General features: G+C 42.2%; 8 protein-coding genes and 1 pseudogene across 21 annotated transcripts in view; 5 read left to right on the top strand and 4 right to left on the bottom strand.

Moving 5' to 3' along the window:
* Positions 1-26,636, top strand: part of LOC109890644 (double-stranded RNA-specific editase 1) — a 64,518-nt gene extending 37,882 nt beyond the window's left edge. The window contains exons 1-11 of one of the 4 annotated variants that reach the window (XM_020482613.2): positions 2,015-2,305; positions 8,639-8,665; positions 14,559-14,633; positions 16,649-17,622; positions 18,732-18,846; positions 19,192-19,360; positions 19,548-19,702; positions 20,257-20,425; positions 21,298-21,479; positions 22,854-23,032; positions 24,451-26,636. In XM_020482613.2, the coding sequence (XP_020338202.2) occupies positions 2,197-2,305; positions 8,639-8,665; positions 14,559-14,633; positions 16,649-17,622; positions 18,732-18,846; positions 19,192-19,360; positions 19,548-19,702; positions 20,257-20,425; positions 21,298-21,479; positions 22,854-23,032; positions 24,451-24,627 (2,331 nt within the window). In that variant the 5' untranslated portion in view covers positions 2,015-2,196 and the 3' untranslated portion in view covers positions 24,628-26,636. Of the gene's footprint in view, positions 1-2,014; positions 2,306-8,638; positions 8,666-14,558; positions 14,634-16,648; positions 17,623-18,731; positions 18,847-19,191; positions 19,361-19,547; positions 19,703-20,256; positions 20,426-21,297; positions 21,480-22,853; positions 23,033-24,450 lie in introns of those variants that run through there. The other 3 variants (XM_031824472.1, XM_031824471.1, XM_031824473.1) reach the window with 3 other exon arrangements.
* A 9,326-nt stretch (positions 26,637-35,962) lies between these two features.
* Positions 35,963-44,017, top strand: cep70 (centrosomal protein 70). Of its 3 annotated transcripts, XM_020482065.2 has the most exons (16): positions 35,964-36,078; positions 36,289-36,308; positions 36,801-36,900; positions 37,389-37,512; positions 40,269-40,449; positions 40,716-40,891; positions 41,026-41,085; positions 41,210-41,312; positions 41,458-41,624; positions 41,763-41,853; positions 41,960-42,130; positions 42,371-42,520; positions 42,681-42,849; positions 43,479-43,593; positions 43,701-43,780; positions 43,871-44,017. In XM_020482065.2, the coding sequence occupies exons 2-16, from the start codon at positions 36,300-36,302 to the stop codon at positions 43,930-43,932; spliced, it is 1,758 nt and encodes a 585-aa protein (XP_020337654.1). In that variant the 5' UTR covers positions 35,964-36,078; positions 36,289-36,299; the 3' UTR covers positions 43,933-44,017. The 3 variants fall into 3 exon arrangements, with proteins under 3 accessions (XP_020337655.1, XP_020337654.1, XP_031680328.1); XM_020482066.2 differs by lacking the exon at positions 36,289-36,308 and having other exon boundaries at positions 35,963-36,078; XM_031824468.1 differs by lacking the exon at positions 35,964-36,078 and having other exon boundaries at positions 36,289-36,655.
* A 322-nt stretch (positions 44,018-44,339) lies between these two features.
* On the bottom strand, positions 44,340-54,167 carry LOC109890643 (septin-10-like). Of its 3 annotated transcripts, XM_031824469.1 has the most exons (11): positions 53,829-54,167; positions 53,285-53,335; positions 51,406-51,520; positions 51,000-51,195; positions 50,531-50,717; positions 49,617-49,778; positions 47,038-47,134; positions 46,754-46,922; positions 46,463-46,595; positions 46,041-46,225; positions 44,340-45,514 (listed from the first exon to the last, which is right to left on the bottom strand). In XM_031824469.1, the coding sequence occupies exons 1-11, from the start codon at positions 53,853-53,855 to the stop codon at positions 45,499-45,501; spliced, it is 1,338 nt and encodes a 445-aa protein (XP_031680329.1). In that variant the 5' UTR covers positions 53,856-54,167; the 3' UTR covers positions 44,340-45,498. The 3 variants fall into 3 exon arrangements, with proteins under 3 accessions (XP_031680329.1, XP_020338201.1, XP_031680330.1); XM_020482612.2 differs by lacking the exon at positions 53,285-53,335 and having other exon boundaries at positions 53,829-54,161; XM_031824470.1 differs by lacking the exons at positions 53,285-53,335; positions 53,829-54,167 and adding an exon at positions 53,595-53,696.
* Positions 54,168-55,323: 1,156 nt separating this feature from the next.
* Positions 55,324-59,491, top strand: LOC109890642 (ankyrin repeat domain-containing protein SOWAHC-like). The gene has a single exon (XM_020482610.2). It carries the CDS (start codon positions 55,738-55,740, stop codon positions 57,457-57,459), a length of 1,722 nt encoding a protein of 573 aa, XP_020338199.1. The 5' UTR covers positions 55,324-55,737; the 3' UTR covers positions 57,460-59,491.
* A 17,843-nt stretch (positions 59,492-77,334) lies between these two features.
* On the bottom strand, positions 77,335-106,750 carry LOC109890636 (dehydrogenase/reductase SDR family member on chromosome X-like). Of its 2 annotated transcripts, none has more exons than XM_020482602.2 (7): positions 106,491-106,750; positions 96,155-96,262; positions 95,623-95,691; positions 85,547-85,648; positions 83,924-84,131; positions 82,638-82,845; positions 77,335-79,872 (listed from the first exon to the last, which is right to left on the bottom strand). In XM_020482602.2, the coding sequence occupies exons 2-7, from the start codon at positions 96,207-96,209 to the stop codon at positions 79,690-79,692; spliced, it is 825 nt and encodes a 274-aa protein (XP_020338191.1). In that variant the 5' UTR covers positions 96,210-96,262; positions 106,491-106,750; the 3' UTR covers positions 77,335-79,689. The 2 variants fall into 2 exon arrangements, with proteins under 2 accessions (XP_020338191.1, XP_020338190.1); XM_020482601.2 differs by lacking the exon at positions 106,491-106,750 and adding an exon at positions 99,778-99,948.
* LOC109890316 (zinc finger BED domain-containing protein 1-like) lies at positions 97,079-99,763 on the bottom strand (annotated as a pseudogene).
* An 881-nt stretch (positions 106,751-107,631) lies between the features above and the next one.
* LOC109890637 (CD99 antigen-like) lies at positions 107,632-123,192 on the top strand. Of its 5 annotated transcripts, XM_020482604.2 has the most exons (15): positions 107,632-107,935; positions 113,042-113,071; positions 113,513-113,572; positions 113,792-113,830; positions 114,346-114,390; positions 114,608-114,658; positions 115,555-115,593; positions 116,392-116,442; positions 116,601-116,684; positions 117,407-117,442; positions 117,599-117,631; positions 120,722-120,844; positions 121,054-121,107; positions 121,595-121,632; positions 121,723-123,192. In XM_020482604.2, exons 1-14 carry the CDS (start codon positions 107,875-107,877, stop codon positions 121,597-121,599), a joined length of 711 nt encoding a protein of 236 aa, XP_020338193.1. In that variant the 5' UTR covers positions 107,632-107,874; the 3' UTR covers positions 121,600-121,632; positions 121,723-123,192. The 5 variants fall into 5 exon arrangements, with proteins under 5 accessions (XP_020338193.1, XP_020338192.1, XP_020338195.1 ...); XM_020482603.2 differs by lacking the exon at positions 121,595-121,632 and having other exon boundaries at positions 107,640-107,935; XM_020482606.2 differs by lacking the exons at positions 113,792-113,830; positions 121,595-121,632 and having other exon boundaries at positions 107,642-107,935.
* Positions 123,193-123,417: 225 nt separating this feature from the next.
* Positions 123,418-130,989, top strand: LOC109890641 (glycogenin-2-like). 2 transcript variants are annotated; one of them, XM_020482609.2, is made up of 9 exons: positions 123,418-123,868; positions 124,131-124,269; positions 124,557-124,731; positions 125,342-125,504; positions 125,892-126,018; positions 126,167-126,380; positions 126,657-127,166; positions 127,713-127,853; positions 128,821-130,989. In XM_020482609.2, the coding sequence occupies exons 1-9, from the start codon at positions 123,862-123,864 to the stop codon at positions 128,947-128,949; spliced, it is 1,605 nt and encodes a 534-aa protein (XP_020338198.2). In that variant the 5' UTR covers positions 123,418-123,861; the 3' UTR covers positions 128,950-130,989. The 2 variants fall into 2 exon arrangements, with proteins under 2 accessions (XP_020338198.2, XP_031680326.1); XM_031824466.1 differs by lacking the exons at positions 126,657-127,166; positions 127,713-127,853 and having other exon boundaries at positions 123,419-123,868.
* On the bottom strand, positions 130,624-134,684 carry lg5h10orf53 (linkage group 5 C10orf53 homolog). The gene is made up of 3 exons (XM_020482607.2): positions 134,474-134,684; positions 134,207-134,326; positions 130,624-131,140 (listed from the first exon to the last, which is right to left on the bottom strand). Exons 1-3 carry the CDS (start codon positions 134,565-134,567, stop codon positions 131,076-131,078), a joined length of 279 nt encoding a protein of 92 aa, XP_020338196.1. The 5' UTR covers positions 134,568-134,684; the 3' UTR covers positions 130,624-131,075.
* Between the last annotated feature and the right edge of the window lie 8,254 nt (positions 134,685-142,938).

The following is a 142,938-nucleotide window of genomic DNA, read 5'->3' as shown; positions in this document are numbered from 1 at the left end:
TCACTCCCCTTCTTGGCTTCCATGGCAACCCCCACCTTTCCCTCATAGAATCTTTCCCCCAGGGGAACCACACCTGCTGGCATTCTCACAAACAATCGCAACATGTTTCAATAATATATAGAACTTTTCTCGTAGCTCTGGTGTATAAAAGCTTTTTTGAGGCCTTGTTCACAATTCATTCTGTGGCAGCACAATGACCAGATGATATACTGTATGTGAGTCTCTTGATCATATCTTTGATCATGACCCTGATGAGGAGAGAGTCCATGTTAAACTTTGACAGAAAGTATTCTGTGATAAATAGCACAATGTGTTTCATCTGAGTATTTGTTAAAGTCAAAATAATCCATACATTATGCTTTTTTTAAACTCAAAAACGAGTTGTATGAGCTCAGGTCAATGAGGCCTACAGGCCATAAATAGCAAATAGAAGTTCAAAACTTGTAATGTTCACAAGAACCTAAGTTGATAAAAAGATCTAACACAACATTAGGTGATAATATATGTATTATTATGGATTTATAATCAGCTATAACAGAACGCCTGTGGGTCAAAACCCATACAGCGCTGTGATGCGTAGAGCCTGAGCTCTGACGTCATTTATAGCATGTTACTTTACAGCCACTGTGTTCCAATTTAGGCGCTTATTAGTGCCCAAATCTGTCATTTTCAAGCCGTATACAGGTAACTTACTTGAGTTGCATCTGAAGTTGGATGTGTTCATGGTCACTTCAATGTAAAACAAGGCCCTTTCTGATTCGAAACTGCGTGCAACTTTTAATGGCGCGGCCAAGAAATGGGTCTATTGTGATGTTGTTCAGATGGGCTTGGTTCATTTGAGGTGATACACCACTCCAAGACATGCCACAGGGGGGCAGTGTAGGCCAGAGAACCTGTATCTCATCTGGCGTTGTTATTGCATACTATTAGTATGAAGATGCGAAGAATTTATTTATTTATTTGCAGGCCGTCAAATAAAAGGCACTCCTTCGATATGAAGTTATTTTTGTCGAAAATTAAAACGTGTCAGTTTGCCACTTTCATGAGGTTAGAGTAATAACATGTTCAACAACTTAAGACATTGGCTATAATCTAGGTTGTGCCTTCAGATTTCGAGAAAAGGAACAGCTAAGGAATAATCTTTTGACTTCTGAATGAGAACTTCCTGGTCTATTTGGTCTGTTTCGCAAGCGTTCCCGGAAGTCTTGCGATGTTGTGTGTTTAGAAACTCTGTGATACTATCTGTTACGTTTTGGTTCCAAAATATCTGGATTGCGTTCACTGTTCACTGGGGGGAGACAGAGGTCCAGTAGTAAGTTATACCGTCTGGTATGTGTTTTCACGAGACCCACGATGCACTACTTGTATGTGTTTTCTTACTGTATGTATAATTAATATACAATTACAGCTAATCTCCTCCTCTTTATGAGGGTGAGGCGTTTCATAATAACCCTGGCCAGATTTAGCTGATGCCTGAATGATGGTAGACATGGACACTAAGTGGTGTGGTGCTTCTACAATACGGAGTGCTTAAGTCCCCCAGCCAGGAAGCCACTGGTGCATGTCAGGACAATAATTACCCCCAGGATTAGAGAGGTCTGGATGGGGGACTGGTGGAATGGAGTCTTGGGCTGCTGACACAGGGAAACGTACGCTGAGAGCCAGCTATGTGTCCATAGAGTGTGCCTGTGGAAATTAAGTTTCCACCTGCCCTGAATACCTGAATGTGACACGGGGGTAACTGTGTCACCGTGACAGCAATGGGACAATATAGGTCCTTTGAATCAGTATGAATCGAAGTTTCTATTTCTTAGATGGCATTTGTTGGCCATCTGAAGGTGAGCGTCATTGGATGGGGCCAGGTGTGTGTGTATGTGACTGTGACATGTGTCTCCTCAGATCACGAGGGTCCGTAAGGAGAGGGCCAGATTGGCTACCACTGGAGTGACGTTTGTTCGTTTTATGTCATTCATATAAAAGTACCGGCTGGCAAAGCTCATGACATCTGAGGGTGTGAACGACAGACAGGCGGAGGGAGGGTCTGCGCCTGGTGCCTGTACAGTACTTAGCAGAGTGAGAGAGGGAGGGGAAGTGCAGTGCCTCTTAGACTCTCCAGGCTAAAGAGAGCCTCGGGGCAACAGGGCAGCCTAGGGGGCAAAAGGACTGCCTCGGGGCAACAGGGCAGCCCTGTTAGGCATGGCTCTGTTTCTGGATGGCTCCCAGGCCATGGGGGCCGCGGGGGCCTATTACTGCTTGATCCGGAGGAGGTTCAAGAGGAGACGCAAGAAACGCTCCGAGCGCAAAGGTACTCCGCTCCAGGATGGCTCGGAGGGATAGGCTTTGTGTGTGTGTGTGGAGGGGAGTGCTCTTGTGGGCTTGTGTGTGTGTGTGTGTGTGTGTATCTGTAGGTCTGTGTTTTTTTTTGTCACTGTACTTAACATTGATGGATTGGTTGATTGACTAATGCAAGGATTGCTTTGGTGTGCTTGTGTATTTGGTTACAGAGTTGTGACCAAAATACTGCGTATGTTGTCTCTGAGAATGATGCAGGCAGTTTTCAGATATTGGATATATGTCATTGAGTTTGGGATAACAATATGAGAATTCATGCATAGAAATGCACACTGCTGTGTGCTTCAAAAGCATGTTCAAAGTTTTTTTGAGGCAAACCAGTATTTGTAGTAGAATCGCGTTACTTTATTTTCCACCGAAACATGTGTTTGTGATGTCGTATGTGTTCGAAGGATCAAGAACTGTGTTAATATCACATGTAATCTTCCAGGAGTTTTCACCCTTTAAACAGAGCTATAGTTATCATACATTTAACTCTGAAGCATACTGTCAGTGCCACTCAGACTTCACACACACTATATACCGTACGCATGATGTGTTCTGTCATTTTCTATGACAGGATACAGGCTCAGTTCCGCGCCCGTTGCTTTGGGTGATGGCAATAGGCAGATATATTAACTTTCAAATTAACTTTCTGCAACGATGGGGGAACCGGTAGTCTATTGCAAGGCGAGCAGATAGGAGTTTCAATTCTGAGAGGTGTCCATGCGAAAAGCATAAACCCTCCTTCCACTCCTGGGCTTTAATCTCTGGAGCGTGGATACAGCATGGTGATAGGCTGTTTGGTCTCTTTGCATACTGTAACGTGTCCCCGTCATACACAGTCTTTGAGATCCAAAGTTCTACTAGAGAAAGGGGAATCTGAAAGGAGATTAGGAATGTGATGGTTAAGTTTTAAAAAATGATGTTGATTTATTTAAAAAATAACAAAAAAATCTAATAATATTCCTGAAGTGGATGGAATATGTACACTTGTTTCTTCAGTTTTTCCCCCCTTATATAGAGTCTGGAAGGTATAGAGAGAAATATCAATAGCGCTCCGCCATGCGTTGTTGGTCAAAGCCTATGGGCAAATGAATGTTTTTTTTTTTCAGGATTTAAGGTCTATGGTAAACACAGGCTGAGATCGCATATGTTTTGTTCTATGAGATAATCTTCATCAGCGAAAGTCACTTTTTGTGAATTTTTAAGCATTTGTTTTTTTTAAAGCAGGCGAAGAACATAAAGGCTTCATAATTCATAAAGGCCACGTTAACTGACTGATATTATCTCATAGAACAAAACATATAAGATCTCCTAAGCCTGTGTTAACCCTCAGACCTTGTTTTTGGCGTTTATCCCGAAACCCCACTCTTTCTCCATTCATTTTCCCCATAGGAATGGCTGAACGAACCTGAGGTAACTCATTTCTGGGGGGTTTTTAGGAAAGGGAAAGGGGGATACCTAGTCAGTTGTACAACTGAATGCCTTCAACTGAAATGTGTCTTCCGCATCTCTGAATCAGAGAGGTGGGGGGGGGGGGCTTCCTTAATCGACATCCACGTCTTCAGCGCCCGGGGAACAGTGGGTCAACTGCCTTGCTCAGGGCTACATGCTGGCGAGCGCTGTAGACAATGTCTAACTTTATAAGAAACAAGATGAATTTAGTTTTCCCCAGTCTTCCAATGATTTCTTGAAGTGCTTGGTCGGAATCCTCAGAGCGACGTAATCTGTTGATGCATTATGAGGAAGGACGCCAGTAGGGATTATTACATTGTTGCAATTACAGTCTGTCAAGAGGTAAACAATGAGCTGCCACCTTGGCATGTTAATCATATGGATTAATTAAAGGGAAGTTCAGCAGAACCTTTTAATTATTAGACACGTTTAATATTCTGGCATAAAACAGCCTCCCGTGACTGAATGAGTAAATCAAATCTATTGTAGTGGAACATTTAGTAAGTATATTTGGGACTGGAGATATTGTAGTCTCTCCGAGCATTATCTGTAATGTGCTGTGCTGCCTGCTGAAGTCATTTTTGTAATATTCTCGCTCCGTTGGGTTTAGACATGATTGTCAATGGCTGCTAATATTTCAATGGCTAAATAACTCTGAAGTTTACTCAGTCCCAACCCTCACATAATATTTGAATGCGGATTCCCTGCCTTCGGGAAACACTCAGAAGTCAACACAGCAATTACTTGTCTCAATCTGTCCCGAGTATAAAATACATGAATTTAGCTGTAATCCAAGGTAAATAGTTCAAAAGTATTGCGAAGATTTTTTCCCACTGTTTACACCCTGCCCACGGGGAAGTTATACGTACCATAATTTCCGCTGTACCTTCATGCTAACTGGTGTGCTGCGAGGTGAGGTGAAGTGTGAGTTTAATCTACTGGGGGAAGAAGGTGAACTCCAGACAAGGTAAACGGATGGATTTGCACTGTGAGGCGTACACGGCTGCTCTGCGAGACGTACCCGGCGGCCCGATGACGCTGAGGGATGTGTCTGTCTAGCCTGCCTGAGCCGTACGCCATGACTCTCTGTCAGACCTAACAGTATCCTCTTCTCTGATAGGAGGGGGGTTGATAGTGATACTTGATAAGTGGCTCTGCTGTATCCAGATATTTCTGGTCTCCAGTGAGCCCTAAGATAGCTGCGTTCCGTTCTAGGTTGTTCTAGGTATATGATTTAATGAACATATGTTGTATTTTGGCTTTGGTACCACCGCCACTATAATCAGTGGTGTAGCGGTGCCTGGAGGAAGTGGGTATAGCCCAAAGTTGAACACAATTTTTTTTATATCGGCCCACCCAGCAAAGGAAAGTGTAATTGAAGTGTTCAGGCACCTAGCACTGTTTGGTTAGCGAAAACACTGTTGCTCATGAGATAGAGTTTGCAAATAATCATGATATCATTCTGCCAGGTAGGCATAGTCTACTTTGGGGCGGCAGGGTAGCCTAGTGGTTAGAGCGTTGGAATAGTAACCGGAAGGTTGTGAGTTCAAATCCCCGAGCTGACAAGGTACAAATCTGTCGTTCTGCCCCTGAACCGGCAGTTAACCCACTGTTCCTAGGCCGTAATTGAAAATAAGAATGTGTTCTTAACTGACTTGCCTGCAGTTTACATTTAATTGAGCAGGATTTTAGGAAACCATTTCCATCTACCAGAAGACGGTTAGCGTCGCTGGTTTTCCTGTTCCTTAACCTGGACGTGTTACTTCATGTTATTTTATAAAGACGTCTTACCTTACGTGAAAGTAGCCTATAGCCAAAATCCCACTGTCGAAATGTGGAAGCAATTATTTTTTATAAAGACTTCCTCATTTGCATTCTCCTGTTCTATTCGTTTTCTTTACACTTCCTTTCATTGTCTAGCAGGCATTAACCTAGACATATTAGCGACCCATGATCGTTGTTGCATCTTTAGATCTACCTTCTATCTACATTTCTAATTGATATTTCCATCTCTGTCCATGAAACCACTTGCGTGTGCATTTTAGAATGTGTTTTCGGCAAATTGCGTTTACGAACATGTCTGCGTAAGCCTACTGCCGTGTGCACATTGCTGCGCTGAAAATGTTAAGAAATAATAGTTTATCAACATTTTAAGATAAACCTTCTGATCTGCTCCATCAGCCTTGTTAATTGATACGGCGTATACCTCCGCTACACTACTATGACACGCATCATGGGGATTAAGAAGTGAGCATACACAATGCCCACTGAAAAATAAGTGTGTATACCTGCGTTTACCCTCCACTACACCGCTAACTATAATGTTACATCAAGCTGACCCTCTCAAACAGGGGCCACCTCTGCCTCCCCATCCCCCTCCTCACCCCTCTCCTGGCTAGTCGGCCTGTCTGTCAACGTTACCTCCAGACCTGGTTAAATCAGGAGCCGTGAGGTATGAAATTCAACATCTTCCCCTTCCCCTCTCTCTCCATTCCCTCCCTTCTCTCCCAGAGATAGAGGAGCACCTGGCCCGGCCTTGACGGCAGCGGCAGCGGGGGAAGACAGCGATAGTCATCTGTTGTGAGCTACGGGGGTAGTGGTGCGGAGAGAATGGCTGGGGATGGGAAGAGAGCGGCAGAGCTAGGAACCTGGAATCTCTCATCTGTCGTATACCTACCTGCTGAGCACCTAAAAAAATGGTGTGCCTCCTCAATGTACGGTGTGGGAGAGAGTACAAAATCACCTGCCTGAGTCTATGAAGGTAGCTGACTACATGTGACACAGTTGGACCGTTACATGAAGGGCATTTGCAAAGTAGCAATTTTCAGCACTGGAGGCCAGGGACCAAAGGGCAACCTGTGATGGCGTTAAATGGATTTGATCCGACTAGCTGTCAGCCAGCTGGATAGGAAGGAAGAGGGGCTGCTTGGGTGGGTGGGTTCAGGACTCGGGGCGGCTAGAAGAATTTAACAGGAATATTGGCTTCCAGTCTAACGTGGTACTCCCAGAAAGATCAAATAATATACACTTGTGATAATGATTGTGTGTTCTGCCTTTATCCTCATCATACCTGCAGACCAGAGGCTGGGAGAGATAAGCCTTATACCTGGTTTACCCTTGAGCATGACAGTGACAGGCCTCTCTGCACTTGGTGTGTCCTAACTTTTGTCTGGTACTGTATATCAGTCATTGATATATACTGTAATGCTTTTTGATTTATTGCAATTCAGTATCAGCCCATTTCAAGGTTTTGATAGGTATACTTTCTTCATTTGAGATTTTCATGTGATTTCGCCCTAAATGTCACATTTCCATCGACTACTGCAACAGTTCAGTGATTTTTTTCCATTGGGACTTTCAGGCTAATAGCCACACCATTTGTAACTGACAAACTGAAAAAGGTCAACCAATAAGGTTTGGTTGAATTTGCTTGGTAAAATTTCTTCAAATGGCCTTGGTGTTCAAGGCAGTATTATGTTCCAATATGATTTACCCGGTTGCATTTTAAGGTCAATAATTGTGGGATTTTAATGTCATTGTTAAATCTTCATTTAGCTCCCTCAGTTTGTACACTATTGCTGATGAAGAAAATAAAAGGAAAAGCTATGAACTAGCCTACTGCTCAGTTCCCTCTCGATCTGGTAGTTTATTGTGATTCGTTTTATAACCAATGAGGTACTATGTACAGTAGGTACTCTGATGATTTGGGTGGAGGTTTGGTCTTCTAGTTTGATATATCTTATGTTTGGATTGTCTCTAACAACCAGTTATAGGAAGGCAAATAAAAAGTAGTGAGGTACAGACAGCTCCCGAGTGGTGCAGCATTCTAAGGCACTGCATCTCAGTGCTAGAGGCGTCACTACAGACCCTGGTTCAATTCCAGGCTGTAATACAACCGGCTGTGATTGGGAGACCTTAGGGCGGCGCACGATTGGCCTAGCGTCGTTAGGGTTTGGCCGGGGTAGGCCGTCATTGTAAATAAGAATTTGTTCATAACTGACTTGCCTAGTTAAGGTTAAATAAAAAAAAATAAAAAACAGTGTGCTCCCTCTGTCCGTTCCTTTCAGCTCTCACTTGCCTCTGTCTCCCTTCCACCATCTCATCTCATCACCTCTCCACGGCACATTGACAAGTCATGCCTGGGGCCTGGTCGAGGGTCCTTTCCAGCGTGCCTAAAAAATGATATTTCACGGCGAGAAAATGGAGGGTCTGAGAGAGAAATATACGCCGCCGCCGCTGCCGCCAATGTTCAAAGAAGCTTTTTGTGCTGGAAGGCACCAACACCTTATTTCTCCCAAGTCCGCCCAATCCCAGTGGATCGATCCATCTGCGTTAGACCGCTGAGGGGTGGCTCTGATAGTTGGTTTCAGAATACCCCTCCAGCTATAGTGCTATTCCACTTCATGAACCAGAACTTTCCCCAACTTCCGTTGATCAATGTCTCCTCATGGGTTGTCTGGTTAGCGCTGACACCTCTGGCTGGTGTCTCCCGTCATCATCATCATGAGTTCAGCATTGTTTTCCTCTCTGATGGGATTTGAGTCTGTGGTTTATTGAGGGTATTACCAGCTCTTGACAAGGGTTGGTGATGGTCGACTGCTGATTGAGAGCACGGTACCAGGTGGTGAAATAAATATTGTGGTGAACTTCACCTTAAATGCACATCATAACATTACATTTCATATTTCCACATTTTCTCTCCCCAAAAATTCAAATGGTTCTTTTTCATCACCAGAAAGTGTGGAATGGGTTTATCCTATCATATCAGGGGACAACACCTCAGATTTGATGGGAAATCATTTTTATATTTCCATAATAATAATATTCTGATTTTCTCTTATTTTCATAGGTGTCATCAGCAAAGCAATGACAGAAGGTATGTAGGGTGCTCATGTTGTCTAGTTTTATGCTACTTTAATCAACTTTTAATACGGTCCTGCCATTTCACAGCATGTGCGTGTGCTCACGTGCAAGCCTGCTTGTGTGTACTGTACAGTATACTATGAGTACATGACAAGATTTGCAAGATATGTTCCGCCTGTGTAACTGTGTGCGGTGGTGCGTGAATGTCTATGTATGTCTGAGACAGGAGTGCGCGTTCTTTGAAGGCAAACGACATCGGGAGACATTGTTAACTAGTTGTTGGTCTCTGGGGTCCAGGCTGTGTGAGATACTGTCTGTTTCTCCATAGGATGTGAATGACAGGCTTCAGACAGATCTATGTATCAGACATACAGCTCCAGACTCTCCTGGATTCCCTATTAAACACATGTCTACACCACACAGACAGCATACGCTGCTATAGATACGGTACTGCAGAACCACATATTTTTGATGGTGGACCAGCAATGTAAATATGGCTGTGGCAATCCTTTATGGCTTTCACACGTTGGTCCTTAGGATGAAATAGGGTGCTCGCATTGATTTGCTAAGATCGCGGGTTGATATTCATAGTCCTAAGATTCCCAACATTGATAACTTGGGGAGAGTGACTGTGATTAACAACAAGCTCAAATGTGTTGATGCTGCATATCCTTGTAAACTCATGCTAGCTAAAGTTCTCACGAGAAAACCTCAATCATGTTTTTAAAGGTGAAACCTTTTAACATAAATGGCTAACAGAGGCTACACAGGCTGTGGATACAATCCAGTGTTGATATCTGTGAGCTTTGACAGTGAACAGAATGCCACTCCAAATCCTTGACGTCTATCTCCCTACTTCCCTTTTCTTCAAACGTGTGTACACAAACTCACTCACAGATAACTACTTTTGTTGACATTTTCTCATTCCGCCCCAGCTAATTTCTGTCGCCCATTATCTTGGTGAGCGAATAGCAACCTAAAGCCTCGGTCTCCGTCAATCCAGCACACAAAGCAAGCAGCCGGCATTTCCAGCAAAGGCGCCAGGGCTCGGCGGCCTGATAACATTGTCAGCGCTAATGTTCGGGAGGAAGGAGTTGAGTGGCGGCGGGGGTACAAGGGCACTTCTTGTCACGCAGAGAGACGAGATTACACTGTTCAGGCTGAGAGAGAGGCTGGTTTGGTTAACACAAAAGCCGGCTCTGATCTTCGTACAACCAAAGCAGCTTAACAACAAGGCTTTCTTGGTTCTACTTGGTTCACTTATGTGATTTACTTACTATGATGTGCACCATTCACTGTTGTGTGTGTATAAATCTTGTGTGTCCTCCTCCAAAGACTGTCTAAAACCAGGCTTGTAGAAAAAAAACCTGGGAAAGCTGACTGCCATAAAGAATATTAGTAGGCATATGGTTAACAAAAGCACTCTGTATGTAGCACTGTGCAATACCATATGTGTCAAAGAAAGGAAGGTGAAGACCCTCTTCTCAGCCCTGTCCACCAGCTCCTAGCACTAAGAGCAGCATTCATATCCTGCTGATTTCCTTTCCTGGAATGTGCATTGACCACCCTGCTCATTCTGGTTGTTGTTGTTCCTCTACATGGAATATTAGCTCAGCTATGGCGCCTAGTAGACTACAGCTATGTATGTGGCCTAGGGGAAATATAGCAACAGGCACATTACCACACCATGTGCTTACTGCTATGGTTCTGGCCAATTCAGTGGCCTGCTGTGCTGAGAGCTGTGCAGCACTAGCGCTGTCCATGGTGCTGACAAAGAGCTACTCAACAAAAAAAATAAGCTCCCTTTTTTAGGACCCTATCTTTCAAAGATAATTCGTAAAAATCCAAATAACTTCACAGATCTTCATTGATTTTGACCCCCCTCCCTGTTCAGGGACAGATTATTCAATTTCAGTTAATCACATGTCTGTGGAACTTGTTCAGTTGTTGAATCTTGTTATGTTCATATAAATATTTACACATATTTGTATGACAGTGAGAGGACGTTTCTTTTTTTGCTGAGTTTATATTCCTAATGAAACCTGTACTGGAGGCTATGGCAGCTACGGCCGCTACCCTTTCTTTAATACCCATCTGGCTCCCTGCGCCTGGCCATTATGACTCTGACACATGTTGAGCCAACAGCCACGCAGTTGCCTCCAGAACCATGTTAGTGGAATAGGACGTGGTGCAGCTGGGTGGCTGTAAGGGGTCTGGATAGATGATGCCATTATAGCAAGGTTGGATATCACTAGCTACAGACAACTTGGTTCAGTGAGAGCTCATTTTGGCGCTGACACATGCTTCATCACTCAGCTAAACTGATCTGTTCATGCAGGGCCAAGGCAATATGAACCATCATAGACCAGGTACTTCATTTAGTATTTATCCACTTGAAAGTGAGAGCAAACCAAACAAAGATGACATTTAGACAAAGTAATGAGTAAGACTGTAACTTAACCCAGACCTCCATTAATCTTCAGTGATGCAAATATGACACTTCCTGTCCCTTGACCTCTGACCCCTGTCATGGAAATGCCAGCGATTTATCCACAAGGCCACTCTCCAGGAAGTGACCGTTCAGTCACCGCCCCCCCCACAGCCAGGAAAGCAAGGTCCCTAATCCGTAGCCAAGAGTGTTGCAGTAAAAACCAGCCCGTCGACGTTCGTTTCAGCCCAGAAAGCAGCATTGATAATTATCTGGTAATTCATTAATTATTTAATTTTCTGCACGGTGGATGACATGTAGAGTGACAGTTTGAGGATTAACCTAACGTGAATAACAGCAGCGTTGCGTCCCTTATCGTCCTGGAATGCGAGCGCTGCTGTCTCACTGTGAGAGCTACAGTTTACGACTGGGGGGGGGGGGGGGATGCAAGGGAGGTGATGGCTCTCTGACAGGCAGTCAGGAAGGGGGAGGCAAAAGGGGTATAGGAAGAAATGTGAACGATGTCATTTAATAGCTTTGACTCAATAAGGTGGCAGTTGCAGAAGCGCTGTCTAAATGAATGGTTTCTATTATCTACTATTATCTCCTCTGCTTTCATGTTGACTACAACAACAAACTTGCCGTTTGCTCCCAAATAGTATTGTCTTTTCTCATTGTCATTGGATGAGAAAAGTTGTTAAAAAGCAAACACTTTTCCGTTTGACATTTGATGTTTTCTATATCTAGTGGTGTCAGCACCCTCTCCTTCTTGAAAGTGTCATTACGGAAGTGATATGGATTTTTGTATTCCTCAATCACTCTGCCTGTAGTGGCTGGCCTGATTGGATAGATTCAGCAGGCTGCTTTTCTGTGGGAATGCTTATCAAATGCATCCGCTTCAAAGCAAACGGCACCAAAGGAATGCTTCTGCGGCAATCACAGATCATCTCCATTCAACTCCCTCCATTTTCTCTCGTCTGCGGGAGGACTTTGCAATTGGTTGCTTTTGAGAGAGAGAACACCAATTATACTGTCCCGGTCTATGTGTATTATTTATATCAAAATATTATTGTTTCTATTTGAAACCCTCAGTCATTTACCCCCCCCCCCCCCTATTTACCATAGTCCTTCAAGGGTCTCTCCCCTCTCTTCTGAAAAATAACTGTGCGGAAAACACTGAGAGTTTCTGTAACACGCCAATGCAATTGGTTTATCCCCTCAGTGTTCCTATGAAGTTACTGCATCTCATTCTGTCGACTACTCTTCCCTCTACAGAGGTGCTATGTTGTTATCGCCACACCACAGACCATTGGGTGGGGGAGGGGGGGGGGCAGAATACAAATCTAACACCCTATTTAATCCCACAGGGAGGAATAGAGAGCACAGACTACTATCTTTCCACATTTCTTGGCTTTGGTCAAGATAGATTGTGGAGATGAGTATTGGGAAAACGACAGTATGCCCGATACAAATACAGCTCGTATTGACTGATGTATAAACTGTAGATTCAATCACTAGTTAATTATATGGTTTCCTCGGGCAAATGAATATATGCAACAGCTTCCTTAGTGCTCTGTGACTGTAGGGTTGATTGGCTGGAGAAATGTCCTGTGCAAAATGGAACAGTGGAGAAAGATTAGCTTGAGGCTGTTTTTCTGTTTTACAATTATTATATTGATTTACTCTCGGTCCTTTCTGCTCCCTCTCTCCCTGACTTTTCGCTCTGCCTGTTTGTGGGTTGATATAGTATCGGAGCTTAACACCATGAACAGTAGTTTCCTCCCGGTGGCAAGGGTATATCGCTCAGCCCGTTGCTTCCTACAGTTGCTGTCACCGTCATGCTCATTTGTTCTGGTTACACTTAACTTTACGCTCGGTAGGTTATTTTCAGACATCCGACACTCCATTTCCATCAGTGTGTTGCAATCTTATAGGCTGCAGCATTGATACTGTATGTTTAACATGGACAGTTTTTTTTTTCATGGCTGTCTGGGGAAATATAATTGATGTATTATATTTCTGTAGACTTCCTGTGTATTCTCAAATGAACCACATAGGCTACTGTACTGTAGAGCGTGTGAACTGCAGCATTTTCCAGAAGTGCTAGTAGTTCAGGGGTTCCCAAACTTTTTTGACCCACGACCCCATTTTCATATCAAAATGTTGTTGCGACCCCACCAAGTTATGTAGTCAACGACTAATGTTGACTTCAGAAGGTCGTCATGACATACTTTTGTATGATCTTCTGTGTAGGAAAGAATGCACCATTCTCTCCCCCCCCCCCCCCCCCCCCCTGTCTGATTTGGTGTCTGGTCTTGTCCATTCTGAGTCCTTGTACGGCTTGTAGAGGGAAACAGAAGACACATACTTGTTCTGAGAGTCTTATCTTTCAGTGACGGGGGTCATACTATTTCCAAGCTTAAACGGTTTCAAAGATAGAACCACATTTGTAGGAAGAAAACAGAAAATGCTCTGTTTATTACAACCACGTCTACAACCACACCAAGCGTGATTTAATTGATTTGATTTCAGTATGGGAAACGCTGAGCTAGTTGAAACCGAGGGATAATGGGACAGATATTAAAGTCACACAAGACTGCCCAGACCTATATGGTCTGTCGGCATGGACAGGATTAGTCCAGATGCTGAATATGTACAGTACCAGTCGAAAGTTTGGACACACCAACTCATTCCAGGATTTTTCTTTATTTTTACATAGTATAATTGTATAGATATCAAAACTATGAAATAACACGTATGGAATTATGTAGTAACCAAAAAAGGGTTAAACTCTTTGCTTTGCTTCATCTTGGCCAGGTCGCAGTTGTAAATGAGAACTTGTTCTCAACTGGCCTACCTGGTTAAATAAAGGTGAAATAAATAAAAAATATATTTTTTTAAACATCAAAATATATTTGAGATTTGAGATTCTTCAATGTAGCCACCACCCTTTGCCTTGATGACAGCTTTACACACTCTTGGCATTCTCTCAACCAGCTTCATGAGGAATGCTTTTACAACAGTCTTGAAGGAGTATGCTGAGCACTTGTTGGCTGCTTTTCCTTCGCTCTGCGGTCCAACTCATCCCAAACCATCTCAATTGGGTTGAGCTGACATAGCTTGAGTGGATCTGAAGTGAAGAATGGAAGAAACTCCAATATACAGGTGTGCCAAGCTTGTAGCGTCATACCCAAGAAGACTCAAGGCTGTAATCGCTGCCAAAGCTGCTTCAACAAAGTACTGAGTAAAGGGTCTGAATACTTATGTTAATGTGATATTTCAGTTTTTATTTTTAATAAATTGGCAAAAAAAAAATCGAAAAACCTGTTTTTGCTATGTCATTATGGGATATTGTGTGTAGATTGATGAGGGGAAAAAACAATTCAATCCATTTTAGAATAAGTCCGGAACGTAACAAAATGTGGAACAAAAAGTCAATTGGTCTGAATACTTTCCGAATGCTCTGTCTGTCCTACAGGTCGAGCTGGTGTGAAGCAGCCCCGTAACCAGCCAAGGTTCTTCACCATGGAGGGAGATGAAGAAGAGCGCATGAGTGAGTCGTCGTCGTCGTCGTCGTCCCCCCACCCCCACACTAGCTGTTATGCTAGTGAAGTGCTTTTAGACACTTATAATGTAATATCCCTAGTAGTGCAAAACTACTTGGTTATATGCTTTCAAATTGAATACTGTTAGCAATAATACAACATTATTGGGAACGGAATACAGAATTGTAGGCCTATAATGTATTAAATCTCCTCTCCCTGATTTGTTTGTGTCGGATTGACCTTGAGAAAGTGTCATCAGACTGTGTTTCCTGGCTCAGGAGGGTAGGATCAGAGTTTAATCTCCCATTCAGGGGGAGATGAGGGGATATCTCCTGTGTTATTTCAGACCATTTTAAGAGACGGATTCTAAGCTTGACCCCCTGCTCCTCTTCTCAAAGCTTCTAAAACCCCACAGAGTACCCTCCTCTAGGTTCTGAGAGCAGTTATAGTTCAGCCTTAAACTGGCTGCAACAAACCTGGGAGGGTTATTGAGGAAAGGATTCTCTTTCTAGAGTCAAAATACAGGGTTTGGCAACAACAACAACAAAAAAAGTCAAGCTCAAGGTACAGAGAGAGAGAGAGGGGCTGTATGTATCTATGCCCACAGTATGGAGCAGATGTTGAATTCATTCAGCGCATTGCTTTGGCTGGCAGTGCTTTGCCCCAGGACCGTCACATAGATCCCATTACACACTTGACAGTTATGATGTTAGGACATGTTATGTGTTAGGACAGCCCTAATCCTCCCTCTTCCCTGTTACACCAAACCCAACCCAGACGGGAGCTCACTTGGATTACTGTGTCGGTCAGGGACTTCCTCGCTGCACAGCACACAGGGAGGGTTGTTGGCAGGCCGACGGGCATACATTGCCAAGGTTACTCAAGGGCTTTCTGGTGTGTGTGTGTGTGTGTGTGTGTGTGTGTGTGTGTGTGTGTGGGTCAGAACTGAGCATGGTTGGCGACGGACAGTGTTGTCATGGCATGGTCAATCACAACGCTCTGTTGTTCAATAATCTCTCTTTCCCAACAGGGTTGTAATCACAACTCCACTCCTGTTACGCTGGGCGCTAGCAGCATTGTGTTTTTTACACTGTTTATATTTTCTCCTGCATGCTTGTTATTTTCTTTACCGCTATATACTCTGTACACTTTTGTTTTAGAAAATGATGATATACAGCTTGGTCCAGAGCTAAATTATAATGAAAATAAAATGGTTATTTGAATACGCTTTTGACTGCGGTGGAGCATGAAAATCCCAGAAAACACTTGTTTGTTTGTCTCCATTTTGGGGAGGTGGCGATATCCTTATGTTGTCCCTCTTCTTTCCAAGCCTCTTGTCGCTACCTTCTTCTCTGCTCCTGCATTTTGTACAAGGATGTATTTTATCCCTGAGCGCCGAAAGGAGTAACCTATCGAGCTTTTGCTGGAGGATGTTATAAATGAAAATTTACACCAAGTTCCATCAGCTTTATAATCAGGACGTGGCGATATGTGTTCCCTCAACCCCAGCTACATCTAATTTATTGATACCATGATAAATACAAGCCTTACAGTTAAATTGGTCATGCAGTCCTTCACAGGACGTTTCTAGAAGTTTTGAGAGCCAGTTCTTTAATAACACAGATGAGTAGATAATCAGGAGCCAGATGACAACACTGAAATGTTTAGACATTTTGGTGGGGTTACTTTTGTATTTACACTGCCTAGGTCTTTGGTAGTGCTTATTCTGAAAAATACACGAATAAATCAAATCTACAGATTTTCCTCAGAAGTCAGTCCTTTCATCAAGTGTTATTCAGCCCCCCCTTTGATTGTATTGAAGGTTTTGTGGCGAAACTAATATTACTGTGTATTTAACATAGTGTTTTCTATAAGGACTACGTATAACTCTTTGCAAATCTAACATACAAAGGAACACACATCACTTGTCCAGTTACAAAGAGAGATAAAGGAATCTATAAATTTTACATTTACAAGATCCTGCAACGAAGGCGTTGTAAGTTACTCTTTCTGGGCACCGCAGGTTCCAGCAGCACCGACGTTAAGGAAAACCGCAACCTGGACAACGTGGGCTCCTCCACCAAGGAGGGGTTGGGGGGTGAGGGGGCAGCTCACCTCCCTAATGGGGGCAGTGCAGGGTGTGGAGGGGGCAGAAAGCGTCCCTTAGAAGAGGGTAATAACGGGCATCACAATAACAAGTACAGGCCCAAGAAGCGTAAGAAAATGCCCGGGCCCATTCTGCCCAAAAATGCCCTGATGCAGCTGAATGAAATCAAGCCTGGACTGCAGTACAAGCTGCTGTCTCAGACCGGTCCGGTCCACGCGCCCGTGTTCGTCATGACTGTCGAGGTCAATGGGCAGCTGTTCGAGGGCTCCGGCCCCACCAAGAAGAAGGCTAAGCTCAACTCAGCTGAGAAGGCTCTGCGGTCGTTCGTTCAGTTCCCCAACGCCTCCGAGGCACACATGGCAATGGGTCGGACACTAACGGTCAACACAGACTTTACCTCCGACCAGGCTGACTTCCCGGACATGTTGTTTAATGGGTTTGAGACCCCGGCCCCTCCGGAGGAGTCCTTCTACCTTAGTTCTAACGGTACCAATGGCTCCTTCAGCTCCCTGGGACTAGTAGCATACCCCCTGCTAGGGAACTCAGGTGCTACCGCCCTGAGTCAGTCCTCGTTAGGCCTACCACCCACCTCCTCCGTCCCGGCCTTCGTCTCCCCCGCTATTGCCAAGAACCCTGTCATGATCCTCAACGAACTACGACCCGGGCTGAAGTACGACTTTGTGTCAGAGAGTGGAGAGAGCCACGCCAAGAACTTTGCCATGTCCGTGGTGGTGGACACGCAGACGTTCCAAGGCTCAGGCCGCAATAAGAAGCTGGCCAAGGCCCGGGCGGCACAGGCTGCTCTCTCTGCCCTCTTTAACATGCAACTGGACCAGACACCGTCCAGACAGCCCATACCCAGAGAGGGTCTGCAACTGCACCTGCCACAGGTAAGAACTACTACTGCCCACAACTCGTTCACTCAGTGACTGTTGGATGACATGCTTGTTTCATATGGTTATTTGAAAAGCTTTACTTTGAATATAAGGCACAGAATAGCACATAGTAAACTCATAACGCAGGACAAACCCCCTCTCCCCATCGAAAATCTTGTGGATCAGTAGAACAATTGTAGTAGTATGCAGAGACTCGTCTTTACTCTATCTGGGTGGTTTAGCCCCATGAAATAAGAGAGCAATGGTCAGATATGTCAGTTTGGTTCATCCTTCATTGCAGGCAGTATTCAGTGTTCACTTCCCATGAACTATTCTCAGTTTAATTGACTTAATGGTTTAACCAGCTCATTATAAGCCTCTGACAGGGCTTAATTGAAAAGGAGACGAGGCTTTGAGACAGTGGTGCATTACAGCCTTGAACGTTCCACGTTGCATTGTGTACACTCAAATCTATTTACACGTCACTTAATCCCGTGCCCCTAATCCCTCCTGCCTGAGATAACGACTGACGAGGCAAGGTCAATTAAACTGTAATCTTAATTAACATCAGCTCCCGAATGCTATTCAAACATACCTATTGATCAGACAAGCTGCCTGCTCCGTTGGCCTGTTTTTAGAACAGATCAGTCAATGAAGCGGACGGATGATTTGCGATGCAGCGTTTAAGCTCCCCGGTGTCTTGTCTGTCACTCATCCCTATCTAAACCCTTTTACCTGCAGTAGGTATGTCTGATCCCTGAAGAAGTAGGCACCTCGCATCTATTATACTGCACGAGCCTGTATTCCAGTTCTGTTACCCGAGCTTCAGTTTGAGAAAGCAGTGTCTCTTAGGGGTACCCTGGATTGTCATTGCCTCTGTGATTTCTAATGTACACCTTCACGTGGAGGTTTCGGTTAGATTTTCAATTGATCATCGATCAGAGCTAATATGATGAAGCCGGAAAAAGTGATCATCATAACGTTTATACTTCCCCAGGAACTTTCCCCTCTACTCCCTCCCCTTCTCTGTGTATTGCCTTCTATTCTGTCTGGGTTTAGTCTCTGGTTTAAGGCCTGGGTTTTTCTTCTGATGTATCTCATGCTCTGCTTGGTGGTTATTTCAGGTTCTAGCTGATGCTGTGTCTGGTCTGGTAGTTGACAAGTTCAGTGAGCTGACGGATAACTTCACATCCCCTCACGCACGACGGAAAGTCCTAGCAGGCGTTGTCATGACAACAGGTACTGTTAGAATAACTTTATTTTACCCCCCCCCCCCCCCCCCCAAAAAGGAACTTTTAATTTAACTTGATTGTTAATCTCTGATTCTCTGTCAAATCGAGAGAGCCCCACTGATGCTGCATGGATCACAACTGGGGGTTTCATTGGAGACTAATCACAAAAGATGTTTGTGTATTTTACATTGTGGAATAGGTATCACTTCACGTTTCCTAGTTGATTTTATCACTTCATCATGAAACATTTATATATCATGTAAAAAATATGATATACTGTATTCAGTAGACTATGTCGTTTATGTACCATTGTAAACCATTTTTTGTCTCACAATCCACACATCCCACCCAGGCACCGATGTCAAGGAGGCACAAGTGATCTGTGTTACCACGGGGACCAAGTGTATAAACGGCGAGTACATGAGTGACCGCGGCCTGGCTTTGAACGACTGCCATGCTGAGATTATTGCTCGTCGTTCCCTCCTTAGGTACCTGTACGCACAGCTGGAACACTTCCTCAGGTAAGTCACTGTAACCACGGAGACTGGGTTAGTAGAAACTGACTGGTCAACAAGACTCAAAAAGTGACATTTTACCAGAAGAAACAAATGCCAATGTAGAGAGACGGGTTAACCTTTTCTTACCACACACCTGTCTGTCTGTCCATCTGTCTGTCTGTCTGCCCATCTGTCTGTCTGTCTGCCATAGTAACAACAGAGAGGAGCAGCAGAAGTCGATGTTCACGAGGTGCGAGAACAAGCGGGGCTTCCGTCTGAAGGACAACGTGCAGTTCCACCTGTACATCAGCACGTCGCCCTGCGGAGATGCGCGCATCTTCTCACCCCACGAGGCTGCCTTCGAGGGTGAGACATCTCCCTAGGCGGCTCTTCTTCCTCTTCATTTTAAAAATGCTTCTTCTTCTCCCCAATTTCGTGGTATCCAATTGTTGCAGTAGCTACTATCATGTCTCATCGCTACAACTCCCGTACGGGCTCGGGAGAGACGAAGGTTGAAAGTCATGCGTCCTCCGATACACAACCCAACCAGCCGTACTGCTTCTTAACACAGCGCGCATCCAACCCGGAAGCCAGCCGCACCAATGTGTCGGAGGGTACAACGTGCACCTGGCAACCTTGGTTAGCGCGCACTGCGCCCGGCCCGCCACAGGAGTCGCTGGTGCGCGATGAGACAAGGACATCCCTACCGACCAAGCCCTCCCTAACCCGGACAACGCTAGGCCAATTGTGCGTCGCCCCACGGACCTCCCGGTCGCGGCCGGTTACGACAGAGCCTGGGCGCGAACCCAGGGACTCTGATGGCACAGCTGGCACTGCAGTACAGCGCCCTTAACCACTGCGCCACCCGGGAGGCCTCTTCGCCATTTTTAAGGCTTATTTCCTTTCCATGTCATCCACAGATCAGGGAGACAGGCACCCTAACAGGAAAGCTCGTGGTCAGCTGAGGACCAAGATAGAGTCTGGGGAGGGGACTATCCCTGTGAAAGTCAGTAACACTATCCAGACCTGGGACGGGGTACTGCAGGGAGAGCGGCTGCTCACCATGTCCTGCAGTGACAAGATCGCCAGGTCTGTATCTGTCTTGGACACCACTCCTTGTTACTATGTTTACAGTTTAGCAACCAGTCAAACTATCACCATACAGAAGGTGTCTAGTCATTTTCATGGAATGACGATTTAAATGTGATATTCATAAAAACACCAACAATGTAAATCTACCATTTATGCCATTATTGTGAACTTCGTCCGACTTTTCACTAGTCAGCGATAGCCGCAGCTTGAGCATGTCTTGAGCATGTCACACGGACAGAATAAGCCCAGAGAACAAGCCTCGAAGAAACAATCTAAATCAACAATATTGTTCATGATTACACACCTGCAGTTTGAGCAGCTGTTACAGTTCCTAGGGCACTCCCAGCAGGGATGCCATTTCCGTGGAGATTAATCAAAGGGCTAATCACGGCTCTAACATAATCACACCTGTAGCACTGCTCTGTTGGCAAAGTGATTGGGACTTGAGAGAGGGTAGCTAGCCTGAGGAATGCACCAATCAGAATCATTTGAATAGCATCTGACTCCAGGCAATAACACACCCTTCATCACTAAAAGTGGAGCTTAGTGTTCGAAAAATAGGAAATGTCCAACTGAGAGGCTATTACATGTTATTTTCTTCGACCCAAGTTGCATTATTAGGGAGAGAAAAACAGGGCACAAGAAGACATTTTCAAATTCAACCTCTGCGTTCAGATTGATTTGAAATGTTCAGGGTAAAATCCAAAATGTTGAGATTTTTAAATTTTTTAAAACGTGGATTTGGGTCTTATCCGTATCGTGCACTCAGAAATGTCTGTGCTTTGAGGTGGTGAGACTCAAAAAGGTCATGTGACTCAAAAGCAGCACCTCCCTTTGAACAGCACCTCTCACTGCCGCCCTTCTCTCAGGTGGAACGTAGTAGGGATCCAGGGCTCTCTGATGTGTTACTTCACAGAGCCCATCTACTTCTCCAGCATTATCTTGGGCAGCCTGTACCACGCAGACCACCTCTCCAGAGCCATGTACCAGAGGATCGCTGACATTGAGGACCTGCCTCAGACGTTCAACCTCAACCGGCCACTTCTGAGCGGTAAGGGGTCTGTCTGGCTGTGATCCTACCCGTCCTACATCCTGCCCCTACTTAGTTTACCGTCAGACAACAGCCCCTGGATTGTCCTGACCACATACAGTACCAGTCAAATGTTTTGGACACACCCACTCAGTCAAGGGATTTTCTTCATGTTTACTATTTTCTACATTGTAGAATAATAGTGAAGACATCAAAACTATGAAATAACACATATGGGATCATATAGCCCTCACACTGCCTGGAGGTGTGTTGGGTCATTGTCCTGTTGAAAAACAAATGATAGTCCCACTAAGCACAAACCAGATGGGATGGCGTATCGCTGCAGAATGCTGTGGTAGCCCTGCTGGTTAAGTCTGCCTTGAATTCTAAATACATAATTGACAGTGTCACCAGAAAAGCACACTCACAACATCACATCTCCTCCATGGTTCATGGTGGGAACTATATATGCAGAGATCATCCGCTCAACTACTCTGTGTCTCACAAAGACATGGCAGTTGGAAACAAAAATCTCAAATTTGGACTCATCAGAAGGACAGATTTCCACCTTTCTACTGTCCATTGCTTGTGTTTCTTGGCCCAAGCAAGTCTCTTCTCCTTTAGTAGTGGTTTCTTTGTAGCAATTTGACCATGAAGGCCTTGATTCACAGTTGATGTTGAGATGTGTCTGTTACTTGAACTCTGTGAAGCATTTATGTGGGCTGCAATTTCTGAGGCTGGTAACTCTAATGAACGTATCCTCTGCAGCAGAGGTAACTCTGGGTCTTCCTTTCCTGTGGCGGTCCTCATGAGAGCCAGTTTCATCATAGCGCTTGATGGTTTTTGCAACTGCACTTGAAGAAACTTTCAAAGTTCTTGAAGTTTTCCGTAGTGACTGACCTTCATGTCTTAAAGTATTGATGGACTGTCGTTTCTCTTTGCTTATTTAAGCTGTTCTTTCCATAATATGGACTTGGTCTTTTACCAAATAAGGTTATCTTCTGTATACAACCCCTACCTTGTCACAACACAACTGATTGACTCAAACACATTAAGAAGGAAAGAAATTCTACAAAATAACTGTGAACAAGTCACACCTGTTAATTGAAATGCATTCCAGGTGACTACCTCATGAAGCTGGTTGAGAGACTGTCAAGAGTGTACAAAGCTGTCATCAAGGCAAAGGGTGGCTACATTGAAGAAGCGCAAATATAAAATGACTACATAATTCCATGTGTGTTATTTCATAGTTTTGATGTCTTCACTATTATTCTACAATGTAGAAAATAGTCAAATTTAAGAAAAACCCTTGAATGGGTTGGTGTTTCAAAACGTGTGACTGGTACTGTATATCTCACAAAGGAATCTTTTTATGTCACTTTCTCTTCCCTGCAGGAATAAGCAACGCAGAAGCACGGCAACCGGGTAAAGCTCCTAACTTCAGTGTGAACTGGGCTGTGGGAGACCAGGGGTTAGAGGTTATCAACGCCATGACAGGCAAGGACGACTTGGGACGGCCCTCGAGGCTCTGCAAGCACGCCCTCTACAGCCGCTGGGTGCGCCTATACTGCAAGGTAGGATACTTATTAATCCGCACAACACCTTTATATACAGTCGTGGCCAGAAGTTTTGAGAATGACACAAATATTAATTTTCACAAAGTTTGCTGCTTCAGTGTCTTTAGATATTTTTGTCAGATGTTACTATGGAATACTGAAGTATAATTACAAGCATTTCATAAGTGTCAAAGGCTTTTATTAACAATTACATGAAGTTGATGCAAAGAATCAATATTTGCAGTGTTGACTCTTCTTTTTCAAGACCTCTGCAATCTGCCCTGGCATGCTGTCAATTAACTTCTGGGCCACATCTGATGACAGCCCATTCTTGCATAATCAATGCTTGGCGTTTGTCAGAATTTGACACAGGACTGATGGTAATGCTCACCTTGTCTTCTCCGGACAAGCTTTTTTCCAGATGCCCCAAACAATCAGAAAGGGGATTCATCCGAGAAAATGACTTTACCCCAGTCCCCAGCAGTCCAATCCCTGTACCTTTGCAGAATATCAGTCTGTCCCTGATGTTTTTCCTGGAGAGAAGTAGCTTCTTTGCTGCCCTTCTTGACACGAGGCCATCCTCCAAAAGTCTTCGCCTCACTATGCGTGCAGATGCACTCACACCTGCCTGCTGCCATTCCTGAGCAAGCTCTGTACAGGTGGTGCCCCAATCCCGCAGCTGAATCAACTTTAGGAGACAGTCCTGGCGCTTGCTGGACTTTCTTGGGCGCCCTGAAGCCTTCTTCACAACAATTAAACCGCTCTCCTTTAATTTCTTAATGATCCGATAAATGGTTGATTTAGGTGCAATCTTACTGGCAGCAATATCCTTGCCTGTGAAGCCCTTTTTGTGCAAAGCAATGATGACGGCACGTGTTTCCTTTTAGGTAACCATGGTTGACAGAGGAAGAACAATGATTCCAAGCACCACCCTCCTTTTGAAGCTTCCAGTCTGTTATTCAAACTCAATCAGCATGACCGAGTGATCTCCAGCCTTGTTCTCGTCAACCCTCACACCTGTGTTAACGAGAGAAACACTGACATGATGTCAGCTGGTCCTTTTGTGGCAGGGCTAGAGTGCAGTGGAAATGTTTTTTGGGGATTCAGTTAATTTGCATGGCAAAGAGGGACTTAGCAATTAATTGCAATTTATCTGATCCCTCTTCATAACATTCTGGAGTATATGCAAATTGCCATCCTACAAACTGAGGCAGCAGACTTTGTGAAAATTAATATATGTGTCATTCTCAAAACTTTTGGCCACGACTATACTCTCAGGTGGCTGTTGCTATGCGTGGCTGGGTAGTTGAGACTTATTATGTTCCAAGAACTCAATTTAAAAGGTTTGACATCGTGTTTGTTCACTTGATTGTTGAATCACTTCTTACCGTGTTTTATTCTTGTCCAATTAAAACTTCTCTCTTCCTGCCTTTTAGCTTTCACAGACTCTGAGAATCAAAGGTGCCAAACCCAGCTTGTACCATGACGCCAAACAGGCAGCGATGGAGTACCATGCTGCCAAGCAGACTCTGACCAAGGAATTCCACAAGGCAGGACTGGGAGCCTGGGTCAAGAAGCCTATCGAACAGGACCAGTTCTCACTCCAGTCCTGAGTGGATTTTTAAAAATAGAAATAGAATGACTATGTTGTTCTAAAATGTGTATGGTTGTTGTCACAGGAGGAAGAGGGAGGCTCAGATGAAGATACTTCTCCTACCAGCTGTTTAGACTTGATTTGTTCTGTGTGTTTTGGATGATGCTCACCCAACCCTCGCTCCCTCTCCTGATCACTCCACTTTTGACCGTGAGACATTGAATTTGCTTGAATTTTGTCTGATTTGTTTTTCTCAATGACTCACTGTAAAGGCTTGTTTTCCGCGTCAACCAAATGACTGTTGTTGATGTTTTGTTAGTTTAGTGATGTTTATTCCATAACACTAGTAACCTAACACGTGACATATGACAGCTGTACAACTGGAAACCTGGGATTTTTTAAACAGATTTTGTTGATACATTTTTATAAATCAGTACATGCAAAAATCAACTGAAATCAGTTGGCTATCTACAGACAAACCTTGTCTACACTCACTGTATGTTTATGCCAAATATATAGAAGGCTTTCAAGCTCACCTCCCAGTAGGGGTCATAACAATGACTATTTTGCTGTCTTCTTCCTAAGTATTAGTATTGTGCCCGTTCCCTCTTGTCTTGAAGGCGGATGTCCTCTCTTACACTTTTCATGTGCAGTCTTTTCTTTGTTTCTGCTGTGAAATATAAAGGATTGCACTGTCTGAGGACAATATGTTTGTTTGTTCTTGAATAGTGATAGATACGTGTGTTTTTTTTGTTTGTTTTGAAAATTTGTTCGAGAATGCTTTCTATACTGATAATGACATGTTTTTATCTAAGTCTATCTGAGGTAGGCCTAATTAACTTCTGAAAAAATATTTGATTCATGTTTCCCTTTACAGTGATTGCCATAAATTATATTAAGGTAAAATTTGGCCTTTTGATTCTTGCAGGATGGCTCACACTCTTGTGGTTGCCAGACAGATACAGTGGACTTTATGTACTGCCTTTTATTTGAACACACAGACAACATTTTTGCTATCATCATGTGCCATTTGTTGAGAGCTTGATAAAAAAAACGAGCAAAATGATTTGAGCTTATATTTAGCCATGAGTGTTGATTGAGGTGACTTGAGCTAATGTTCCTTGTCTGTCATCATAAGCCTTCTTACCTCACCAAAGATGATTTCTATTAGCTTTTTGTTTCTTTAATGTGTAATGTTTGTTTGTACAAAGTTTCTGGTCACTTCATTTTGATTCCTGTGTTTTATACTGCTCAATATCATCTCTTTGGACTATTTATTTTTTAATGAATTGAAATGGATCCCTGTGTTTAATGTAGCAATTTAAAAGTATGAAACTGTAGATCATTTTTGACCTGTTCTGTGTCATTTTTAACAATTAACAGGTTACCAAAAAAAATATATATATATACCCAAAATGTATTTCTAACAGGCTCGGAAATGTTAATGTACAGTACTTTATCCTAGTGTACTCATTGGAATCGGGCTACTCTCGTGAATAAGCCCATTTTGTCATTTTCCCCCTTCTGTATTGTCACACTTCTCATCCGCATTTGGCATGTTTTCTTATTTGTTTATTTTGAATAGAGTTGTAAGAATCCACAAGAATCAAGGCAATTGCAGTTTTTTGAAAGGGGACCAAGCACAGCTTGTGATGTAGAAAAAAAAAAAAAAAAAAAATAGTAGTGAATGGCTGGTTTAACCATTGTGAAGAACTTTTGATCACACCGTCCCAACCTTTGGGTGTTATGAGGGGGTCTGCTCTACCTATGTTTGCTTTCTCTGACCAAGTTGTGAGCGTTGACTGTGAACTTTGACCGGGTCTTTTGCCGTCCTGTAATGGTTCATGCACTGTTTGATTGATGTGCCCAGTCCACTGTAGTCTCTAGAATAAGGGCCCTAATGCATGAGCTCTCGCTATAAAGCATGAGGAAATATCAAATAAAACAAACCAGATAAACAAAAATCATCCATGTAGAAAATGAGAAAAGACCTATAAATGAGAAATATAATAAATGGTAACATAGGTAGATGTTGTATATAGTTGTCTTTATTTCAAACACTGCATTAAGTTCACTGCATTAAGTAATTTCTTATTTTATACACAAAGCAATTATATTGACAATACAATGCTTTTCAAAAAATGTGACAGAAATGTATGAAAAGATAAAAGTGGCATTATGATGATTTTATAGAAAATAGCGTAATAGCAATGATGCTAACACAATGCTAGGGAGCTGCTCTGTTTGCAGTAAAGTAACTGTCCAGAGAAAATCTAAATTTTAAAAGCTTATATTCTGTTTGCTCATAGCCAAATAATGTTGTTGATTCGTCCTTTTCTTGTAGTTGGGGACAAATAATACACTTAGTTAAACCACATCTCAAAAAATGCTTTGGTTGGTCTAGCAGCTTCCCCCCCCCCAATTCTCTGGTGGGGAGAAGGAGTCTAAGTGAGACAGGCTCAGGAGGGTGCACAAGCAGCTGGTGTTAACAAACAGGACAAAGCCTATATAACAACTATCTAGCCAGTCACTTCTATTTCAAATTTTGTAGTTTGAGAGAGAGTTGGCCTGCTGGCTGTTTAGAAGCCGTAAACTAGCATGCTAACTTTAGCTATCGAGATTAACTTAGCTAGCTGGCTAGCCAACAAGAAAGCAAACAAAAGTAGATCCTCATCTCGCCGTTCCCTTCTATTTTAAATCCTGTGGTTTGTAACTAAAAGTTGGATGTCAAGAGGAAACCTAGTTTGCCGTGATTGACTGATACAGTGGGGCAAAAAAAGTATTTAGTCAGCCACCAATTGTGCAAGTTCTCCCACTTAAAAAGTTGAGAGAGGCCTGTAATTTACATCATAGGTACACTTCAACAGACAAAATGAGAAACCAAATCCAGAAAATCACATTGTAGGATTTGTAATGAATTTATTTACAAGTTATGGTGGAAAATAAGTATTTGGTCAATAACAAAAGTTTATCTCAATACTTTGTTATATACCCTTTGTTGGCAATGACAGAGGTCAAACGTTTTCTGTAAGTCTTCACAAGGTTTTCACACACTGTTGCTGGTATTTTGGCCCATTCCTCCAAGCAGATCTCTAGAGCAGTGATGTTTTGGGGCTGTTGCTGGGCAACACGGACTTTCAACTCCCTCCAAAGATTTTCTATGGGGTTGAGATCTGGAGACTGGCTAGGCCTCTCCAGGACCTTGAAATGCTTCTTACGAAGCCACTCCTTCGTTGCCCGGGCGGTGTGTTTGGGATCATTGTCATGCTGAAAGACCCAGCCACATTTAATCTTCAATGCCCTTGCTGATGGATGGAGGTTTTCACTCAAAATCTCACGATACAGGGCCCCATTCATTCTTTCCTTTACACGGATCAGTCGTCCTGGTCCCTTTGCAGAAAAACCCCCATGCTTCACAGTAGGTATGGTGTTCTTTGGATGCAACTCAGCAATCTTTGTCCTACAAACACGACGAGTTGAGTTTTTACCAAAAAGTTATATTTTGGTTTCATCTGACCATATGACATTCTCCCAATCTTCTTCTGGATCATCCAAATGCTCTCTAGCAAACATCAGACGGGCCTGGACATGTACTGGCTGAAGCAGGGGGACACGTCTGGCACTGCAGGATTTGAGTCCACGGCGGCGTAGTGTGTTACTGATGGTAGGCTTTGTTACTTTGGTCCCAGCTCTCTGCAGGTCATTCACTAGGTCCCCCCGTGTAGTTCTGGAATTTTTGCTCACTGTTCTTGTGATCATTTTGACCCCACGGGGTGAGATCTTGCATGCCCAGATCGAGGGAGATTATCAGTGGTCTTGTATGTCTTCCATTTCCTAATAATTGCTCCCACAGTTGATTTCTTCAAACCAAGCTGCTTACCTATTGCAGATTCAGTCTTCCCAGCCTGGTGCAGGTCTACAATTTTGTTTCTGATGTCCTTTGACAGCTCTTTGGTCTTGGCCATAGTGGGGTTTGGAGTGTGACTGTTTGAGGTTGTGGACAGGTGTCTTTTATACTGATAACAATTCAAACAGGTGCCATTAATACAGGTAACGAGTGGAGGACAGAGGAGCCTCTTAAAGAAGAAGTTACAGGTCTGTGAGAGCCAGAAATCTTGCTTGTTTGTAGGTGACCAAATACTTATTTTCCACCATAATTTGCAAATAAATTCATTAAAAATCCTACAATGTGATTTTCTGGATTTTCTTATCTCATTTTGTCTGTCATAGTTGAAGTGTACCTATGATGAAAATTACAGGCCTCTCTCATCTTTTTAAGTGGGAGAACTTGCACAATTGGTGGCTGACTAAATACTTTTTTGCCCCACTGTATATGTAGCAGCAACTTACAGTAGTGCCTAGAAACCACAAACATTAATACAGGAATAGTGACAAAGCAAAGGACAGAAACAACACACGGTTGTAAAATTATCAGTCTGCATTTATTGCTGTTATAGTAAAATTCCCTAGTAGCTCCATCATGTTTCCAAATCTTGAACATCCATACTAGCTATTTACTAGGCTGCCCCATGTGGAGTTGGTAGCTAATTTTTATATCCAAGTGTATGCCCCCCCCCCCCCCCCCCCCTGCAACAACTAAGAGCATTGAAGTGTGAGGCTCAATTTCTCCACTGTTTTGGTCCCGTAGCTACCACGCAGTACAGTGTACAAGCACAGATGCTGTGTGAGAGCAAAGTGTTGCATCTCGCTCATCTCAATATCTCCAGTGCTGCTCGTGGCAACGTCATTTCACTGAGTCTACTTTTAATTTTGGGTAAATATTTCATAGAAATCTGGAACGCAGGACAGAGACTAAATGTTATCTGGACAATCCCTAACACTTTCTCCACGTGAGGTGGTGCAGGGATATTACTTTGTGTCATATCAGCCTCTTGCACCTGTGCTACATGAGAGTCAGATCATCTCTGCATGGATTACTTGTCCTTTCTGCCTCAACAGGGAGCAAAACAAACAGAAAATAGAGCGAGAGAGACCTTCTCAACAATCAGGCTCTTTCCATGCCAATTCCAAAAATTGTTTAATGGCAAATATGTTTTTTTTTTGCCCATTACAGGTAATGAATGAATGAAAATTGACAAATGAAAGAATGATGCTGGGAAGTGGCTGTGTGTCAAGGGGAAGTGGGATTAGTGGAGAGTGCTCCTCAGGCTTTCCCCACTTTCATGATTTATCTGCAAATTATGTTTCAGGAAGTTAAGTCTCTAAAAGGGGAAAATAAAACAGTTCTCCCTCCATGACCTTGACAGATGTGGCTGCTGGGAGATTTGTTGTAGCTCTCTCCTGCCTATTTCAGTTCATAGTATTGTAGAGACCGTTCTCCAAAGCCCAAAACGATACATCAAGTTATATTATTCTAAAAGACAATGCTCTTAAATTAACACATGTAAATATACAGTATTATTTGGTAGTAGAATACAGTCCAAATAGAAACTACTTTCTTGGCTTTCCAATAATATTGTGTCTATTAAATTGCATGACATTTATAATACAACATTGACATAAACTTACGTTCATATAGCTTCAATTTATTTTTGTAATACCTTGTGCACAATTTTATAACCACCCCCCCCCCCCCCCCCCCTTTTTTTTAAAAACTTCCCACCCCCTGACTTGGATACAGTAGTGGTCCATCCTTTTGGACATATTTTCATTTGTCACAGCTCATTTGCCCTGACAATGACAATCAACCTCCATTACCCACCTAATGGAGCGGTGGACCCAACGTACATCCAGCGCTAGTCCTTAACAGATGGTAAGGATACCGACAGAACTCTACATCAGCAGTGTTTATCCTCCCTTCCTAGCCCCAGCCCCATGCACTGCAAAATAAGACTATAGGAACTGAACAACATTCAGTTCCTATAGTAACATTCCTAAAAGCAGAAGGACATCCTCACCAGCTGTATACCACCCAGCCCATAACCATGCTGCTGTGTTGGCCTAAATGTTCATTTTGAGAGCATCTCATTCTCAACCCCAAATAGGGGTGATATAATGCTGACTTCCATACAGTACATTGGTCCAATTGGTCAGCAAAAGAGAAAGCTACAACAGAATGAACCAGTGTGCCATGCAAATAGCCTTAGAATCGATATCCGACGGCACATTACACGTTGCTTAGTTGTTTATTTCATAGAATAAGTCTCCTGAGACTCAAAGAACCGCAGAACAGAAGCTAATGCCAGGCTTTCTGCTGAGGCTGCAGAAGGAAACACATTTCTGCCATCAGGCCACATGAAACAGATGCTACTAAACTGTTTCATTTAAAATACAAGGACAGCATTAAAAGCTCTTTACATTAATTCATTTACACAAACTGAAGATAGGCGACTTGCATTAGAAAACAATAAACTACAATAAAAAACCTGCAACATTTAAAAAAAAGATTATACAATCCCCAAGAATGTTTTTTTTTTTTTTACAAAGAAGGATGCCAAATTCTACGTTGCAGAGCTGACCTTGGCATGAGGTGATGTGAATGTCAGCTCTTGGCATTTGCAATCAGGAGGCAATTGTTTGGCGACATTACGTGGCATTTAACTAAATTTCAGATAACAACATGAGGTTAATTAACTAGTTCTTTGCAGAATATCTTACACTTTTAGAAGTGTAAAAATAAATATTTAATGAAACATTGTTTTCCTCGAAATTGAAAGACATTTATTTATATGGGCCAATGTCTTCTTATATGGCTGTTGGTAATGGTGGCTATCCAATATCCAGTATCCACTTCGCTCACAGGGATAATTCTATAGGGACCACCCATCTACCATGAATCATTCATCTAAGGCTGCGTTTACACAGGCAGCCCAATTCGGATCTAATTCAGATTTGTTTTGACTAATTTGTCTTTTGATCAATCAGATCAGCTTGGTTCTATTCCAGCAATATCAGAATTGGGCTGCCTGTGTAAACACAGCCTTACGTCAACAGGATTCGTCAACAAGTTCAAGGCTTAAATTTCCATTCAAATGTTCTGCTTGGTGGACTTGATGTACAGTATGTGGGGACAATGAGTAGCCATGGAGGCTCTTCAGACAGTTCTATTCCAACATGGTATAGGGAAGGGATGACCTTACCTTATTATTTTTTTTGTACCTTTATTTAACTAGGCAAGTCAGTTAAGAACAAATTCTTATTTACAATGACAGCCTAGGAACAGTGGGTTAACTGCCTTGTTCAGGGGCAGAATGACAGTTTTTTTATTTGAAATTTTACCTTGTCAGCTTGGGGATTCGATCTTGCAACCTTTCGGTTACAAGTCCAACGCTCTAACCACTAAGCTGAATAGGTATGAACTCCAGTCTACCTTCCGCAGGGAGGCAGGTGATGTCTAGAATGAATAAGGCCTACAGATATTTTCTAGCTGAATTTGAAAGCCTGACAGCTTTCACACATACTCTAGGGATAACATATGGGATTTCTTAGACGGTTCAGCTATTTTCAATAGTCTCAAGTGGTTGTTTACTGTATCTGACCACTGTTTTTTTCAACACCACATTGGCCAATAAGGGAGACATCAGGTAATGTACAATATTCAACATTTTCTGCCTGGTCAAAAGCCTGAAAAGAAGCAGACAGAGTCATTAAAAAAACAGACCCTCTATTTAGTCACGAGCATACTGTATGGGTGATAGTGTGTGGCGGCTAAGATTTGCATTTTGACCTTCTTGAGACAATTACAGGTTTGCCCTTTCTCCAGTGTGGCTGTTCAGTGACGGGAGAAAGACATCAAATGCCACCAGCTTGCACCAGCTCGTGTGTAAGAGGTTGACAGATATCCTTTTAGTCTCTTTCTTACTGACAATAATATCTTAGGGCAGAGTGATTTTCAAATGTCCATACTGTGTTTTAGTCTATGAAATGAAGGGTAAAATTCATACCTAGAAGTCTGTGGAGGCTGCTGAGGGGAGGACGGCTCATAATAATGGCTGGAAAAGAGCGAATGGAATGGCATCAAACCATGTGTTTGAGCAAAAATATAAATGCAACATGTAAGTGTTGGTCCCATGTTTCATGAGCTGAAATAAAAGATCCCAGAAATGTTCCATATGCTCAAAAAGCTTATTTCTCTCAAATTGTGTGCACAAATTCGTTAGCTCTAGGAAGAGTCTTGGTGGTTCCAAACTTCTTCCATTTAAGAATGATTGAGGCCACTGTGTTCTTGGGAACCTTCAATGCTGCAGAATTTTTTTGGTACCATTCCCCAGATCTGTGCCTCGACACAATCCTATTTCGGAGCTCTACGGACAATTCCTTCGACCTCATTGCTTGGTTTTTGCTCTGACATACACTGCCAAGTGTGGGACCATATATAGGCAGTTGTGTGCGTTTCCAAATCATGTCCAATCAATTGGACTCCAATGAAGTTGTAGAAACATCTCAAGGAGGATCAATGGAAACAGGATGCACCTGAGCTCAATTTCGAGTTTCATAGCCAAGGTTCTGAATACTTATGTAAATAAGGTATTTCAGTTTTTTTAAAGTATAAATATGCTAACATTTCTAAAAACCCGTTTTCGCTTTGTCGTTATGGGGTATTGTGTGTAGATTGATGAGGGAAGAAATGTTTTTAATCCATTTTAGAATAAGGCTGTAATGTAACAAAATGTGGAAAGGGGTAAGGGGTCTGGATACTTTCCTAATGCACTGTAATTTAATGTTAAATTCTCTACCATAAGCCTCCTCCAAAGTCGTTTTAGAGAATCTGGCAGTATGTCCAACCGGCCTCACAACCGCAGACCACGTGTATGTGTTACACCCCTGAAAAATGGAAGAAATTATCACAAGGGTGATACGGTATTGTTTCCTCAATGAGAACTTTTAGTGCAATGAGGAAAGCCCGCGATTTCCGCCGGGAACTTGGGTGGAGACCAGAACAATCGATCTTAGGCTCATTGATTAAGAGCATTTAGTAGATCACAGATTAACATTTTTACCCTTCCATTTGGCACCACAAAATAAAGTAATCAATATGACGTTTACACATTCCTCTCACAATTCGTACCCTTTGTACACTTGACGGATTTGAACTTTTTAACACAATTATATGAATGTTATCAATCTCTATCAACTAATACTGAATGCATGATCTTTTTAACTTTAGATGTTTTAAGATCCTCACATACTATGAATGTATAACAGGCTATGAGTATTTCCTTTAACCTGTCACATATGGCGTTGTGTGAGTGAGTGGTTTGCTGATGTCAATGTTGTGAACAGAGTGCCCCATGGCGGTGGTGGGGTTATGGTATGGGCAACGAACACAATTGCATTTTATCGATGGTAATTTGAAGGCAGAGATACCATGACAAGATTCTGAGGCCCATTGTCTTGCCATTCACCCGCCGCCATCACCTCATGTTTCAGCATGATAATACACTGCCTCATTTCTCAAGGATCTGTACAGAATTCCTGAAAGCTGAAAATGTCACAGTTCTTTCACGGCCTGCATACTCACCAGACATGTCACCGATTGAGCAGGTTTGGGATGCTCTCGATCGAAGTGTATGACAGCGTGTTCCAGTTCCCGCCAATATCCACCAATTCGCACAGCCATTGAAGAGGAGTGGGACAACATTCCATAGGCCACAATCAACAGCTTGATCAACTCAATTCCAAAGGAGATGTGTCATGCTGCATGAGGAAAATAGTGGTCACACCAGATACTGACTGGTTTTCTTATCCACGCCCCTACCTTTTTTTAAGGTATCTGTGACCAACAGATGCATATCTGTATTACCAGTCATGTGAAATACATAGATTAGGGCCTAATGAATTTATTTCAATTGACTGATTTCCTTATATGAACTGCAACTCAGTAAAATCTTTGAAATTGTTGCATGTTGTGTTTATATTGTTGTTCCATATATTTGATACCATTCCAATAATACCACTCCAGCCATTACCACAAACCCTTCCTGTCCAATTAAGGTGCCACCAACCTCCTGTACAGACATTTATGATACACTGGTGTCATTTTGAGATTAAGTTATTTTTGAGATTTATAGCAGATAGCTATATTCAACTGAAGCAAGTTTGACATATTATGACACATGATTCCCAAACTAAACTCAACAAAAAAAGAAACGTCCCTTTTTCAGGACCCAGTCTTTCAAAGATCATTTGTAAAAATCCAAATAACTTCACAGATCTTCATCGCTAAGGGTTTTTAACACTGTTTCCCAATGAACATGCACCTGTGGAAAGGTCGTCAAGACACTAACAGCTTACAGACGGTAGGCAATTAAGGTCACAGTTATGAAAACTTAGGACAGTAAAGAGGCCTTTCTACTGACTGAATAACACCAAAAGAAAGATGCCCAGGGTCCCTGCTCATCTGTGTGAACGTGCATTAGGCATGCTGCAAGGAGGCATGAGGACTGCAGATGTGGCCAGGGCAAAAAACTGTAATGTCCGTACTGGGTGACGCCTAAGACAGGACTACAGGGAGACAAGACGGACAGCTGATCGTGGTGGTGGGTCCGTCATGGTCTGGGGCGGTGTCACAGCATCATCGGACTGAGCTTGTTGTCATTGCAGGCAATCTTAACACTGTGCGTTACAGGGAAGACATCCTCCTCCCTCATGTGGTACCCATCTTGCAGGCTCATCCTGACATGACCCTCCAGCATGACAATCTCACCAGCCATACTGCTCGTTCTGTGCGTTATTTCCTGCAAGACAGGAATGTCAGTGTTCTGCCATGGCCAGCGAAGAGCCCAGATCTCAATTCCATTGAGCACGTCTGGGACCTGTTGGATCGGAGGGTGAGGGCTAGGGCCATTCCCCCCAGAAATGTCCAGGAACTTGCAGGTACCTTGGTGGAAGAGTGGGGTAACATCTCACAGCAAGAACTAGCAAATCTGGTGCAGTCCATGAGGAGGAGATGCACTGCAGTACTTAATGCAGCTGGTGGCCACACCAGATACTGACTGCTACTTTTGATTTTGACCTGTTGATTTTGACCTACTTTTGATTTGGACCTGTTGGATCCTTATTCCATTTCTGTTAGTCACATGTCTGTGGAACTTGTTCCGTTTTTTTCTCAGTTGTTGAATCTTGTTATGTTCATATAAATATTTACACATGTTAAGTTTGCTGAAAATAAACGCAGTTTTAAGTGAGAGGACGTTTCTTTTTTTGCTGAGTTTATTATGTTATATTCGACATCAGTAATTACCTGCGCAGCGTGACTGCAATCAAACGATATGGAACATATGTTTAAGGTTGCTATGTTACGTTAGTGGAACGCAGAAACCAAAAATGCCCATGTCTGACAAACCTGGATTCACCAATCAAAATCCTACATTTACTATCCCTTACATTTTGCTTTATCTTATTGGTTGAAACGGACCACAATAAATCCCACTTTACTTCCGCGCTGTTTGTTTGAAATTTGAAACTGACATTTTTGGAGAAACCAATCATCACAACAAGCACATACATGGTGAATATGTTAAGTCCAAACGTTATTGTCGGAAAGAAGTATTCAGAATGTTTTATGAATGATGTGTTTTGTTTTGCGAAACATGCAATACTTGGCTAACTAGCTAGCAACGTAGATTGCTAGCTAGCTAACAGTAGATAGCTAGTCTATGTGTTCAACGTCACTGCTATGTCAGCTAGCTAGTAAACTAACCCATTTTCACCCCTGCAGGTGGAGAAGAGATGGAACAGGTATTACAACTATGTTTGTGTGTTGTCATGGTGGGCTCAAAGGGGGACCAAGTAATTTGATAACCCCATATAACGTTAGGTGTTGACTGGGGGAGGGTACAGTAGGAGGCTGACACACTGTCACACACCGAGAGCCTCCTGTCAAATAGAAGATGGAGCAAGAGGAACGCTTAGAATGTAATTATCTCATCGGGAACAGACATAGTGGTGTGTATAGCCTAAAGTGTATAACATACTGAGGAGAGTCAGCGTTAGCCAGAGAGGAGATGGATAGGAAGAACACAAAAGATGTGTTTCATTCAAGAGACAAGACGTATGTGTTTCTGTGGACCTACAGCCAGTTTCAGGTAGAGCGGAGCTCATATTATGCGTTGTATGCATTTCACAAAAAAATAAAAAAAAATGGGTACAAACTGCATCATACTCCTTTGTGTGTTGTATTGTAATGGACCGTGTGATGTTGTGGTTTTGCTGTGTGTTTGGACCTATCAGCAGGAGCAGACAGAATGGGATGCTGTGAACAGACTCCTCCAGCACCATGGGTTCAAGCCGGTACACTTTGCCGATCCCGTCGAGAATAAGAACCTTGCAGGTAATGGTTTAGTATGTTTTTGTATCATCTTCTTGCTGTAACATTCTGAACTGTCATATCTTAGCTAAATGTCTTAACTCACTTCTTGGATCATGTTGAACAAGTCGATAAGGAGGAGTGTTAATGCTTTAGACCGCTCAACATGCTACTGTCTTGTGTTTCTGTGTGTGCAAAGGATTTCATAATTATTGGCTCTAGGTGTGCATTGTCTCGTCTAAGTTAGTACTCAAACTCACCCCTCTGTGTGATGAGCCTTTCCCCAACTGGAAATCATTTGGTGCACACATTGCTCCTGTTCTGCTTATTGGCTCTTCTATTTCCAGTAGGCTGCCAGCCAGGGTCTGAATGTTTCTGGCTAGTTTTCTCAATGTTATTTAGTGAGGCACTGGTCATGGTACCCAAGCAATATAGGTCTATAAGTAAAAAGAACTAGAAGGAAAATGGACAATAAGATATTCTACTTTAATGTTTTGTCATCTTGCTCATAGACTTGGTTCTTCTGGAGAAGAAGTCGGCCTGTGACATCAGGACAATGCTGTGGACGATGCTTACAGACTCGGACAGGAGACAGACCTTGATTCAGGAGCTCATCCAGTCCAACAACCAACTTAAGTAAATAGTTATATACAGTTGAAGTTGGAAGTTTACATACACCTTAGCCAAATACATTTAAACTCAGTTTTTTTTCACAATTCCTGACATTTAGTCCTAGTAAAAATTCCCTGTCAGTTAGGATCACCACTTTTATTTTAAGAATGTGACATGTCAGAATAATAGTAGAGTGATTTATTTCACCACATTCCCAGTGGGTCAGAAGTTTACAGACACTCAATTAGTATTTGGTAGCATTGCCTTTGAATTGTTTAACTTGGGTCAAATGTTTTGGGTAGCCTTCCACAAGCTTCCCACAATAAGTTGGGTGAATTTTTGCCCATTCCTCCTAACAGAGCTGGTGTAACTGAGTCGGGTTTGTAGGCCTCCTTGCTCGCACACGCTTTTTCAGTTCTGCCCACAACTTTTCTATAGGGTTGAGGTCAGGGCTTTGTGATGGCCACTCCAATACCTTGACTTTGTTGTCCTTAAGCCATTTTGCCACAACTTTGGAAATATGCTTGGGGTCGTTGTCCATTTGGAAGACCGATTTGCGACCAAGCTTTAACTTTTAACTGATGTCTTGAGATGTTGCTTCAATATATCAACATAATTTTCCTACCTCATGATGCCATCTATTTTGTGAAGTGCACCAGTCCCTCCTGCAGCAAAGCACCCCCACAACATGATGCTGCCACCCCGTGCTTCACGGTTGGGATGGTGATCTTCGGCTTGCAAGCCTCCCCCTTTTTCCTCCAAACATAACGATGGTCATTATGGCCAAACAGTTCTATTTTTGTTTCATCAGACCAGAGGACATTTCTTCAAAAAGTACAATCTTTGTCCCCATGTGCAGTTGCAAACTGTAGTCTGGTTTATTATGGCGGTTTTGGAGCAGTGGCTTCTTCCTTGCTCAGCAGCCTTTCAGGTTATGTTGATATGACTGTGGATATAGATACTTTTGTACCTGTTTCCTCCAGCATCTTTACAAGGTCCTTTGCTGGTGTTCTGGGATTGATTTGCACTTTTCACACCAAAGTACATTCATTTCTAGGAGACAGAACGCGTCTCCTTCCTGAGCGGTTTGATGGCTGCGTGGTCCCATGGTGTTTATACTTGAGTACTATTGTTTGTACAGATGAACGTGGTACCTTCAGGCATTTGGAAATCGCTCCCAAGGATGAATCTGGCTTGTGGAGGTCTACAATTTTTTTCTGAGGTCTTGGCTGATTTATTTTCATTTTCCCATGATGTCAAGCAAAGAGGCACTGAGTTTGAAGGTAGGCCTTGCAATACATCCACACCTCCAATTGACTCAAATGATGTCGATTAGCCTATCAGAAGCTTCTAAAGCCATGACATCATTTTCTGGAATTTTCCAAACTGTTTAAAGGCACAGTCAAATTAGTGTATGTAAACTTCTGACCCACTAGAACTGTGATACAGTGAATTAGTGAAATTATCTGTCTGTAAAGAATTGTTGGAAAAATTGTTTGTCATGCACAAAGTAGATGTCCTAACCAACTTGCCAAAACTATAGGTTGATTAACAAGACATTTGTGGAGTGGTTGAAAAACGCGTTTTAATGACACCATCCTAAGTGTATGTAAACTTCCAACTTCAACCGTAGTTATCGAATTCATATTAAATAGTTATATTTTTTAAATAATTTGAGACACTCATGGACATGCAGAACATTGCTTTGCCAGTATGTAGGAAATCTAATATTTTTGAACCCCCAATTATTTTATCCTGTTTCTCACCTCTTTAAACATTCCTCCATCACCTTGTATGATTATTAGAATAATCTCCACGTCAGAATGAAATGTTTTTGGCTGTGGTTTATCCATCTAGCTAATAATGTAGATCCATGATAATTTTTCAGCCAGCTGTTGTCACACAATAGTCTTGGTGGACATGAGTAGTAAGCCTAATACAGAGAGGGGTAAGAGGTAGACATGGGTCCGGCGTCCACCAGCTGCTCAGCCAGCAAGTGTTAACCATTGGGGCGTGACAGAGGGAGATCACCTAGCCTGAACATCAATCTATCACCATGTTAAGCCTGTCTGTCAGAGACCCTCTCTTTCGCCTGGAATTGAATCTGATATGGTATTTTTTCCCAAAACATCAGTTCGGATTCCAGGCTACCTCACTTTAGCTTCTCTCCTGGAAAGATAATTGATGTTTTTTGACTGTTTTTCTAGGACAGGTTATTGATATATCTGATGAATCAATATATGATCGAAGGTTGGATTTTATATTTCATATTGCCCAGTTGATCACTTGAATAATTATGTATATCCTCTTAACCATAATTTCCTGCGAAAGATCTTCTGTTTGATATGTACTTACCCCAATTAGTTCAATATGGCCCTCTTCAATTTATATTATCCAATTAAACAGGAGGGTGGCAGGTAGCTTAGCGGTTAAGCGCGTTGGGCCATTAACCGAAAAGTCGCTGGTTCAAATCCAGAGCTAACTAGGTGAAAAATCTGTCTGTGCCCTTGAGCAAGGCACTTCACCCTAATTGGTCCTGTAAGTCGCTCTGGATAACAGTGTCTGCTAAATGACTAATGTAAATGTAGGATGACATAGAATTGAATGATCTTATGGACTATTATCTAGCATTTAGTAAGGGTTAATTGTGTCCCAAAGGAATAGTAGCAATGCTTCAGTGTGACATTTCTGTCTTTGTGTTGCTTTACAATTATCTGTATTGTATCATAATCCATTAGACCTGCCAGCTTTAAGTAAAGTGCTATCGGTGTTTGTTCCAGAGAGGAGGCTCAGCAGCACGTTAGCCGCGCTGCCCGTCAGTCCCAGAGGGTGACCGAGTTGGAGGGAGTTCTGGACGGGGTGAAGAGCAAGCTGCAGGACCTGGAAGATGGTTACATTGGCAAGGCCGCGCAGCAGCACAGCAAAGTGCACCAACTTCAGCAGGACAAGAGAGATGCACAGGTAGGTGGTGCCCTGGAAATAGCAGGGGCTGGTTTACCGGCAGATTAAGTCTAGTCCCCGACTAAAAAAACGCTTTCAATGAAGATTCTCTATTCACCATGCTTTTTAGTCCAGGTCGAGGCTTAATCTGTGTCTGGGGAACTGGCCACAAGAGTTGGGCACTGTTTTTTTTTTTCCCCCAACAGCACATGGTACCCCCTGATTATACTGTAACTGTCTTGTTTGTCTTTTCTTGTTGTTTTGTTTGCCTGCTCTGCCGCTGGTAGAAACGCTGCCAGGGCCTGGAGCAGAAGCTGTCTGAGGAGAAAGATGTGGTTTCCCAGTTGCAGAGGAAGCTCTACTTCACTGTGACAGAGGAAGAAAAGCGGGTTGCTAGGCAGAACCAGGTGTTTCAGCAGATCCACAAGAGATCAGCTCGGCCCAACTCGCCAGTGGACCAGCAGTAAGATGAACCGCTGCTGTCGTTAAGACCATAGATTAGGATTCATAATACAGCATTTTACCCTTGGTTAACTAAATGATTATAGATTTATGGCTGGAAGTTATAGGATTTCAAATACCTTTCTTTTCTATCAGGGTGTTGGATGTAATTGACATCTATGAGGCCCAAATGGAACAGCTCCGCGATGATATCAAGTAAATATTGTATAGAATCTTATTTTCAATGTTTTGCTTCGTTTTTATGACAACACCCTTTCTCACTGTAAGACTAAAGAAAAGTAGACAGATGTCACTAACCAACCTTTACTTCTTCCCTCAGGTCCCTCAAAGGAGAGTCTGGGGGATCACAAACATCTGACCAATCGCAGAGCAGCATAAGAAGCAACACCGGGGTTTCCCCCAATCACAAAGCTCTCCTGCAGGTGACTTCCTGTACTTTTCTAACACGATGAACACCAGAACTCTTCATGGTTCTGGATGACTTGTCTTGAACAGTGTAACGACTGTTCCTCTTCCCCACAGTCCATGATCATGATCTTAGTTCCGAATCTTACTTCTCCCCAATAGTCCTATCAGGAACAGTTAAAGGACACCAAAGCGCAGAGGGTGGAGCTTAGGAAAGAAATTCAGCAGTTGAAGCAAGACTTGGAATCTAGGCCCACAGTGAAAGAGCTGAAGTCATACAAAGAACAACTGAGACGCATGGACAGACTTATTCAGCAGAATAACATGAGGTGGGAAAACATTACGCAACTGTCGTCATTCTTGGATGCTACCAGCACCACAGCTTAACCTCACAGTTAACCCCTTCCTTACCTTAACCGCTGCCTGTCCTATTGGTAGTCATATCATCTCCTTTACCTCCACCACAGGTCTGCTCGGGAGTTTAAAGAAGAGGAGAGTGCTGCTCTGAGTAACCAGGAGGTGGCGAAGGCAAGGGCCTTGGCTGCCAGACACGAGAAGGTACTCCGTTTATCTCCCCTCGTCTAAAGCGGGAGCGAGTATCAACTCGCTTTACTTTGTTTTTGATTCAGACTTTGCTGGACTATTTGCCTTGCCTGACTTTCAGGTTCTGAATGACATCAGAGCGGTTTTGACTACTTCCGGGGCTCCACTGAGGCTCCATAGAGCGAGGCCATCAACCAGTCATCAGTTGTCCAACAGGGCCTCAGAGATGGTTGAGTTTGACGAACTCCTCTCATCTCTGGAGATGTGGGCTGACCAACTGGCCTCACTGAAGGTGAGAGCTGACTGACTGTCTATAAAGCGCATCTACCATGTATGCAGCCAGGTCCAATGGTCCAGTGTCAACTTGCCCTTTCACTGAAAGCCAGAGTTTAGGAGCTCTTCATATCTTCAACATCTCAGTTTTCTATGATATGTATGGCTAGAATAGGCTACTTTAACTGCGTACTGTTTACCATTCTCTCGTCTAGAGACCCATGTCTTTACTTGTCTCTCTCTCTCTCTGTGTGCTTAGGACCTGCACTGTGCCTTGAGTAAGTTGATGCTGAGACTGTTACCATGGCAGCCAGCAGGCGCTAATAGTCTTATGGAAAGTGTTCGAGTGGAGGACCTTATGCTATTGGTGGACACTCTGCTAGAGGAGACCAACTCTGGGGAGGATAAGGTTGGTAGTCCTGGCTTACAGCAGTGGATGGAGTAACCATGGAAATTGCATCTCAACTTTAGATAAGGCAAAACATTGTACCTCTGATAATTTCTCATGTACAATGTTTGTAATACAGCAATGTTCTCAGAACTCTTTATGTGAAACTAACTCTAACCAGGTGTTGAGGAGCCCCACTAAGAACACTCTCCAGTCCATGGTGTCCCACTTCCAGAAGCTGTTTGATATAACCTCCCTCAGCGGGGTGTATCCACGCATGAACGAGGTCTACACCAGGCTTGGGGAGATGACCAACACTATGAGGAACCTGAGGGACATCCTGGCCCTGGGTAGGACTGTCTACAACTCATTTTAGCTATTCTACAGCACCCTTGGGGAAAGGGGGATACCTAGTCAGTTCTACAACTGAATGCCTTCTTTGTCCATTTATTTCCCAACCCCTCTGAATCAGAGGTGCTGCCTTAATTGACATCCACGTCTTCGTGCCCAATAGCACATACTGTACTGGTCAATTAATGTTCTCCAGAACATAGACTGAACAACAATATAAATGTAATATGCAACAAGGTTTTACTGAGTTACAGTTCATATAAGGACATCGTTCAATTGAAATAAATCCATTAGGCCTTAATCTATGAATTTCACATGACTGGGAATACAGATATGCATCTGTTGGTCACAGATACCTTAAATGCACATGGCCTTTTATTGTCCCCAGCACAAGGTGCACCTGTGTAATGATCCACTTTTTGATATGCCACACCTGTCAGGTGGATGGATAAATGCTCACAAACAGAGATGTAAACAAATGTGAGAGAAGCTTTTTGAGAGTATGGAACATTTCTGGGATCTTATTTCAGCTCATGAAACCAACACTTGACATGTTGCGTTTATATTTTTGTTCAGTGTACTTGGTTGAGGGATGTTATTCCTTTCCCACTTCTAAATTTAATTTCAGATGACAGAGCGCCCCCTAGTGAGGTGGTAAACCAGGTAGCCAGTCTAGTCAACTCCCCAGAGGCCACGGTTGGCCACGAGCTCCACGTCCTCCTGGGAACCAGTGATATTGACAGGTACCAGCAGCAAATCTCCAGAATTGATTTTGTTTTATTCTGTGTAACGTTGTCTTAATGTTATAAAATTAGCCTACTGCCTGGGGTTAAATATGTGCACTTGTCAGTATTATTTTGAAGGTAAAGGAACATGAGGAGTTCTTCCCTGCATTCTACTTTTTGGTTCAGGAGCTGCTCCAGACTCTCGGTAAGGAGACGTTGCCATCCAATAATGCATTTGGTTTGAAATCGTTTACTGATCATGTGTTTAGTACATCTATTTTGGTTGATCTTTCAGATGTTGACTGTCTGGATGACATCATGCCCGTTCTGAGGTCACTAAAGTCAAGAGCAGAGTAACACCGTTGCTTTGTAATTATTTTTGTGTATTTGCTGGAGTGATTTTATGGAGTTGTACTTAAAAATAAAAAGTTTTTAAATGGTCCTTTTCTCCCCAATTTCTTGGTATCCAATTGTTCGTTTTTACTATCTTGTCTCATCGCTACAACTCCCGTACGGGCTCGGGAGAGACGAAGGTCGAATGTGTCGGAGGAAACACCGTGCACCTGGCGACCTGGTTAGCGTGCACTGCGCCCAGCATGCCACAGGAGTCACTAGTGCGCGATGAGACAAGGATATCCCTACTGGCCAAACCTGCGGTAACCCAGATGGCCTGGAGTTGTACTTTTGATATGTAAATAAACAAGATTAATTAATACCTCTTCCAACATCTCTTCAATTAATTTGTACAGTTAAATAACGACATGTTACGACAAACATAATATGTTTTATTTTTGGTGATATAAACCCTTCACACCTAAGAACAAACGTCAGTTCATATTTGAGTTAAGAAAAAAGCTGTGTACAAAAAATGCTTAAATTACTCAAGTTATTTTCAAAGCTATCCTTTCTGAGAGGGAAAATATGTCTGGCAATTATAACGTCAATCATTCCACACACGACATACTATTTCTAAGCAATAAGGACCAAAGAAGTGTGGTATATGGCCAATATACCATGGCAAAGGAATGTTCATGTGTACGACGCATCGTGGAGTGCCTGGACACAGCCCTTAGACGTGGTATATTGGCAATATATCCCGAGGTGCCTTGTGTCAAAACCATTTGATGTAGTGTTCAATTCAGAAAGGTCATTGAGCAGCTGCTTCATTCTTTAGCATTTGAAATGAAATACAAGGTATGTGGCAGTAAGGCACAAGTATTTTTTTTTTTTAAGAAGTAATTTCAATAATACCTCAGTGATTGGAATGTAACACATGCGTGGATATAACGTAGCTCTGGTCGATGGTGCGTGTTCCGCTAATGTAACATGTGAGGAACGTCCTGGACCAGAGTTCGGTATTAGTACGCATGGAATCCATCTAGAAACCCATGAGTCTACAATAATAATGCATAGAATAAATATCAAGCTATATAATACACACTAGTGGTGAACAGCATATTTTAAAAGACATGCAAATATATATTTTCTACTATCTGCAGAATTAAAGTTGAACAAGTTCAAGTCAAGTTGACATTATCTGATATCCCATTTAAAAGTGAACACTCAAGACAACCCGGTAACACAACTAATTCCCGAGATTGGACAATTAAATACATATTGAATGTCAATGTACTGTTGACCAAACAAATTGTATTTCTGTTTGGTGTGAAGTACAGTATTTTCAATGATAACCCTAACCAGACCTTGATAATTTGGCGCCCTCTAGCTGTAGAAGTGAAAAGTAAAGTAATACAAAAGGGTTACCAGTATTAAAGAGAATTATCAATAGTCTGGCTGGAATATAACTAACATTTGTGATTTGACTAATAAGCCAAAACAATGACGACTATCGGTGAATGTACTCCATTTTGTATTTATTTCTCCTCTGTCTGATGGGAGGGGGTCTTTGTCCATTTTATTTCTTCACATGAACCCAGAGCTAAAGACCCAACGAAAAAGAGGAAATATAGTCAATAATTCTGTGTCACTACATCATAACACACATCTATACTCATTAACTAAGCTTTCCTATCAACTGTCAAATCAATAGTTTCCTCTTATCAAAAAAACTAACTGATGTTCTTTATACCCTGCTTCCCTCCCTATCGTCTCACTGACTTCACAGGTTTCTGAAGCAACTGTTGTGGTTTTGGTTAGTAGCCTCGTCCCAAGTTAACTTAACATCCTTAGCTTCCATCTCTAGGCTCCTGTCAATCAGAAATACAATCACACTGACAAACTAAAATGACTATAATGCCTGCAGTCCACACACAGTATACAATTCTGGTGAACATTCATTTTTGTTAGTCTCTGCACATGCATCATGAAATTGAGAGGGGAAATAGGTTAGGATTGATGAATGTGTAAGAGAGCTTTGAGCTGTCCAAAATATTTCAGCAATAAACATCTTGGAAGGGAATTAAGCGGCCGCCCTGAAACGTATTTTACAATAACATGAGTCTTACTTTTTACGGTCTTTGTCCTTCTTGAGGTTGGCGTTCGTGTTGAAGGGCTGGCCTTGGAGCAGCTCGGCAGCTGTTTTCTTCTTGCTGAAGGTGTTGATCTCGTCCTCCAGAGACCTTCTCTTCTCATCCAGCTTGCTCTTCTCCTCAGAGTGCAGTCTCTTCAGCTGCTCAAACTTACCTTGCAACTGAGGGAAAACATCAAAACGTCAAGTGTTTTTAATACCTTGAATTTCTAGTGCTTTTCTAAAAACCCAAAAAGACGCTTCTCACGTGGATCTCTTCAACCAAAAATACATTCATTTAATATGAAGGGTCATTGAAGATGGGTTTTCTGTGATGAACGTCTACACCTATATGTCTCTTGCTGACCTGTATAGCATGCTGTCACGGTAGGACATGGTGTGTGTGTGTGTGTCCAGTACCTCTCTCTCAGCTTCCTTCAGCTCAGTCTCCTTCTCCTTGACTCTCTGGACAAACATCTGCCTCATCTCCTCCTCTCTCCGCTGCAAATCTCCCAGGAACTCGTGACGCTTGGCTTCATAGGTCTCCTGCAGGCTGTAGACACACGCGGTTTAAAACTAAATGTACAGCCTCCTCTCGCTGTATAATGTTAACATGTTTTTCCACAGACCTTTTAATCCGTGCACCTCATCTGGTTATCACAGGCCCAGAATTATGATAACCGTGCGTGGCACACCCTGCTCTCTCCGTACCTGACTGGCTTGCTCTCCGGGTTTGTGTCCGTGAACCCCATCTCCTCCAGTTTGCAGCGGCGGTAGAGCTCGTAGTGGCGCGTGTGGGTCTGCTCCCTCAGGTCCTCCATGTTCACACAGATCAGCATCTCCCTCAGCTTCACAAAGTCACAGTGGTTCTCGTTCTCCACTGAAACAAGACAGGCAGGCCTTTACCTCCTGGCATTTGTACTGCAGAGCCATAGACACTTCAAAGAAAGCAAGCTGTAAGCCTGAAGCCTACACGGTAAAACAGGTTTACCTACCTTGCACCACACCCCAGGGATACTGCCGAGCTTTGACCATTTTATTTCCAATCTTCACCTCCTCGGAGCTCCCCACAACAGCAAAAGGCAGGATACCCTGACATTAGCAAATAGATCATAGAAGACACAGAGTACATTTACATGCACACTAAGTCAATATTAAAGTGATTTTGGTAGTAGGTTAAGTATGGCATTAGTCATGTAAACACCTTACTCTGCTTATCTTAAAATCGAGAGTACGGTCAAAAATCAAAGAAAGCAAACGCTAGGGTTGGACGGTATACCCGTATTGCTACATGGACTGTTTCTTCTTCTATAACTTTATTTCAATGTTGTATGCGACTCGTCTCCCTCCCTCACCAATATGTCAATGCTGTTTTCCACTTAGCTTCTTAATATGAATCTAAATCAAATAAATGTGTATTTGTCACATTCACCAGCGTTCTATAATGACACTATTAGTTTGTGTATATTACTGTCTGCAAACAGAGAGCTTTCCTTTACAGCAAATGTTTTCATTGTTAGCCGCTGGCTAGCTAATAAATGTACTGAGTCAGAGCAAACAGCCAGCTAATACACCCTGATACCAGTGCTGTTGTAGGCCCTAATCAGCATGTTTAATTATTTATTTTATTTCATATCTGAAACATGCAGTGAAGCCGCTCAACAACTACATCATACTGGTCATCCAACAGATTCCCATTCAGAGCGACACACAGAAGCATCTAGGGTCAATGCCCTGCTCAAGGGCACGTTGACAGATGTCCCACCAGGCCAAAAACTGTGAACCCGAACCCTCCAAGATCCCCCCCCCCCCCACAGTTCTCCAATAGCTGTCCCTCAACCATTCGAGACCCCTCCTACAGCCCCCCCCCCCCCCCCAAGTAGAAAAATAAAAAATACAATCAATTCCATTCCCCACCCCCAAGAACCCCCCCCAATGCACCAACAACCAAGAGAATGAACTAAAGAGAAAAAAAGACATAAGAAGACAGCAAACATTTTAAAACACAAAAACAACATCAAGGACAACTAAAATCATAACAGCAATGCCAACTGTATATGTTTGTGTGCATGTCTGGCACTATTACATGTATGTGTGTGTTCTTGTATGCGTTTATTTGAATGAGAGTGTGTGTATATGCATGTGTACAAACACCTGCACGGCATCAGCCCCAGGCAAACCGGCATTAGCTGTAAAAGCACTGCCACTTAGTGTCATTCAAACTTACTTTTTATTGTGTTTTATTTAGACTTTTTACATTTATCTCCTGCGCAACAACTCCAGTCCCACTTGTCTCCAATTCCACATCCCAACCCTCAGCCCATCCCATCTATCTCTGTTGGCCACCCTCTCCGGATTGCTACGCAACGCATATCTTTCAACTATGCTATGATGTTTAACGTACAATTTCAATCTCTCTAATCGAATAGAATCCAGATTGCGAGTTGAAGATACATACTTTTACTAAGAGTATTAGTATATTAGTAATTGACTGACCCTGTGTCTCTCCAGATCTCCTAACAGTACTATTTCTAGGGTCAATTTTAGATCAATACTATGCATTTTCAGCCATTCCTGAACCTGAGACCTGAAACAGGCTACCTGAGGGCAATACCAAAACAAATGGTTTATTGATTCTGTATCCTCACAACAAAATCTGCAGAGCTTCGATGATTTTATTCCCCAAATATTCAACATTTTGGTGGTGGCGAGAATTCTATATAATAACTTTAGTTGAAAGCACCGAAGTCTTGAATCTTGCGTTGTTTTGTATATCAACTCCTACACCCTGTACCATGGAATCGGGTCATCAAAAATCTCTTCCCAACTATTTAGCCATTTGTATGGCACAGTTGTCAACATCCTGGTCCTCAAATGAAACTGGTATACTTTCCTATTTATGCTATTTTTATTCCTCTGCCAGTTTTGATCCTTTATATTGGGCAGACAGACCAGTTCCCTACCTCCTCCCGCTGCCACCTGCCTCCTCCATTTTTTGGGGTAATGCTGTAATCAATTGGTTGTACACTTGGATTGAGCAGACCCTCCCGTACAATTCTGATAACTCCATGAAGGACATAAATCGGCATGTTGTTTGTGCAACAGTATCTTCTAAATCAGAGAGGAATAGGCGAGGTACGAATATGTTATCTGCGCATGTACTAGCACCAGCCGAGCGAGCCTCCCTCTTTAGCGTGAGATCGGGAAAAATGGAAGTAGGAATATTTGAAGTAGTTCTCATACAAACTTTAGAAGTCCGGACTTTAAAAAAAAAGAAAGAACATGTCGTTGTCGTAGAACATTTATTTTTTATTGCATATTTTCTATATTGACCAAAGTCCCATCAGGTAGCCTGATTTCTGATGTATCCATGTAAACGGGATTATTAGGGAAATCGTTCTTCTTCCAAAGCATGTAAATGTTTTCATCACACTATCCACAATAATCGTGTTACTGTGTGCATGTATCCATGCTCACTGAGGTGCACTGTCTAGCACAGTCAAATTCACCACTGTGAGGTATGGAATTGGGCAGAGAGCCTGAAAGGATGCCAAGGGAATGTTAGACAACTCACATTCATGGCAGTGTTGATCTTGGAGACTGTCTCGTCGTCGGTAGGGAACTGGTAGATCTGGACACCGTTACTGACCAACTCGCTCATGATCTTGATCTTAAACTTGTGGAGCTCGCTCTTGGAGATGGTGTCTGCTTTGGCGATGACAGGAATGATGTTGACCTACAAATGAAAATACACAGGTTGTCTTGTAAATAATACATTTTCTTTCCAAATTGACATTATTCCCTCAAGAATCAAACAGGACATATCGTTCATTTTACAAGTAGAAACAAATTCCCTTTTGTGAAAGAACAGTACTGTAAAACATACAGCTATTGGGCTCCCGAGTGGCGCAGAAGTCTAAGGCACTGCATCTCAGTGCTAGAGGCGTCACCACAGACCCTGGTTTGATTCCAGGCTGTATCACAACCGGCCGTGATTGGGAGTCCCATAGGGCGGCGCACAATTGGCCCAGCGTCGTTAGTGTTTGGCCGGGGTAGGCTGTCATTGTAAATAAGAATTTGTTCTTATCTGACTTGTATGTTTTTTTAAAAACCTTTATTTAACTAGACAACTAAAGCACAATCAGGACAGACTTCTGTGATTGCCCAGTGGCTGAACTAAGTCAACATTCTGCTTTGTCAGGCTTGTTCAGTCCTGTCACAGTAACACAGTAATAATTACTCATCATGCAACTCCCAGTTTTTAACCAACCGCCATGACACTTCCTAAACTGCCCAAATACTCCATAACACTAAATAAAATGAAAAACACCCCCTTAATTAATTATACATTTAAACACAACAACAATGATGAAAAAAAATAGTTCATATTCATAGACTAATGCTGTAGAACTGTGCCAGGAAAAAAAAAATCAAAGGAGGAGAAAAAGATGCAATAGTGAAAAGCTTCTTTTAGTTTTAGTCAGGCACCTTGCTGTCCAGTTTCTTCATGGTGACCAGGTCCAGGGACTTGAGAGAGTGTCCTGAAGGGGCGATGAAGTAGAGACAGGCATGGATACGGGAGTCGTGGTAGTTGTGGAGGGACCGCTTGATCTTCAACTCCTCCTGTAGATACGACTCGAACTGGGTGTCAATGTAGTCCACAACATGCTGGTAGCTGCCGAAGGAAACATTCAGAGAGCAGATACTCCATCAGAAGTTGCGTAGCGTATGTGGTAAAACAAGTGATTCGTGGTGGATTGAAAGACAAAATAACATGCTTTGTTTTGTCATTCAACATCAGGGTCATATTCGGTAGGGCATAGGCTACGGTAGCAAAACGTTTACGAAACGGAACACTAAAACACAGGGTTTAAGTTATCGGACAAGTTCAGGTAGGCTGTTAGGTTTGGTGCCGAATGAATACGACCCAGGTATATCATGACTGCACTTCTCTCACCTCTCCTGCTTGTTCATCTGGTCCCCAAAGCCCACTGTGTTGACGATGGTCAACTTGAGTCGCACGTTGCTCTCCTGCAGGTCATAGGTCTGCGCTCGCAGCTTCACCTTGGGCTCGAAGTGAGACGACTCAAAGTTCTCAAAGTTAGTGTTGAACAGTGTGTCCATTAGGGTGGATTTGCCAATACCCGTTTCGCCTGGATAGTGGGGGGAAATACTGTTTGCTAATCTTAGTGACAACATTGCTTTGTAAAATTAGGGTCAAACTTGAGGAAAATGAAAAATACATTTTAGACAGTTGAGGATTCTGGGCACAAGTCCAAATGGGCCAACATTTTTTTTCCATCTAAAAAGGGGCTACTGGTCTGGTGGCTGAACTTTTAATGTAACATCACAACGTTACTCACCAATACAGAGGATATTGAAGCAGAAACCTTGACATGTTGATTTGTTGACCAGCTGGTGAGGTAGGCTGTCGAAGCCAACATGGCCAGACAAGGACAGAGGCCGGGCATTTTTGTCCTGTTATAGGGAGACATAGCCTAACATTAGGCCAACTCAGTATATGACAATATCTGACAACAGCTTGGACTGGTTAACCTAGGTAAATAATCATATATTCCTATGTTTTCATTGTGTGTACAGTCGTGGCCAAAAGTTTTGAGAATGACACAAATATAAATTTGCAAAGTCTGCTGCCTCAGTTTGTATGATGGCAATTTGCATATACTCCAGAATGTTATGAAGAGTGATCAGATGAATTGCAATTAATTGCAAAGTCCCTCTTGAATGAACTGAATCTCAAAAAAATAACATTTCCACTGCATTTCAGCCCTGTCACAAAAGGACCAGCTGACATCATGTCAGTGATTCTCTCATTAACACAGGTGTGAGTGTAGACGAGGACAAGGCTGGAGATCAAATAACAGACTGGAAGCTTCAAAAGGTGGTTGGTGCTTGGAATAATTGTTCTTCCTCTGTCTACAATGGTTACCTGCAAGGAAACACGTGCCGTCATCATTGCTTTGCACAAAGGATATTGTTGCCAGTAAGATTGCACCTAAATCAACCATTTATCGGATCATCAAGAACTTCAAGGAGAGCGGTTCAATTGTTGTGAAGAAGGCTTCAGGACGCCCAAGAAAGTCCAGCAAGCGCCAGGACCGCCATCTAAAGTTGATTCAGCTGCGGGATTGGGGCACCACCAGTACAGAGCTTGCTCAGGAATGGCAGCAGGCAGGTGTGAGTGCATCTGCACGCATAGTGAGGCAAAGACTTTTGGAGGATGGCCTGGTGTCTAGAAGGGCAGCAAAGAAGCCACTTCTCTCCAGGAAAAACATCAGGGACAGACTGATATTCTGCACGCATAGTGAGGCAAAGACTTTTGGAGGATGGCCTGGTGTCTAGAAGGGCAGCAAAGAAGCCACTTCTTTGTTTGGACTGCTGAGGACTGGGGTCAAATCATTTTCTCTGATGAATCCTCTTTCCGATTGTTTGGGGCATCCGGAAAAAAGCTTGTCCGGAGAAGATAAGGTGAGCGCTACCATCAGTCCTGTGTCATGCCAACAGTAAAGCATCCTGAGACCATTCATGTGTGGGGTTGCTTCTCAGGCAAGGGAGTGGGCTCACTCACAATTTTGCCTAAGAGCACAGCCATAAATAAAGAATGGTACCAACACATTCTCCCAACCATCCAGGAACAGTTTGGTGACGAACAATGCCTTTTCCAGCATGATGGAGCACCTTGCCATAAGACAAAAGTGATAACTAAGTGGTTCGGAGAACAAAACATCAATATTTTGGGTCCATGGCCAGGAAACTCCCCAGACCTTAATCCCATTAAGAACTTGTGGTCAATCCTCAAGAGGTGGGTGGACAAACAAAACCCTGCAAATTCTGACAAACTCCAAGCATTGATTATGCAAGAATGGGCTAACATCCGTCAGGATGTGGCCCAGAAGTTAATTGACAGCATGCCAGGGCGGATTCCAAAGGTCTTGAAAAAAAAGGGTCAACACTGCAAAAATTGACTCTTTGCATCAACTTCATGTAACTGTCAATAAAATCCTATGACACTTATGAACTGCTTGTAGTTATACTTCAGTATTCCATAGTAACATCGGACAAAAATATCTAAAGACACTGAGGCAGCAGACTTTCATTAATATTTGTGTCATTCTCAAAACTTTTGGCCAAGACTGTACACTACTTACCCATACAAGGCTACATGTTCATTTCTCTACAGTACACACAAACATCTATCTATTTATATGAATGACACTCTACCTGACCTGTCCATTTCTTTACTGACACAGATTGTGGATAGACCTGGAAAGGCTGGAGATAGCAGAACAGTTTCAGCAGCATACATTTGGCTAGATGTTGTAGCTAGCACACAAAGTTAACTTTCACTGGCTGCCACATCGGCAAACTGACCCATGCGTTGGCAAACTAGCTTGACAGAATATGGCCATTTCTTTGTTCTATGTGCATTTCATATATTAATTATTGCTCAAAGGGCGTAAACAAGCTCCAGCAGTAAAACCCTGCTTCTTAGAAACTCTGGTTGGAGCTACGTTGTTAGCCACATAGCTACCTGGATAGTGAAAAAGTTACTGAATCAGTTCCAGGTCGTCGTATTGCAATCCTGCTGTGCAGACGGTCAGATCTCACAACGCCCACATAAGTGTTTACCTTTCAGGATAACGCAGCGCGACAGCAATAAAGTCGACCTGGAACGTAACCATGCTGACTAGCAAGCTAAACTTGTCGTAAGTTTTACAACTGTAGATATACATTATTTAGCGATTCAATTAAACACAACAATTACCCCCTGAGCAACATCCGACGTAGTCATCTCGGAATAAAGCAGCTAATAGCTACAACTACTAACAGACTGTAAAGAAAATAGGCTCAACTAAAAAAGTTTAAAAATCGACTATCTACGTAGCCATGAAAGGAATGTAGGCTTGCACACTTTTTTCATGGTTGGGAAGACACGAGTGACCGTTATGTTTGTGTTTAACAAAATAAACGATATATATTAAGTACTACATCTTCTGATTTTGTGTTATGTATTCATCAAATTCTGAGTACAGAGTAGTTATTTTGAACTGCAGGATTGTTAGTTACTATATATCGAACCCCATAGAATGAATGGTATAAACCACTTTTCCGGAAATTCGTTGGTCATACATGGTGTGAAACTAAGTAGACATTTTGGTTCCTTGCGCGACTTTGACTGACCGACCACTAATATAGATTCCAAAATGGCGTTTCAAGGGTCACAGTTTCCCAATGTTGTGGTTGCTATGAGGCGTGGACAGAGATACTTTTGGGGAGATGGGAAACGCCATTGGGATCTTATTAACGCTCATTGTGTACGTTGCCCATGCATCGTCTATGGGCCACGCCGGCATATGCGGTAAATTTCTGGTACGAAGGAGTGACTGGGCGTTAGCTCAAAAACACAACATTAGCATGAATTTAGTGAACAATAAGTACAGCATAAGTATTTTCCGAGATTTGAGATAATTAACTTGTTCTCTGAAATCGTGAAATTAAGGAAAATAGGCAGGTTTCTCGACTCATACCCTGATTTTGATATGGGATTATGAGAAGATTCGTTTTGCAACCACTCGAAGCAGCATTACAAGTGAACGCGATCGTTTGACATTCTGCTTGTTTGGGGCGTTATGCCACGTTCAAGACAACTGGGAAAGAACGAGCTCCGACTGGGAAAATCGATTTGAACAGCCATCCAACTAGGAATTCCAACTCTTCCTAGAGCTCTGACTTTCCGAACTTAAAATACAGACTTCATTATTTGATCTCGTATTTTTCCGAGTTTCCAGGTGTTTTGAACGCTGCATTTATACCACAGATAGACATTGAGCCAGATATTAAACCGGATGTATAAATGTGAAGCATCCGGTTGGCGTTTCCTCTCACTACCAAATATGTTAATGCGAGGAAGCCCAGTGACCGGCATGGTGAGAAGATGGAGTGAGATAGATTTTGGCCAACATTCTGCTAATTTTCTAATCGATGAAACATTTGATCTCCATACAGTTTTATGTTTCCAAAACTATAATCTATAACAAACAGAGTGTACTGCGTTTTGCAGACTTTACCCTTTGCCAAAGTAAAACAAAAATGCGTTGTTTAGGAGTGCGAATTGCCTTATTGCACACGCGCACTTCATAGTATGCGTTCCCTAACGAAAATATGCAAATAAATACTAGAACGTGCCATTGAGATCTCACTAGCTAGTGCATGGCTCTTCCCATCTCCTTGCTTGTTCTACCACCCTGATCCATTTCCTCCCATTGGAAACGACAGCCTCTGGTCTATCTTGGGTTAGTTATAAAAATCTTTGGTTTTACTTTCATTCATTTACCCAAGGGTAACCATCTCCTCCTTTCTCTAATGTCTCTGTAGTGGATCACTGTGACCATAGAAATAAAACGGATAGACAGGTCTGCTTGCAAAAGTGGGTCCTTCCTTACTCGACTCTGGGTGGGGTGACAGTTCTATTAATTTCTATTCTGTATCAAAGAAGCACAAGGTCTGAGGATGATGTGATGAGACAACACCAACCAGGGCAGGTGAAAATCGTATTTGTACGGGCTGATTAAACTCTAGCTAATTTCTAAACATAAAAAGGAAGAGCTTTTTATTTTTTTTTATCTGTAAGTGGTTTACCGTAGCCTTTTAATTAATTATTTTTTTAATCAGTAATGGCGACCGAGTGCACCCAAGAAGCGGTTGTTCAATTTCTAACCGAGCGAGGAGGGAGAGTGAAAAACCAGATATTCATTGACTATTTCAAAGCTGTTTTCCCAGAAGACCCTGACCAGAAAGCAATCGTTCGGGAGAAATTCAAGGGATACGTGGACAATGTCGCATTTGTAAAGTTGGAGAATGGAGTGAAATGTGTATGTTTAAAAAAGAAGTATCGAGTTTCATTGAAGTGTACAGTGGAAAAAGACATCGAGTGCAATGGTAACGGGACAGGCACTTTATTGGAACAAGAGGACAGCGGTGCTGCTATATCAAAATCATATAAGAACTTGATAGAAGATTGTGCACCACAACTGCATCTGTCAGTATCATCTGCTGGGCATGTGCACTCTTGGGAAATCACTGCAAACGAAGAGGCACAAGACATTTCACTTGGCTCAGGTTACGGAACTGACAATGCCACGAGAGCGAGACCGCCTGACATTTCTGGAATTATTTTGGAAGGTAAAATTGTAGAAAGAGCTGCGTCAACAAGGTCTGTAGTTCAAAATAATAGTTTATCAGACAATATGGGAAATGCGTTAGGCATTGGTGGTAATGCAGAGCAGAAATTGACCAAGGGGGACATTCATTGCAACCGCACGACATTGCAACCACATGACATACCGCAAATTGCAGTGATTGAGGCGTCACCTTTACCTACATCCGCGGATGGCTCTATGTTCCCCTTACCCATACGTCCATTTCCAACTAATGTACAGGACAGCCTGCTGTCCCGTCACCCTTCAACAGAGGACGGGGCAGACGAAAGCCAGTATTATGATTTTCAACAGAGCATATCTGGGAGTGACAGCTACACACCTAAGAGTAGCCGTAATAACTTGATGAACCGTTCCCTCCAGGTGCGACGCAGCATGGTGTTGAGGAACTCGGACTCCGCCTCTGTGGTTTCCTCTACTACAGACGAAGACGGTGCTTCAGTCACTCTGGACCCGTTGGAACACGAATGGATGATGTGTGCACCCGACGGCCAATGGGAGAGTCTCCACCGCCTCCTTTCCTCTGAACCGAACCTTGTCATGAAGAAGGATTTTGTGACTGGGTTCACCTGCCTGCACTGGGCTGCAAAGCAGGGCAAACAAGAGCTGCTGGCGCTTCTCGTGAACTTTGCCAAACAACACACAGTGCCCATCAACATCAACGCCCGATCAAGTGCCGGCTACACGCCCCTACACCTAGCAGCAATGCACAACCAAGTTGAGGTGGTGAAGTTACTGGTAGGAGCCTATGACGCAGACGTAGAGGCCAGAGATTACAATGGGAAAAGGGCGTGTCAGTATCTTACAAACAGTGTGGCCGTTGATATCCGTGACATCATCGGGGCGGGTGTTGGCGGCGACTCGGACTCAGAGAACACAGACTATGGGGATGGGGGGCGTTGGAGGTTGTCTAAAGTTCTCCAGTCTAATCTGACGCCCCTCAAACTGCACACTCACAGCGAGGAGGACACCGGTGATGGAGTAGACCAGGCCAGACAGAAACCCTTGCTGAGGAAATCGTCCTTTAGCAAGATGAGGCCCAAACTCCAGAAGATCCGCTTCAGATCTTCACAGATAGTTCACAGCACTTCGTTCCCAGCACACTGTGAGACAGAGGAGCTTAACGGGTCCAGGAAAAGCTCATTTAAATCCAGACCCATGTCAAATCTGTTTGGCTGAAGAATAGCCTCTAATTACACTCGACAAAGAGCAAATAAACTACTACAGTGCAGAATGACTGACACAATGGGGTATAGTTTGATGTTACAAGTGTTTGTTTTTTTGTGGCATAGGCCAAGTCTGGTGTTACACATACTTAAGGGTTTTCCTCTAGGCATTATATGAATATACTGAACTAACAGAATATGGTATTACATGATCTATTGAGTAACTGGCCCGATTGTCACCCCTGGTTAGGCAAAAAATGTCTGTGATAACTCTCTTATCATTCCGAAGTAGCCAAGTAGGTCTTATTGTTCGTCTGCTTGAACCCTTAACGTACATGTAAAGCTGGTCTTATTGTTCGTCTGCTTGAACCCTTAACGTACATGTCAAGCTGTCTGTAACCCACTGGTTAAAATGACATCTTTGCCGTCTAGTTTTGATTTCCATTTGGTTGAGTTGAACCAATTTGAATTCAGTGTGAAATCAACAAAAAATTACACAATGTCATTGGATTTAGGTTAAAAGTTGGGTGATTTAAAAAGATACGATTAACATACATTGATTACTTTTTTTCAAAGCCAATCAGTTTTCCACGTTGATTTGATGCCTTCATATTGACTTTTTTGTTGTTGGTTGAAATGACTTGGGAACCAGGTTGACTCGACCTGTTTTTGCCTAGTGGGAAGTGTTTAAACGTCAAGTTATTTCACCACATGGTAGAAACAATGTCATTGATTTCACAACGCTTGGGAACAATTCTATCTTATTACTGTCAGACTGTTATTCGTTTATTCTCCCTTTTATATTTACGTTGCTTAAAGCACTTTGATTTTAAACTGTTATTGATCCAGCTTTCCTGCGGTTGATGCCATTCAGTCCACCTGAAAGACTTTGAGATGGGAATTTACTTCCTCTTTGTGTTCAAGTGGACGATTGGAGGCCAACGAAAAGGCCTCTGGTCCTTTACGTCTGTAATCAGGGTCAGTAGAGGAGATTTCTGTGTCACAAGGTACGCGGTTGTAGAGTGCATGGTAGGCCGACTGTTTATAGTGATGAAAGATCAGGTTTCATAACTATTCATGTTTAAAAAGGTACATTTCTTTGACCTGATAGCTCCTTATTTTGAGTTGTCTAAGGTTGCAGTCGGCTGGTATCAAGTTGTAGGTTACCCTCTGTTCTGTTTTATATCAACAAGCTCAGGCTTGCTGACCCAGGAGAGCCTAGCTCAGCTGAGAGTGAGCAAGAGAGACTAGTGTACATTTAGTGCCTTCAGAAAGTGTTCATACTCCTTGACTTATTCCACATTTTGTTGCGTTACAGCCTGAATTCAGAATTGATTAAATATATATGTGTTTCTCACCAATCTACACACAATACGCCATAATGACAATGTGAAAACATGTTTTTATAAATGTTTGCAAATGTAATACAAAAAAAAAAAGCATAAATATCTCAATGATAAAAGTATTCACACACCTGAGTCAATACTTTGTAGAAGCACCTTTGGTTGCTATTACAGCTGTGAGTCTTTCTGGGTAAATCTCTTAAGAGCTTTCCACACCTGGATTGTACAGCATTTGCCCATTTTTTTAAAAATTATTCAAGCTCTGTTCAAATTGGTTGTTGATCCTTGCTAGACAACCATTTTCAGGTCTTGTCATAGTTTTTCAAGTAGATTTAAGTCCAAACTGTAACTCGGCCACTCCGGAAAATTCACTGTTATCTTGGTAAGCAACTCCAGTGTAGATTTGGCCTTGTGTTTGAGATTATTGTCCTGCTGAACTGTGAATTCATCTCCCAGTGTCTGGTGGAAAACAGACTGAACCAGGCTTTCCTCTAGGATTTTGCCTGTACTTACCTCTACTCCATGTATTTTTTTATCCTGAAAAAATCCCAGTCCTTAATGATTACAAGCATACCCATAACATGATGCAGCCACCACTATGTCTGAAAATATGGAGAGTGGTACTCTGTAATATGTTATGTTCGAGGCAAATCCAATAACACTGTGTATTCAGGACAAAAGGTTAATTGCTTTGCAAATTCTTTTGCAGTATTACTTTAGTGCCTTGTTATAAACAGGATGCATGTTTTGTAATATTTTTATTTGGTACAGGTTTCCTTTTCACTCTGTCAATTAGGATAGTATTGTGGAGTAACTACAATGTTGTTGATCAATGCTAAGTTTTCTCCTATCACAGCCATTAAACTCTTTCACTGTTTAAAAGTCACCATTGGCCTCATGGTGAAATCCCTGAGCGGTTTCTTTCCTCTCCGGCAACTGAGTTAAGAAGGACGCCTTTATCTTTGTAGCGACTGGGTGTATTGATACACCATCCAAAGTGTAATTAATAACTTCACCATGCTCAAAGGGATATTCAACATCTGCTTTTTTATTTTTACCCATCTACCAATAGGTGCCCTCATAGCCGTGGGGAGTAAGGGTGCTGAGGGTGCTGCAGCACCCCCTGAAAAAAAATCATAATAAAAAATGAATAAAAAATATAAATCATCTTTTGGAAAATAACATTTCTTTTCACAAAAGTGATGCACTGGGCCTTTAATAGTCCTGTATTAGTGAACTGATTGAGCCTTCTGTTATAACCTTTAGTTTTTGTGCAATTTTGCACTGAATTCTAACACTTATTTTTACTCTGCACTTTTGTTATTTGTTAATATAACGAGTGTATTTAAGATTTTTTTTTTGTGCAAATCATTGTCTCACATGTACTAGTCTAATTGTTTGTCTAGATTAGATTTAAGGCCTACTACATATGGCATTAACTGTTTTGTGAGAATTTAATGGTTTCTCAGTCAATGGTTTTTATTGCTGAATAGCCTACAGTAATGCTACATAGTTTACTGATTTTGCTACTTGATTTTATTGTACAGTTTTGTAATTCTTGCAAAATTAGCTCTTACCTTTTTATTATGCAATTATTATTTTTTGTTATTTTATCAACCACCTGCTGCTAATTATGATATTCAAAGGGCTGGAACGGTATTTCTCTTGTCTGTCTGTACAATAAATTATATTATAGTCCTCTTTTTGATGATCAAACAAAAGAATGTTAACATTTTAAAAAATCTGACACCTCACTGTCTACAATCATTTAAGCTCCCATGTTCAATACTCTTTGTCTTCAATAATGTTTTCAAAGCTAGATTGTGGAGTCTGTATTCTTATCATTTGGAAACATATTCCTACATCTTTGTGTTGCTTTAACAGAAATATCAAACTACTGTTAGCTCTGCCTTTACCCAACCTGATAAATAAACTGTCATACTGTCACTATTGAGATCTGTCTTGTTCTGTTTAATGCAGCAGTCTGTGACAGTAGTAACTAATGCACCGTGTCCATGGTTAGGAACATTTCTGCTCAACCAGTAGTGCACGCATGTATTTATTTACTTATACTGTGTGCAAGATGGCTTTTATGTTCTCTTAAAGGCTCTTAAACAAACATGTTTTTTATTGCCTGTGAATTTCTGTGCCCCAAAATAGAATGCCACGTTGGGTTCATTGTGGGGAATGAGTATGCCACGTTTTCAATGGTAATTGCTGTATGACTAATCTTAGGCAAATCTCAGCAGGTATTTTATTTTATTCCTCCATTGAGTAATGGAGTGGAATAGCATTGACACAACATTTCTGTTGTAAATCATTCAGTGAAATGAAACGGTACATATGGACCATCTTAGCTCCACTCTACAGAGAGATGTGTTTGTCCTTGACCGGGGCAATACATTACAGTCATTACAACCTAGATGGATTGAAATGATATAACTATATAATATATATACTGTACAGTGCATTCAGAAAGTTTTCAGGGCCCTTGACTCTTGCCACATTTTGTTACGTTACAACCGTATTCTAAAATTGATTTTTTTTTTTAAATCCCTCTTCAATCTACACACAGTACCCCATAATGACAAAGTGAAAACGGGTTTTAAGAAAATTTTGCACATTTATACAAAAAAAAAAGAAATACCTTATTAACATAAGTATTCAGACCCTTTGCTATGAGACTCGAAATTAAGCATAGGTGTATCCTGTTTCCATTGATCTTTGTGGTGTTTCTACATCTTGATTGGAGTCCACCTGTGGTAAATTAAATTGATTGAACATCATTTGGAAAGGCACACATCTGTCTATATATGGTCCCACAGTTGACAGAGCATAAACCAAGGCATTGTCCGTAGAGCTCCGAGACAGGATTGTGTCAAGGCACAGATCTGGGGAAGGGTTTCAAAATATTTCTGCAGCATTGAAGGTCCCCGAGAACGCATTGGCCTCCATCATTCGTAAATGGAAGAATTCTGGAACCACCAAGACTCTTCCTAAAGCTGGCCAAGAACCCAATGGTCACTCTGACAGAGCTCCAGAGTTCCTCTGTGGAGATGGGAGAACCTTCCAGAAGGACAACCATCTCTGCAGCACTGAGCGGCCTTTTTGGTAGAGTGGCCAGACGGAAGCCACTCCTCATTGAAATGCACATGACAGCCCGCTTGGAGTTTGCCAAAAGGCACCTAAAGGACTCTCAGACCATGAGAAACAAGATTCTCTGGTCTGATGAAACCACGATTAAACATTTTGGCTTGAATGCCAAGCGTCATGTCTGGAGGAAACCAGGCACCGCTCATCACCTGGCCAATTCCATCCCTACGGTGAAGCATGGTGGTGGTAGCATCATGATGTGGGGATGTTTTTCAGCGGGATGGACTGGGAGACTAGTCAGAATCGAGGGAAAGATGAACGGAGCAAAGTACAGAGAGATCCTTGTTGAAAACCTGCTCGAGAGTGCTCAGGACCTTAGACTTGGGCGAAGGTTCACCTCCGAATAGGACAACGACCCTAAGTACACAGCAAAGACAACACAGGAGTGGCTTCGGGAAGTCTCTGAATGTCCTTGAGTGGCCCAGCCAGAGCCCGGACTTGAACCCCGTCGAACATCTCTGGAGAGATCTGAAAATAGCTGTGCAGCGACACTCCCCATCCAACCTGTCAGGGCTTGAGAGGATTTGCAGAGAAGAATGGGAGAAACTCCCCAAATATAGGTGTGCCAAGCTTGTAGCGTCATACCCAAGATGACTCGAGGCTGTAATCACTGCCCAAAGGTGCTTCAACAAAGTACTGAGTAAAGGGTCTGAATACTTCTATAAATGTGCTATTTCAGTTTTTTATTTGTAATACATTTGCAAACCTGTTTTTTCTTTGTCATTATGGGGTATTGTGTGTAGATTGATGAGGGGGAAAAACGTCGCGGAAGTTGAAGCTTTTGACGCTCTCCACTGAGGCCCCGTCGATGTGGGGACGTGCTCTCTCTGCTGTCTCCTGTAGTTCACCATCAGCTCCTTTGTTGACTTTGAAGGAGAGGTTATTTTCCTGGCACCAATCCGCCAGGGCTCTCAGCCTTGAACTTTGGGGCTTATGGTGTATAGGGTAGCCCGACAACCTAAACCACCTAACCAATAGGTACTGTTCATCCCTTAAAAGACAGCAAGTAGAACTTAGCTCTGCATCCCAAATGGGACCCTATTCCTTACATAGTGCACTACTTCTAACCAGAGCACTATGGGCCCTGGTCAAAAGTAGTGCACTGTGTAGGGAGTAATGTGGCATTTGGGACGTATCCCAGGGGATAGAGCCCAGACAGTAGAGATAGAGTTGGAGGACATCAGAGAACACAGGGCTTTGTGGAATTGTGCACAGTTGGAGTTTGAAATTGAAACGGCTGACGTGGAATCAGAATGAGTCACCAGAGGCACTGCTCCCTTGCTATCTCTGTATTCCTCTCTCTCTCTCTTGCTCTCTGTATCCCTCTCTGTCTCTTTCTCTCTCGCTATGTCTGTCTGTCAAAGGATGTTCACCTAGCTCAAGAATTATTATCTCACACAGGCCAACCAACAAGGTCAGTATGACAGTCTCTCTCCACATATCTATTTATGATTCAGGTTTTAAGCCATGCCTAAATTCTTCCACTGAATCCTGTCAGACTGATAAGGTCTGACAGGATCCAGTAGATCCTTGATATGTTGAATGTTATTTTACTTCTGTTCAAGCCTCAGCCTGCTCATCTCCTTTGAATTACCAGTCCAATGCGTTACATATATTGTTTGGGTTACCTTAATAGTCTACTCCACCTACATGACTCAAACCATGTGTTTTGGTTACCTCCAAATACAGACTTCCATCCAGTTTTCCATACCCTTGAAACACTCTTTACCACATAAATGGGTTCATAAGACCTCAAGGCCTTTGTTTTGCACAATCCAAGGTTACTATACTCAAGAGGTGTTTGTGACCTATTTTACAAATTAAACTGGTATAGTTGACATTTACAGTGAGATATACATCTGACCTTGAGTTGGTGCTTTCTGAGTAAGACACTGAACTGCTCTAGCAAGTCCACAAGATGGCACTGAATGGCAAAGCCATTCTCTCTCGCTCTCTCTGCATCTCTTGCTCTCTCTTTCCCCTCTCACTCTCGGTCTCTTTCTCCCCACCCCTTCTTTCCTCTCTCTCTTCCCCCTATCACTCTCTCTCCCTCTTTCTGTCTGTCTGTCTCTCGCCACTCTTTCTCGCTGGTTAATATCATAGATGAGATGGGAGTGTATCATAAATTCAGCGGGAGGTGTAATAAATCCTATGTGGCTTAGCCTTCACATTGTCACGGACAGTCGCTAGCTGTGTTAATGAGGACACTTAATCTGACACCGCTGGGGACTGAAATGGGATGTGGGCTACATGAATCAACCGCTCTGATGACTGTGCATCCCAAATGGCACCCTATTCCGTATATACTGCACTACTTTTGAGGGCTCTGGTCAAAAGTAGTGCACTATATGGAATAGGGTGCTATCTGGGATGTTCACTATGACCCTGACTAGACTAACTGAGCTATACCGTATATGCCCTTATTCGATTTCATCAAGTCTCTCAGATCTAAAGTAAAAATACAATTTCATGTGTTGCCTTCTACCAACGTGTACGGCTTACCATTAGGCAGACGAGTCAATTGCCTCAGGCTACACATCATTAAGGGGCCTCGTGAGCTGGGCATAAAATAAAATAATTTCTCTGCTTGAGGCTAGCCCATGCTCCACTCGAGACATAATAAAAAAAATCACCCTCAAAATATGTTTTGTTTAAGATAGAAATATTTTTGCATGGGCTGCGTCTCAATCCGCCTACGTCGGCCTTCCGCATCCGCGGTGGAAGGTGGTAGAAGGTGGTGGCACTTTAATTGTGGAGAACGGGCTCGTGGTAATGACTAGAGCAGAATCCGTGGAATGGTATCAAATATATCAAACACATGGTTTCCAGGTGTTTGATGCCATTCCATTTGCTCCTTCCCAGCCATTATTATGATCCATTCACCCCTCAGCAGCCTCCACTGTTGTCAAACCAGGAGATATCGCGAAAATCCGTCTTCTCACGAAAAGCGGTGGTGTTCTCCATTTTTCTCTCCGACACCCACAAGTGTCAACCTGGAACTGGGCCGAAAAATGAATGGATGCGAAAGGGCATTACCACGTCAAAGGTGTACCGGTAATTCCAGGATAAAAACCATTTGCAAATTTTTTTCCCTGAGCGTTCTTATATCTCTCAGATATAGGACAGACACTTCAAAACATACTTCCCTTTGACTACATGTTTGACTATCTGTTACTGAATGCATTTCTATGGGCTAATAGAAGCAAGACCAAATTCAATGTCTCATCCAATATTAGTTTTTATATATATATATATACATTTTTATACCTATAGGGGTCCTAAAATTCTAAATCAAATAGCTAAGTTATCCTTGGTATGACCATCTTAAAGCAATTCCATTTGTTACTATAGTAGGAGTCTCACATTGCCATACCTCCAAAATCACGACGCTCTCACGACTCCCTTGGAGGTTTGAATGGTACACAGGCTCCCAGCAGCAAGATTATGATTGGATGTAACATTGAAAAAACCCTCCCCCCACACGCCCGTTGGTTCTTCGTGATATGCTCGTCATTGTTGTAAGACTAGAAAGGACACATTTTGCAGAGAGTTGGACTGTATGCTAGTTTGCAACATTGCAGAAAATGGAAGAAAACCTGAGCACCTATACACACATTCGACATACTACATTAACATATTTTGATGGGATTTTAATCAGTGATTTTCCAGTCATCCTCACCATAGACTGTCAAATGAATCGCAACGCACTGTTGCACTTACGACACTAATCTAGTGAGCACTATTGGAGCGCCGGACAAGCAAGGCATTTGATTGGTTTGGCGTGTAGCAAGGAGTCACTGATTTACACTGGGTCTACACCCTTGTTTAGCTATTTTTCTGCCATGAACGTATCCAGGCTTTCCTGTATTAGGGAAGCCTGGTTCTCGCCGAGGCTAGCTTAGTAGAAACCCAGCCTCAAGGCCATTAGACTCTAGGGCAGAACCCTACTGGTGGCCCATGGGCTGAATTTGGTCCGCGGGTGATTTTATTTGATGCCCCAAGTCTTCTGAGCAAAAAACAAACAAACTAAAAAAGATATATATTGTAATGAAACAGGCAGGGAGCAGGTCTCGAACTATCGACCTTCGAGCCCGAGGTCCGGTGTGTTATCGATTGTGCCGCAAGAACATGCTCGTGCGGCAGAGTCGATTTCCGCGCTTATAAACCCAGGGTCTTTACACTACTCCCTCCTTTCAAAGAGCGCGTCCTCGCGACTCTATGTCTTACAGGAACGTGCTCACCGGCCAAGCACACGCACTGTCGCGGATGCAAGGTCCGATCCCTTCTGACACCAATGTAATGAAACAGCAGGGAGCAGGTCTCGAAAGGTCCGGAGCGCTATCGACTGTGCCGCAAAAGCATGCTCGTGCGGCAAGATGCCGATTTCCGCAGTTATAAACCCAGGGTCGTTACAATATATACAGTGCATTCTGAGAGTATTCAGGCCTCTTGACTCTTTCCACATTTTGTTAAGTTACAGCCTTATTCTAAAACGTATGATGTTTTTTGCCTCATCAGTCTACACACAATACCCCATTATGCCAAAGTGAAAACAGAAGAAACAAAGTATTCAGACCATATGCTATGATACTCGTAATTGAGCTCAGGTACATCCTGTTTCCATTGATCATCCTTGAGATGTTTCTACAACTTGATTGGAGTGCACCTGTGGTAAATTAAATTGATTGGACACAATTTGGAAAGGCACGCACCTGTCTAAGGTCCCACAGTTGTCAGTGCATGTCAAATCAAAAACCAAGACATGAGGTTGAAGGAAATGTCCATAGAGCTCAGAGACAGGATTGTGTCGAGGCACAGATCTGGGGAAGGGTACCAAAAAATGTCTGCAGCATTGATGTTCCCCAAGAACACAGTGGCCTCCATCATTCTTAAATGGAAGAAGTTTGGAACCACCAAGACACTTCCTAGAGCTGGTCGCCTGGCCATACTGAGCAATTGGGGGGAATGGTGAGGGAGGTGACCAAGAACCCGATGGTCACTCTGACAGAGCTCCAGAGTTCCTCTGTGAAGATGGGAGAACCTTCCAGAAGGACAACCATCTCTGTAGCACTCCACCAATAAGGACTTTATGGTAGAGTGGCCAGATGAAAGTCACTCCTAAGTAAAAGGCACATGACAGCACACTTGAAGTTTGCCAAAAGGTACCTAAAGGACTCTCAGACGATGAGAAACAAGATTCTCTAGTCTGATGAAACCAACATTGAACTCTTTGGCCTAAATGCCAAGCTTCCCGTCCAGGCCAATACCATCCCACGGTGAAGCATGGTGGTGGCAGCAAATACAGGCGTGCCAATCTGTAGAGAAGAATGGGAGAAACTCTGCAAATACAGGTGTGCCAAGCTTGTAGCATCATACCCAAGTAGACTTGAGGCTGTAATCGCTGCCAAAGGTGCTTCAACAAAGTACTGAGTAAAGGTTCTGAATACTTATGTAAATGTGATATTTCAGTTTTTTATTTGTTATATATTTGCAAACATTTCTAAAAACCTGTTTTTGCTTTGTCATTATGGGTTATTGTGTGTAGATTGATGAGGGAAAAAAACAATTTAATTAATTTTAGAATAAGGCTGTAACATAACAGAATGTGGAAAAAGTCAAGGGGTCTGAGTACTTTCGGAATGCAGTGTATATACAGTACCAGTCAAACGATTGGAGACACCTACTCATTCAAGTGTTTTTCTTTATTTGTACTATTTTCTACATTGTAGAATAATAGTGAAGATATCAACATGATGAAATAACACATCTGGAATCATGTAGTAACCAAAAAAGTGTGAAACAAATCAAAATATATTTGAGATTTGAGATTCTCCCAAGTAGCCACCCATTGCCTTAATGACAGTTTGCACACTCTTGGCATTCTCTCAACCAGCTTCATGAGGTAGTCACCCGGAATGTATTTCAATTAACAGGTGTGCCTTAAAAGTTCATTTGTGGAATGGCTTTCCTTCTTAATGCATTTGAGCCAATCAGATGTGTTGTGACAAGGTATGGGGTATACAGAACATAGCCCTATTTGGTAAAAGACCAAGTCCATATGATGACATGAACAGCTCAAATAAGTAAAGAGAAATGACAGTCCATCATTACTTTAAGACATGAAGGTCAGTCAATCTGGACAATTTCAAGAACTTTGAACGTTTCTTCAAGTGCAGTCACAAAAACCATCAAGCACCATGATGAAACTGGCTCTCATGAGGACCACCACAGGAAAGGAAGACCCAGAGTTACCTCTGCTGCAGTGGATACTTTCATTAGAGTTACCATCCTCAGAAATTGCAGCCCAAATAAATGCTTCACAGAGTTCAAGTAACAGACACATCTCAACAGCAACTGTTCAGAGGAGACTGCGTGAATTAGGCCTTCATGGTCAAATTGCTGAAAAGAAACCACTACTAAAGTACACCAATAATAAGAAGAGACTTGCTTGGGCCAAGAAACGCGAGTAATGGGTGAAAATCTGTCCTTTGGTCTGATGAGTCCAAATGACAGATTTCTGGTTCCAACCGCCATGTCTTTGTGAGACGCAGAGTAGGTGAACGGATTATCTCCGCATGTTTAGTTCCCACCGTGAAGCATGAAGGAGGAGGTGTGATGTTGAAGGGGAGCTTTGGTGGCGACACTGTCTGTGATTTATTTAGAATTCAAGGCACACTTAACCAGCATGGCTACCACAGCATTCTACAGCAATACACCATCCCATCTGGTTTGTGCTTTGTGGGACTATCATTTGTTTTTAAAAAGGAAAATGACCCAACACACCTCCAGGCGGTGTAAGGGATATTTCACCAAGAAGGAGAGTGATGGAGTGCTGCATCAGATGACCTGGCCTCCAGAATCACCTGACCTCAACCCAATTGAGATGGTTTGGGATGAGTTTGACAGCAGAGTGAAGGAAAAGCAGCCAACAAGAGCTCAGCATATGTGGGAACTCCTTCAAGACTGTTGGAAAAACATTCCAGGTGAAGCTGGTTGAGAGAACGCCAGTGTGCAAAGCTGTCATCAAGGCAAAGGTTTGCTACTTTGAAGAATCTAAAAAACAAATCTAAAATATATCTGTGTTATTTCATAGTTTTGATCTTTTCACTGTTATTGTACAATGTAGAAACTAGTAAAAATAAAGAAGAAAACAATTGAATGAGTAGCTGTGTCCAAACTTTTGACTGGTACGGTATATATTTTTTACATATTTTATTGTTGGACATAAAAGACTGTAAAAACACCAGCAAATCAGCTCCAAGTGATTTTAATTTTGGAAATCTGTTCCAAAGTATTCCCATGCATAATAAAGAGCTATACAGTATGTGATCGTATACAATATTATATCCGTTTAGGCTTCTTGCGGCCAATTTATAGTTGACAAATTATTAGTAATTATGGTCCGCCCCCCTGACCATCCGCTCAAGAGAAACTCGGCCCGCGGCTGAATCTAGTTGATAGTTCATGCTCGAGGGGGATACACATTTGTTTTGTAAAAAGACAGGTGCTGCTGATAATACTGCCATCGTCGTCAAGGCAGAGGACATGTATGTATAACCCATGTATCTGATGCTGTCTGGCCAAAAAGAGTATGGCATGTCAGAGTATGGCATGGGTTTACATATAGTAAGACTGGGGTGCTGTTTCGCTTGCTCGGATGCTTTCTCCGGTGAGATAGTTTCAGCCGCTTGCAAATTGACAGAAAGTTGGCGGGCGCACAGTTTGGATGCTGGAATTATTTGGGATGAACGTGCGAAGGTAACCTACTCTTTTGATGTGATTTGTTTGACAATCAGATGAAAACATCATGACTCGTTTTGTTTATGGTACATTTAAAAAGGTAATACATTTTTCCCCAAAAAAATGTAGGTGGGGGGAGCTCAGATTGGCCTCCTGGGCCTCCCAATCACATGGGCCTCCCAATCACATGGGCCTCCCTGCCCATTCATCATAGTATCAATGGGGGTCATAAATGTCTAACCTAGGCTCTGTGTATGTCCATTCTGCTCAAACCAGAAATGCACAATACCATATGAAATCCACAATGAGACCAATTCTGTGTCCATGTTCATTAATTATTCCGTATCATCAGAGGCATCATCTGTTGGCTGGCACAGACTTCAATACATCCTTGACTATCCGGTGCCCCCGCACATTGACTCTGTACCCAGTACCCCCTGTACTGTATATAGCCTCGCTATTGTTATTATACTGCTGCTCTTCATTATTTGTTACTTTTATTTCTTATTTAGGTATTTTTCTTAACTATATTGTTGGTTAAGGTCTTGAAAAGTAAACATTTCGCTGCACCTGTTGTATTCGGCGCATGTGACAAATAACATTTGATTTGATCTACCATTTACCTTACCATGACCTCCCCTTAACCTTAGTTGTGAACATAATGAACATATTGGATTATCTGTGAAATGTTCTCTGACACTGATGTTTGGCAGAAACCAGAGCCACGAGAAGGACAGATGCTCCTTTCCTCTAGACTTGAGAAGGTTCTGAGGCTGGTTCTGAAGCTGACTTAGGATATAAAGCCCTCAATGTGCCTGTACTGCATGTTCACTAACAGAGGGTGCTGTGGCTGTCACAGATGATGTGTACATCTATTCCCTGGATAATGACAAATCCTATTTTACAGTCTGGCTATGCCGTATTGAAATATCTGCCCGAGACACAATCCATTTCCTCTGAAAGGCATCACAAGGGAGAGTGGTGTGTGTGTGTGTGTGTGTGTGTGTGTGTGTGTGTGTGTGTGTGTGTGTGTGTGTGTGTGTGTGTGTGTGTGTGTGTGTGTGTGTGTGTGTGTTGGAGGGGATCTCCAAGAACAGTCTTTCAGCCACAGAATAGGCTAGACCCATTTTCTACATGAGCAGATTCATTATACTGCTATTCCTTGTTGCATTACACATCTAATTAACTTTAAATAGGCCCTCTACTCAAGTATGCTAAATTGAATCCTGAGCTGACATGGTTAAGTAAATCTCCAGTGGTTCAAGAGAACATTGCATAAATTGGAAAGAGGATGCATGTGAATGGCTGTGTCAGGATTGTTTAAATTATGGCAGAGTTTGTGTAAGTAATTGTAATAGGAAACAATGTATTGTGGATGTAATTAGTGAGGCAAGAATGCTGTTTGTGCGAGTGTGCTTGTACAAAAATGACAGAGTTTTCTGTTTGAACTTAAACACATGTATGTAAAAAGCATAAATGTTAATGCAAAGGCATAACTTCTTACACGATCATTGATGCAGAGGCCTCTTCTATCATGCTCTTCTTTAAACACATTGGGCCCGATTCCAACCCGAGTTAAGTGCAGGTAAATGGAATGTTTTTTTTCTCTTTTTGTGCACTTGTTAATTCTGACCTTGAACTTAAGCGTGAGAATAGCATGCGTGCTATTCACCCGCTATTCGTTTTGGGTGGAGATTGAATAAATAAACGAAGGTGTGGCGGATTCCATAATAATTCCACCACCTTGGCGCGCGAGGAAACCATGAATGAGGTCTAGTGAACCTACCAGTTTCAAGAGAAAAAAAGCATCCACCTAATTTCTTCCAATAGAAATAACATAATTCTCCATACCCTGTAATTTACAACTTGATTAGCGCTGTCGATAAGAGCTAGGTAAATTAGTCATCTGTTTGGAGAGGGGAATTGTGAATATAAATTACACTTGTTTTTAGATCTATTTGACCTTATAATCGCTGGAGACAGCAAACTGCAAACTGAAGCATATCAACAACAACAAAAATCTTTGTCCAGTTTGAGGTGAGTAATCGCTGTTCTGACATCCAGAAGCTCTTTTCGGTCATACATTATGTACAAAATAAGTTACAAACAATGCAACAAAAAAAACCGAACAAAATAAGCACAGTTGGTTAGGAGCCTGTAAAACGGCCGCCATCTCCTCCAGCGCCATTATATGATATTGATTTGATTTTTATTTGATTTGATATTAGCTAGTATCAACCGTCAGTAGGCCTAATAACCAAACATTTTCAACTGCCAATTTACTGTTAGTTCCCTTCAGTTGGTATAGCCTACATTCATTTGCTTCCTCTGTAAACGCTGTCACTGGCAGTGTGATTGTTGATGAGGATCATTAGTAAATGTTAACCGTATAAAAAAAAACATGTAGGCTTATGAAAATGAAGCGGAGCGCAGAACAATCCATGAGAGTTTGAGGCCAATGCATGGCGCAATACTTGGCTGTCACCACACAGTTCCATGGTTAGTGCAGGCAATAGAGGAGGGTATATTCTTGCTATTATAATTCTATGTACACTCATCTTTCAACATTACCATGGGTTGAAGAACTGAATGTGCCAATTTTCTGAATTAATCAAACCAATGTTTTCTTAATTTTGTGTGTAAAGGCTCTCCGGACTTGTTTTTTTAATGATATTTAATTACTTTCCTAAACCTAAATAATATACAAGAGTATCTTTTTTTATCTACCAATTGGTGCTAAAACAGAGACGAATATGCGTATATTTAGATGGATTTCTTTCATTGATCCCTAATTTTCTGAACCCGTTCTCTCGATATATTCTAGTGAGTCTGTCAACACAATTCTAGCTAAAAACTACACCATATTTAAAGGGAGGGCTTTGGATAAATGCACTGAAACCACTATTCAATGAAAACTCCCATGAGAAAATCTGTTGGCCAGCAAGTGGGAGGGTCTTCAGCAGTTGAATTCAAATTATTCAGAGCACAAGGTAGCCACACCTGCAGAGCGTGTTACTTGTCTGAATACCAAATACTGAGAAGGGCGTAGGAAAGGCGTACATTTCCTATATCTGAATTGCCCCCCTAGTGACAGACTGTTGCCTATTGGAAACAGATCACTCATCATCACTGTCTATTAGCATTTGATCTGAGAGCTCCTCTCCCTCCTTTTTACAGAGAGGAGACAGCGAGAGAAGGAAAGAGAGAAAACGAGAGAAGGGACATGGGGGAGGAGCCCACCGTACAGACCACCCTATTGGTGGAATGACATGAGATTAGATGATGAGATTATTCATTGTTGCAATACTTTCTGATTGACCTTGAAAAGCCTTGTTGGATGTCATTGTTGGATGATAAACATTTTTAGGTCAGGGCTTAATTGTATGGCCTTGAAAATGTCATTAGACCTACCAACCTACCTACCTACCTAACTAACTAACTAACTAACAGCATTTGTCAACATCTAATAGACCACAGGGAGGAAGAGGGTTTTGGTACGCTTCATCATTGTGGAATTTAGCATTCACAGCCTGTTCAAAAGGGATGGATTCTCTTCCCATGACTCTAGGCTGTCTCCAACACAAGGATGTACTCAGTTGCCCTTTTTAAAAGGGGATTAATCATAATATAGATACATTAAAGGTTCAGTCCTCAATGGATTGTACCAGTGACTCACACTACGGGCCGGAATCAGTCTGTATCGCGGAAGATCCGCATTAAAATGTAAAGGTAATTTCCGATGCAACGTTTACTGTGCAGCATTTACCGTGAATGCAGTCTCCGCAAACGCGGGAACATTGTCTTTAAATTCCAATGGAGCGATACTGATTGAATCCAGCCGTAAAACAAGTTACGGTACTGCCAGCGATGCAGCTAGCAGATTGTGCATTCTCTTTTTAAATGATGGTTATTTGATTGGGTGTTTTTCCATGACAGGAAATATAATCATTGAAGCTTTTAGCACGAGCTCGTTTGAATAATCAGAAAGGTAAGGTAGCTTCAAAACCCACAGGGATCTTTGTCCCAACTCGGCTTTATTTTCTGCTTGATTTTAATCTCACTCTTGAATGAATAACACAGGGTTTAATCAGCCCTATGCTCTCACTAGGACTAACATCCACTCACACACAACAGCCATATTAATAATAATTAAACCAACAGCCACACAATACATCAGTGTCCCTTTCCTGCAGTCAAATGACATAGGGGCCTCATGGGTGGAATGTTTATATTTTTCATAATTTAATAATTAATAATACATTTTAAAAAATGCCCAAAATCCAGTGTTTCTATGTCAAATGGTTTAGTAATATTTCAGTCTTCTGTGATGTACATAAAGTGTAATATTGGGATGCAAACTCAAAATGAAATACCCTTCAACTCTATATCTGACATGGTACAGCGGTTTTCTTTTTTTAAGCCCATAATCATGTGTGTGAGGTGTATACTTCTGTTTCAAAGTAGATTTGTTTAAGACTACCAAGAATCACTCTGTGACCCTGATTTAGCCCACTGCAGTGAAAGGTTAACAGGTTGAGCAACTCATGATAGAGTCACTACACTCTTTGCAGGTTAATTCAACTTAAACCTTAACTCAACCCTAAATTTATCCCTTACCCTAATCTAGCCATCTAGGATGAACAATGCATCTGGACTTTCCTTGAGCAAGAAACCTCACGGTAGAAGCACAGGGAAATGGAATCCCTCTCCTAACCTAACCCTAACCCTAGCTTCATGTCCACATCCTGGTTCAACCCTAACCCTAGCTTCATGTCCACATCCTGGTTCAACCCTAACCCTAGCTTCATGTCCACATCCTGGTTCAACCCTAACCCTAGCTTCATGTCCACATCCTGGTTCAACCCTAACCCTAGCTTCATGTCCACATCCTGGTTCAACTCTAACCCTAGCTTCATGTCCACATCCTGGTTCAACCCTAACCCTAGCTTCATGTCCACATCCTGGTTCAACCCTAGCCCTAGCTTCATGTCCACATCCTGGTTCAACCCTAACCCTAGCTTCATGTCCACATCCCAGTTCAACCCTAACCCTATTTTCATGTCCACATCCCAGTTCAACACTAACCCTAGCTTCATGTCCACATCCTGGTTCAACACCAACCCTAGCTTCATGTCCACATCCTGTTTCAACCCTAATCCTAGCTTCATGTCCACATCTTGGCTCAACGCTAACCCTAGCTTCATGTCCACATCCTGTTTCAACCCTAAGCCTAGCTTCATGTCCACATCTTGGCTCAACCCTAACCCTAGCTTCATGTCCACATCTTGGCTCAACGCTAACCCTAGCTTCATGTCCACATCCTGGTTCAACCCTTACTCTAGCTTCATGTCCACATCCCAGTTCAACCCTAACCCTAGCTTCATGTCCACATCCCAGTTCATCCCTAACCCTATCTTCATGTCCACATCTTGGCTCAACCCTAACCCTAGCATCATGTCCACATCTTGGCTCAACCCTAACCCTAGCTTCATGTCCACATCCTGGTTCAACACTAACACTAGCTTCATGTCCACATCCTGGTTCAACACTAACCCTAGCTTCATGTCCACATCTTGGCTCAACCCTAACCCTAGCTTCATGTCCACATCCTGGTTCAACCCTAACCCTAGCTTCATGTCCACATCTGGTTCAACACTAACCCTAGCTTCATGTCCACATCTTGGCTCAACCCTAACCCTAGCTTCATGTCCACATCCTGGTTCAACCCTAACCCTAGCTTCATGTCCACATCTTGGCTCAACCCTAACCCTAGCTTCATGTCCACATCCTGGTTCAACCCTAACCCTAGCTTCATGTCCACATCTGGTTCAACACTAACCCTAGCTTCATGTCCACATCCTGGTCTAACCCTAGCTTCATGTCCACATCCTGGTTCAACCCTAACCCTATTTTCATGTCCACATCCTGGTTTAACACTAACGCTAGCTTCATGTCCACATCTCGGTTTAATCCTAACCCTCAACCTTAACTCTAGCCCTACACCAAAAGTGAAATAAGAAAATAACGGCCTTCTTAATAAACTTCCGTCTTTCCGCAACATAATACTCTGGAGTTGGCAGCTAATTCAACCATGCTGTATGAGTGAAGCTGACAGAGCCAGATGTGCTTCCCTGTGGCTCCGGCTACATTGCTAATGCTAACTAGCCCCCAGTGCCTAAACCCTGTCACTTACCCCCCCCCCCCTTTTTACTTTTTAAGGACTTCTACTCTTCTACAGTACAGTTCAGAGGCAAGTTAACTCTGTGACTGCTAAGTAGTTAACTAGCAGACCTCTTTAGGGCCAAACGACTGATCTATGTGAATTAGTTTCATATTATCGTTATTCAGATATATGCCACATACTGTATGTGTATAATCCCTGCGGGACTTGAACCCACAACCTTTGCGGTGCTAACGCCACACTCTAACTGAGCCCCGCGGGACCACATGGAGCTATTACCTAGTTAAGGAGCCCCAGGACCCGGTCTTATCTACGCTGACTATCAGGTCTGCTGGAACGACCGCAGGGAACAAGGCGATAAGTGCTAGTCTACAGCTCCCCTGCACCACCCTGTGACAGAACAAGAGGATGTCTTTTGCATATATAACTAGAGATGGCTGACTTCCCCCAAAATCACTACAGTCAATTAAATACTATTCAGTTCTCACTATATATCACATAGCACACATAAACATAGAAACACATCTGAACACGGGGTTAGTGATCTTGTGGCTCTAAATCTTTAGCTTTCTGCTTGAGACTGTAATAAATTGTACTGATGCAAAATAAAAGCGCTAGGAAAGGATGCAACCTGATGCAGAGCTACGGGTCGAAGCGTCGTCTCCGTAAAACATGCATGGGATCACAATGACTTCCTTTTTGCTCAGACCTGATGCAATTCTTTCTTCTTAAAAATAAAGAGAGGAAGAAAAAGAAAAACACAAAGACCAAATAATTGACTCTTTATCCTCTGGCCATTGAGACATGGCTGTGCTGCTGAGGCCGGCCCAGTATAGTTTATAGATTCACACTGATATGACTCTCCTCTCTCAGCATGGATTTATAGAAGAGCCTTACCCAATCTCAGGAATAATATGGAGACAGAGACGTGGTAAAAATCCTTGTGTAACTCGTGAATAAAACATTGGATTCCCCAACGTGTGTGTGTGTGTGGCCTACTCTACTCATGGTGCCTGAAGAGCACAGTGTTTGTTCTAAGCCGTCCTCTTTGACACACATTAGGTATGGCGTGCGAGTCTGAAGAATGACAGATTGGTTTGTCAGATGCTTCAAAAAGACTGATGCCCTGCTTGCAAGCTGTAGGGATATTACTTCCACACAGTAACATAATAAATGTCATGGCCTGTCACACACACACACAGAGACAGAGACAGAAAGAGTCCCCGTGGTTATGAGAGTAATTGGATCCTTCTTACTTACCTTTACACAGAATGAATGTCCTTGAATGAATCATCTCCCATCATTCTGACAGTGCCTGTGTTTGACTTGAACAAGACACCCCCCCCACACACACACACACACACTATTGTCAATATGTTGAAAATGATAATACAATTTCGTCAATCATTATGCATTACTGCACATAGTAGATTTAAGATACAAGGTAAAAACAAATCGGGGATAGCAATTAATTTACAATAGATTTTTATTTAGATTTGTGTCCAATGTGGACATCCTTCTCTATGACATGAGTGAGGACAACACAGTCACATCTAAGAATCACTCAATGACTTGAAACTCAAATGAATAACTACTTCATTAATTAGCACAGTACAACTGAAGAGAACATGGAAAACAAGGCATCGTTCACAGTGATTGTGGTAATACAATGGACAACCGAATGACTTCAGATGAAAATGTCCTACTGAAATGTTTACACCTTGGATGTATTATATCTAATGTTTACCGTGTTTATTATGTTATTCTTCTCTTACTTTTTTGTTGTTGTTGGTATTTTCTTAAAACTGCATTGTTGGTTAAGGGCTTGTAAGTAAGCATTTCACAGTAAGGTCCTGTCGTATTCGGCGCATGTGACAAATACAATTTGATTTTCATTTGGTGTCTCTTATGTCTGCCTTTTATCCAGCATTAGACTCATAACACGTGTTGTATCGTAACAAAAGCAGATGGAAGCTTGGAGGAGAGTCATCTTCTCTTCAAACCTTCCACATTAGTATTCTAAAGAGCATGTATTGGCACTGTTGTTATTGAATAACTGTTGTCTTGGGGCATGTACAGAACTGAACCGTACACTGCTTAGGCATGCATACACACATACAGTACTTGAACACAAAACACCTAAGACAAAACGTTGACGATATCCTGTATGAGAATTTCGACACGCACACCTACAATGGATTGTAGACACCTAGAAGAAGTTAGATAATGAAGATGTGCAGTCCCTATTGGCCATCGCAATTAAAAAGATGTCATAGCAAGTGTTTGTAATTCCAGCAGCCATCGAACACGAGCACAAATTACAGGCAGCGCCCAAGTTAGAACTCTCCACACTAGAGACATCTTATCATGAGAATCACTTACAGTAATTTAAAGATTCAGAATCTAAGACTGAAAATGGCGTGTCTGAAAATACGATTCACCAACCATTAACATGTTATTACTGTTTCAGAACACTTAAAGATAAGCATCATTTTGTCATCACAGTATGTCACAGAGACATCAAAAATCACGACAACATTTCACATCAGTCACAGTGAAGTGGAGATAGCAGGGCAGAACATCCCCTCTGGGCACAGTAAGTCAAACAAGGCAAAGGCATCTACTGTACTATGAGGAAGCTCGTTGTCAGTTTTTTTTTCCTGGATGACGACAACAACAAGGATTGGACACACGCATTAAATGAGGCAAGTCCAAATTAAGCGGGAATAAGGCTAACCAAGTTTGAGTCTCATGGTGGTCATTGTTAGCCCTTCACCAAAGCATATTTGATATGATATTTTTGATCACAGCTATGAGGCGGTACATCTACAGATATTTGGTCCAGTCCTTGATGGGAGTCAGGGGTGGACTAGGACCAGAAATGGCCTCTGGCATTATTCTAACACAACATAATTTTTTTCCCTTTTGGCCCCCATTATTAGCCAGATAATGAGCATTTTGTTTAAAAAAATATATTTACACAGGCCCACTAGGATAAAAATGGACCAGCCCATATGGCATTTACCCGAAATGCCAGATGGCCAGTCCGCCCCTGATGGGAGTCCAAGTGCGAGAAAAAGAATGGACAGAGGGTCCAATTTTAGAAAGAAAAAAAGATGGGTCTGTTTCGATGAGATATTAGTAGCTCCGATGTTGTTCTTTGTGTTCTTCAATGTTTTGTTAACTGCGACTCCAGAAGAGGGAGCTACAGTACCAAAGCTTAATACATTTGGCAGCAGAACTTGTATTGCAATATAAAAAACATCAATTCCATCACTCAATGTGCAGTTCAGCATGTGTTTAATAGAGCTTGTCGCATGTTAGAATGGGTGTCTTCAGAACTGTCGTTGTGGAGGAGGAGCTATGTTAGGAGATATGAAATGCTGAAGAGTCGATTCCATTGCTGGTGTGTTACGCAGTACTATGAGGACAGAGGTCAAGAGAGGACAGTTACTGTAGAGGCAACAACCAAGGTTTGTGCTGTAGCTAGATGTTGCTAAGTAATCAGGAAGCCTAAGTCCACAGGCTGTCGCTGTATGTAGTGCTGGCTGGGGCTGACTTGGACACTACTAAAATATGCACTTGTGCTCTCCTCCCCATGAATTTAAAAGCATTGGATTGGTGTCAGCCTAGGCTAGAGGGAGTTGCTACCATATTTCCTATACCAGTGCTTTTAAATCCATGAAGGGAAGGGAACAAGTGCACACTTGGGGCCGAAGGGAAGGCTTGAGAATTGGGACGCAGCTTGGTTGTTGTTGACGCTGGAGGGAGGTGTCATGCCACTGATCTTGGCATACTTCTAAGATCATGGTTCCTGGTTCCTCCTCTAGGACTCCCGAAGACCAACCAGCGCACAGCTCTGTTTCCACAGCTCAGCCCTCACGTTGTGATCGTAAGTAATGTCAGCGGATTCAGTTCTCTCCCCGTTATAGAAGTAGCAGCCTCCGACCCCCTCCAGCTGCGAGGCAGTGGCAGCCAGGATAGATGTAGACGCTCCCTCGGCTGGGGTCTGGAGATGACACAGAAATAACACTTTAAAAAAGAATGGACAGGCAGGGACAGGCTTGTTCTTCAGAAACATAGTGGTCCTCTGTTCCATTTTCAAAATTGTAAACTGAAGCCCAGTTCTATCAATCATTCGAACCGGCAACAACGCTTTCATAAACAGGATGGTGTCCCCTGTTCCATTTTCAATATGTAAAATACATTTCACAGCTGAATTGCTAAGCAGCTTCAGTTAGTTACACCTTGTCCCCAATTGCTGGAGAGGCGGCTGGGCGGACGAGATTAGAATTAGGCTATTTAGATATATGACAAACAGTTGTTACAGCAATCTAAGGCGTCTGTGAGCTCTCAGGTGAACTAACACGTCTGTCTGGCAGCAGCAGCCTGTGGTGAGTGATGTGCAGCAGGCCGGGCAGCAGCAGGCAGGTTAAGTGGAGGAGGTTAGAGAGGAGGAAGCAGAGCCAGACTGATCTATTGCAGGCCATGCCTACTGCTCTGGAAAGCCTGGAGCTTATATAAGGCGCATATGGCGGCTCCTAAATGGGCCCACTGCACTGGAGGAGAAACAAACGCCAACACAGAGCATTTAAACACTACACTCGCTGCCCGTGGGAATCTGAATTCATGTCCCTCGTTTAAACACACAAACACAATCAACAACACATAGAGTGTGAGTGTCTTTGCTGATGGGGACTTTGAAGAGTCAAGAAGAATTTGCTCCCCACAATATATTTGGACTAGAGGTGAGGTTTTAGTAATCCAAATTGTTGTATGGCCAAAAACAGAGTCAATGTGATTAACACTGAGGATGTCCCTTGAATGGAAAATGTGAATGAAGACACTGGCAGACAGGCCGGCTTGATTTCCAAACAGCAGATGTGAAATAGCCCCTAATGAAATCTGTCGACAGTCCAGAAATGTGTATATAAAATGAATATTCGCCTTAGACAGCACACATACGTCTCACTTATAAAATAAATACTTGTAGAGAAAGGAACAGTGACGAACATTGAACGAAACAATATTTCATGCAGGTCCATATTTCTTAGGGTGATCATCACTTGTAATATGGACAAAGGATTGAGCAACCATCTGTGGCCAGTGGGCATCACATAGCTGCCCTCCATACGGCAGTTAGTTGGCCAAACAAGTGCTTCAATACAAAATGCTGCAATACTTGGCAATCCAAACCTCAGTGGATATGAGACATCTTTCCAAACACACAAAACCCGAACAATCAGACAGATAATGAAATACGATTCGACGCTAGACCCCAGGTCCAAGATAAAAGCCTCCAAAAAGGAAATTATGACGGAGATAAATATCAATGTCTGACAATATCAACTCACTATCTTTGTGGAATATGAGTATTATTGAGGAAATGAAATCCTGATGTTTTGCACGCTATCTTTATATTGTCACCCTTGAAATACTGTATTTTTATTTTTTTACTCTTAAAGCCCAACTAGCTTAATTTCCCAGCACATTTCTCTGTGTTAAAAAGGACAGTCATCTAAATCTATTCAGCAAAAAAGCAAATTGTCTACATTGTCCCTACTAGAATGCCATAATACAAGAATGAATCTGTGAACATGCAATGTGACGTTTTAGAAGCAGATTCAAGGGTGATTTAAATAACTAGGAAATAAACAAAATTACCATTACTGCCACATGCATTTTGCTTGCAGCTAATTTGTTGTTTGCCGCTAAATTTTATAAGCAGGTTGACGTTTATTGGGACGAGTCTTGTCTTAAAGGCAGAACTGAGCGATTTCCGTAATATGGGCAAGTTGCAAAGCCAAAATTGGATTTATTGTAAAAATTCATGAAAACAAAAAGTACATTTTTGTTCTTAATTTAAGGTTAGGGTTAGGCATTAGGTTTTAAATGATTTGATGATTTTGTGCCAGCTAGTGACCACTCTGTAGAGCTGCCTTCAGAACAAGATTCATGACGAAAAATGCTAAACTGCTAATGATAATGGGGATTATTGGCACAGGTTTTCATGAATACACACACCTTCTCACCAGTGGAGGCTGCTGAGGGGGGGGGGGCAGCTCATAATAAATAAATAAAACCGTGGCATTAAAAGCACCTGTAGACCATGTTTGATGCATTTGATCCCATTCCACCTATTACGCTACAGTCATTACCACGAGCCCGTCCTCCGCAATTACGGTGCCACCAACCTCCTGTGCCTCTCACTCACCTGTGGTTTGGAATAAATTGACCACCCCATTTAACACACCATTTGATGCGACTATAATTCACATGCTTTTACTATCTCAGAACCCCAAGAATGCAATTACAATCCTTTTTAAAACACCAGGATTCCACGGCAATATGATCAACAGAAAAAAGTCATTATGAAGCCTGAGCAGTAAAAGCCTGGACCATTCCACATGTGTTGCACCTTATTAGTATTCACATCAATCACCACTGTTAAGCATTGGTCAAGCGTAGAAGCTTCACCTATTACCATATCGATCTTCGGTGCATTTTTTCCTCAAGTATGCCAAATTCCAAAGTAATTGTAAAGGTCGTTTACCGTACCCTTAACAGTCTTACAGAACTGTCAAGCATCGTTTATGTTATCCTATAGGGAAGTATAAGACAGTTAGGTGAAATACTATGACACTGTTGTTAGTTTTGAGATGGAATGTGGCCCATATCTACAGTGTATTTGATGCATTTTTCCCCCTCAGGTTCCTAACCCTAGGGTGGCCTTTAAATATTCGAATGGTCATCTAGATTAAGATTCTACTTTACCCTAAACATCATTTTGGCAACAGGTTTCTTGGCTGCCTGGGCTGGAATGCAGAGGTTGTTGTACAGGTCAGTGTCCACCATGCCTGGGTCTACTGCGTTGGATGTTACTGGGAACCCTCCTGCTGTTATCTTCTCCTGCAGATGGTACGTGAAGAGAACCAGAGCCAGTTTACTCTGAGAGTAGGCACCGTGCGCACTGTAGCAGGACCTGGAGGGAGGGATGGGGAGAGAAATGGAGAAAGAGGACGAGAGACCGCTTATCTCGGGTTAAGCCATGCTTTATAATACGATAATTTGGCAGTTTAGTTTGTCCAAATAACCTAAGCGAATTAACATACATAATGTACTTATTCTTGTTGTCTACAGCCTTGTAGTTCTCAATCCAATGCCCCCTACTAAGCTATCTGCATGACTAAACCCAATGTCTATTATACAGTGTCTGTACTGTACTGAATAGATGGACTTATTGTTAACACCATAACCACTGTTCAAAAGCAAAGCAACCTCTCTGTACAAACGCACTGTGAAGGTCATAAGAGCATCGGACTGTGAAATACCCAATCTATAACGTGTGTGTGTGTGTGTGTGTCCGTTTCTTTTTCTTACAGTGTGAGATTGTTTCTAGATGGCACCGTTGCAGCTAGCCCTTGTAGCCAGCAGCATCATCCACTCATTTCTCCCAGATGTGACGAAGCCATCTGTCACATCTAAATTCGCAGGCGAGAAAGAGAGAGACACCGCTGTTCTGCCCTTGAGGCAAGGAGCCTCTCAAAACAGACTGTATAATAATAGTTTATCACACAACACTATCTGCCATCAAAACTAATAATGTTGTCCTGGTAAGGACATTTGAGAAAATGTTAGCGTTTTTATTGAGGTAAAATATTTTACGAGTATCAAAAAAAGGTTATGGGAAAAAAAGGTTATGGGAAAAAAAGGTTATGGGAATCAAGAGGCTTTGTCGGCCAATGAGATTCATCGGATATAGCTTGTATCTTGAATTGAGAATGACATTCACCCGTAGCCACCAGATAAATACTACTACCACAGTGGTAATGGTTTTAAATGTGCGACTTGATTGTCTATCAACCATGACTAATACCAAAGAGATGACAATACCACGTCGGGATTTTGATTTCGAGAGATTGATTCAATTTCAGCAATCAATTGACACCTGAGAACAATGTTGGAAGCCATATCCCAAATAATCTGGGTCTGTATTCATGAAGCGACTCAGGGTAGGAGTGCTGGGATCATGAATACAGATGCAGGTCCTGGTCCCCTACCTGCCCTGTAGGTCTTCCATATTGAGTCTTCCAACGTAGTGTGTGGCGGAGGACATGGTGACGACGCGGGAGCAGGCGTCGTGTCTCCCAGACCTCTTCAGTTTGTCCAGGAGGAGGTTTGTCAACAGGAAGTGTCCTAGATTGTTCAGACTAAAGTGCAGCTCGAAACCGTCCTCCGTCGTTCCCTCGGGAACAAGCATGACACCGGCTATGAAGGACAAGCAATGTGACATTTCAATCAAAGTGCTTTACAGATACCCAGGCTAAAACCCCAAAGAGCAATGCAATGCAGAGGCAGAAGCATAGCGGCTAGAAAAAACACCCTAGAAATATTCAATCGATATGTCGACAAGATATAACAGCCATCTATGCTGATATACTGTAACTGACACTTCTGTTGAGTGATTGTGAAAGGAGAAATACATGGTACTGCTAAGGTCGTGGGTTTGATTCTTGAAGAGATCACACATGGTACACATGCTAAAAAAAAGTATGTACTCACTGTAAGACATACAGTACAGTGAGGGCATACATTGTTTATTTGTGTAGGCCTAAATTCCTCTGGATACGTGGCATATATTCTTAATAAGTTATTATTAAAAACACTCCCTCTATAGACGCCACACCTCTTGGTGTGCTACAACACTTGCGGACGATGGTCAACAAGACCTGTCTGCAGATCAGTCTATCAGTCTATGGTCTCTCAAGCAGACACCTTCCCCTAATGCAGACTGAAAAGGCTCATTACTCGAACTTAAACACCATTGACTACATGGTAATGGAGATTACAACGATTCGTTTGTCAATAACACTATTCGACACGCAATTAGACGTCGAAAGTGAAAGAGATACAAGGTGGCATTAGGCCTTGCTTTGCTTACTAAAGCATAGGGCATAGACAGAGAGAACTCATGGCGTGACGACAACTCTATTGACGGGGGGAATTCAGGGAAATCAGAATGCTATAGGAGCCTATGTGCCAAACGGCACTCTATTCCGTATCTAGTGCAGAACTTTTGACCAGAGCCCTATGGGTCCTGGTCGAAAGTAGCACACTATACAGGGAATAGGGTACTGTTTGGGACACATCCGGGGTCTGTGTAGCGATGACCTTTTCCTATCATTACTCTCTCAATGGGGTGGCACTAACGTCTGCACTACGTCCTTCCTTCGGCCTCTACCATCCGTTATCCATCAGCCGGGTGTGATAAGTGATGTCAGCTGCTGAGAGAATCTTGCAGACTGGTGAATTATTAATTCAGCCTGTTTGTGAGCAGAGAGTGGCTGACTGCTACCACAGCATGGAGCCCCCCAAGCCAGTCAGTACCGGAGTCTCCAAAGACCTTCTCTCAATAAAAGCTATTTTGTTCAAACAAACTGCCACGGAGGACTACACAGTAGGGCTTCGCCTGAAATGGCACCATATTCCTATAGCAGAGCACTACCTCATAGTGCTCTGATTAAAAGTGGTGCACTAAAAGGAATAGGGTGCCATTTCAGAGGCCTCCGAGGGCCCGGAGACAGGAGGCTTGATTTTTCAGATGAAATAACTACGCTGTGATTCCCTTTAAAAGGTGAATGTTGTGGTATATTGACTAACGAGGTTGTTTGGTGGATAAGTACCATTGTTGACAAGGACGTGAAGTGGTAGAGCCCTGGCTTTGAACCTGTGGACAAACTTCCGTACCGACTTCAGGGAACACAGGTGCAGGAACAGAAACTCCACTGTGTACAGAACACAAAACATACAAACAACATTAACACTCTTCTATGCCTAAATACAGTTGAAGTCTTTTTCAAACAATTGTTTACAGACAGATTATTTGACTTATTGTATCACAATTCCAGTGGGTCAGAAGTCTACATACTAAGTTGACTGTGCCTTTAAACAGCTTGGAAAATTCCAGACAATGATGTCATGGCTTTAGAAGGCTAATTGACACCATTTGAGTGAATTGAAGGTGTACTTGTGGATGTCAAGGCCTACCTTCAAACTTAGTGCCTCTTTGCTTGACATCATGGGAAAATCAAAAGAAATCAGCCAATCTCCACAAGTCTGGTACATCTTTTGTTGCAATTTCCAAACGCCTGAAGTTACCACGTTCATCTGTACAAACAATAATATGCAAGTATAAACACAATGGGACCACGCAGCCGTCATACCGCTCAAGGAGACGCATTGTCTCCTAGAGATGAATGTACTTTGGTGTGAAAAGTGCAAATCAATCCCAGAACAACAGCAAAGGACCTTGTGAAGAAGCTGGAGGAAACAGGTACAAAAGTATCTATATCCACAGTAAAACGAGTCCTATATCGACATAACCTGAAAGGCCGCTCTGCTCCAAAACCGCCATAAAAAAGCCAGACTACAGTTTTCAACTGCACATGGGGAGAAAGATCGTACTTTTTGGATAAATGTCCTCTGGTCTGATGAAACAAAAATAGAACTGTTTGGCCATAATGACCATTGTTATGTTTGGAGGAAAAAGGGGGAGGCTTGCAAGCAAAAGAACACCATCCCAACCGTGAAGCACAGGGGTGGCAGCATCATGTTGTGGGGGTGCTTTGCTGCAGGAGGGACTGGTGCACTTCACAAAATACATGGCATCATGAAGAAGGAAATGTATATGGATATATTGATGCAACATCTGAAGACATCAAGCATACGTTGAAAGTTGGACAACAAAGTCAAGGTATTGGAGTGGCCATCACAAAGCCCTGACCTCAATCCCATAGAAAATGTGTGGGCATAACTGAAAAAGCATGTGCGAGCAAGGAGGATTACAAACCTGACTCAGTTACACCAGCTCTGACAGCAGGAATGGGCAAGAATTCACCCAATTTATCGTGGGAAGCTTGTGGAAAGCTACCCAAAACGTTTGACCCAAAGGCAATGCTACCAAATACCTATTGAATGTATGTAAACTTCTGACCCACTGGGAATGTGATGAAAGAAATAAAAGCTGAAATAAATCATTCTCTCTACTATTATTCTGACATTTCACATTCTTAAATAAAGTGGTGATCCTAACTGCCCTAAGACAGGGAATTTTTACAAGGATTAAATGTCAGGAATTGTGAAAAACTGAGTTTAAATGTATTTGGCTAAGGTGTATGTAAACTTCCGACTTCAACTGTATACAGGTATCAACAAATTACAAACAAACATTACAATTTTTTTAAATTACATTTTTGATTTCACCTTTATTTAACCAGGTAGGCCAGTTGAGAACAAGTTTTCACTTACAACTGCGACCTGGCCAAGAAAAAGCAAAGCAGTGCGACAAAAAACAACAACACAGAGTTACACATGGAATAAACAAGAGAACCGTCAATAACAATAGAAAAAGCTATATACAGTGTGTGCAAATGGAGTAAGGAGGTAAGGCAATAAATAGGCCAATAGTAGTGAAGTAATTACAATTTAGCAAATTAACACTGGAGTGATAGATGTGCAGATGATGATGTGCAAGTAGAAATACTGGTGTGCAAAAGAGCAAAAAAAGTAAATGAAAACAATATGGGGATGAGGTAGGTAGTTGGATGGGCTATTTACAGATGGGCTGTGTATAGCTGCAGCGATCGGTGAGCTGCTCAGATAGCTGATGCTTAAAGTTAGTGAGGGAGATACAACCCTAACCCTTTTTTTAAAAACCTTTATTTAACTAGGTTAAGTTTTCCAATGACGGCCTAGGAACAGTGGGTTAACTGCCTTGTTCAGGGACAGAATGACAGATTTTTACCTTGTCAGCTTGGGGATTCGATCTTGGAACCTTTCGGTTACTAGTCCAACGGTCTAACCACTATAGGCTACCTTCCGCCCCAACCCTAACCCTAGCATAGACGTCTGCTTAGCTACAGTAGTACTAACACTGGTCAGGACAAGACGTCCTCCTTTAATTTAGCTTTACATCAACCATTGACATACCAGTCCATAAATGGCAAGACAGATTATTGCAAAGGCTTTCAATGAGTAGAAACTAAGTTTCTGTCCCCAGTCCATCTGACTGTGCTGCTGCTCCAGTTTCAACTGTTCTGCCTTATTATTATACGACCATGCTGGTCATTTATGAACATTTGAACATCTTGGCCATGTTCTGTTATAATCTCCACCCGGCACAGCCAGAAGAGGACTGGCCACCCCACATAGCCTGGTTCCTCTCTAGGTTTCTTCCTAGGTTTTGGCATTTCTAGGGAGTTTTTCCTAGCCACCGTGCTTCTACACCTGCATTGCTTGCTGTTTGGGGTTTTAGGCTGGGTTTCTGTACAGCACTTTGAGATATCAGCTGATGTACGAAGGGCTATATAAATACATTTGATTTGATTTGATTTAAGTAAATGTTTTATGCACAAAGTCCTCTCTCCTCATACACATAAAGCACCCTCCTTGCATGTAACATCTCAGGAATCCTAATTATGCAAATCCTAATCTTATACTTCCTTTGGCCCTGAAGGATAAACAGCTGTATGATAAGCCATGGTCTCATTCAGTAGTACACAATAAACCGTGAGACTAAAACTGAACAACGAGGTAGATTACATTATGGCAATACACTCAGTGACCTGGCATGAATTAAACATGATCTCATCAGCAGTGTAATAAAAGAGCACAAAGCACATGTAGATGTATATCCAATATGCCCTGGTATGGAAACTATAACCGACGAAACGTTACAAGAAAAGGTGGAGAGTTAATTGTGTACGCAGGAATCATTCTGATGGGCCAAATGACAGCGCGTTTATTTCCATCACCCACAGGAAGAGACAGAGTGAACAGAGTGCTTCACTGAACTTTACTCATCTGCATAACAGTGCAAGGCAAATAGATACCGTTTGTATCTTGATAACTGACTCCAACGTTAAAAAGAAAAAGAAAAATGGCCACATTAAATCCTAATTAAATGAAGTCAAAGCATTTTAAAAGTCAACGCTATAATGAGACAGGAACAAGAATGTCATGACTGAAGCTCGCTCCATGGCTAGGAATTCAGGGTTTTATACAATAGTATTGAGTAATGACATTAGCCCCACACACACACACACACACACACACACACACACACACACACGCACACGAATCAGAATGTCATATCTCTGAACCACTTGGTACAGCTTGTGGCGTCCCCGAACCAAGTGCTCAAGCACATAATTAAACAAATTACTGTCCAATAATTACTCTGCATTACACTAATCACGGGACTCTTCCCCACTGAGTGTAAAGAATGAACAGTGTTTCAAGCATTGTTGAGCTGACGTATAAATGGCTCCATAAAATAAGAGTAGAGAAAGCTAGAGAAATCCACGATAAACGTAGATGTTCTGTTGGGAATGAGTACTACAGATTAAAAGATATTCAGCAACTCTTGGTAGGAAAATGGAAGTTTGCTTCAAAAATCAACCTTTTATTGTTAAAGTCTTTCTGTAAATGGCTTCATAAGGGTACTAGGAAAGACCCATAGGAGATGTGTGTGTGTGTGTATACTAACGACCCATAACTGTACTGAACAAATTTGTACAAAGCGAGGGGTCAAAGAGGTCAATTGACAGCCATGTAGCTGTAGAGAGGAAAGGACAGAGGACATCTCTCTGTAATAATCAGTGTGTCACAGTGAGTCAACAAAGGCCTTGCTAGCTAACGATGTCGTATCTTAAGTGGGAGATAACAAAGCATTCGCCCGGCTAATGGCTTGTATAAGGTCATCACAAGAGACCGTGATTTACAAAGAGTAGAAATTGTCCCTTGTATGACTAACTATATGGTGGTTATATGCTTTAGAAATCATTGCAGTGGAACTCATCTAACACCGTGCAGATATCCAAAACGAACGCATAATTATTCCCTTTCTCCTCCTTCCTTTCTTCTACTCCAACACTTAAACTCTCGTAAATATCAAGCTCTTAGGATTTTACTGTGCATTTATCCTCCCAAAAAATGAACATAGCCATAAAAAATGTAATAACTCCACTGAGAATGTGTGATCCCCAATAAGCTATCTCTATTCTAAATCACAGTCCAATATTGACCAATATTTGCATAGATTACAATAATTAATTGGAAAAAATACCCATGCTGTAGTAAATATTGTTCCAGTCCATCTCTAGTGCCAGAGCTTTGTCATGGTGCCAGATCTGTCATGAAGGAATGAAGGGTATCCTCCAGACTAGTCACAGTGCCAAATAGTCAGCTGGAGGGCACAGACTAGAAGGCGTCGTGCCATCTGGAAAATCAACAAAGATGTCTCATCCAAAGACGTGTTGAAATACTGAATTACATTCTCTCTCTGACCAGTTCTGACCGCTGCTGTACATAGACAAACTGACCAGCTTCTGTCCAATAACAGGACAGATGAAAGGCAACAGGCTGGCTGCTAGTTTGACCATCCAGCTGCAATAAGAGATTGATCATCCACAATTTCTAGGAGCTTATAGGATAGATTGATGCTGCTCAGAAAAAGGAGAAGGCAGATTGGATAGCAAATTTCGCAGGATGTCCCATTGGCATGAGATTCATCTCTCACTCTCCGTTGCAGAAAGGTGGTATGGAAGTCAGGAAGTCGTTAAAGGAGATGGATGCAGCCACTGGTGTCGCAAACTAAAACGCTGGGCTGTCTATGACACTTTTTAAAAAATTATGTCACCAACTTTCATTGCCGAGAAACGGAAATGATCATAAAATACCAGCAGATGCTGGACGTTTCCAGATGACCGTAAATAACAGGTTGACTGTACAGTAGTACAGCGGTTGCGGTCCCACAGTATCACAGCAAAACGTGTTGAATGGACAAAGGCTCAGACACGGCGACGGCAAACAGCTAAAAGCCGCGGTGTCTGTCCAATCGTTTTGCCACGTCGCGTTGTGTTATAGCATTCACCTGCTGGGGTTTCAACGAGATCTGGCTGTTTTTGCTGGTTTGTAGAATCATCGGGGGAATTGACTGTTGATATTCTGGTCAATGGCACGCGGCCGTCCATAGTTCTGGGCCCGGCTTCCCAAAAACCATTTTGAGGTTAAATTCTATTATGCATTTTGTGTCATATGTTGGAGAATGCAGAATCATATGATGCAAAATGTATCATATGGGCCAGATTTCTGTATTCTGAAAGTTTCATATCTTGAAAACTTGATTGTTTACATGCAAAATATTTTGGGACTATATCAACAATGGACTACTGAAACAAATACTAAGACACATTTTGGGGTTGAGTTTTCAGAACTTTGTTGGATCACCTTTAAATCTCGGCACTGTTTTACAAAACCGTGGGCACTACAGTTGCCCTTGAGAAACGCGTGTTATGTAATGGCTGTCTCAGACCATTCGTAGAACAGACAAGTGCATTGTTTTTTTTGACCGTCCGCGTCACTTCATACACAGAAGGTCTCAGCTAACACAAAATCAACTTGTTTATCTGTCTTTCTGTGACCGCAGATAACTTCAGGAAGAATACAAATACAAAGTCGCCAATGTCTTTGCCATTGTTACAAACAAGCAAAGGATATTATGATGCTTCAAATGAAAACCGAGATAACTGTATTACAATATCCATACAGTAGGCTATATGTAGGCATGTATTTAAATGATATTGAACTAAATGTAATGTTCCTTCAATTTAGTTTTATTTAGCTATTTGTAGGCTATGCTACTGTCTGTAATGTTTGCCTCAATATATTTACTAATGTGTAGCCTAACATGTGCGCAATGATGTGCCAAATCTTGATTTAGTGTTTTGTTAAACTAAGTCAGTTAAGAACAAATTCTTATTTACAATGACGGCCTACCAAAAGTCAAAAGGCCTCCTGCGGGGACGGGGCCCTGGGTTTAAAAGTACAAATACATTTGATAAAAACAAAACACACATCACGACAAGAGAGACAACACAACACTACATAAAGAGAGACCTAACACAACAACATAGCATGGCAGCAACACATGACAACACAGCATGGTAGCAACACAACTTAGCAGCAGCACAACATGGTAGCAACACAAAACAGGGTACAAACATTATTGGGCACAGACAACAGCACAGAGGGCAAGAAGGTAGAGACAACCATACATCATGCAAAGCCGTCACAACTGTCAGTAAGAGTGTCCATGATTGAGTCTTTGAATGAAAAGAGTGAGATAAAACTGTCCAGTTGAAGTGTTTGTTGCAACTCGTTCCAGTCGCTAGCTGCAGCGAACGGAAAATACGAGCGACCCAGGGATGTGTGTGCTTTGGGGACCTTTAACAGAATGTGACGGGCAGAACGGGTGTTGTATGTGGAGGATGAGGGCTGCAGTAGATAACTCAGATAGGGGGGAGTGGGTCCTAAGAGTGTTTTATAAATAAGCATCAACCAGTGGGTCTTGCGACGGGTACAGAGATTACCAGTTTACAGAGGAGTATAGAATGCAGTGATGTGTCCTATAAGGAGTATCGGTGGTAAATCTGATGGCCGAATGGTAAAGAACATCTTACCGCTCAAGAGCACCCTTACCTGCCGATCTATAAATTACGTCTCCGTAATCTAGCATGGGTAGGTAGGTCATCTGAATCAGGGTTTGGCAGCTGGGGTGAAAGAGGAGCGATTACGATAGAGGAAACCAAGTCTAGATTTAACCTTAGCCTGCAGCTGAGAAAAGGACAGTGTACCGTCTAGCCATACTCCCAAGTACTTGTATGAGGTGACTACCTCAAGCTCTAAACCCTCAGAGGTAGTAATCACACCTGTGGGGAGAGCGGCATTCTTCTTACCAAACCACATGACCTTTGTTTTGGAGGTGTTCAGAACAAGGTTAAGGGCAGAGAAAGCTTGTTGAACACTAAGAAAGCTTTGTTGTTGAACATTTAACACAAAATCCAGGGAGGGGCCAGCTGAGTATAAGACTATCATCTGCATATAAATGGATGAGAGAGCTTCCTACTGCCTGAGCTATGTTGTTGATGTAAATTGAGAAGAGCACGGGGCCTAGGATCGAGCCTTGGGGTACACCCTTGGTGACAGGCAGTGGCTGAGACAGCAGATGTTCTGACTTTATACACTGCACTCTTTGAGAGAGGTAGTTAGCAAACCATGCCAAAGTCCCCTTAGAGACATAAATACTCCTTAGCACACAATAATGGAATAGTCAACCATATCAAAAGCTTTGGCCAAGTCAATGAAAATAGCAGCACAACATTGCTTAGAATCAAGGGCAATGGTGACATCATTGAGGACCTTTTAAGGCTGCAGTGAAAGCAGATTGCAAACCAGAGAGAATACGAAGGCATCAAGAAAGCCAGTGAGATGATTATTGACAAGTTTTTCCAACACTTTTGATAAACAGGGCAAAATAGAAATAGCCCTATAACAGTTAGGATCAGCTTGATCTCCCCCTTTAAATAAAGGACAAACCGTGGCTGCCTTCCAAGCAATGGGAACCTCCCCAGAGAGGAGAGACAGGTTTAAAAGGTCAGATAGGCTTGGCAATGATAGGGTCAGCAACCTTAAAGAAGAAAGGGTCTAAACCATCTGACCCAGATGTTTTTTTTTGTTTAAGTTTAAGGAGCTCTTTTAGCACCTCAGACTCAATGACTGTCTGCAGGGGAAAACTTTGTAGCGGGGCAGGGGAAAAAGAGGGAGGAGCATCGGGGCTAGTCGCATTAGAAGGGGTGGAAGTTGAGGAAATGTTGGACAGTCAAGGATGCATGGTTGAGTCAAAAAGAAATCCTGACTTAATGAAGTGGTGATTTAAAGATCTCGGCTATGTGCTTCTTGTCAGTAACCACATCATCAACTTGAAGGGACACGGGCAGCTGTGAGGAGTGTTTATTCTCCAGGTCTTTTCCATAACCGTTTTCCAGAACTTCTTGGGGTTAGACCCACAGAGAGAGAACTGCTTTTTAAAGTAACTAACTTTGGCCTTCCGGAAAGCCTGAGTGCACTTATTTCTCATTTGCCTTGAACAAGAGTCAGTCAGCCTGAGTATGCGTGTGCAGAGCCTTTCGCCAAATGCAATTCTTGAGGTGGAGTAACTCTGCATAGATTATATAGGGTAAGCATTAGAATAAGCCGGCTAAATATTTGTTGCTATAGGTCAGGGTTCAACTAGATTTTTCCTTGAGTGGATGGCCGTAGGCCAGAACATAATTACAAATAATTTGAAGGCTACAAATTGACAGCAAGAAGCCCAAACAGATATATTTGACTAAACATAATCATTTCAAACATTGCTTACATTTGTATACCATCATGTGTCTCTCTATTATGAGTGGGAATACTTGGGAACAGATTTTCTTAATCAAAATCCCCTGGAGCTGATACATTCCATCTCTATGGGAAACCGGGCCCTAGTTGGTTTCCCCTCTTATGTAGACGTCTCTGAAGCGGTCAGTCTTGAATAGGGAACAAGGTTAAACTGTGGAGGGGGCTGAATAAATTAGTCTTAATAGGACCTGAAGCTACTGTCTCTAAACATTGTCTTGCCTGGCTGGTGATTTAGCAAACACATTCTGACAACACACAAATCTGTTCAATTGTCTCCGTATGCTGCTGATGAAGCAAGGTTAGACATTCTGGCCCTACAAAGGTCAGAGGAGAATTCCTGGTGACATGCCACACCAACATTTCCTCAACCATCCAATCTTAGACAGCAAACAAACACAGTGATATGGAGTGATTATGTGTTGGGTGACGAGGACAAACTCCGACATATAGAGCTAATACCAAACGTGCTCAGATATAGGAGAGGGCATGAAATACACATACAAAAATGAGCTCAGAAATGCATCTATATGGCAGACATTGTTATTGGCTCTCAGGCCGACTAGAACACACTATATAAGAGAACAAGATATCCCTGTTCATGTAGGAACTCTTACCGTTTTGCCTCCCACATAACTTGTTAAGAGGTTTGCTAATCACTGCTTGCCTGACAGTACATGCCAGGGCTGGGCGGAGAGGGTGAGAAGAGGGGGATTCCAGGCACCAAGGGGACATTTCTTGTTTTTAATACAAACAAGCCCATTTCTCATTTCCACGTCTGTCATCATTATTCTGTGGCGCAGGGCGTACATGACAATTGTGTTACCCTGGCTGACTGGAGCTGTGCTACGATCATTGTCATCTTAGCACCAGCGAGGAAGGGAAGAGAGAAGCTGCCTGCTTGGGATCAAAAGATGCTGTCTACCCTGCTCCTTTCCAAACAGCCTCTTTTTAAATCACATCTGCATGACAATGAAACTGAGACTGGTTGGCAGCAGTTCGTTTTCCTCCTCGTACTCATCAAACACAAGCACAGACAAACAAACATCTCCCTCGCCTTTCCCCTGCTCCCATTCGTGTGACACGGCTTTTCTTTTATCAAAATAAATGGAAAAGGTCAATTTAAGGGAATATTTAGAGAAAACCTGCAGCCTTTAGGTAATTGCCTTTGGAATGGACTCTGGCGTCCAAACCTCCTCTGACAAGGTGCAGGTGGACAGACATCCTCCCTCGGTTACAAAGCAGGAGAAGTAGTTTACTCTTACCAACGTGCACCCACATTTTTACCCCGGGAAACACAGCTAAAAGCCAGGGCACTCATGTACATAGGCCTATGTCTGAATAGCTTTACTGCCTGTGTATAGGAGCGGACCTATTTGAGAGGTAGCCTATTTATTCTGTAATGGCTGTGTGGAAACGATAGAGACAGAGCGGGAGAGAGAGGCTGTAAGGGAAATTGTTATGAGGAAATTACCTTTCCCCTCGCTGCCCTCTTCGTGGATCTTCTTCACAACTTGCAGGCCTTCCTCTTCAGAGTTCCCAGCTGGAGGAGAGAGGAATGATGAGGGGGGGAAAAGAGGATGGAGGGAGGGATGAATGAATGGGGGTACTCTGGAGCAGCAGGTATCCTCCCCTCATCATAGAGACCAGGGAGAGCCAAGTGAAAGACTAAACCTACACTTCTGATTTGGGTTTCATTGATTAATTGAAGCAGTGACACTTACATTAATAATGATTTCCTTGCAATACCCTATTACATTTGATTGAAGAGTCAGATTTGATTAGGTTAGGAAATAACTGCCTTAGGCAGGGATGTGTTAGCAATGTTTCGAAGATTCCCTTATGGACTGTAGTGAAAATCAGTGCAACGGGATTACTTAAGCTACAATTGAACAAAACATGAACCTAAGGATGTTAAGCACACAGGCTTCAACTATGTTGGATTGAGCATTTTAGAATGATTTGGGAGATTACTGAGTCATGACCAAAGGGTGTGTGTACAATACCTATAACCACATGCATGCCAAGCCTGGCCAGGTGTCTTGCAGTCTCATAACCCATTCCTCGGGCACCCCCCGTCACTATGGCAACCCTTCCATTTTGTGTGGGCAAAACTGTGTGAGGAAGAGAAAGAAAACTAAGGTCCATACGTTGCCATTGCCTTGCAATACAATGGAACATCTATGGGTTGATACAAACAGGCGTATTTATTCCATCCAGTCCAACATATCACTGAGAACAACTCAATTACGAGCAATCAAAGCATAATTCCGCTAACTGAGTTCATTTTGTTTTGCCCATTATAAAACACACAGTACTTCCATGTTGGGGCAATTTGTGTTGGAACAGAGATTACATTGGGTTATAATCTGCAGTTATTGAAGTGTAGTGTGGGGTCGGACTGAAGTTGAGTGAGTCACAGGTAAATATGTCCGTAACGACCTCTAGTCCTGAAACACGCAGGGAGGTAGAACCCTTCAATATCGATGCCAAATAGATCCATTTTGCTTGACAACAGTTCCTGCCCCTGAAGATAAAACGACCTTGCGCAACAAGCACAGCCTGCAGTGGCCAGACAGTTTAGCATGACTAAAATTAGAGCCGCAGTGCGTATCTATGCACTGAGGGTAATCAGGATGGTTGAGATTTCAACTCTATTACATTTCTCCCCATCAGATTTGCATCACATTTTCGAGTGGCGGCTGATGGGTGGTTAAATGGGCAGTTCGTTGCTGATTTCCTTTCCCGAAGCAACTGTAACACCGAGGAGAAGCCTATAAATGCAATTTGATACCTTAGTAGTCCCATCGAGACTCATCTGAGGAAATTGTATTGGACACATTGAACACAAAATGAACACGAGCAAGCAGAGATTCAAATGACATAGGTTATACTTTATGTTCTTCTGAGAGTTCAGTACAGATAACAAAGCTTGGCACGTCAAAAGCTTATCTCAAACCTACTCTAAGTATAAGGACTTCAAAGAGCAAAGCAAACAAGGACTCAGAAATGACTTGAACATTTGGGACTTTAAAAGACATTTAGCCCTACATCAAATAGTTAATCAAATAAATGACTCAGAAATGACTTGAACATTTGGGACATTAAAAGACATTTAGCCCTACATCAAATAGTTAATCAAATAAATGACTCAGAAATGACTTGAACATTTGGGACATTAAAAGACATTTAGCCCTACATCAAATAGTTAATCAAATAAATGACTCAGAAATGACTTGAACATTTGGGACTTTAAAAGACATTTAGCCCTACATCAAATAGTTAATCAAATAAAATTGCAGCATGATCAGAAATAGAAAATTCACCAGATGTTACACTCACATAAATCCTTTTTACTAGTAGACAACATAAGAATGTATCCTGAGGACATTTAGTTAAGTATTTCCTTTAGGATTAGGGTATTGTAACTGTTTGGTAGTGGGCAGCGGCCTGCCCAGTTATTCCATGGTCTGACCCAGAGTCCTGCTCCAGTCCCAAGCCCCATTCCCCTGAGTCATCCTCAATAGGTTCCGACTCATGGCAGCACCGTGTGTTTTCATAGAGAAACACCTGTTGGTCTACATGTGCCAGGGTGAGGTAGTTCCTCTTACCACAGAAGAAAGTCCCTGAGGAGCTGAATAGTCTGTGGGAGGGGGCACTAGTGGCGGGGACACACCAGTACTTCTGGAGCACCTTAGGGAGAGTAGGGAATAAGCCCATACGGTCCGACCACCAATGGAGAGGGTCTTCGTTGAGACCCAGGAGCTTCTGGGATTTGAAGTTGCTCAGCTCTTCCACGACCTGAGCGTGTAGATCCTCTTGGTTCTCGTATCACAGCCAAAGGGTTGCCTGCATTGCTACATGAAGGAAACGGTTTGTCAAGAGTCTGTTTTTTGTTGGGTGGCTCATCAGAAAGAAGAGCCAATTCATCTGTTTCTCAAGAATGGCTTTGGCCTCCTCAATGACTTTACTCTCCACTTGGGAGTAGTCATGGGGGGACAGGAAAGGAAGACTCTTGTAACGGGGATCCAGGAAAGTGCCGACGTTGAGAAATGTTGCAATCTCAGACGTCTGCGGGTAGGTGCTGGACAACACCTTGGAGATTACCTCTTTGGCCATGGCAACCTCTTTTGTGTCCCCTTCTTTGGCCTTGGGGGTTGTGTTCAGCAGCATGTGAAGAACTGTCCTCACCATACTAAATGGTAGGATATCTACAGTCTGTTATCATGTCAGCTACCAGTTTGAAAGGTTGCAGAACTCCAATCAATCCCTCAACCATGTTCCATTCACTGTCCTTGAAACTCAGCTGATGGTTGTCACTGTCCTCCATGAGTACCACACTGATAATGGCCTGCAGCTCTTTCAGGCGCTGGAGCATAGTCAGCGTGGACACCCAGGATCGGACCCTGTCTCTGATGAGGACACACTGGGCTAGGCCTTGCTGCCTCTGACACAGCAGATACATAGCCATCATGGACTGCTGGAAATAATCAAAGCGGCAACGTCCCAGAAATCTGTTAACAGCTGAAAGGCCTCGTCCATCCCTCAATTTATAGTGTGGCAAAGGCAAGGCATCTGCACGGATAGATCCAGAAGAGAGCAAGCTTTCACAATGTCCAATGAACCGTTAATGGTGGCACCGTTGACTTTGTGAGTTATCCCCCATTCAACAAAGGCTTCGTACAATGCTCCGGTAATATTCTCAGCTGTATTGTCCTCTGGAACTTCAAAAGTTTTCAGGCACCTGGAACTCATGGAGAAACCGGAACCTAGTCCGTTTTGGTTCAGAGAGTGCATGGACAGGGAGATGTAGGTCCTGTTCTGGGTTTAGCTTTGCCAAAGGTCAGTTGAGACACCACAGTTCACCACCCCTGCCACCTCACCCAGCACTGCACCTCGGATCTGATTGTACCTCTGTGGTAGGGCCTTCATTGCCACGTCGATTCTGCTGCGGTCCTTAAAGGGGCCTGAAACTGGATTCTTCCACTGAAGAATGCAATGAATGCAATGAATGCAATGAAGATATGTAGTGAGATTATCATGACATGTGATTCACCTTACAAGGAATGGTATTATGGCATACTATGAATTCTGAAAATGTGCATAGGAATATATATATTTTTTTAAACATTCCCATTACAGACCTAGGCTGCTCTTTTTGTAGAATCAGTGAGCATACAAACACTATACTCAAATTGAGGGTTAAAGTACCCTAGGTCTGGGTATGGGGTTGTGTGTATTCGTGAAAATTGAATGTTGATATTAATTCATATTTTGTGCTTGAAAATACTGGTTATGGAAAGCAGATCATATGTCCTAACAAAGGCTATATATAGGTACAGTAGTGGTGGACTACCACATAACACTTGCAGCATGATTTAAGACAGATCGTTATAGTAATTCCTCGACAATTTGTTTAACAGTGGTTGCATTTGACATTAATTCGTTAGCTAGTCAATCTCTCAGTCAATTTGGCCATTGTTGTTCAAAGCCTTCATTAGCTAGCTATGTAGTTACCGTTAACAGGCAGCTCTAGACAGCAGCTAACGATAAAGGCTTAGGAGAAGTGATCACCACTCCTGCTGCATTCAATATATGTAATGAATACGGGGATGAACAGAAGTCTAACCTGGTAACGTAAAAGGCTTGTTGAACAGTTGATACAGAAGAACTTTAACTCCCACTAAATACAACCTAAAAATTGGTAAAATGAAAGACAGTAGCCACATCTCTGTGCCAGGTCTCTCCGTGTGTTTCAGTCATTGGATTCCGTGCTACTCTGCACACTTGTGCCTCGCTAAATTCCTCCTGCCCTGTGAGTGCGCCGAAGCGCGCTCCGCCCCTTGACATTAGTTTTGGCGCCTCAAATCTGCATCACGAGTAGGGCACGCAACTGGCAGGAGGCGTAGAGATGTGAGGGGAGAGAAGGAAAAAAAGGCCTAATCTTATCCTCATGAATCTCATCTCATCTCACCTCACCGTCTGTACAGTGCGTCAAATATAATATTATCCGTTTTTTTTTTTTTACTTCTTACTTCACAAATCCAGTTATAACATTTTAGCCTGATACATTTTTATATATAATTTCAAATTAAGCATTGGCTTTTTTGATTGTAAGGCTTTGACTAGTCGAAAATAGTTGAGGTTCACTTCTGTTATAGGGGAGAGTGGGGTAAGTTGAGCCAAAACGTAGAAGTTGAGCCACTTGTTTCTAGAAAAACATACACAACGTTTATAATTTGACCAAATATTAAGGAAGAGGTCATCATTTCATAGAGTTTGCGAAGGAAGAAACCTCAAGAAACCTCAAAATATTTTCTCCAAGTCAAATGAATGTATTGTGTTAGAGGTTTCATGATGCTTGTACTGTATCTAAACCCAATTAGATCATTTTAAAAGATTGTTCTATACATCAGTTGAGTTCTCTATAAGCTTCAATATGAGGTCCTAAACCTAGCATGAAAGTGCTTCCTTTAAGCTGTGTGGGCTAATATGTTCAAATTGAGCCAATGGTTGAGCCAATGGCAAGCTGAGCAAATTGAAGTGTTTTCTTCCCAAGCGTAATGCAAGGCATTATCGCTGGGATGTAAGGTCATAACAGGGCCTGGCCTAGGTTAAAAGTGTTTTAAAAAGTACAAAGTGTCTGTTAGGTATTAAGCCTGTGTTAAAAAATTATGTAAATGCTTAAATGTTTAAAAAGTGATTGTGTTGAATTGTTTTGGGGAAATAAAGATAGACATGGTTTTAAAAATGTAGTGGTAATATTTAATTCAGTAAAGAAATTTGTAGGCGGATTAATTTATCCTGTCCCTTCAATTTACCCCCGGGGTAAGTTGTGCCAAGAGACCACTTTCTTTGTACAAGCTATGTTTTCAAAATGGTTCTGTTTACATGAATTCTGATTATTTCCAGTGATACAAACATTCTGAAATATATGTAGATATCTTTGTTAGAAAGAATACTATATTTCCCTTGGCGGTGTGATGCTGAGAAAAAAAAGTGCTCAACTTACTATCATCTAAGGAAGGATGAATGTACATAATATTGCCTAAGGCCCAAGGGGTTGTGGCAACTCCAAGATTTAGTATTTTGCTCAGTGCAACAAAGTCTTGAGTGAAGCAAATGACCCAGACTGATAGACCCTGTCGGTGCTTGCATTGGTGCCTAGATCACACAGGAGTCTATCAGTTTATCCCAGCTTTCCCAAACTAAGGGTCGCGACCTCATGTGGGGTTGCCTTATTTGAAAATGGGGTCGCAAGAGAAACTCTGAAATAAATGTTTTAAACATTGTGCATGGTTTATAGAACCGGGGTTACGTCAGTAACCTCTGATAGCCGCTAGATGCAGTTGTAATAAACAGAGCGGTTTCTGTTTTCTTGATACAAATGTGTCTCTATCTTATGTGTCTTCTGTTTCCCTCTACAATGCCCACAAGCCGAGCAGGACTCATTAGAACAGAGTGGACAAGACCAGGCACTAAATCAGACTGGGGGGAAAATACATGATCAATTAAAGCAGGAAGCACATGTGACTCGGTCTACAAAAAAAGTGGTCAGATGAAGCAGATGCTAAACTACAGGACTGTTTTGCTAGCACAGACTGGAATATGATCCAGGATTATTCCGATGGCACTGAGGACGTCATCCCCACAGTGACTGTACGTACATACCCCAACCAGAAGCCATGGATTACAGGCAACATTCGCACTGAGCTAAAGGGTAGAGCTGCCGCTTTCAAGGAGCGGGACTCTAACCCGGAAACTTATAAGAAATCCCACTATGCCCTCTGACGAACCATCAAACAGGCAAAGCGTCAATACAGGACTAAGATCGAATCGTACTACACCGGCTCCGATGCTCGTTGGATGTGGCAGGGCTTGCAAACTATTACAGACTACAAAGGGAAGCACAGCTGAGAGCTGTCCAGTGACACAAGCATACCAGACGAGCTAAATAACTTCTATGCTTGCTTTGAGGCAAGTAACACTGAAACATGCATGAGAGGATCAGCTGTTCCGGACGACTGTGTGATCACGCTCTCCGCAGCCAATGTGAGTAAGAACTTTTAACAGGTTAACGTTCACAAGGCCGCTTGGGCCAGACGGATTACCAGGACGTGTACTCCGAGCATGCGCTGACCAACTGGCAAGTGTCTTCATTGACATTTTCAACCTCTCCCTGTCTGAGTCTGTAATACCAACATGTTTCAAGCAGACCACCATAGTCCCTGTGCCCAAGAACACTAAGGTAACCTGCCTAAATGACTACCGACCCGTAGCACTCACGTCTGTAGCCAGGAAATGCTTTGAAAGGCTGGTCATGGCTCACATCAACACCATTATCCCAGAAACCCTAGACCCACACCAATTTGCATACTGTACCAACAGATCCACAGATGATGCTATCTCTATTGCACTCCACACTGCCCTTTCCCACCTGGACAAAAGGAACACCTATGTGAGAATGCTATTCATTGACTACAGCTCAGCGTTCAACACCAAAGTGCCCTCAAAGTTCATCACTAAGCTAAGGACCCTGGGACTAAACACCTCCCTCTGCAATTGGATTCTGGACTTCCTGACGGGCCGCCCCCAGGTGGTAAGGGTAGGTAAGAACACATCCGCCACGCTGATCCTCAACACGGGGGCCCCTAAGGGGTGTGTGCTCAGTCCCCTCCTGTATTCCCTGTTCACTCATGACTGCACGGCCAGGCATGACTCCAACACCATCCTTAAGCTTGCTGATGACACAACAGTGTTAGGCCTGATCACCGACAACGATGAGACAGCCTATAGGGAGGAGGTCAGAAACCTGACCATGTGGTGCAAGGACAACAACCTCTCCCTCAACCTGATCAAGACTATGGAGATGATTGTGGACAACAGGAAAAGGAGGACCGAGCACGCCCCCATTCTCATCGACGGGGCTGTAGTGGAGCAGCTTCAAGTTCCTTGGCATCCACATCACCAACAAACTAACATGGTCCAAGCACACCAAGACATTCGTGCAGAGGGCACGACAAAACCTATTCCCCCTCAGGAGACTGAAAACATTTGGCATGGGTCATCAGATCCTCAAAAAGTTTTACAGCTGCACCATCGAGAGCATCCTCGATATGGCATCTGCTTGGCCTCCGACCGCAAAGCACTACAAGAGGGTAGTGCTTACGGCCCAGTACATCACCGGGGGCCAAGCTTCCTGCCATCCAGGACCTCTATACCAGGCGGTGTCAGAGATTGTGAAATGACTCCAGCCACCCTAGGCAGATAACCCACTGTTCCCCGGGCGCCATGGATGTTGATTATGGCAGCCCCCTGCACCTCTCTGATTCAGAGGAATTGGTTTAAATGCAGAAGACACATTTCATTTGAATGCATTCAGTTGTACAGCTGACTAGGTATCCCCTTTTCCCAAATTGCATCCTATTCCCTACATAAAAACTCTGGTCAAAAGTACATAGGGAATAGGGTGCCATTTTGGATGCAGTTAGTTCAGACTGCACTCTTAAAAATAAAGGTGCAACTTGGAACCAAATAAGGTTCTTGAGAGCGATGCCATAAGGAAACCATTTTAGGGTCTCTGAAGAACCATAAATGAGATGGTTCTTTGAAAAGAAAATAGAAATGGCTCGTCCCTCCAGGACCGGAATTGAATAGCCCTACTGTATGGTTTTATGCCTGACCTGCATATTTCCCAGGGTACCTTTCAAGTTATTTTTTTTAGCAAGTGACAGAGACATAGGGATTGCATTCTTTCACATTAAGTCCTGTGGCCTTCATAAAGTGAAATCCTAAGTGAATATCTTATCGTTACAATTAAATACTGAAATGGCCATTTCCTGATTGCTAAAATTCTAATAGGTTGCCTAATTTCAGTTTATGTCACAAAACAAGCAAGTATATCGTAGAGAATCATTGTACCATCTAAATCGTTGTGAAATATATTTTCCACAACCAAAAATATTGTATTTTCAGCTGTTTAAAGCTGGAATACAAAACCAAAAGTAAAATACGCAAAAACGAAACATAAGTATGGGAAGCATAGAAATAGTGCATATAGAACAGATCAAACTGGAAGAACCATTTCAGTAACAGGTGTAATAAGTCCAAGTAACATATTAGAATAGTTTAGTGTATGTTATTTATATTTGAGTAGCATAAGAATAACTAGTTAATCAATGTACATGCAAGAACATAGATATTGAAACAAATAATTCTAAAACTCAACCAGCAATAGAGCATGCTGGGAAATACACTATATATACAAAAGTATGTGGACACCCCTTCAAATTAGTGAATTCGTCTATTTCAGCAACACCTGTTGCTGTCACGTGTATAAAATTGAGCACAAAGCCATGCGATCTCCATAGACATACATTAGCAGTAGAACATCGTTACTGAAGAGCTCAGTGACTTTCAATTTGGCACCATCATAGGATGCCACCTTTCCAACAAGCCTGTTTGTCCAATTTCTGCACCACTAGAGCTACCCCAGTCAATTGTAAGTGCTGTTATTGTGACTTGGAAACATCAAGGAGCAACAACGGCTCAGCCACGAAGTGGTAGGCCACAGAAGCAACGTCAGCACAATAACTGTTTGTCGCAAGCTTTATGAAATGGGTTTCCATGGCCAAGCAGCCGTGCACAAGCCTAAGATCACCATGTGCAATGTAAGTGGTGTAAAGCTTGCCACCATTGGACTCTGTGGCAGTGGAAAAGCATTCTCTGGAGTGATGAATTACTTTTCACCGTCTGGCAGTCCGACGGACAAATCTGGGTTTGGTGGATGCCAGTAGAACGCTACCTGCCCCAATGCATAGGGACAACTGTAAAGTTTGGTGGATGTGGAATAATGGTCTAGGCCCCTTAGTTGCAGTGAAATCTTAATGCTACAACATACAATGACATTCTCGGCGATTCTGTGCTTCCAACTTTGTGGCAACAGTTTGGGGAATGTTTCAGCATAACAATGCCTCCGTGCATAAAGCGAGGTCCATACAGAAATGGTTTGTCGAGATCGATGTGGAAGAACTTGATTAGCCTGCACAGAGTCCTGACCTCCACCCAGTCAAACACTTTTGGGATGAATTGGAATGCCAAGTGCAAGCCAGGCCTAATCGCCTAATGCTCTTGTGGCTGATTGGAGGCAAGCAGCAATGTTCCAACATCTAGTGGAGGGGGGGGGCAACTCCATATTAATGCCCATGATTTTGGAATGAGATGTTCGATGACGATAAGGTGTCCATATACTTTTGTTCCTGTAATGCATAGTTTTGGTAAAACTCGGGTTATTAACACCAACACTGGGGTCATTAACAACTGAGTGTTAATTTAACTCTACTTTAAATGTATGCAGGCTTCCATTTATTTCAAGAAGCTTTTAGAATTCTGAAGAACAGTAGATCCACATCAAGAACCCCACACTTAAGTCAATGTTTCTTTATCCAGGCAAGATTTATCCAATGAACCTTAAAAGCTGAGGAAAAACCATTTAAGAACCTTGTTCTTAAACGGTTCAGAGTTGGATTGTTAAATAATCATTGTTATTTATTGTAGAATAGACTACTGGGGAAGTAGGCCTAAATTATTATCCAACAATATGAATAGGTTATATGCTGAGTGTCTGTATCAAAAAGCTTTCTCTTTGAGTTCAATTCAGATATTTATAGAGATGGTTGGGATTTTGTTATAGAAATGTTATTACATCTAATGTTGAATACACAGGACACCGTATAACGTCAAATGAACTAAGATATAAAATCAAAGCTGTTTTTAAAGGTTAGAATGTACAGGAAATTCCGCAGAATTTAAATATATTCATTGAATAAAATCAGTCCCAGAATCAGAACCAGAATGATTCAATAGATTTTCAAGTGTTATTGATGCCTCATCATGTCTCTGAATTGTCAAAGGTGTTTTTGTTGGATGACCAGTAACCGGACATTTGCGAGGGGTATAAGGGTGACACGGATGTTTCAAAAACGTGTAGCCTGAACCTCCTTCCCGCCTTCTTTGTCACACTATAGCAGCTTTCCCACAAATATACGTTTTACTGAATTATAAAATATTATTATGACATTTGCCTAGAATGAATGCCAATAGAAATCAAGGGAAACATTTATCCTGATTTGCAATAGCCTACCTCATGCTAACACGAATGTGGCGCAACACGTTGGAGATATAATTGAATAGGCTATTCAGCCTACACGACACACATAAAAGGAACTGCACATATTTTACTCAACATGAGCAACATATACAAACGAATTCCATGATACCGTTGGTTAAATGATGCACCTTGAGCTCATGATCAGAGCGGTCAAGACGCGCGGGTGGACTTACCAAAGGGTCACCCTGGCGCGTCTCCGTATAAGCCAAAGTCAGGGTATCGTCTGCTTTTCTCACGACAAGCGTCAGATACCGTGGTCGCAATCCACGTCTCGGCATATATACCATAGTATTACATAAAGAATGAGTAAAATGGCAAAAATAAACAAAGCCACTAAGATCGCCTTGTTAAATGGAGACAAGAAAGAATGCATGTCAGCAGCGAAGCAAAAGAGGAGGAATAAGCGGGCTCTGTTGCTCCAGCTCTTATGAATGAAATGATGGACACGTTCTCTGCACTCTAAAGCACCCGAACTAGTCCTCATTGGCATCTGCATTGATGCGTGCCAACTTGAAGAGTCAGACTGGCCGGCATCCGCTGGCCTGCACATTTGTCCTTAGAGACCTCAACATTCACTGAAGCAACACAAATATGATTATAAATCATTATAGATAGACTGCACTGGCCATGATTCCATAATCCTCAAATGTTGATAAACAGAGACGATTTCAAATCACAGTTCATCTTTTTTTATACTAAGGCAAAAATGATTTCAAAATCGTGCTCTGTTATTCGATGTTGGATATTTCCCTAATATAGACTATGCATTACATCGATTAGGCCATAGCCTACTACACACTCTTTTACAAGACGAGAGGTTGTAGTATAGCTTCCAACTGCATTATTTCTCATTACCATTTTCAGCAGGGCCAGTTGCCACATTTTCTTCGCTTTTACGCGCACCGCACAAAATTGATAGCCACGTTACAAATTAAAGTGAAAACCATGACAATTCGCTAGATGGCACAATCGCCCAATTCAAATAGCCAAGGTGTTATGGGAGTACCACACATTTGGATCTGCTGAGTAGTGTTTGGGAAATGATTAAACGTACGTGTGTGCAGTTTTCTTTTATATTACACCATAAACATGCAATTGGTGCAAAATATCGTTTGTGTAGCCTATTACGCATATGCTGATAAAATAACGATTTCCCTTGAATAGAGACAGTTCCAATAGCGATAATTACATTCATTTTCAATCAATTGATGGGCGATAAGGCAACACGAGTAATGTAAATGTAGGCTTATGTCCCTCACTTCTCTCAGCTTGTGACCTGATGCGCGGCAAGGGTTACGCCTTTATTTTACGAAGTTACCACAGCACACCCACCCTGACTGCTCTTTCATTCTGTTGGAAAGTTGACTGCCAATCTGTAACTGGAGAACACTCGAGTGCTGCTAGACAACGAGGGGACAGCACCGCACATTGACACACCCTAAAGTTACCGATCTATTTTGACAAAGAACTCCGAGCAAAGAATTAGTTCAAATAACCATATCGATCCAGCATCGGATAATTCAGGGAAACTGTTGTTTTCTTTCCTATTCAGCAGACATGAAATCTTGCTTATGGATTGCCTTGCTTGTAACTCTTGTTATAGGGACGAAAACACAAGGTAAGGTTTTTTCCCCACCCAAGATACATAACTAAGCCATTATTATGCCTATTATTAATAGCTATTATGATAATGATAATAATATTATGATAATGATGATCATTACTATTATTGTTGCTATTTACTTTAAAAAAACATTTGTATTTTTATTGACGGTAACGTAGGCCTATTTAAAGTTATACGTTTTGCTTAGGCCTATCCTTTGGACAAGGTACACACAAGATTGGCCTACAAGTTGTAGTAATACGATTATAGATTTAGGCAAGAAAATAGACGGGGAAACTCCATGTCTGCGTCCCCCTCCCCCATGTTATGAGTTATGTCTATTTGTGTTAGGGCACGTGCCTGTTGCATGCATTTGTTTCCCAGTTTAGTCATCTGTGCAGTTTTTAGTTGCACAGCTGAGAATGACATGCAGTTACCTTAACAGCAAGGCAGTATAACACTGTTACAAAGTTGTTGGCGAATACAACACTTGTGTACTTCTTGTATAGTTTTATAATCACTGCTCTCAGAAGAGGTCTGACTCATCTTAGTGTGGTAGTATATGACTCAAGGGTGTGTCTAGTCTGCTCTTCAGAATCAGGGTAGTGTCTTTGGCTCATAGGGAAGCACATGTGCTAACTGGCACAACTGGGGACAACTTTGAAAAGCAAGTGTGAAAGGCAAAGAGAGAGTGTTTTGTTTTCTCTCGCAGGTTTTAATTGCTGAAAGGTAAGGGGGTTTGCAGAACACAGTTCCCTGTACTGCATACTAACAACGCTCTCACTGAAGTGTTTCTTCTTTCAAGACACTTTCAAGCCAAGGCCCCCTCTGCCATCCTTATTTTCTTTGTAGGCTCTCTGTACTTGTGTGTCAGTTGATAAAGAATACAAATCAAAAGTATCTCCAACAAATTTAGTTGGCAATACATGTTTCAGATCTTCTTTCCCACAATGCAATTTTGAAAATAATAATACATGTTAAAAGTGTAGCGTATTTGAGGTTTTTAAAGGCTTCTGAAGCTTGTAATTTCCACTTGAGATTTCAGACTTGATTTTCCTTTACGACAAATATATCAACCCCTACAAAAATGTCCATTAATTATAATCCACATAATAATTCACATTTCCTGTTGCTGCAGGATTATTTTCCTGCTGTAGAAAACTGGCTCAAATTTAGATCCAACATCTGTAGGCCCATAAGATATTGGACTTTGAAATACTTTTCAGCCTTATAGCTCCTCTGTGAGTTATACTCAGCACCCATTGAACATAACATTCTAAATATATATCCCATCCTGTGAATGGCTGTGTCTCTTGGCTTCATATGTGAGGCTGCTCCAGGATTGGCTAGAGTTGACCACAGGCATGCAGCCCAAAACCCCTACCCAGATGGGCACGCTGTCTTCATGATGACACATGTGATGCCTAGATTTAAAAGCCAGACTGAACTGATGAAAGACTGTTTTATATTACCCCATCATTGCCTCAAGTCCAGTACACAGTGAAAATAATTAGTACGAGTGGGTTATATTTAGTTAGTTGATTTTTCTTCTGAATGTACACTGTAAAACCATGAAACATGTGACACGATTATAACCTAAATGTCAGTGTTAAAAACTTAAACATTAGGCATTTAGATTAGCCAATACGGGTTCTCATTTTAAACAAAGGCATTTAGAATGCAAGATTAAACACGAGTCAGCTTTTTACAGTCAGGAGAACGCATAGAGTTGAAGTCGGAGGTTTACGTACACCTTAGCCATATACATTTAAACTCAGTTTTTCACAATTCCTGACATTTAATTATAGTAGAAATTCCTTGCCTTTAGGTCACCACTTCATTTCATTTTAAGAATGTGAAATGTCAGAATAAAAGTAGAGAGAATGATTTATTTCAGCTTTAATTTCTTTCATCACATTCCCAGTGGGTCAGAAGTTTACATACACTCAATTAGTATTTGGTAGCATTGCCTTTAAGTTGTTTAACTTGGGTCAAACGTTTCTGGTAGCCTTCCATAAGCTTTCCACAATAAGTTGGGTGTTTGTACAGATGAATGTGGTACCCTCATGCGTTTGGAAATTGCTCTCAAGGATGAACCAGACTTGTGGAGGTCTACAATATTTTTTCTGAGGTCTTGGCTGATTTCTTTAGATTTTTCCATGATGTCAAGCAAAGAGGCACTGAGTTTGAAGGTAGGCCTTGAAATACATCCACAGGTACACCTCCAATTGACTCAAATGATGTCAATTAGCCTATCAGAAGCTTCTAAAGCCTTGACATAATTTTCTGGCATTTTCCAAGCTGTTTAAAGGCACAGTCATTTTAGTGTATGTAAACTTCTGACCCACTGGAATTGTGATACAGTGAATTATAAGTCAAATAATCTCTGTAAACAATTGTTGGAAAAATTACTTGCACAATGTAGATGTCCTAACCGACTTGCCAGAACTATAGTTTGTCAACAAGAAATTTGTGGAGTGGTTGAAAAAAAAACAGTTTTAATGACTCCAACCTAACTGTATGTAAACCTCCGACTTCAACTGTATATTTGTTAAGTATTCAGATTTTGAACACTGCTGTTTACTTTCCCATGCATTTCATCATTAGAAGTTGATGTGACTTTCCATGCCTTATTCAGATCATTGTTAGTAATGTCTGTCACCTTACTGGACAGGACATTTGATTCAAGAAATCTTTTCAATTGCATGGTGTTGTTGTTACTTGACTGTGTTGAGTTCATTTCTGTTAACTCTCTCAGAGTGAAAAAGACATGGGAGGGGCCCTATTATCATATTTCCCAGCATGCTTTGTTGCAGTTTGATTTTTTTAGAATAGTTTGTTTTAAAATCTATACACATTGATTGATTAATTGATGTCATACTATTCAGAGGAGCAGGATGAGGTGAGCTTGATAAAGACTCACCCCGCTCCTGTACAAAGGACTGAAGACAGCTTTTTAACAAAGTGGCTTTTTAACATGTTTTTCATGTCTTAAAAATGTTTTACCTTTTTAGATCATTAGTACACATTTTAAATGGCTTCTACAGATTTGATATTTTTACAAGGAAAGTACTTTTACTCATGGTTGTTTTAACTAATTGATTTTAACAACATGTACTTTTTAACAAATTCAAATGTAACTCTCAAATGCTGTGTTTTATGCCTTGTTGCCGTTTTTATGTGTGTAAATGATGTAAAAAATGTATGAGCTGTTTTTAAAGGAATTGTGCCAATAAAACTTTTCCAAAAGAAAAATTCCTGATTTACCCACTCATGAGTATTTTACCAGTATGGTCCCATGAGTCTTCTCAAGTCCCTTTGGATAGTCCAAGTATCCCCAGGGGTCCTCCTAGTACCCCTGGTTGGGAACCACTGGTTTAGGTTGTCTTGTTTATTAAGTCCTTCACCAAGGCAGTCATTTGGAATGTGCAGGTTGTGGGTGATACAATTTTCAAATTCTTGGATATCCTCCTGCTGGCTGGATTCTGATAGGAATTACTAATCACAGCACAAACCAGCGTACTGTGACTTGCAGATCTTATGTGGCACATAAGCCAAGATTTTCAGACTACAATGTAGAAGTTAACTAAGCTATAACTAACAGCCTTGTGAAACGTACAATGAGTGTACAAAACATGCACCCCCCTTTGCCCTCAGAACAGCCTAAATGTGTTGGGGCATGGACTCTACAAGGTCTCGAAAGCATTATACAGGGATGCTGGCCCATGTTGACTCCAATGCTTCCCACAGTTGTGTCAAGTTGGCTGGATTGTCCTGGACCATTCTTGATACACACAGGAAACTGTTAAGAGTCAAAAACCCAACAGCGTTGCAGTTCACCTACTACCATACCCTGTTCAAAGGCACTTTAATATTTTATCTTGCCCATTCAACCTCTGAATGGCACACCATCCACATCTCAATTGTTTCAAGGCGTAAAAACCCTTCTTTAACCGGTCTCCTCCCCTTCATCAACACTGACTGAAGTGGATTTAACAAGCGACATCAGTAAGGGATCATAGCTTTCACCTGGTCGGTCTATGTCATGGAAAGAACATGTGTTCCTAATGTTTTATACACTCAATGTATAGTATGTGATCATAAAGGGTTGAACTTGAATTGAAATACATTAACTTAGGCAGTCACTAGGTGAACGTTTCAGAAAATGAATTTATTGCAACAACCATGTCTCTGTCACTAACAAACACTGTCATGGGTTGGCATTTCTCACGTCCACTCGAGAGGTATGCTTGGAAATATGCAAATACGGCTTTACTCCCTACAGTGTTAAAACAACACCCCCAGTGTTTAGAGTTTAAAACCTAAATGCCTTGTGCTGAATAAACGTGTTCATGTGGTTAACAAGTGTTACAATGAATAAACATGTCCTGGTGTTTACAATCTAAACACTGTGATGTGTTTTCATCGAAATTCTAAATGCCTTGAGTCGTGTTAAAAGGTGTCTCGGAAAAGTGTTAGTTTTGTTATGTGTTCAGATCCTAAACACTTGGTATTACAGTGTCAGAAGCAACTATCTGACTTTTCTGCTCAGTTTCACTTGAGACCTTATTCTTATACAGTCAAAGGTTCAGACGCAGTAAGCAAATGTATTCAAACTGGGAGGCCTCTCTTTTAAGTGTGTTGGCTAATTAGGTAACTAGTTAATTAGTTAGTGTGCTAGTTCAGTCTTAGCCTGATTAATTCCTCAAGGTTTAACTACAGCCAAGGCAGAGTAGAGAAAGTAGAGTGTTCAAGGAGACAGCTCTCCGGTTTCAGCAACCTATGAGTCATTCAAACCTTCAAAAACCGCAACTGACAGTAGTGGCAACAGACTGTATGCCTGGCAAGGCCTAGTTCCCTCATAACAAAACCACACCAGGCAACCAACACAGGATGTACTATACGGTGTTAAGTAGCACAAACACCGTCACAATATCAAAGTCACGCACATAGCAACTGGTGGTTCCATGGAACTTTTTTTAGCACACAGTTAAAAAAGCTAGTTTGGTTAGTTGAGTAGAAAGTGGTGCTATCTAAGATGCGTAGACAGCCAGTGTTGTGGGTGTGTTGGCGTTGTCTTGGACATTGGCTGACCAATATTATGTCATCTTTGTCCCACAGACTTGGATCTTTCTGATGCCTTTGATTTCGGTGAGTTTCTTGATCTTTGTTGCTGTTGTTGATAGGTAAGCCTACTGTCGATGTAGTTCATAATGATGAAGCAGGCGTAATGGGTGTTCCTCACCGTGTTCAGGTGGTACATCTTCTCTGCCTATCTGTATCACTGCTCACAGCGCTGTCTGGCTCTGATCCAGTTGAATGCATATTGCGTAATGCAAATGGCTTAATTAGTTATTACTGAACAGGAGTTCATGTCCAAATATAATGTAGGCCTTCTGAAAATATTTCATATATGTTTAGAAATGACCATTTGAATTCGTAATACTCATAACACATGATGATCCTGTTGTTATAATACAGATTTTTTTCAACATTTTTTTTAGATATATATGTGACATCTCCAGCCTTATAGATTCAAATGTGATGAATGATTTTCTGAAAGGCAAAAAAAAAAACTCTCTCCTTGTTTAGATGACCCTATAACTACTATTCCAAAACAGCCAAAGGAACCTGCAAAGGATCCCAGTCCAGGTAGGGGAAACCTGTCACATAATATTACACTGACTGTGGGATGAAACCAACTCTGTGAGTCACAACTCACATGACTCAACATGAACCACATCAATAACCATTCTGCATTCTGTCACACTTCTTCAAATAACCCTCTGCCTGACCAGATTCTTCTGTGTTGACAGTGTTATAATCATGCTCTAAGCATAAATACATGTCATTACATTTCTTCATCTCCAGGAGGAGGATTTGATCTATTCGATGCTCTTGGTCCAGAAGGTAAAAGGGACACAATAATAGGTGTAGCTGGCTCCCTCTTTATCTAAGCTGGTGTTGGTTTTCCTCTTGGAGCTTTTCTATATATCAGACTTACATTTGGTTGCCCTTCTCATTCAACAGGTAGCTGTGTTTAAGTCTCTCATCAGCTCATTGGTGCTGGGATAATAAGATTGGATCATTCCTTGTCTCGGAATTCTTTTTTCACTGATTTGCTTTTAGGGTTTCATCCAGTTTGCGATTTGGATGATAGATTTATAACTGCATCCAATTGTATAGTTAGACTGTTGTGGTATTCAGTTATATTCAACCAGTAATAACTGGCTAAATGAAATGCCCATCCCTTTCAGCAAATCGCAACCTGGATCACCTTATTCTATTATGCTATATTTCTAATCAAACTTTTCCTTTCCTGGCATTAAAATGGTAAGACTCAAAGGTTAAAATCCTGGGAATTATGGTTTAAAGTTGAGGCTTTTTTAATCCATCCTTCCTTGATTCACCTTTCCTCCTCTTAGAGCCTGAGAAACCAGCTGGGATCCCTCCTAAAGAAGGTGGAACTGGTAAGGCATCTATGGCCGACAAAATGTCAAATGAATGGATAGCTCACATGTATTTCAACTAAGATTTTATTTCTGTTCTCAGATGATTTAGATCTTCTGGATACGCCAATGTGTTTATTTACATCTATGTGTTCTAATAACTAAATATGTTGTCCAATCATTTGCCCAACGTGGAATACAATGCTCTTATAGTTGATATACTTGATGCCCTTTCCAGATCCCAAACCTGTAGATCCCAAACCTGTAGATCCCAAAAAACCAGCTGAGGGTAAGTAAATTAACTCAACCAGCCGAAGTAACACTAATCACTTGTAATTACAGTATCCGTCCTATTTTATCAGGATTCTAGCTATCAGATTAAAGAACACAGGAAGACATTCTGATCAGTGCATAAAATGAACATCCGCCACCCACCAGATGCGGGTAGATTTAGGTATTGCAGGTCTCTACAGTGCGAGCGTTACATTTGTGAATAAAATAGTCAAAAGTGCGAGTTGAAATTTATTGCAGAAAAGTGCGGCAGTAGCTGTTTTCAAAGTATTTCTGCTGTTTTGTTTCATAGTTCCTAATTGCACAATGAAATATGAATCCTCTATCCCACCTCGCGCAGCAACACTGACTGGCAGGAGAGCTGTGCGCTCTGTGTGAAGTGCTGATAGATTCATTTTTGGAGGTGCTGCGCACAGGCATAAAAGTTGGTCTAATTTACTCAAAAGTCTACAAAGTGAGACGGTGTCCTTGTGTTTCTTGGCTATTTACATGGTTTAGTTCAGAAGCTCAGTTGTTTTTAAACGTTAGTTTGAGGCTGCTGCTTCAAACAGGGGCAGCTGAAAAATATATCTCATCTGATATTTTGGTTAAAAGTCACAACATTTTTGTGAAATTGAGCAATATACCACATTACTACTTCTTACTAATACATTTCTTGTTTTGGAAATATTACAAAGCGTGGTCATCTGTTTTTTAATGTTAAATGCTTTGGCTGGTAAAAATTCTGAGTGGCAGGTACCTGCCACAGTTGCTGCAGACCAAATAGTCACTTTTAAGCCCTGGTTCTGATACCTAAAGCAAATCGAATATTGACCTCAAGATGGGAGATGTCATCCATTGCAAATGATACAATCATAGAATCCATATGTTTTCTGTTCTATTTTCTCTTCATAGATGGGATGGGTTTTGACCTGTCTGATGCCTTGGGTCCAGGTAAAGCCAGAGTTATTGTTAGGTTCTCAGTCTAGGGAAGAAGTCGTTCTATTTCGTGCAGGTCTATATTGAGGATTCCCTCTTTGTCCCTCCCTCCCTGTTTACTTAACCCAATCGATCGATCAATCAATCAAACAAACAATCAATAAATCATTCAAATCAAGCAATCAACCGGGTGCAGCAGGTAGCCTAGTGGTTAGAGCGTTGGACTAGTAACCGAAAGGTTGCAAGATTGAATCCCTGAGCTGACAAGGTAAAAATCTGTCGTTCTGCCCCTGAACAAGGCAGTTAACCCACTGTTCCTAGGTCGTCATTGAAAAAAAGAATTGGTTCTTTAACTGACTTGCCTAGTTAAATAAAGGTCAAATCAAAAAATGGGCTTGTGATGAATCATACCTACCCACTGCTACCTATGATTAAGCTTTACCTCAGCAGCCTTTACATACCCAGCAAGCACCTTTTGTCTTGAGACGTCTTGAGACATGGTGATGGCTGGGTATGTAAAGGAGGTTCCCTTTGCTTTGCGTCCAGTGACTCTCACCTCTCTTAATAAGAAGCTGGGCCTCTTGAGCTTTCAAAACCTGCTAAACCAGACGGTCACTTTCCCTTAAGAGCTTAAGTGATTGTAGGTGCTGATGTTTTCACATCTAATGTCGGACGAAATGGTATGAGGGACTAGTGGAATGCTTCCCAGTGTGAAAACATGTTATAATGTTATTATAACGTGTTATAATGTAATATAAATAATGGTCCTCTTCCCACTCCTCTCCCTTGTGCTCTAATGTCTATCATCCATAGATCCCGTACCGGGTAAACCAGCTGTTGTTCCACCGAAAGATGGAGGCACCGGTACTAAGCATTGGATATATCCCTTCATTTCCTCTGTTTGATGATCATATACTATGTGTGTGCTACTGTGTATTGTTATTATGGACTCCCAGGACTCTCTGGAAAGCAGTGGTAATTGTTACCGACTCACCCGTTGCTATACTGTTTTCATCTGGAAGGTGGCGGGTCCTTCGGAGACAATGACCTGTTTGATTTGAGTGATAACGATAACTACAAGCCTGATCCCGGCAAGGGAGGTGGAGGTAGGACATTTAAGGCTTTTGTTATTGAATTGAGACAAAGGGTGCTGTTCATACAAATGAGTTAATGGGTTTGACTTCCAACAGTAGGCCTGCAATCTTACCGTTGAGGGAGAGTCATTTCTACTCAGACTAGCCTACGTCAAAATACACACAATAGAGTATGCCGGGGAGGCTGGGAACCCGACAGGAATTGTCCATTGTTGCCATATTGAAGTTAATTGCAGTGCTAAATTCACTGTGGACTAAAACAGAACCGTTCTGTCTTAAAACTGTATACGCATTCCCTATTTCTTTTTCCTGTTAGTCACTTAGAATGGAAGTAATTACTTGTTCTTTACAAAAGAGAGAAGAAAAGCAAAAATAGGGAAGAGAAAAACCCCTCATGGTTACCAAGGTAACTCGTGCCATATGCGTGTTAGTCTGATGCTATCCTGCAGGATACTGTGGAGGAGCTGAAAACTAACCTGTCATTAAACTCCGTGTAAGGGGAAGGTTTCAACCCTCACAGTTAAAGACAACATGTTTAAAAGGAATCTGGAAATATTTGACCAACTCTATGAAGTCTTTATACAATAAATCTCCCAAGTCTTTGCACGTACATGTAAATAGAACACACAGGCCTCTAGCTACTTCTATGTACAGTATGTCTAGAAGTATATACTACAGAGCGAGTAGAAGTGTCTCACTTTGCTCTGTTTTTTTAATTTTAATTTTATATATAGCACGTGCAGCTGACCCAGCGCCCTCAGATCCCAATGGTACGTCACTTATACCACTTACTGTTTGCCTGAAGTTTGTCTGAAGTTCTTGCGTGCTGCTAGTAAAACTGATCCAAAACAGTAATACTGCAAAATCAAAGTACACAAATGTATGGACTTATTGCTTACTTTCTCACTTTATTTTTCCCTTTTCAGGAGGAGGTGGTGCTCCTGCAGACCAACCTCAAGGTAAAACAATCAATCCATTTACTTATCAAGCGTCTCAGAGGAGGAATTATATGGGGTGCCGTTTTGTCAAGTTGAGCGGCTATTCCGCACCAGATTTAGGTGGAATCTTTAGTCTGTATTCGCCCACTGTACCCACACCAAGTCTTCTCATTTAACTCTCACCACTCATCTTCACCATGATGTCAAAGGCCTGCAGTGTGAAGAATCTCAGTGACAGTGAATTCTTCCCACACCGTTTGAGGGACTAAGCTCCGTGCTTTTATAGTCATATCCGTTTCCTGTCTTTGAGGAAGTTGGCTGATTGCCCTGGTTTTAATGTGTGCTCCTCACAGTTGGATTATTTTGCTTTATACTTCCTGTTTCAATCCAAACACAGCACAGACTCTGAAAATTAATAATACAACTAATGAAAGGGCTGCGCTGAGCAGAGGTCTATCAAACTAAATGTGTTGAAACATGCTTTGAGGATTCCCTGATCAAATAGTGCAAGTGGAGGCTTAAGGATGGCCATTTTTTTGTAGCAAGAAATATAGTTTCTGGGTAAATAAGTACAGTAAGCTTTATGGGAACATTGGGAACTATTGGTTTGGAATACAAAGGGGAATTAACTCTGATTGGCTTGAATGGGTGCACTCTATTGGCCATAGCCTAAAACCCGGGTACGATTCTGTGTCGTTGCAGATCTAGATCTACTGTGTGGCCAATTCCTGAAGATGCTAGATGCTAACATGCCAGAGGGCGTCCATGTTTGGCTTTCCAACATAAAGCAGACAGTGGTGCCTCTGTTAGAGAAGGCCATGGAGCTTTTGAATGTGGGCCAATGAAGGAGCCCCCAGTGACTTTCAGGAATCAGGGAGACATCTATCCACCTATGTTCTGATTGGTGCTCAGATCTGAGGGAGTGTTCTGATTAGTTGTTTACATGGTGTTAACAGGTTTGAGGTGCTTTAAAACACGTCTCAGGGCTGATCTTACAAAGCAATGATTTGTACGCTCTTCGGAGAAAAAATGGTTCCAAAAGGTTCATTCAGCTGTCCCTATAGGATAACCCTTTTGGGTTCCATGTGGAACTCTCTTTGGTTCTACCTGGAACCAAACAGGATTCTCCTATAGGACAGCCGAATAACTCTTTTAGGTTCTGGAGAGATCCTGTTTTTCTGAGTGTAGGCTCCAGTTTTCACTGGGTTAAAGCTAGGGTTAGTACAAAGTTCAGAGGTTTTATCCCTTAAGGAGTGGGTGTGCTCTCATCCCCTCTGACACCCCACCCTTCTCTTTACTTCCTGAAGTCAGTTTCTGAATCATTCCTGTGTGTTGAGCTTATGGGATTCTGTTTTGTAAAATGTTACAGCTATAAGCCTAAAGATAGTGGTTACTGATATTATCAAGGTTATTTTTATTGTCCCCCCACCCGTTTTTGGGCTGCATATTTGGCCACTTGCCAGTGGTTTTCCACTGTTCCACTGTGTTTGAGGCATTCTTATGCATTGCATGTAGTTGTTTCGTATGTGTGTTCCTTCTTGTGTGGTAGTCTTTCCAAATGACATGGCAATTAATGCAAAAATAATGAAGGTATATAAAGGCTAGAGAAGCCCTCTATGTTTACAATTTTTTGGACAATTATTGGTCATAGTCCAGATGTAAAACAGATGTCTGACACTCATGGGAGGTCTTTGTATGAATTTCTTCCCTGTGTCGCATCTTGTCATAGCATGCCCGTCGTTACTGTACCCTAAGCCTGTTACTTACGAAGGCTTTTGCAGCCTAGCCTTAACAGCCCCTGACAGAGGCCTAGTCAGCACACATTCCTAGCATAGCCGAACTTCACAGCACTCGGTTGTGCTAATGTGTTCTCGAACAACCGGACATGCAGTTCTCTCATATTCCAATATTGACTTACGTGAATGACTTATTCTGAAACACTGAAGGATACATGTGCTAAGCCAGTAGGGGTTATACACGTTTAAAAAGATATATTGTGCGTTTACAAATGATTTATGTATCGTGGTGAATGTTCCTGTAAGGTTGGAAGTTGTCTTTCATTGGGGTACGTTTCTTTGGCCACTTGCATTCAAATACAAAATCTTGTTTCCATTACAACGTGTCTTACCGTGTTAGAAGCATGCGGCTCCTTCTTTTTCTTACGATGTGTGTGTTACAACAGTGAGGTTAGCGATCAACACATTGCCATTGTCGTCTCTTTGTCTGTTGTTGTATTCCTTCAGATGGTAATAAAGCCTGCTGAACGGTGTTCTGATTTATGGTGTTCTGCAGAGGATCTATAACACATAGCGTGGTTTCTGTTGATGGAATCCATGCAACCGGCTCTTGAAGAATGTAGCTTGCATGTGTGACTGTGAGCGAAGGTTATTGGACTGAACTGTACGATTGTAGCCACAGGCGGTAGGTTGCATTCTTCAGCAGTAAGTCACCGTTTGTTGGGGATTCATCCTGTTTTTACCCTGGGCAACGCCCTGTTTCCATGCATGATACACTGTTACTCACAGTGGTTCTCTATGGGAAAATCCAGTTTCTACTTGTAAGGTTTATTCATCAAAATTCAAGTGTTTGTTCACTGTAATCCCGTTGTGCATTTCTTTCTGTGTTACTTTCTGTATCCTTGGAGTTGGGTTCGTGTTATGTCCTTCACTGTATCACTGGGTTGTGGCTTTCTCTGAGGTTTCATGGTTTCATGTCTTTTGTCTAGATAGTTTTAAGATGTTTTTAAAGAGAAACTCCGGAAAATTTGTGTTTCAGTCCCCATACTATTCTGTTGCACTATTTTCCACCCAGAAATACTTTGCCAGCACATTACAACCAGAGGCCGTCATAAAAAGGCTCTCGACCACCACCTTGTGGAATTATGGTATAGTTCTTGTGGAATTATGGTATAGTTCCAAAATGTTTTCCGTTGGTGTGCAACTAGACTAGAGCTGTATGTTTTGGGGGAAAAAAGGCATGTTATGCAACATGAATAATAGCCTCACTCACAAACACTTTCTTTAATATATTTTTCAAAGAATTACTCAGAGAGAAAATATCTAGCGTAACCTTATCAACTAAACATTAACAATGGATATTTTTGTTGTGTAGGTGAAGAAGCTGGATCTGGTCAGATCGCTGGCATAGTGAGTGGAATAGGAGTGGCCCTCCTTGGTGCTGCCTCCAGCTACTTTGCCTACCAAAAGAAGAAACTGTGTTTCAAGGTTCAGGGAGGTGAGTGAATGGGACTGGGATACGTACAGTAAAGTATGTGTAGTAGTGGATACAAGGTTGCCCTGGCTGTAGACGCCTGTATGACACCTAATAGAAGTCTACAGACATGTCTCAGGGCAAAATACAAGGGTCTAGAGGTCCCACTATAAAGTTGTCTGTGGCACATAACATTTTCTTAAATGCAAATGCTTGTGTATTTCTCCATTCAGGTGAAGACCCAGAAAGTGGAAAGAATGCACATGGAGCTCAGTCTGATCCCCAAGGTAAGCACGAGTTATTACACAATCTAATTAGTCTCTCTCTCTCTCTACTACTCCAATATACTACCTACTACTCCAATATACTACCTACCACTCCAATATACTACCTACTACTCCAATATACTACTTACGACTCCAATATAATACCCACTACTCCAATATACGACCTACTACTCCAATATACTACTTACTACTCCAATATACTACTTACTACTCCAATATTCTACTTACTACTCCAATATTCTACCTACTACTCCAATATACTACCTACTACTCCAATATACTACCTACTACTCCAATATACTACCTACTACTCCAATATTCTACCTACTACTCCAATATACTACCAACACTATCTACTACCTTACTATATACTGCCTACCTACTATCTCATTCTACTATTCCTGTTCTGTTTTCCTGCCTTTTCTCTGGGTGGGTCCTGCTACTCCTCTGTTTCTTTACTTCTCTGTCCTCCTTTTCTTTCCTGCAGATTAGGGCAAGGGAACCCTCTGGAGAATGGTCTGCTGAGTAGGCTTTTATGTTATTTTAAATTCCAATGCATTGTTTTTTAAAATATTGTTAACATAACCATTATTTCTGTGCTTTCTCTGATTCCAGTGATGAGCAACTTGCTCAGGTCATCCTAACTTCGATCAGGTCATCCTAACTTCGATCACGTCATCATAGAGGAACCTCACCTATAGCAAAGAAACACCTTCCATCAGCAGGTGTCAAACTGTCTGCTGGGGACATCAGTGGGCGAAAAAATACAATAAAAAAAATATAGATTTTTTTTCTCATTTGTCTTTCATTTGGAATTTAACTGTTGGAGAATGTTAGTTGTATGTTGTTTTTGTTGTTGTTGCCTTATCGAGCTGTGTAAAGACACTTAGATAGATTTACAACTTGAATACTTGTTGTTTTTTTTGCAGTGAATATGTATTGACCATTTTCATTGTATATTGTTCAGTACCAAACACTTGTCTTTCAACATGCTGGGTGTGATTTTTCATCACTGGCCATTTACATTTTAATTTCATACTTTAGTAGGCCTAGCTAGTATCTATGACTGCATTGTACATTTGACTGTGTTTACAACTAAACAAGTGCTCACGTTGCACATGGCTTTTTGTTTGATTTGTTTTACTTTACCTCTACACATATTAACTTCTTTCATCAAATGTCAGCGCTTGTTTTAAAATATAACCCAGGCGAGTCTGTAGTTACACCATTTAAAACAAACCATGCACACAGAGGATACTTTTATAACATGGCGCACTCATGTAATTATTCATTGGATTCAAATGTAATAGAAGGATTTAGAACCTTTTGTATAGATGAAGGTATAATGAGAGAGAGAGAAAAAAGTGCCTTAAGAGTAAAAGGGATTATTTGGGTGGATATAAAAAAGAATGTGTAGGGTACTATTTGGAATGAGGAATGGTTTCAAGCTCAACCTTCAGCTGCATCACGTCTTCTGTAAGTTCGTTGTTCGGGGTGCAAGCCACTCGCTAGTGTTTATGTGAGGAAAGCTACCATAAATGCACATGGTAAATTGACAAAGATGTTGTTGTTTTTTAAAATGCATTTTGCATGTTTATTTGCAAAACAACATTTATACTGAGAAGTGGTTATTGTATGTTTTAAGTTATACTTGTTTAAGATTTGTATGTATGATTGCTTGATTTCTGATGCAATACAGATAAGAATAGAAATTGATACCTGGGTTTGATACCAAACTAGTAAATCAGCATATTCTACCATGTCACTTGTGCTGTAAATACTAATGAAGAATGTGTATAAAAGCCCCACTGCTTTTTCTGCTGTGTGGTATATTCCCATTTTCTTTGTTCTCCTTTAACTTTCAGTACATGTCATTAAAAACCTTTTGAGTAACTGCAACTGAAGAAGTGTTACTGCTTGTTCTTTACCAATGCAGGAAATCATTTGTTGGCTGAGTTGATGATCGTAGTTAGTTGTTTTGTGTGTTCTGAAGGAGTTTGATTCCGTCTCTGAAAGACAATGGAGTGCCGTTGGTAATGTACCTTATTGTTATCAATAAAGTTAACTTTCTTTTATTTTTTACAATTGATTGGTATTTTTTATTTAATGTATGTTTTCCATCAAGTTTTAAACATCGGCGTTGTTGTCCATAGTATAATTAATTTGTATATCATGAAGATTGACTAACAGTTCTACAGTGAATTGAATGCATCTGCACGTAGTACTATGCCCTTAGTTCCAGGGGTTGGACTACTGCAGACTCTAGAGAGTACAGTTGTTGAAGGTCCTGCTTAAACTCTGCAAGTTTTCATTTTAGTTGAATGACCAGTGACACATGACCGAGAACTCAAACAGAGAGACTGATTTTGCTCTTGGTCTAAAAAACAGCAGATTTATTTGTGTATCTACCAGCTTGAGGTTACACCCCCTGGCTTTAGATATAACCTCTCATAGTACATTTACAACTAATACTACTAAACTTTGAAATAGCTGTAATTTAAAAAAAAACGTTGTATTGATCATTCTGTATCTATTGTTTGCGGGACAGTTACTACTGCTGGACTCGCTGGACTGTCGGACTGCAGTATCAACATATTGGAGTTTCATTTTAGGGGAAACCAGTGCATTTTCTGCCAAGTCCTCTCTGCCAGTGGTGCGGGACCTGATCAATCACTTTGACACTTCTATTACCATCTATCACTTTTACCTCTGCCTCAAGTTGTTGTTCGTTTAGAGGAGTCGCTGTCACACACCATGCCAGGTAAGTTCTCATCATTATATCATAACCAGTTTAATATAACCTGCCAAGTGTCAAGTTGATTGACGTCACTCCCTTGCAATCTCTAGCAAGAGGAAAAGAGGAAGCGCTTGAATCTTGGGGAAAAACTTGAGAAATGTACTACTTTTAACTCTTAAAAGAACATAACGCTGATGGCCCAGTAAAACTGCTAAAATCCCCTGCTGGGTGTTGGTCATCTATTTCTATGAATAACACCACCCACTCTTCCTTCCTGTGCCACCAGCGAACCAGGCCTTCGTCACCCTGGCCACCACAGACAGCTACTGCATGGGGGCTCTGGTGGTAGGACAGTGTTTACGACGACACAGGACCACACGGCAGACTGTTGTGATGGTCTCCACTAATGTCTCTAGCCAGGCACGGTGAGAGAAGTCCATGCATCTCAGACAGAAATGTAATATCACCGAGTCATGGAGAGTGATGCATGACCTATTAGAATGTGAATGAAAGTTATACTCTGTGACAGAGGTCCCGGAAGAATCAGACAAATGAAGTGTTTTGTCTCTCATCAGTTAAGGGGGCATTAGATTCACTGGATGGAGTCGTTTGCGGTCCTGGGTTCGCTGCTGACCTAGTGTATTTCTTGTGTATTGAAGTCATGTAAAATCGGACTGTTAGTTGTGGTAAATCCTGCGTTCTCTCCCCATAGGGCTGCCCTGGGCCATGTGTTTGACCAGGTCCTGGTAGTGGATGTGCTGGACAGTGGAGACCAAGCACATCTATCCTGGCTGGGACGACCAGAACTGGGGGTCACTTTCACCAAGCTCCACTGTTGGACCCTCACCCAATACAGCAAATGTGTGTTCCTGGATGCAGACACACTCGTGAGTGTACTGAAATCTCCCGAGACACCACTTGTCTCTAATATAAACACCCACTCAATAATCAATTTGTTTTAAAACCAAGGAAGCAAACCTTACAATGTCAAAGCTTGGTCTTTACCAGCAAATCAATTTTAATGTTTGAGTTGTGCAATTATGTATCTGTAACTAACATGGACCCAAACATAGTCATTGAAAGGTAAATCAGTACCTAACATGAATGTGACAATCGCCATGGGACAAACCGTCATATTTTTGGTCTATAAAGACAAGTACAGAGCGCTTTTTACGTGCTGCAGAGATGGGCGTGTTTGGTTTGAGTGTCAAGATCAAGCAAATGGAGCCCCGACTGGTCAGAGGGCTATGTAGGAAGCTCAACTGAAATTGATACAGAATGAGCACATCCAGTGTCATACAATAAATCTGAGCTCTCATTATAGAAAACATCCACAAGTATGTGCAGTACCTACAAACGGCATCATGACCCTTGATCTGGATCTTGACTTTAATCAAATCGGTGTTCATGTCGCAGAAAATGTGCAATAAATGAACTCTGTACAAATGGCATTAGAAACTAACTTCCTCTGTTTCCTGTTGACTCCCTGGCCTGTAGGTGTTGTGTAACGTGGACGAGCTGTTTGAGCGTGAGGAGCTGTCTGCGGCCCCTGACCCTGGCTGGCCGGACTGTTTTAACTCAGGGGTGTTTGTGTTCCGGCCCTCTCTGATCACACACGGCAGGCTGTTGGAGCATGCACGACAACACGGCAGCTTCGACGGTCAGTCAGAACCCTAACTCTTGCTTCAAGTCCACAGCCCAGTTCAACCCTAACCCCAGCCTCAACGCTGACCCTAGCTTCAAGTCCACATCCCAGTTCATCCCTAACCCTAGCCTCAAACCTGACCCTAGCCTCAACCCTGACCCTAGCCCTTTAACTGTCTCTTCTTGAAAGACATTTGGAAAACACACCTTGATGTTCATTTAGGAAATTTACAGAGCTCTACCACGCGGTTGAGAATACCAGCAATGCCATATTAGAATTGTCCATTTGCATAGCAACTTTACCTATCTCAACAATATTACATAAATGACTTTACTTCTTCATTGGCTCTTCCTTATGATCTGAGCTGACAGTAACTCTACGGTATGCCCTCTCTGTTTTCAGGTGGGGACCAGGGCCTCTTGAACACATTTTTCAGTGACTGGGCTGTTAGAGATATCAGTAAACACCTGCCTTTTGTGTACAACCTCAGTGCCATCGCAGTCTACACCTATTTGCCTGCTTATCAAGAGTGAGTCATATTTAACTTCAAGTGGATCATTTCAGTAAATATTACATTTCCGTGATTGAAAAGCATATTTTGACCACAAGCCTGACCCCAACCCTGCTATGTTTTTTTGATGTTGACCATGTTGTACTGTTATCCTGGTCCCACACAGATATGGTCACAATGCTAAGATTGTCCACTTCCTGGGTTCGGTCAAGCCATGGAATCTACGTTCTAACTCACAGACCAATCAGCACACCAACAGCCACCTGGAAGAGTTTGTTTACCAGTGGTGGATGGAGTACTCCTACTTACATCACCTTATAAAGACAATGTCCCATCAAGAACCTGCTGTGCCAAGCCAACATGCTGGGCCAAAGCAACATGTAAGACATTGTAGAATTGACTCTCATATTTTTCTCATACTGTATATTCACTTTTTAACATAACCACATGCAAAACAAAGTGAAAATGTCATTGCATTGCACATCCTATAGAGAACATGTGTGTTTTCTCCTATGTCTGTTGTTCTTATGCAAAAGTACCACAGAGAGAGATCAGAGTCCAGTACTCTTGCCCCCTACTCTTCTTCTCTCTACACACCTATACCAATATACCTTGGGTGGTTCTCAACAGTACACACCATCACACTTCTTTCACAGAGCCAGGGAAGAGAAGAAGAGAAGCCAAAGGGGAGAGAAGAAGAGAAGCCAAAGGGGAGAGAAGAAGAGAAGCCAAAGGGGAGAGAAGAAGAGAAGCCAAAGGGGAGAGAAGAAGAGAAGCCAAAGGGGAGAGAAGAAGAGAAGCCAAAGGGGAGAGAAGAAGAGAAGCCAAAGGGGAGAGAAGAAGAGAAGCCAAAGGGGAGAGAAGAAGAGAAGCCAAAGGCGAGAGAAGAAGAGAAGCCAAAGGGGAGAGAAGAAGAGAAGCCAAAGGCGAGAGAAGAAGAGAAGCCAAAGGCGAGAGAAGAAGAGAAGCCAAAGGCGAGAGAAAAAGATGAGCCAAAGGCAAGAGAAGAAGAGAAGTCAAAGGCGAGAGAAGAAGATAAGCCAAAGGGGAGAGAAGCAACAGTGTCGTTGATAGAGGACCTCACAGAATCATTACTCCGAAAAGTCAATCTGCTCACAGAGGAGAGGAAGAAGAGGCTTGATTCACCCACGCAGCCAGGAGAAATGGTTAGTCTTTAACAAAAGATGATATCGAGCTTTTGCCTCTGCATTATGATTATTAATTAGGTATGACTTAAGTGTCTGAGGGATTTTGGAAGTAGTAAGTATTAGTTGTTAATTCTGATAGCTCTTTAACCCGGTTACGAATTCTGATCAGCTTGAGGGATTTTGCTCAACGAGTAAGAATTTAGAGAATTTAAGGTTATCGCAGTGGTTGTGATTCTAGAGGCTGTGCACACCCTGCCAGTGTCAATGCGTCATAGGAAGGAACAGTGTGAGAAAATGAATGAAATGATTTCTCAACACCTATTGAAATCTGACTCACGGACCTATATGATTGAAGCCATTGCTGTCAATACTTGCAACCTGGTGTAAACAATTCACTGGGTAATAATTTACCACACTAATAGTAAATAAATATAATTTATATATAACAAATATTAAAGTGGATGCTTGTCAAATACTTAGAATTTTAGTTGGGTGTCTCTAGCTGTCTGTTGTTGTGGAGCGACCTATAACTAACTCCATGTGTGATTGGTCCCTGTCCTACAGCGTACCCAACGTCAGGGTGTATCCACGGGGAAGGAGGGAGGAGCTGGAACAGCCAACCAGGACCCACCTGGACCCAGTGAGGAAGGGTCAGAGGTCACTGAAACGGCCTTCAACCCCATGGAGGATCCTGCCACTGAACCTGTACGCCACCTGTCTACACTAATATACACGGAGTGTACAAAACATAAGGACACCTGCTCTTGACGTAGATTGACCAGGTCAAACCACGTGACAGCTATGATCCCTTATTGATGTCACTTGCTAAATCCACTTCAAATCAGTGATGAAGGGGAGGTGACAGGTTAAAGACAATTGAGACATGGATTGTGTATGGGTGCCACTCAGAGGGTGAATGGGCAAGACAAAAGATTCAAGTCCCTTTGAACAGGGTATGGTAGTAGGTGTCAGGCGCACCGGTTTGAGTGTGTCAAGAACTGCAACGCTTCTGGATTTTTCACGCTCAACAGTTTCTCATGTGTATAAAGAACGGTCCACTACCCAGAGGACATCCAGCCAACCTGACACAACTGTGGGAAGCATTGGAGTCAGCACCCCTGTGGAACGCTTCAACACCTTGTAGAATCCATGCACCGACGAATTGAGGCTGTCCTTGCAGCTCTATATTAGAAAGGTGTTCCGAAAGTTTTGTACACTCAGTGTATATTTAAAGCCTACTATTAGGAACTGATTTAAGAAATGATCGATATGTCATTCCATGTTTAAATGATCAACATTACAGAAACTGTTGGCAAAATACAAATTCCTACTGTAGTATCACCCTCTGCTGGTGCACAACAGTATTAACATATTTGACCTTAACAACAAAATATCACACTTCGTATTGCTTCAAGGCCTCCCGGTAACCATTCCTTAGTGATTTATTTGAATGTTCCTCATGTCTCCATCTTTCATTTTTCATTACTCTTCTGACTGATGGTGAATGGATTGGCTGCCTAATCAATTGTTTTTTATCATCTTGGTTATTACGAATATAATTTATCATCATGGTTCCTAATCTATTATATAATCTTGGTCATTTTGAATCTCTTTTATCATCTTGGTTATTTCCAATGTATTTTCTTTGAACATCTCGGTAATTTCCTTGTAGACTGCTGCCAAGACAGAGGAGGATGATCTGGAGCAGCGGAGGCTGTGGGAGGAGGGCCAGGCGGACTACCTGGGCAAAGACGCCTTCGACAACATCCAGAAAAAACTGGACCGATTCTTATATTTGTAGCTTGTTTCGTGTGGCAAGATACTGTAGCAATAGTACTGTATACTCATGTTCATGTTGAAGTGTGTTATGTCTCTAGCGTCGACCACCACTCTAATAGGGGTTTCGGTGTCCCTTTGCTGTAAAAAAATATATATATATATAAACTTGATTCCAATTTCATTTAAAAAAATGTGCTCATAGAATTCATGTTGAGATGCATTCCTTATTTTGATGTTATGCTGGATATATCTGGAAGATTTTAAATGGTCTCTATGTTGCCACTAGAGGGCACTGTGGCTTTTAAAATAAAGCACTTTTCCTGGTCAAAGATAAAGTCACACTCAACTCCAACAGCCCTATAGGGGTCATGATAGTCTTGTGTAGACTACGGCAACTAGGGAAAGAAGAAGTAATATTGGCCTCAGGGATCCTATTCATACATGTTGTTGGAGCAATATCCATCTATAGGCTTGTACACCACTATTGTCCTAGGAGAGAATGGTAGCCCTCACTGTGAGGGTCTGGAAAGGGCTGTGTAGACCTACCAAGGCTAAGGAGATACATTTGGAGAACAGCAGCAGCCTTATGTAACTTAAGGCTGCACTTAAATGGACTAATCAGCCACACCTTTATATCAGGCAAGTGGAGTCATCTGGCTGTATTCTCTACCAGTTATTCAATAGCATTGACATCACAATAACCCTCCTAAAGGAGTCTATTTGCTTTGACAATCGCTTTCATTTGACACCCAGATGTTTTCTCTGAATTCCATAGCTTCGCTGTCAGGTACATTAACTGTGCTATCCACCTAGCCAGGTTGAAGATCTAGCAAACTGCATTGCGCTGTTAAAAACAGGAGCTTCAGGCAATAGTTTAGGAGGGTGGAGGCGTGAGGAGAGAAAAATACAGTATATTTCAGTTAGTTTCCTTTTGTTTACTCCCCCTTAAATGTGTTTCAGTGCTAGACACTGCGTCCCGAATGGGACCCTATTCCCTATATAGTGCACTACTTCTACTGGTTCTGGTCAAAAGTAGTGCACTATATATGGAATAGAGTGACATTTGGGATGTATACACTGATGCCTCACAGGAAGAAACGTAGGTAATCATCTCGGATCTTTCAGACGATGGGGGGGACAAGGTATTCTTTTCGTTGTCTGATATTCACCCAAAAAGAAAGTCCTCCAAGCTGGCTGCTTTTAGTAATAAAGCATTAATAACATTTCGAGGACAATCACAGGCCAAGAGGAGGCGTACTGTATTTATATGTGTGTGTGTGTCCTTGATTACATTGAAATGAAATGTGATAAGTGCCATGAACCCCTATAAGCACCTCCATATGTTTTTGGTTAACGTTGAAGCTGACATTGAGCCTAACCTCAGAGGTGGCGTCCGAAATGGCACCCTACCCCCTTAAGAGTGCACTACTTTTGACCAGAGCAGGGCTCTGGTCAAAAGTAGTGCACGACATAGAGAATAGGGTGCCATTTGGGACACAAACCAGACTGTGACTGTGTGGCAGTGTTTGCATGACTGTTTGGATTTTAGCTTGCAATGCAAATTTGGTCCGCTAATTTGGTCTGTGGTTTGACCGATGGGGTATGATTCTATTAGTGCACAATCCCTCCCATAAGGCTAATTGAGAATGGATTGCAGAAGTAATCATATTCAGATGACGAGAGAGACCACAGGAAGCAGATCTAAGAATGGTTGTATGCCAAAGGTTAAGGGAATTATATGGATTTTGTCATGTATGTTTTCAGACAGGGACCAGACACAAAATTGTCTGAGGCAATATCGACAATGATATACTAACTATAGTACAGTCAATCACCACAAAGCAAAAATCATAAGAAACTATAATGACTACATGTTGCAATTAGCATGTTGCAGTCTCTCAATACAGACTGTTGAGATGACCAGCATAAACGGCACGTTTGATTCTGGGTCCCCGAGATTTTGTAGCAATAAATACAACAACACTTGACTTAATGCTGGAGAAGACTATTGTATGGTACTGTAATGCTTGTCATCAAAAAAAATAAAAACACAAAAAGTGTCTGTTGCTGTGCTTCTCTTCAGGTTTACTATTAGATTCGCCTAGATTCATCCCCTTGACCAATCTCCTGGTAGAGTGTGGGTGTATCTCAGTATGCATTCTGCACAGCAGTGACGGCCTCCTTGCATAGGGGGTCCAGTTTCCCATCTCCTCCTGTGGAAGGCAGACTGTTACTCTATAAACACAATGTACTCAATGCTACTGTGACATCATAATCAGTGACTTGGACAATCTGATTAATCCGAACACCCTATGACGATGGCTTCATATAGATGGCTCTAGAAGAGGGGTTTTCAACCTTTTCTTGCCCAGAAGCCCCCTCCCAGGCAAATTGGCGACCCAGGGATCCCCATCCTACATTATCAAAAATGTTTTGTCACCTCTTGTTAGGTGAATGATAATGTAAAGGACAAGTAATCAACTTTTTTTTAATTAATAGATTTGGTAGATAGTTTTTCCTTATTTTGAAGTATGAGGACACCCCTTCAAATTAGTGGCTTCAGCTATTTCAGCCACACTCGTTGCTGACAGGTGTATAGAATTGAGCACACGGCCATGCAATCTCCATAGACAAACATTGGCAGCAGAATGGCCTTACTGAAAAGCTCTGAATTTCAACATGCCACCTTTTCAACAAGTCAGTTTGTCAAATTTCTGCCCTGCTAGACCTGCCCCGGTCAACTGTAAGTGCTGTTATTGTGAAGTGGAAACGTCTCGGAATAACAATGGCTCAGCTGTGAAGTGGTAGGCCACACAAGCTTACAGAACAGGACAGCTGAGTGCTGAAGCGCATAGCATGTAAAAATTGCCTGTCCTCGGTTGCAACACTCACTGAGTTCTAAACTGCATCTGGAAGCAATGTCAGCACAAGAACTGCTCGTCAGGCGCTTCATGGAATGGGTTTCCATAGCCGAGCAGCCGCACACAGGCCTAAGATCACCATGCGCAATGCCAAGCATCGGCTGGAGTGGTGTAAAGCTTGCCGCCATTGGACTCTTGAGCAGTGGAAACGCGTTCTCTGGAGTGATGAATCACGCTTCACCATCTGGAAGTCTGGCGGGAAAAAATCTGGGTTTGGCAGATGCCAGGAGAATGCTACCTGCCCCAATGCATAATGCCAAATGGAAAGTTTGGTGGATGAATAATTGTCTGGGGCTGTTTGTCATGGTTTGGGTTAGGCCCCTTAGTTCCAGTGAACAGAAATCATAACGCTACAGCATACAATGACATTCTAAACGATTCTGTGCTTCCAACTTTGTGGCAACAGTTTGGGGAAGGCCCTTTCCTGTATCAGCATGAAAATGCCCCCATGCACAAATTGAGGTCCATACAGAAATAGTTTGTCGAGATAGGTGTGGAAGAACCTGACTGGCCTGCACAGAGCCCTGACCTCAACCCCATCAAACACCTTTGGGATGAATTGGAATGCTGATTGCGAGCCATGCTTAATCGCCCAACATCAGTGCTGTAATGATGTGCGCTGAAAGTCAGGAGGGAAATTCAGGGAGTGAGTGTTTTAATAAATTAACACAACACAAAAATAAGAAACACAAACAATGTACAGAACTGACACAGGAACAGAAACAATAACGCCTGGGGAAGGACCCAAGGAAGAGACATATATAGGGAAGGTAATCAGGGAGTAACCAGGCGAGTCTGATGACGCGCAGGTGCGCGTAACGATCGTGACTGGTGTGCGCCATAACGAGCAGCCTGGTGACCTAGAGGCCGGAGAGGGAGCACACGTGACAAGTGCCCAACCTCACTAATACTCTTATGACTGAATGTAAGCAAGTACACACAGCAATGTTCCAACATCTATTGGAAAGCCTTCCCAGAAGAGTGGAGGCTGTTATAGCATCAAAGGGAGGACCAACTCCATATTAAATCCCATGATTATGGAATGAGGTGTTCGATGAGCAGGTGTCCACATACTTTTGGTCATGTAGTGTATGTCATTTTCTTAACCCATCTAGTGACTAAATGACAGCGTAGGTTTCAAGTATCATGCTAGCTAGTCTTGGGTGTATGCCTGGGAGAAACAGATGGGACGAAAGTAACACCTTGTAAACAGATGACCCGGAATCAAATCAAAGAACTTTTAAGCACAGGTCATTGTCTCCTCCAGCTCATATTGCTTTTATAATGTCAGCAAAATATCAACAAGTGACTGAATGTTTGAAAATGATATATAACATCGTTAGAATTATGCCTTAATCAATCAGCTTTTCACATAAGCTTTTATCAACAGGTTAGTGGTTAAAAAATATATATCTTTATGATTCTGGGGGTCAATAACCTTGTATCAAGCCATGAAAATGTGATAAGCATGATGAGTTTGCCTTTTTAGAAGAGAATAAAGACATTGAGTCTATCAAGGAATGAGGAACTCCTGACATGGACAACTGGAGCATAGCATGACTAATAATTGAAAATCATCTACTATATTCTCATTAAAGTGAGACTAGAAAATTATGCTTACTATAGATATTATGTGATCCATTTTAGTGCGATTAATATTGTAAGGCTAACTATTGTGGTTTCGCAACATTGCGATGTTGACGTATAGTTCATTTTCCTAAATGTCGAACCTTTGGCATTACTTATTCAAATCGGCACAAACGTGAATTTACGGCTGGTAGTACATTGGTTGAAATTAACGAGCGTTACAACCCAGAAACATGGAGACGAGACAAATATTGTGCACTTCTCGCCAGCTGTTACTTCTGTCCCAAGGCTGTGTTTACTCCCGCCCCGCCGACAAGTACAAAAGTAATATTGCGGTAGTTTTGTTCTCAGTCTATTTAATTTCAACTCATTTACCATATACATGAAATTACAGTTGCTAATGGTAGAGGACACAGAAGTTGTTTGTCATACAATATGGTGTCTCTAGCTCTATCGATCTCTGAGTAAATAGAAACAAGAAGCAATATTCATTAACAAAAATGTATCCACTTTTTTGTTGCTCTACTGATATATTTTCGCCGAACCCCTAGAGGGGTGGCAGACTCTAGGTTGAATACCCCTGCTCTAGAATTAGTTTTTTCATTTGTTTACAGATGAGGTCACAATCAGAGAGTGGACACGGGTTATATCCATGTGCATTCAGTTACAGTATGCATACCTCACTCTGTGAAAACGATACTTCATAATTGACCACAGGTAAGAGTCTGTACACTTTGACCGAGTAATCTACAGTATCTACATTGAATTTACCAAACTCCAGTTGTTTTATGCTGCATGTGTAGACACATTCTCCATTGACCACAAGTTCCACCTTGTTCCAATCAGACATTTTCTCCAATACACTTTGATGTCCATTCTCTTTCAATGCAGCTAGGAAAGTTAGAAGACATAGATAAGTGACATTATCGGGGAAACTTAAAGGTAGGCTACTAACTGCTCCCTTATATAAAACCAATACGCACTTTATGACGCTGCAATAGGCACACTTATTTGAATGTAGCCAAGGATTATATCTACCTTGGAGGCCAATCAGACGAAACGTTCTGTGGTCCACGATGCCACACGATTTATAAGGGCCGTAGCGCACGATTACTACTGCATTTTGAGGCATTGTAACTATTGCTGATAACGCCTATTACCAACTAAACCTCTTCTATGTCCTGGATTAATTTCTGGCCTGTGTTACGCACAGCAGTGCCCCTAACGACGGGGCGCGACGGTCATCTCCAAGGAAGTAATTTGCTGGTTTGGTGTGACGTCACCGTGAAGCCGGTTTGTGGAGAAGTCACCGCTCAATGCGTTTATTGACTAGTCAAAACGAGAAAACTCTGAAATTTCAGACTTGCTAACTGGTTGAAGTTATACACATGCCGCATTCATTCAGTTAGCAAGTCGGACATGTACGAGTTTCCTAGATAAGACTAGCACATGAACGCGGCATAACACATGCTCCCTGTAAGATACAGTGTGAGTTATTATAAAATCATAGTTTAGTTTACGCGCAGACTGCAGAGTTTAACGCATTTATGACAGCATAGTGGCTGCACGTCATAATCAACATTATCAGCATATGGATGTTGCGGTCCTCTTTTGAAATACCCTTTACTGAGTCTTTGGTTAAACATTTCAATTTGGTTAAATTACCTTATGTCATGTTATGTATGGTAAAGTGATTACATTCTACACTGAAGAGGTTTGTGCGTTTACAGGTGCTACATTTCCCTGTGGTACTAAAGTAATCTATGGGCCATATGTTATCCTGCAAGCTGAGACACTTAAATTATAAAGGTGCTCTGGTCACACTCCCAAACACCTCCTGCTCTAGCCATAGGAGCGAATGACATCACCGCCCAGGCAGTCTTTTGAGTTGCCTTTGGGTTTGTCTGTGGGTGAGGCAGGCAACTGCATCATGGGAAAACTTTTGAGGGATGCTGCTTGTCCTGAGATTGAGTTGATTGAATATCATGTTATTGGAGACCTTTGGCTCAATTTCATGAATAAGCAAAGTCACTCAGTGACTAAACACACTGAGGCATAAATCTAACACACATAGGCCTATATGAATCACACACAACCCCCATGTGCATGATCATCACACACACACATAAGCATTTGTCAACATCTAAGAGACCAAGGGAAGGAAGAGGGTTTTGGTACACTCCAGCTTTCATCATTGTGGACTTTATCATTCACAGCCTGTTCCAAAGGGCCTGTATTCTGTTCCCATGACTCTAGAACACATGACAGTGAGGGTGATTGTCTCCTGTGATTAGATTTGTTCTGAACACAGACGATCACTTGGATTCTCTTTAAAATGAAGTCACATTTATGATTCTACAATCACGACACAGCAAAACGATCACATTTTGTAAATCTGTTGCTGATTTTGTTTTTCAGATTGAGGAACCTCTAACGCTAGTCTTCCCTTTTCATTCTCTAAAATCATTTCTATCTAATAAAATATTTCACTGATAAGCATAGGGAAGTGCAGGTAAATAAACCTATTAAAAGTGACACGTAATTTCCTCACTCAACCCAGTTCATCTCTCAAATCTTTTCACAATGTGCTCCACATCTTTAGTGTTGAATCAGATCATGGAAAGAACTTCCTAAATCCGCATCCACTTGATTCTGGAGCATCAACATAATCTGGGTAAAAGATGCCTCTGGAAATACCAATGATCTGTCTAGATTCTCTTCTTCCTCTCTCTCTCTCTTAGGGCTTTATTGGCATGGGAAACATGCTTACTTTGCCAAAGCAAGATAAATAGATAATAAACTAAAGTTAAATAAACAATTAAAAATTAACTGTAAACATTACACTAACAAAAGTTCCAAAGAATAAAGACATTTCAAATGTCATATTATATATATATATATATATATATATATATACACACACACAGTGTTGTAATGATGTGAAAATAGTTAACGTACTAAATGGAAAGTGAATAAACATAAATATAGGTTGTATTTACAATGGTGTTTTGTTCTTCACTGGTTGCCCTTTTCTTGTGGCAACAGGTCCCAAATCTTGCTGCTGTGATTCACACTGAGGTATTTCACCCAATAGATATGTTTATCAAAAATGGATTTGATTTTGAATTCTTTCATACATTTGGCAGAAGGCTAGGAAGTGCAGCTCAGTTTCACCTCAGTTTGTTGGCAGTGTGCACATAGCCTGTCTTTTCTTGAGAGCCAGGTCTGTCTTCGGCTGTCTTTCTCAATAGCAAGGCGATGCTCACTGAGTCTGTACATAGTCAAATATTTCCTTAATTTTGGGTCAATCACAGTGGTCAGGTCAATTCTTTCCAATGTGTCAAGTAATTATCTTTTTGTTTTCTCATGATTTTGTCAGGTCTAATTGTGTTGCTGTCCTGAGGCTCTGTGGGTTCTGTTTGTGTTTGTGAACAGAGCCCCAGGACCAGCTTGCTTAGTGGGCTCTTCTTCAGGTTAATTTCTCGGTAGGTAATGGCTTTGTTATGGAAGGTTTGGGAATCCCTTCCTTTAAGGTGGTTGTAGAATTTAACGTTTCTTTTCGGATTTTGAAAATGATCGGGCTATCGGCCCAATTCTGCCCTGTATGCATTATTTGGTGTTTTACGATGTACGCAGAGGATAGTTTGGCAGAATTCTGCATGCAGTCTCAATTAGGTGTTTGTCCAATTTTGTGAATTTCTTGGTTGGTGAATGGACCCCAGACCTCACGTCCATAAAGGGCAATGGGTTCTATAACTGATTCAAGTATTTTTTTGCCAGATCCTGATTGGTATGCCAAATTACATGTTCCTTTTGATGGCATAAAAGGCCCTTCTTGGGTTGTCTCTCAGATCATTCACAGCTTTTGTGTAAGTTACCTGTGGCGCTGATGTTTAGGCCAAGGTATGTATCGTTTTTTGTGTGCTCTAGGGCAACTGTGTCTAGATGGAATTTATATTTATGGTCCTGGCAACTGGACCTTTTTTGGAACACCATTATTTTGGTCTTGCTTAGATTTACTGTCAGCGCCCAGGTCTGAGAGAATCTGTGCATAAGATCTAGGTGCTGCTGTAGGCCCTCCATAGTTGGGGACAGAAGCACCAGATGTTGTTTGTTTAGAAGTTCTCCAATTTTCCCAGAAGTGGTTAGATTTGATGGATTCTTCAATTACAATGAGCTGATTTCTGACGTGCTGTTCTTTCTTTTTCCGTATTGTATTTCTGTATTGTTTTAGTGATTCACCATAGTGAAGGCGTAGACTCAGGTTTTCTGGGTCTTTATGTTTTGGGTTGGATAGGTTTCTCAATTTCTTTCTTAGGTTTTGGCATTCTTCATCAAACCATTAGTCATTGGTATTAATTTTATTAGGTTGTCTGCTTGAAACGTTTAGATTTAATAGGGAAGCTGAGAGGTCAAGTATACTGTTTAGGTTTTCTACTGCCAAGTTTACACCTTCACTATTATACTGAAACATTTTGTCCAGGAAATTGTCTAGAAAGGATTGGATTTGTTGTTGCCTAATTGTTTTTTGGTAGATGTCCACACTACTTTCCTTCCATCTATAGCATTTCTTAATATTATTCAGTTTCTTTGGCTTTGATAACTCATGACTGAGCATTGTTCTGTTCAAGTAGTGTGTGATTTTGCTGTGGGGTGTCAGTGGACTGACTGTGAACGCTCTAAGAGACTCTGGGTTGAGGTCAGTGATAAAGTAGTTTACAGTACTACTGCCAAGAGATGAACTATATGTGTACCTACCATAGGAGTCCCCTCGAAGCCGACCATTGACTATGTACATACCCAGAGTCCAACAGAGTTGCAGGAGTTGTGACCCGTTTTGTTGGTTATGTTGTCGTAGTTGGGTCTAGGGGGGCATATGGGGGAGCGAATGCTGTCACTTCCAGGTAGGTGTTTGTCCCCCTGTGTGCTGAGGGTGTCAGGTTCTTGTCCAGTTCTGGCATTTAGGTCGCCAGACTAGTACATATCCCTGGGCCTGGAAATGGTTGATCTGCCCCTCTAGGATGGAGAAGCTGTCATCGTTAAAGTATGGGGATTCCATTGGGGGGATATATAAGTAGAACACGAGGGCATTTTTCTTTGTAGAGATAATTTCCTTATTCATTTCTAGCCAGATGTAAAATGTTCCTGTTTTTATTAATTTAATAGAGTGGGTTCGGTCTGCACTATACCAAATTAGCATACCCCATGAGTCTCTTCCCTGTTTCACATCTGGTAGTTCGGTGGATGGGATTTCCAGCTCTCTGAAGCCTAGAGGGCAACCAGTGGGTCCGTCTCCTTTATGCCATGTTTCTTGTATGATGACAATGTCTGTATTTTCAATTTCTTTGATGAAGTCTAGGTTGCTGATCTTTAGGCCAAAGGCAGATGACCTCAGACCTTGTATATTCCAGGATGAGATAGTAAAAGCTTTGTGTTCCATTGTGTCTAGTGTTGTTTTTGTGTGGTTTAGGCTCGGACCATCACAGTAGGTGTGAGCAGAGCATGTTGAGCATCTGATACATAGCTCTTAGGTTGCAGGATGGAGCTTGGGTGGGTGTAATAGTGGGGGTTGGGCTTGTTGCTCTGCTCACGGCCTGGGCATATGTCCTGCTGTCATGTTGAGGTTCTTGCCGCAGGGGCGGGGGGCATGGGATGGGCAGAAGGAGCTTAGGTCTGATATGTGGGGGCCTTCAGTTGAATTCGGAAGTTTACATCAATCAAATGTATTTATAAAGCACTTTTTACATCAGCTGATGTCACAAAGTGCTGTACAGAAACCCAGCCTAAAACACCAAACAGCAAGCAATGCAGGTGTAGAAGCACGGTGGCTAGGAAAAACTCAACATAGAAAGGCCAGAATCTAGGAAGAAACCTAGAGAGGAACCAGGCTATGAGGGGTGGCTAGTCCTCTTCTGGCTGTGCCGGGTGGAGATTATAACAGAACATGGCCAAGATGTTCAAATGTTCATAGATGACCAGCAGGGTCAAATAATAATAATCACAGTGGTTGTCGAGGGTGCAACAGGTCAGCACCTCAGGAGTAAATGTCAGTTGGCTTTTCATAGCCGATCATTCAGAGTATCACTACTGCTCCTGCTGTCTCTAGAGAGTTGAAAACAGCAGGTCTGGGACAGGTAGCATGTCCGATGAACAGGTCAGGGTTCCATAGCCGCAGGCAGAACAGTTGAAACTGGAGCAGCAGCACGGCCAGGTGGACTGGGGACAGCAAGGAGTCATCAGACCAGGTAGTCCTGAGGCATGGTCCAGGGCTCAGGTCCTCCGAGAGAGAGAGAATGAAAGAAAGAAAGATAGAAAGAGAGAGAGAGAGAAAGAGAAAAAGAGAGAGAATTAGAGAGAGCATACTTAAATTCACACAGGACACCGGATAAGACTCCAGAAATAACAGACTGACCCTAGCCCCCCTACACATAAACTACTGCAGCATAAATAGTGGAGACTGAGACAGGAGGGGTCGGGAGACACTGTGGCCCCATCCGACGATACCCCCGGACAGGGCCAAACAGGCAGGATATAAAATACATACACTTAGGTTGGAGTCATTAAATCTGGTTTTTCAACCACTCCACAAATTTCTTGCTAACAAACTATAGTTCTGGCAAGTCGGTTAGGACTGTGCACTTGTGCATGACACAGGTAATTTTTCCAACAATTGTTTATAGACAGATTATTTCACTTATAATTCACTGTATCACCATTCCAGTGGGTAAGAAGTTTACATACACTAAAATGACTGTGCCTTTAAACAGTTTGGAAAATTCCAGAAAATTATGTTAAGGCTTTAGAAGCTTCTGATAGTCTAATTAACATCATTTGAGTCAATTGGAGGTGTACCTGTGGATGTATTTCAAGGCCAACCTTCAAACTCTGTGCCTCTTTGTTTGACATCATGGGAAAATCAAAAGAAATCAGCCAAAACAATTGTAGCCAAGAAATTGTAGACCTCCACAAGTCTGGTTCATCCTTGGGAGCAATTTCCAAACGCCTGAAGGTACCACGTTCATCTGTACAAGCAATAGTACGCAAGTATAAACACCATTGGACCACACAGCCATCATACCACTCAGGAAGGAGACGTCTCCTAGAGATTAATGTACTGTGGTGTGAAAAATACAAATCAATCCCAGAACAACAGCAAAGGACCTTGTGAAGATGCTGGAGTAAACAGGTACAGAAGTATCTATATCCACAGTAAAACGAGTCCTATATCGACATAACCTGAAAGGCCGCTCAGCAAAGAAGAAGCAACTGCTCCAAAACTGCCATAAAAAAGCCAGACTACAGTTTGCAACTGCACATGGGGACAAAGATTGTACTTTTTTGAGAAATGTCCTCTGGTCTGATGAAACAAAAATAGAACTGTTTGGCCATAATTACCATCGTTATGTTTGGAGGAAAAAGGGGGAGGCTTGCAAGCCGAAGAACACCATCCCAACCGTGAAGCATGGGGGTGGCAGCATCATGTTTTGGGGGTGCTTTGCTGCAGGAGGGACTGGTGCACTTCACAAAATAGATGGCATCATGAATAAGGAAAATTATGTGGCTATATTGAAGCAACATCTCAAGACATCAGTCAGGAAGTTAAAGCTTGGTCGCAAATGGGTCTCCCAAATGGACAATGACCCAAAGCATACTTCCAAAGTTGTGGCAAAATGGCTTAAGGACAACAAAGTCAAGGTATTGGAGTGGCCATCACAAAGCCCTGACCTCAAACCCATGGAACATTTGTGGGCAGAACTGAAAAAGTGTGTGGGAGCAAGGAAGCCTACAAACCTGACTCAGTTACACCAGCATTGTCTGGAGGAATGGGCCAAACATCACCCAACCTATTGTGGGAAGCTGATGAAAGGTTACCCAACACGTTTGACCTAACAATTTAAAGGCAATGCTACCAAATACCTATTGAGTGTATGTAAACTTCTGACCCACTGGGAATGTGATGAAAGAAATAAAAGCTGAAATAAATCATTCTCTCTACTATTATTCTGACATTTCACATTCTTAAAATAAAGTGGTGATCCTAACTGACCTAAGACAGGGAATTTTTACTAGGATTAAATGTCAGGTTTGTGAAAAACTGAGTTGAAATGTATTTGGTTAAGGTGTATGTAAACTTCTGACTTCAACTGTATATAGGGTGTGGCCAGGGTTTGCTTGGGGTAGTCTTGGGTGTGGCTGGCGATGCTGTGTCCTTCAGGAGGGGGTCTCGCTGGTCTGGGAGGTTTGTCTGTAGCTCTGTTTGCTGCTGTCTGAGGTGCTGTGGCTACGGTTGAGGGTGACATCCTTCACGGTCCTGGCAAAAGTTGGGATTGCTGCCTTGTAGAGGTGGACCTGGTCGTAAAGGCTGTTAAAATCCAGGGTGGAGTGGTGGGCCAGGTAGACATTAGGTTTTGAGGCACTTCCTCGCAAAATGCTTGCATTCACCTGCTGTATGGTGGCAGGGTGAAAGTATTTTCATGGTAGCACGGTGGAGATAACCACTTGTTCAATCACTCCATTGAGTGCTGTGGCCACCCTTTCATGCTGTGCCCTCAGGTCATTTGTGCCTGTGTGAATTTTGATGTGCCTGGGGGACCGTAGTCTGTCTTCTGACAACAGCTCCAGGGCATGCCTAGTGTTTGGACACCAGAGTTTAGCCACTTTGTGTTTGGGAAAAAGTTTATCCCCTTGAATGTATTTGCCATTTGAGTCAATGAGGAGCACAATCTCTGGCTTTTGTGTATCCTTAGTGGATATGTGGGGGTTGTCAAGAGAGATATCAGAGGAACTGACAGGGGGCCTGGTAAGGGGTGTGTGGGGTCTGTTGGGTTGGTGGGTCCTGTGTTGTCTGTCCCATTGTGGTGTTGAGATTGTGGTCCGGGTCTGAGGTGGGCTGTTCTGCTGGCTGTGAAACTCTCCTGCCATTGTTGGGCTCAAGAGTTTTCACACCTCTCACTTCACACTTCAGTGCTAATTGAAGTTGCAGCCAGGTCAGTTCTGTCCTAGCAGTTTGGTAGCTTATGTAACTGATGTGAAATGGCTAGCTAGTTAGCGGGGTGCGCACTAATAGCGTTTCAATTGGTGACATCACTCGCTGTGAGACCTTGAAGTAGTTGTTCTGTTTGCTCTGCAAGGGCCGTGGCTTTTGTGGAGCGATGGGTAACGATGCTTCGAGGGTGACTGTTGTCTGTGTGCAGAGGGTCCCTGGTTCGAGCCCAGGTAGGGGCGAGCAGAGGGACGGAAGCTATAATGTTACACTTAGTAGCCTTATTTATTAAGATGTATATAACAAAATTACCTGGAGATTAGTCTTTGAATTTTTTGGCTTCAGAAGTAGGTTCAGACTGAACATTACTCACTCAGTTTTGTGTTGGATGGTATTTCCAGGTTCCGCTGTGTTTCTTCTGCAGGTTTTGGTTTGTTCAAAATTGATTTGCCAGATGCGCCGAATACAACAGGTGTAGTAGACCTTACCGTGAAATGCTTACTTACAAGCCCTTTACCAA

Source organism: Oncorhynchus kisutch, linkage group LG5 (genome assembly GCF_002021735.2).
Source record: "Oncorhynchus kisutch isolate 150728-3 linkage group LG5, Okis_V2, whole genome shotgun sequence".
In the NCBI taxonomy this organism is placed as follows: domain Eukaryota; kingdom Metazoa; phylum Chordata; class Actinopteri; order Salmoniformes; family Salmonidae; genus Oncorhynchus; species Oncorhynchus kisutch.
This window is presented reverse-complemented; position numbering and strand designations above follow the sequence as displayed.

Excerpts from the sequence above, each read along its gene's own strand:
- LOC109890636 (XM_020482601.2), bottom strand. The coding sequence starts at position 99,877 with ATGTGGCTACTGTCTTTCATTTTACCAATTTTTAGGTTGTATTTAGTG. Across the intron at positions 84,132-85,546 it reads TCACGTCCTTGTCAACAATG|CCGGTGTCATGCTTGTTCCC; the intron begins GTACTTATCCAC and ends TGTCCTTCATAG. Across the intron at positions 82,846-83,923 it reads ATGGAAGACCTACAGGGCAG|GTCCTGCTACAGTGCGCACG; the intron begins GTAGGGGACCAG and ends CCCTCCCTCCAG.
- cep70 (XM_031824468.1), top strand. The coding sequence starts at position 36,575 with ATGGATAGGAAGAACACAAAAGATGTGTTTCATTCAAGAGACAAGACG. Across the intron at positions 36,656-36,800 it reads GGACCTACAGCCAGTTTCAG|CAGGAGCAGACAGAATGGGA; the intron begins GTAGAGCGGAGC and ends TGGACCTATCAG. Across the intron at positions 40,892-41,025 it reads AACTCGCCAGTGGACCAGCA|GGTGTTGGATGTAATTGACA; the intron begins GTAAGATGAACC and ends CTTTTCTATCAG.
- lg5h10orf53 (XM_020482607.2), bottom strand. The coding sequence starts at position 134,567 with ATGCCTCAAAATGCAGTAGTAATCGTGCGCTACGGCCCTTATAAATCG. Across the intron at positions 134,327-134,473 it reads TCGTCTGATTGGCCTCCAAG|CTGCATTGAAAGAGAATGGA; the intron begins GTAGATATAATC and ends TAACTTTCCTAG. Across the intron at positions 131,141-134,206 it reads CATAAAACAACTGGAGTTTG|GAGGAGATGGGAAACTGGAC; the intron begins GTAAATTCAATG and ends TGCCTTCCACAG.
- LOC109890642 (XM_020482610.2), top strand. The coding sequence starts at position 55,738 with ATGGCGACCGAGTGCACCCAAGAAGCGGTTGTTCAATTTCTAACCGAG.
- LOC109890641 (XM_020482609.2), top strand. Across the intron at positions 124,732-125,341 it reads TCCTGGATGCAGACACACTC|GTGTTGTGTAACGTGGACGA; the intron begins GTGAGTGTACTG and ends CCTGGCCTGTAG. Across the intron at positions 126,019-126,166 it reads TATTTGCCTGCTTATCAAGA|ATATGGTCACAATGCTAAGA; the intron begins GTGAGTCATATT and ends GGTCCCACACAG.
- LOC109890643 (XM_031824469.1), bottom strand. The coding sequence starts at position 53,855 with ATGACTACGTCGGATGTTGCTCAGGGG. Across the intron at positions 51,196-51,405 it reads CTTCAATATCCTCTGTATTG|GCGAAACGGGTATTGGCAAA; the intron begins GTGAGTAACGTT and ends CCCACTATCCAG. Across the intron at positions 49,779-50,530 it reads TGAAGAAACTGGACAGCAAG|GTCAACATCATTCCTGTCAT; the intron begins GTGCCTGACTAA and ends TTTCATTTGTAG.
- LOC109890637 (XM_020482603.2), top strand. The coding sequence starts at position 107,875 with ATGAAATCTTGCTTATGGATTGCCTTGCTTGTAACTCTTGTTATAGGG. Across the intron at positions 114,391-114,607 it reads TCCTAAAGAAGGTGGAACTG|ATCCCAAACCTGTAGATCCC; the intron begins GTAAGGCATCTA and ends TGCCCTTTCCAG. Across the intron at positions 121,108-121,722 it reads AGCTCAGTCTGATCCCCAAG|TGATGAGCAACTTGCTCAGG; the intron begins GTAAGCACGAGT and ends CTCTGATTCCAG.